Genomic DNA, 139,289 nt, shown 5'->3' with positions numbered 1-139,289 from the left:
GCTCTGCATGTCCGTTTGGAGGCTGTTGGGTGCCAGCAGGCAGAAGCTGAGCCTCCTGCCAGGCGCCCTGCAGGCTTCAGTGCCACCACGTCCCCACCAGCTGCACCCAGTGCCGCAGAGCAGAGGAGACGGCTGGATGCTGGCAGCCCGCAGACTCCTCGGAAGGGAGAGGACCGCTGCAGCCCCCTACCTGTATCCTGTCCTCCGGCAGCTCCGTCTTCACAGCCAGCATCTCCCGGGCATAGACGTCGGGGTAGTGCGCTTCATTGAAAGCCTTCTCCAGCTCCTCCAGCTGGTGAGCTGTGAACACAGTCCTGCCGAGAGGAGAGAGCATCCTGTCACACCGTCCGGACCCTCGGGCAAACAGCGAGGCTGGCAGCCCCCACGCTGAGGTTTTCCTCCGGAAAATCCTCCCCCCACCCCAGCTGCAGCCCTCCTCTTTCCTCCTTTTCCTCCCTTTATCCCCCTTGGGGATACCGACCGCCCCAGCCTGGGGAGAGGAGGAGCAGCGAGAGGATGGTGGCAGCAGCGAGGAGGTGAGAGCGGGGCCAGCCTGGCTCCCGGGCGCTACCTGTGCCGGCGTTTCTTCCTCTTGATCTGGGAGGTGGACATCTTCAGGTCGCTGGCGTCCCCAGACAGGCTGTCCTCATCTGGCAGCAGCATGCGGGAGGGGAAGAGTCACGTTCCCGTCGAGAGCGGGGCAACCGAGCGCAGCTCCCCAGGCACGCTTCCAGCGTGGGGGGGCACGGAGGGGTCCCCTCCCAGGGCTGAGCCCGCGGAGCCGCCCCGGCGATGCCGTCCCGGGGCAGGGGGTGGGAGCCCACGCTTGCCGGAGGATCGAGTGCTCGGCATCCCGGCGGCACGGGAGCCGCGCCGGCGGGAGGATGCCGGCCGCAGGTGCGGGGCAGCCCCGGCAGCGGCCCGGGACGGGCGTCCCCGTCCCTGAGCGGCCCCCCCGCGCCTGACGGCCCCCCTCGACCCCGACCCCGCTCACCGGAGACGGTCCTCACCACCCCCTCCCGCTGCCCTGCGGTTTCGCTCAGACCCTCTCCAGGACCCCCTCTCAGCGCCCGTCCCGCCCCGGCCACCCTGTTCCCCGCCATGCCCCATAAATCCCCTCGCATCCCCTTGGGTTCCCTCTGCGGGTTTCCTCCCAGGAACCCCCTGCTGTGTCCCTATGTCCCCATATCCCCTCTTCCATTGACTCCCCAGTACCCCCATTCCAGCCCAAGCCCCTCCAGCCCCACATCCCAGATGGGATATCCCACTGGGCTCAGCATCCTAGGGACAGGGACGGGAGCAGGCAGGGGCTGTTGGAGCCTCCCTGACCTCAGGTGCCTTGTCACCAGGGCCACCTCGAGGTGCCTGGCCTCTGTGCTCCCTTTTGCTCCCAGATTCTTGCACCTGGGCTGCAATTTTTTTCCCTCTTCCCTTCATCTGTTGATGGAAATGATTTACAACCGGCTTACACGGGCCGCCTGATCCAGGCCTTCATTGGACGGTCAGATTAACCGAGGGTCCTTCTGATAAAGATAATTACAAGGGGACTCCGCATTAACTTTGCATTATTAAAGAAAGACCCAAATCTCCCATCGCAAGCTGTTCCCAGGATTAGCAGAACAATAACTTTCATTTAGGATAATTGCCGTGGCCGGCACTGGGGGCTGGCGGGGGGGAACCCTCTGGACCATCGTGCTTCTCACCAAGAAAGGCAAACGGGTGTGAGGGGACTGGGAGGTGTGGAAGTGGGACCTCCAATTCGGGGTACTCGTGTGCTCAGGAGGGAGGGATGCCTGGGGCATCCCCAACCAGAGCTGCCCCCTGCCTGGACACAGAGCACCCCGGGATCCCCTTGGGCATCTTCACTTCTCCAGAGTGGTTTTGCTGCAGTTTTGCTGGAATAGAAGACTTTCACTGCTAGGCAGGGAGGATCTGCCACAGTAATTAGAAGTCATAATCCGGCCACCACCCACAACAAATTTCCTGTTCCAGCAGATATTAGTGGTTAAAACCCTAATTTTTGATGTTGTCCCAGAATCAGCTTGATTTCAGCAGTTTACATTGAGGCTGAGCTGTTGGGAGAGATGATGAAGCCTTAAATATGCATATGGCCTAGGCATTTGGAAAGTTTGGGGATAAAGCACGTATAATTGCTCCTAATCAGTTTATGAAACATAAAAGCTCAAACCCAAGAGAAAGCCGATAGATGCAGAAATGGAAATAGCGATTAAATCTCCCCATGCTGGCAAGGTGGCCTGGATATGGCGCTGCTGCCCAGGGCGAGGGTGAGCGAGGCCGTGCCCTGGGGGATGGGGACACCCCCGCTCCCGGGACAGGACAGTGGGATGGGGTGTGGGGACACTCCTGCTGCACCCCCAGCTCCCCCAGCCACGGTGGAGATGGGCACCTCCACCAGCCCTTTGGACAATAAATCAGTTAAAGGATATCTTGATATATGCTCATCAGATAGGATTAGCTGGGATTAGACTAATCAGTAAATGTTTCTCTGCTCATTATTTTCTAAGGAAGATTTTCAGCTGATTCTCCGACGCCGAAAGATTATTAATCGCTTAAAGAGCAGAACATCAAACATCGCCCCTTGCTCTAATTTCCCTGGGGTTTGCCCCCCCTCTGCATGGGCAGGGTGCCTGTGCCAGCCGGCCCAGCAGCCTCAAGGTGCCCCAGCAGCCAGAATCTCCATGGGGCTCTACCAGAGCAGCCCAAGGCCACAGGACCCCGGCTTTGGTGCAGTCCCGTGTCCCAGGGGGTGGGTGTTGCCTGCAGCTGATGCTGGAGCACTCCCATCCCTGCTGCACTTAGCAGGACTAGGGACACAGCGAGGTGGGACAGTCCCCAGATTGTCCCCTCCTCCCCATGGCTGCTCCACCAGCCATGACCTGCAGGATGGAGGGCACCGTGATGGGATGGATACCTGGAGCTGTCCCACTCAGACCCCAGAAACAAGCCTTGGAAGTCCTTAGGGGATTACAGACGCATGCAGCATTTTGACAGACCGTCCTCAGCTGATGATAACTCCAGAGCCAGCATTTTGTGGGTTTTTGGAGTCCCTGTCCTCACCGTGGGCTCAGGGAAAGCCCTGAAGGGTGTGCACTCAGCCTGCAACCACCTGCTGTAGCAACGAGGAGGGGGCAGCAAGGAGAAGGTATTGAAGGGCCTGGTTTAGGGGATTAGTAATGGGATAAAACAGCTTTCACCTCCCTGGTTTAGATATGAATCAGGTCAATAATAAAGGACCATCTGACAGTTTCAGGCAGCTCAGGGTGGAAGAGGCTCCCGTGCCCCAGGCTGGATGGAGAACCCATCTCCAAAATGCAGCTCTTACCACACACCCATCCATGGTACCTGCACCAGCAGTCACAGCCCAGTCCTCCTCCCCAGCTCCACACCCCACACCTGCATCTGCTCCTGGCACACCAGCACAGGGGCAGGCTCCAGCCTGCTCCCAGGGGTGATGCTGGCACCACAGCCCTTGGGCACCGGCTCAGCCAGCCTGTTGGTGGCCGTGGTGCTCCTTGCACAGGGACAAGGTGACCCAGAGGTGGAGTGCAGCAGGGTGAGCAGCCAGCTGGTGGCAATTTGGCAAGGGTGGGAACCTCAGTAAGTGTGGACTGAAGAAAATGGGCTTTTCTTCTGCCTCCTCCACATCCTGCTGGGAGCATGGGGAAGTGATGGCTGTTGTGAAAGCATTGCCTCTGACACGTGGGTGAAAAGGAACTGAGAAACAGGCCATAGCTAGGGGAGAAGGCAGCAAAGAAAGGGGTGTTGCAGCCAGTCCCATCTGTGTTTTGCAAGGCTAAATCCCCACCTCTGAGTTACAGACATGCCTCCTCCTTGAAATGCAGTCAATGAGATTTTCCTCAGGCTGCAGCAGGGCTCAGGGGTGGATTATGTGTGCACTCCTGGCCAGTTAGGAACAGGAATATGTAGGGGCCAAGTACCGACCATTTTGGGGTGATGGATTTGCAGAGGCAGGCAGCATGAACAGGTTAAATGAACCAGGGAACCTGTGCTCCCTGCACTGTCAGGCTGTGGGAAGTGCTTCTTTGGCAGCTCGACTGGGTGTGGGTGAAGCCAGGGTTTGCAGGGTGAGCTCAGCCACAGCTGGCCACGCACCACCAGCCCAGCTTACTGCAAGTGTTGTCAGCCCTAATTTGGCACGGGGGGTCCCTTTCCTTGTCCCACTCCACACGCCCCAGAGACATCCCTTCTAATTCCTCTGCACAGATTTCTGTCTTAAGGCATTTGCCTTTGATTAAAACCAGAAGAGCAGTCACGGTTTAAGTGGAGTTTAAGAGCAAACCATGTGCCGCTGCACAGGGCGCTCACATCTGGAGTGTCACAGATTTAATCAAACTGCTGGGAAGTGCCGCACGCAGACAGCTGTCATAGCAGACTGGAGCCCATCTCCTAATTAATTCCTAGCCAACACAGGGCAAACAAATGGCCATCAAGGTGCTGCACCTACAACATTGACTGTAAGCATGGCTGGCAGCTGGTGAGCAAGCAGAGCTCACCCTGTGTATCTCCAAGGAGCTATAGGTGATGTAGCCCATGGCAAGTGCTGTTCCTGCTCCTAGGGAGGAGCCTGGGGCTTGTTCCAGAGGTGTATGTGTGGGAACAGGAGGGACAGGGTGTTCAGGAAGAAACCCAGATGGAGCAGGCACAACAGCAGTAGCTCTGATTTCTGGTTGCTCCTTCAGCTGCTGCTTTTTGCTTCCCCTCCTTCTTGCTTCTGCCAAACTTGTTGCTTTCTAGTACCATTTGTCTGCCCATCTCACATCCCCGTGGGTGACCCCCTCTTGTCCCATACAGGATGTGTGAGCTGGAGCACAGCCCTCCCTGGAGATGCTCTGCCTGGTGCTACCCAGGGCCTGGCACCTGATGCAGGTTCTGGGTGAACTCTGCTGCCACAGCCTTAAAAAAAATCTGGGCAATGGCAAAACAGGTCAGGCCCAGACTCGGTTCTCCTTGGTACTCATTCACAGCTCATTAAAGCTAATTGAAATGACTACCAAAGCTGGGTCTATGTGGGTGTTTGGAAGCTCTGGGCACAAGGCACAACTAGGCTGGGAATATCCAACTGTGAGGAGCCCCAAACTAGCCGATGGACTGTCCACTCCAATTAGCCCCACAAAGGAGCTATTATTCCTTTGCACTATGCTTGTCTGATTACTTTATCTTATTATTTTTTGATCATTCCTCCAAAATGTGCTAATTAAACAGAAATCATCAAGTCAATTAGAGAAACTCTCATTAAAGCTGAAAAGAAAAGAAAGTATCGGCAGAAGAAAAACGGCTGTGAGGGTCACAAACACACACAATAGCTGCCACATTCATTAAATCAGCAACTCCCAAAAGAGGGGTAGACACTGTCCCACTCTGGTCTGCGCCCTGGAAATGAAACTTCCCAAGTGACAGAGTCAGACTCCTCTCCTCTCCTCTCCTCTCCTCTCCTCTCCTCTCCTTCCCATGGCTTTCCCAGCTCCCAGCCCAGGAGTAAAGTGACCCCCAGGCAGCACCTTCTCCACGTTCATACCCAGCACCTCACCAAGCAGAAGCTTTCCAGAGCAATGCTTCCCTTTGCACCTCCCTCCCCTGGCCTGGAAGCAAGACACAGGAAAACCCAGGAGAACATGTTAACCAGTGATTTCAGCATGGAAAGAAAGGGAGACCACAGTTTTTTCTGACCCCAGAGTGGCAGTGTCCAGCTCAGCTCTGGTGCTGCCCAGCCTTTGCATTTCCAAACCAGTTCAGCCATGCCTAATCACAGGCACTGTGCTCTGAGACCTAACAGAAGCACTTCTCCTTTAATTAATCTCCAAGTTTGCTATCTGAGTGCTGTGCCATATGGTATTGATTTTTCAGCTTGGTATGACAGCACTTGCCATGAAAGAAACTAACCTAATTAAAGCAGGGGACACCAGCACACAGGCAGCTACTCTCACTCTTATCCATAATACGGCTTCTACATCGGCTCTCCTGAATGCTAACAGGTGCTGAAATGGGGCACCTCTACCTGCAGGTGAATTCAGAGGTTTTGGCTCTGCAAAGAGGTCCAGATCCCTTTCTCAGCCCTGGCCTGGGCTTGCCGTGACAAATGGCACCTGGGCTTTCCCAGCTATCTCCACTCTGCAGCTGAGCAGGGAGGTTTCGAAGCACGGCTTCCCAACACAAGCCATCTCTTTTCAGACAGACCAGGTAAGTCATTAATGAGTTTCACACTGTCCTCCCTCTCCCCTATTAACAACAGGACTCCTGAGAGACCTAAGCTGGGGTCTTTTAGCTGAAGACTGATGTGGCAGTATCACAAATCCCATCAGACATTACACAACCAAATGACCCTTTACCCAAGCTATGTCATCCCAAATAGACCATCTAAAGGACCTATAGAAATAAGAGAAACATAACATAAATATATTCATCTGCACGGATCCTCCTTCTCAGGAGAGTGAAGGCACACGTGCTTGCCTGTCTCTGTGGTTGTGGTCACACATTACTTGGTGTGAGAAACACAGATAGCGTTCCTGTAGCTCACTTCACCCATTCTACTTGACCCTGCAGGAAAACTGTTCCTGCCCAGCTTTTCTCCACGTACCCAGGGATGTGCTTTCTGTGCTCTGACATTGCATTCTGCAATTTTCTTTTTGGATGCAGAAAGGGAATCTTTTAACACGTGGGGTCTTCCCCTTCCTGGTTGTCCTTTTATAACTCAGCCTTGCTCTCACCAATGTCACTGCTACACCATCTTCTCCTCTATTCTCTTACACTGGCAGCACAGTATTCTTACACTGGAAACTTGTAAAATTTTCTTTTTTCTACAGTAAAGGACAGATTTTAGCACAGAGGACTTACCAGCTTTTCTACCAGATCCTGGGTTTTGCTTTGACAGGATTCCTCTAACATAGTCAAGGTGGGCCTTGATGCCAAAAGGGAACATACTGTACAAAATGAATAGATTGAATGTTGCTGACAATGAATAATTATTTATTCATCTCAAACAGGACTTCTGTTATTGGTATTGTCACACTCTGGGAAAAAGAGGAGGAAGAAAAGTAATAAGAGGAAAAAATAAACCTCTCCTTTATGGGATTATTGTCTGCAGTCTTGCCTTTTGGCTTGAGGTTAATGATGGATTTTGAAAGTAAAACAAATGTATTTTCTTCCTATTTGGAAACTGCAGTGAGTTGCAGTGAAATTGCTCTTAGTTCCTGTAGTTAGATACCTAGAAACTTTCCAGTGCCTACCTCCTTTGCAGCTCCTGCAGAGCTCTTCCAGCAAAGCACTCCCCAGGCTCCTGAGAGGTGAACACACAGCAGTGACAGCAGAAACCCTGGGCAACACCCTTCCCTCTGCTCTTGTCTGCCCAGGGCAGGAAATCTGTGCCTCAGTCCCATTTTGGGGGCCATCCCAGCAGGATGCACAGACAAGCAGGCTACCTGCATCTCCCCTCCTGGCTGGCAGCCCATCATCCATCCCTCCCTCTCTTTTTAAGTGACTCCCCCTTTGTTTCTTTAGCTCACAGGAGGAGATGTAAGAAAGAGCCCCATGGTCCTGCACAGTGTCTGAGTGTTCATTTGTTTGGCAAAGCAGCCCCTTCGGCTGGGGGAAGCCCTGAGAGTGCAGCTGAGATGTGTGGCAGGCTGTGGGGCAGCCATCCCCAGGGGCAACCTGAGAAAAGAGGCAATTAGCCAGCCCCTCACCAGCACAGCAGGGGCGGTTCAAGGGGAAAGAAAAGCCGAGCCCTGGTGGTAATGACATTTTTCCACATGGGTAAATGCATTGATCTGTGACAAACAATACCAGGCTGTGCCTCTGGCTGTGGTGCAGAGGAGGAAAGGATGGGAGAGCTTCCCCATGCCAGATGTTCAAGACAGAAGTTTCCTAGATTCCCTGCATGAAACTGAACGTCTGTGGAACCACAGCAGCCCAGGTCTTGCCCAGGGCCACGCTTCCCAGCAGGTGCCTGGGGCTTCTCCTTAAAGGCAAGAGTGATGCAGGTGAGCTTCATCCAGAGTCCTATCCCACATCCTCAGAAAGTCCTGCAGAGCAGACAAGCAGGGTGCAGAGCACTCAAGTAAAGCTTCATAGCAGAGCTACCCTGGGTAAACTACCTATTGATGGAGGCTAAGACAGTGACAAATCCTCTCCTGTCCCTGACACCCTGACTCACCACGCTAGCTGCCTTTTACCCACTCCCTGCAGGGCAGTGACAGCAGGCTCATCCCATGCTTGTAGAGCACCTGAGGTAACACAGCATTTCTGTAATGCCTGGGTTGGGGCATCTCTCCCAGGGTAATTCCTCTAGGAAAAACCAAATCCATAAAGGATGAACCCTGGCCAACGTGGACCTGTGCTTTGCTTGCCTTCTACTTGCCTGCTTCCAAAATAGCCAGGTAACCAGATATAAATACCACTACTCAGACAGAAGTGGTGGGATGTCCCAGGCACATCATACACGCTCTGGACTGGGCATCATGAGTGTCTGAGAAGAAACGTACAGGAGTGTGTGTTATTAGTGTCTTGTCATGGAATGGACAAAGTGGTTTAGGAGAGCACAGGGCAAGGCACACATCCTGTCCAAAGAGCTTAACTTCTAAGCTTTAATCAGAAGAATTAGGGCTTTACTTTGGCTCAGATTTAATCAGAATGAATAGCAGAGATGGTCGTGCCATTTCGTAGGCAGGGTGCTATCTGCTCAGGACATTCCCTGCTGCCTCACATCAGCCAGGCTGCACCCCTGGGTGACAGGCACTGTCCCAATGGCCACAGCTAACCTCGGGGTGCCTCAGGTAGCGTGAAAGCCCTGCTGGCTCTGGGGGTGCTTCCCAGGCTGGCTTTGCCCTCCTGCTGGAGGTTTAATCTAGGTGAGCCTCCATGGGGCTGTCTGAGGTCTCAGCTGCCTGGATACACCTGCACACATCCCATGGCAGCTCCAGCAATTCTCCTCCATCTCTGCTCACTCAGCACTCTCCTCTGGGCCAGAGCCATCAGGGAACAGCCCTGGATGGTGGCTGTACTGCCAGCTGGACTGGAGCCTGGGACCTGCTTTAGCCCGGCTCCCATCGCGCGTGCGGTCGCACGGCCGGGCCGCGGGTGGAGCAGGGTTGGAGCAGATCTCCCGGCAGCGAGAGCAGGCATAAGGGAAGGAGATCTGTTCTGTTCCTGGCAGGCCTCTGCACTCATCACACAGAGCTTGCAGATGCTTTGGCAGGGCAGGACATGTGCACAGGGAAAGGACCTGGGGCTAAATGCAGGGTGGGCATTGCTCTTTCCCCCAGCTCAGCACCTGCCTCACCCACCACATCACCATGGGATCACTCCTCCTTCATTTTTAGCTGCAAAATAGCACTTTTGACTGGCATTTCACCTGGCAAGCTCAAAGTCAAGGCAAAGAACACCAAACTGCAGCTAGTTAAAGCAAACCACACCATCCCCTGCTGAGGGGTGCCATGGTCAGAGGACTTTTGTTGCTTACCTTTTTCTACCCTGCTTTTTTTGACACTCTCTTCTCTTTTGTAAGCACATCCTTCATTGCAAAGCCAAGCCCCAGCTACCCTGGGCACGGTGCCACCCTGCCACTCTCTTCCCTGGCTGAAGCAAATTCCTGACCATGGCAGCAGGCAACTATCAGGCACACATCCTGGATGTAACCCTCATCCTAGATCCTCTCACTCCTTGCTGCATTTCCAGCTCACAGAAGTGGCTTGGATCTTCCTGAGCAAAATCTAATCAGGTTTGTGTAAAAAAAAAAAAATAGAGTGGGAAAGAAAAGCCCTGACCATATTTTTAAATAATACCAAAAAGCTGTAAGTATGTGGTCGTCCTGTTTGTTCTTACTGCATGGGATCAGCCTGATTATTCAGGGATTCATTTTTATTTCTGAGTTTTATTTTTTCTCATTCAACAGCTGCACATTAATAAAAACTCCATTTATTGGAGGATTTGGCTGGGATTGCTATAATAAAATAGAAGGATTTGTGCCGGGCACTAAAAGAACTCTCTGCAAAAAAAGTAGTGTTTTTCCTGTGATTAGGAGCACCAGAACATATTGTTTTGCTGTGCAGCACCATCACTGCCAAGGGTGGTGACAGATGTCTTGTGTTAATGTTGAATGATTAAATGCCATTTCTGAAGCCACTCCCTATCTGTGTAGCACGGTGCTGCTTCACCCGCACAATCTGCCTTCAATCTGTTCCCTTTGCTGGGAGCATCCCGCCCTGCTGACTGCCATGAAACCCCCATCCCCAGCCTGCTGCACACTGTGCATCCCACCCTGTGCCCCACAGCCAGCTGTGTCCAGCCAGGACATCAGCCTCCCAGTGCCCTGTCAGGGCAGCTCAGAAACAGAGGATGCAGCCAGTGGGAACAGAGAGATAAGTACAGCTCTTGGGCTTCTCACCCTGCCATGGTGTTCCTCACCCACATCAACAGTGAGGGCAAGTTGGGTGGGAAATATGAGACCAGCCTAAGAGGTCGCTATTCCAGCTATAACTCTGCTAAAAGAGGTGACACATTCCTGCACACTTCCCTCTCTTCTATACAAAGGCCACTGCTTGTCATCTGTGACCAGTGCCCTTTGAGCAGGCAGAGAGCATCCCACCTGTGGGTGGCTGCAGAGCCATGTCCAGCTGAACCAGGGCCTCCACAAGCCCCCTGGCACTATTTTTCTTGCTTTCCACTGTCCTCAACCCACCTCCTTTTATCTCTTACTCTCATAAACCACATAGCCCACAGACTGCATCCCACTCTGCCCAAAACCAGGTAGCTAACTCAGCTCTGGGAAGAAAGAGCCTCTGCCCAGAAGAAGAAGATGGGCAGATCAGCAGCAAGGCAGAAGCATTGGCTCACTGCTGTCCACCTGAAATTTAGTGATGTTCCTCTTCTAAAAGCCTGCTCTGGCCTCAGTAAACACACACAGAGACACCCTGAGAGAATCATGCACACGTGCACACGCACAGATCCTCGATCAGGACATCTGTATCCTCTGGAAGAATGCTGCCTTCACAAAACCATCATCTGTTTGGCATCTGTTGCAATGACCAGATGCAGGGACAAGTTGTGCACACCACTTCCAACCCACACACACACACACAGAGGCAGCATCTGAATCCCAGCACCGCACACACGACAAATGAGGTTGTTTCCCCAAACGGAGCTGATGTGGTGAGGGGAAGGGAGGAGCTGGCAGAGGAAAATCTGGCTGCTCACATGCATTCCCACATGTTGCTACAAGTCCTGTCAGTCAAGGAGGGAAGCATGGTAGGGGGCACTTTGGCAAGCTGGGAGTTCCATGAAGATGTAAAAGAGGGGGATGCCCCTGTAGGAAGCCCAGCCAAGATGATGGTGCTGGACATGCTCACACCAGCTACAAACAGCACCTTCCCCCTCCTCTGTTCACCTCTCTCCTTGCATCCCGTCGATCTGGGGGTGATGTTCCCCTGCTTTGTCCCAGGACCAAGTGCCACTGAAAATATCATCCCTCTGGCTGCTGCAACCTGGCTGCAGAAGGGAGCTCTTCTGCAAAGCTTGAGGAGGCAGGAGGGAAAGGTGGTGCCAAACAGCAAGATGCCCAAGTTGACTTATTTCTACCACCTCTCCTTTAAAAAAATATGAAGCCCTGCTGTCACTTGTTAATCCATCAGCCTGACAGGTCAAGTAAAAGCAGGTTGCTCACTCGCTTTCACTTCTTCCCCAACATAATCTCTGCGCTAAATTACAAGTTGATAATGGGTTGCCATTAATTATTGATTTTCCAGATAATACTTGTTAAAGTAGAATTAACGCTATTGTTTCTGAACAAATACTGCCCAAATACTGTGTTTAGTGGGCTTGTAATCAGCTTTACCCACTTCTTCTCTAATCTGATTGAAACAGATTTCCTACCAAATCTTTTTTATCATTTCGTTGATATTAAAAGGTCACATATTTATGCCTGCCCAAAAGTTTAATTTAAGTTACTGCAGTTGATTGTCATGACATATTCATGCTCAAACAGCAGAGTGCTGATGGAGGTACTTTAATTTAGAGTGGGAATGAAGAAACAGAGAGAAACTGCAAGGAGGAACACTTTCTGTGGCATTCAGTGAGTGATGTTAGGCATTGTACATTTTAGCTTATTTTCCCAAGCCCTATATTATGATTCTGTTCATCATAATGCCTTTTGACCTGCTGCATTTACTCCATCATAATTATCCTTTAATACTCTTATAAATGAACTTTTAGCTTATCTTCTGTTAATTCTCAGAACAAGCAAAGCACACACGTAACAAACAAAGCCATCTAAATAAAGTGTTTAACCCTTGTGGTGGCTTTCCCTGATTATTCAAAGGTGGGCAGTGTGTTTAAGAGGTAGGTGGCTTCATTGCACTTCCTGTCATAAGGTACAGAATGTGTGATGGCATTTCAGCCCCTCTTCTAGCCAAGCCCCACTGAACAAGTCTCTGAAAAGAAAAAGCAACGAATTTAAAGCAAAACAAAACTAGCTGGCAGGAGTAACACAGATCAGTCTGGGACTTCTCCAGTGTTGGGGAGCTCCCTATGCTGAATGGCACACAGGACCTGAGATGAGCTAGTTAGAGAAGGTGGAGGTGACTGATCTCAAGCACCTGAGAGGCTTCAATTTAATTTCCAGCTTATCTATGAGTTCTCAGTGATCTCTTGGACAACTGGCTCTCTAGGACATGCAGGACATGAACACACACCTGCCAGGTCTGTCCTGTGTTCCTGTGCATTGGAACAGAGAGGGTTTATTCACAATACAGCCACAGTACTAAACACTTTAACATCTCCCACCTTGCTTCTCCTCCATGCTCAAGCCATGGAGGGAAATGGGAATGCACCAGCTTGTTCCATTTCTGCGTTGCAGAGTTTGGCACATGATCACATCTCAGCAATGGTCTCCGCAAAGGTTTCTATACACACAAACATTTCAGCAATACAAAATCTGGGCAGCACACGACCAGCCCTGGTTTGCAGCTATAGCTGGGTGCAGGTGAGACTTGAGTAGAGACATCATCTGCCAGCAAAGTTCTTCTTGCCTTTCATAACCCAGCAGGGACAAGACTCTCCAATGTTCCCAGTGCCTTGGACACCTGCCACTGACCCAGCGTGTCAGACTCCCACAAACTCTTCTGCAGATGGCAAAACTGCAACCCCTCTCTGCTGTGACCTGATTTCCCTGCTCCACCTTGCGAGGAGTGTGAGAGCAGGCACTGGGCAGCTCCTGCCTCCCAAGGCAGAGGGCAGGTGCCTGGACACTGGGCCCTGGTACAGCCCTGCTGCCTGTGCATTCCCAGACATCCCAGATGAAGATCAGTGAAGCATCTGTGGCACAAAGAGGGGTGACAGAGCGATGCAATCACAGCTCCTCTTGCTGCAGTCACTACAGTCTCTGTGCTGTCGTTGTTTATTGTTAACATGACAGCAAAGCAAGAGAAGGTCCCTTTCTTGGAGAGTTTGCTAAACCTGGACTTACAAGGGCAGGGAAATGAAGCATTACTTTCCCCACAGGAGCTGAGATCCAATATAGGCTGTGGCTGCCTGGAGCTCAGACTTTGAGTGTCTACATGCGACCCTGGAAACCTTAAACACCTTTTGAGCAGCTGGTCAGCAGTAAGTCCAAGCATCTGCACGTTTTCCCAGGACACATGGCAACGAGCTCCTGCAGGCAGAGGAAGAAGCAGAAATGGATGGATGCTTCAACCACCAGGCCGTTGTCCTGAAATGACTCCACATTCAGCAGAGACTCATCTGCTTGCAGCGTTTCCTTCCCCACGCACATCCTGCATCTGCCTGTTCCGAAAACAAACTGCTTTGACTTTTCAGCAGTCCATCAGAGAGTGTTTCACCTGACTAATGCAGAGGTAGGTAAAGGACAAATCAGCAGAAAATTCTGAAGATCCTTTTTTATAGACTAAGTAAACTGCAACTTGCCAGAGTAACTCAGATTTTCATGGAAATTGAGTGATATTCAGTGAAAAGCTACTGGCACGCATAATGAGAAAATACCTAATTCTCCCAAAGAAGGGTTTATGCCCATAAGTGCATCAACAATAACCTGGAAGGGTTAGATTACAGCTAGTAATGTCACGCAGACCTCTAGAGGAGATTAACCCAGGAGTTTTGTTATTAAAGGTGTACCATTCATGAGCCTAACTCCACTAGAGTGGTAGACACTAAACAGTACTAAAAGAGGTTAACAGCCCTCAGCAGCTCCACAAGACAACTTGTCCTTATTGGTGCATATTCCAATATAAAAAAAAAAAAATCTTGAGAAATGAGAAATGAAACCATCATCCTGTTTGGTCCCCAGCCCATCTTATTTGCTCTGTAATATTATTTGTCCTCACAAAATCCTGTTACAGTCTTTTCCCTTGTTTTGCCAGCAAGATGAGGATTCTTTCAGTCACGGGGCTGGATCCTCAGCTGCTGTGGACTGACCCAGCTTTCTCAGCAAATGGGACTATGTTGACTTATATCAGCTGGGAATCTGTTTGCTCTCCTGCTTCACATGGAATGGACTCACAAAGATTATCAGTTAGCTTTAAGACTATCATGTTTTTATTGTAAAGAAATCACTCTAAAAGCATTTTTCTCTATCCAGTTTTTAAGAATCCAATCCTCTGCCATAGCTTAAGGACAAACAATTTCATGATTACCACCAGCAGAGCCAAGGCAAAGTTGACAAAATTTTATTTATTTCCTGATAACATAATCCATATCCCACTGAATTGCCATGTGAAATATACTCCTGTGTAATACCAAAGTGTTAATGGCACAGAGTAAAACCTCAAGCTGGTTTGAAATGCAGAGATTTTGAAGGAAAATATACGAAATCACATAATGCAGCTCCATAATCGTTTGACAATAAATGATCCTTTTATCCGATTATTATTTCAGTTGCATGCCTTTAATAAAATGCAGCAGTCACCCATTCCCCAAAGCATTTGGACCACAGTTATGACTGAAGAGCAGTAGCCTGTAGCAGGAAAGCTGCACCCCAATCCTTTTTTACCCCGTGCACTGCCCAAGCTCCTCAAATCTCAGGATCATCAAGGGGTGAGACTTAGGATCACAGGCACAATTGCTTTATAGTGCAGCAGCTCCAGGGAAATCATCACACCACTAGGCACCAACTTGAAGGCAGGAATTGGCAAGGACAGACACTGAAATAAAAAGACAGCACTGTGACTGATAGAATCAAAGAAAGTAAGAAGGAAGTTCCTACTTTTACCAAGAGCAAACTTATCTCCTGTTTGTTACCTGGCCTTTCTACAAGGTGCTGATTGTTGAGCTGCCATTCACAGTTCAGAACTATTTTCTTTAAGCCAATAAACTTCTGTAGTTTCAAACAAGGAAAGAAGCAGTGGTCACATCCTTTGGAGAAAGCTGCAGGTGAGTACCAGCTCCTTTCCTTTACAAGAAGGAAAAGTGGGCAACTCAATGTGTAAAGAATTTGAGACAGCTGACACAGCATCAGGAAGTCCTGCTTTTTATGGTTTCAGAACAGACAAATGACCCTTTTCCATGAGACTGTAAGTTGGCCCAAAGATTGCAAACATGCTGTTAAAATACTACTACAGCTTCTCAAAGGAATTTTATTTCATTCTGTTTTAAATAGAAATGAGTGTAATACAAAATTGGCTGTGCCCATATTGGCAAGTTTTCAATCTATTTGACTGCTAAATCCTCAAATCAACATCAGCCTTTTCTCAGCCCAGAGGAGTTTGGTCAACCACTGAGCTGCAAAGAAACATTAAATGTTACTGATTTTCCATCACATTTGCAAAGGTGATAAATCAACACTAAATAGCACAGGTCAGATGTGCAAGCAAATTGAACCACTTGCAGAAATAGATTTTTGCTTCCTATCACAAACATATCTATCTCTCCATGGAAAAGATGGTGACTGGAGACAGTCCTTTGGGATGGTACCTAAAATAGCTAAGAAAATGTTGAATAAAATGCCTTTGTTGGAAAACATTTTCTCCCAGAAGCAAGATGAATTTGGGTAAAAAAAAAGAAGGGGCGTATTTTTTCACCATGGATTCCCCAATTTTATTTACAGCAGCCAAAAAAAATGTGCTGTTCTTAACTGTGCCAACTATGAACTTGACAGTTCATACACAGTGTCATGTGCACATGGGGTACAGTGACACTATTCATCCTCAGAAAAGACATTGTCAGAACTTACAGCATAAAGATATGAGGCAGAGATGGATTTCCTTTTATTATTTTTATTTTTTGGGTGTGCTGCTGTTAAGTGGCCTTTGGTGACTTGAAGTTAAAAACTTTAATGCCACAGAGTATCTACCACATCAGCTTCTGAGATTTCCCAGAAGAAAAGAAGATGTCCACGCAGGACATTCATATCACCTGACCACAACTTGCTTCTCTGTAACTTTTCTCAGCCTTGGCAGTAGCCACTGGACTACCAAGGCTCTGGATATCTGGCAGGAATGCAGTGGTCCAAAAGGTGATCATATAGCAGCACCTGAATACTTGTATTAGAACCTGCAAGGTGAGCAGCTGAGCTAAAACCCAGCTCAGGACAGTGAGAGGATGGTGGAGAAACATCAGCATGTTCAAAGCTGGACAGCAGAACCCTCAGACACCTGCATAAATGAACAAAGCTGGTGAGAGCACAACCTCCTCAGCAGGCACAGATTAATTGGAGTGTCTGACCAAAATGCCCATGTATGACAGACACAGTCACCCCTCACCTATACTGTCCTTCTGCTGATTAGGTTGCAGTGATCTGCAGTTTGGTTTTTGAACTGCAGAACTAAATATGGTGTGAACCTGAGAAGGACTGTCCATTCAGTTAGAATCCTTTCCTTCCAATGTCACTCTCCACCAGCTCCAGCAAATTCAGACCAGAATAAAAGTAATGCCACTAAATCAGCCCGAATATATTGGTAGCTCTGGTGTTTCTTTGGCTGCTAAAATCCCACTGTGGGACTTCTCCAGAAAAAAAGGAGCAGTTCAGTTACAGGACTGGGGCCACATCTCCAAGCACAGAGAATGTGCACCAGGAATGGCAGTATGAGCTGACAGCTGTCATGTGTTTTATTTCACAAAAAAACCCAAAAAACTTTGCACAACCCGTTACATCAGAATCAACCCAGTGAATTAGAAACATGAAGAGGCAACACCCTGCAGAATCACTTTTCCTGCAGGGACTCCACCCTCTGCCTTTCCTCGCTGAGGAAGAGGCTCCAACTTCGCGCTGGTGGGGAGCAAGGCGTTCATCCAAATTACCTTTTTTTATTCATGGGCCTTCCTTAACAGCAATGATAAGAATAACAAATCCTGTGGGAGCAATGTAACTAATTCATGCGCGGATGTGCAAATGGGCAATTTGCAAACTAATTGCTCCTGCACAATGCGCTGTGCAGACAGGTTGTCCAAACACTGGCTCTGCGCACTATTCGCCTGGTAAGAGGCGGTTGAAATACTTTCTGGGCAGACAATGGGCTTGCTCAAGTGTGCAACTATTTCGGAGGGAAGCTATCCCGCCCACCCTGGGTGGTGAAGGTTTGTTCTGCTTTCGTCCAGCTGCCGCGTTGTGCCAGGAAAATACAGGGGGCCATGTGCAGGACAAAACAGTTTTGCCTTATTGCCTCTGCCAGCTTGGGAGGACGCAGGGAGTATCAGCAGCATATGGACCCCGGGGGATTTCAGCCATTTAACAAACATTATATGCTCCATAACAAAACAACAATATTTTGGTACTTAGATCAACCAAATAACTAAATTAGATTCCCTAGACGGTGAGGACTGGTATGCTAATTGGCTTGCCTTGTGGATTTTCTATGTGGCTCCCCAAGAAACAGATTGGCCCATTTTTCAGGCAACTGATTGTTAATTGGAGTAATGAATAGCAGGCTGGAGGGTCCATCACTTCGCTTGGTAAATTCAAACCCCTGTTATTCATGAGGATAAGCGAATGGTTTTCATGGGTGGTGGGCAAACGGCTGGCCCCAGGTCAACTCCAATGCGTTTCTCTTTCTCTTTACTCCAGGAGCACAAGGGCAAATTTAGCACTTGATTCCACCATCCCTCGGGGATGCTGTGCTCTTCAAAGAGCTGAATTGTCCCCAAGAAGGGCTTGCCCCTCTGACTGCAGAAGGCCAGCCAGTACATTTACTGAGCAGGTTCTGCTGATCTCCTCTGGCAGTGGTCTCTAACACAAGCAAGTTCTGCTGCTTCTGGGAAAGTCCTTGGTTTTGCTGTGCCCTGCTTCCCTGGTAGCTCTGATGTGACTCAGTCCTCAAGCCCACACTGGCAGGGATGAAGGCCTTGTTTCCCATTCCTCTCTCTCCAGTGTCTGCCTTTGATTACAAACTGTGGAAATGATGAGCTCTCTCTGTTCTTTGCTGTAAGCCAACCTCTCCCATCTCCCTGGGGCTGAGCAGTCCTCTCCAGACCAGCAGGACACCTGCCTGCTCTGCTGGGCCTGCTTCCCTGCAACTGCTTTCTGCACCACGACTCAACATGCAGACTGCCTGAAAACCATGGCCCAGCCATGCACCAAAGACAACACTATGGAAATTCCAGAAATGGGTCCCTCTAGGGCATTTCAACTACTCTACCACAACTGATGAGATTTTCAATTTGGTAGCTGAACAAAAAAATAGTTTTACAAATTTACAGAGACATGCAACTAAAATATTTTAACTTGTTTAAAACATCACCTTTTCAGACAACTGTGGTTATACACTCTACTAAATAGCAGAGATTGTTTCAGCTATTCATTTTCAAAAAAAAATGCACAGTTTCTGTTTCTTGTTGAGCATGAAGGTGGCTTAAACCAGTACAGAGGTGACTAACATCAAAGTCTTTTCCTTGTGGAAAGAAGTGGAAATCTTGCAGCATCATTTTTCTGCATCACGGTATCAAAGTAACTGAGCTCATCAGAGAGACTGAGATAATGTTTTGCAAGAAGAGACTTATTTTGATAAGTTATGTTAGAAGACAGATAGGTGACCCTATTTACTGAGAAAATAAATGTAGCACAATAGACTACACTTTATATTCTAAAGCAATTAATGGATTTTGGTGTCTGCATTTCTGCATGGACAGGGTGGGTGCTCCTAAAAGTGCACTTCTTATAGAGCAGAGAGACTGGTGTTGGAAAATCTTAAAACTACTCAGGCTGAAGGTTAGACATTTCCAGTGTTTACTTCTCTGAGCATCATCACTGTTGCTTTAGCAACAGTGAATTTATCACTGGAGCACTAGAAAATACATTCATTTATAGGAACTGAACTACTGAAAATTAGTTTGCTTCTTCAATGAAGCTTAGAAATACTGGAGAACAGTCCTGCAGCTCCTGAAGCATAGATGACTGAAGGTTAACTAGAGCCTACCACTAATATTTGTCAGTAGCTGGTGCAAGACATGGAAAAACTAATGGAGAATAGGTGTACAATAACCATTTCATACACAGAACTTTAGACACGTCCTAACAAATGACAGGTACATATCTTTCTAGAACAAAAAGTAACTTTTAAGATCATTGTCCCTAATGAGACTTGAAGCATCCATTGTTAATATACAGTGCAATTCCACATGGATGACTGAGACCAGTGAACTCATCCTCAAGGGGCAGTGGGACAGGCAAGCACCTCCAAAAATGGCTCTCATGGCAGGAGACTCAACTTCAAATTTGTCTCCTAAGACACAAGAAGCAACATTCAACAAAGAAGAAAATGGATTATATACATAGGAGAGAATTGGCAGCCAGCTATTTCCCTATTTCCATTTCTACATGTATCAAGCAATGGAATATTATGTATGTTAGGGAAAGACAGACACTTTCAGTTTTCTGTTTTTCATAAAAACTTTAAATTGCTTCTGACATGCTTTACATAATAGTCATTGAAAATATTACAAGACTCACACAGAAAATTAATCATGAAATTAAACAGTGTGAAAACAAGTAATCATCTGAAGATGAAAATAGTTTCCAAAATCCCAGGACTACTGTCTCTAGTCATAATCTAACTGGCAGCTGAATAGTAAGGGAGGCTTTTCCCAGAGATCTTTAGTGACAGCATGAGAAATGAAGGTCACAAACTAGAACATGGCAAGTTCCAGTTAGGTATCACACAACATATTTCACCTTATGGACAGTTTAGTTCTGGGACAGGGCCCCAAGAATCTCCATCCTTGGAGGTACTAAGCACTCAGCTGGACAAGGCTTTGAACAATCCAGTCAAACACGAAATTTGGCCCTGTTTGGAGCATGGGAACCTTAAGAGGTCATCTCAAAGCTAAATTATCCTGGATTACAAATATGTTCAAAAAGTTTGGTTTGTTTTTTTGGTTTTTTTCAATCAGACCATTTTTATCAAAAGCTGAACCTTAACCTCATACATAAGCCAGTAATAGCTTTTAAAAGCTCTGTAGAAGAGGTTGGGATCAATCTTCTGCAGAGGAAGCAGAATGATAAGGTGAGAAATTACTTCCTTCTCTCTCAGAATATTCACAATTGACTCAAAGATTATGACAAGATCATAAAAAATTTTCTTAACAAAAAGCTTGTTAAAGGCATGACTATTCCAACAGGCAAACCTGTGCCACTCGACAACCAGCCTACCAAATTAATAATAAGTATATTTGAACAAACACTTTGCCCACCAACCCACCAGTAAAACATATATTTTTGACTGCCTGGAAATTCATCCCCAACATGAAACACAAGGCACAGTTTCTGAAATTACAAACAGTTAAAAATTGCAGCAATTTGTTTTCACTTTTTTCATCCTCCCCACTTAATTTTTTTCTCCAAAACCAGCTACTTGGAGCCAGTGCTATGTGACAGCCCACAGATGGGTGTATTTATAATGAATTTGAACTAGAACATGGCAAGTTCCAGTTAGGTATCACACAACATATTTCACCTTATGGACAGTTTAGTTCCGGGACAGGGTCCCAAGGATCTCCATCCTTGGAGGTACTAAGCACTCAGCTGGACAAGGCTTTGAACAATCCAGTCAAACACGAAATTTGGCCCTGTTTGGAGCACGGGAACCTTAAGAGGTCATCTCAAAGCTAAATTATCCTGGATTACAAATATGTTCAAAAAGTTTGGTTTGTTTTTTTGGTTTTTTTCAATCAGACCATTTTTATCAAAAGCTGAACCTTAACCTCATACATAAGCCAGTAATAGCTTTTAAAAGCTCTGTAGAAGAGGTTGGGATCAATCTTCTGCAGAGGAAGCAGAATGATAAGGTGAGAAATTACTTCCTTCTCCCTCAGAATATTCACAATTGACTCCAAGATTATGACAAGATCTTAAAAATCTTTCTTAACAAAAGCTTGTTAAAAGCATGTCTATTCCAACAGGCAAACCTGAGCCACTCGACAACCAGCCCACCAAATTAATAATAAGTATATTTGAACAAACACTTTGCCCACCAACCCACCAGTAAAACATATATTTTTGACTGCCTGGAAATTCATTCCCAACATGAAACACAAGGCACAGTTTCTGAAATTACAAACAGTTAAAAATTGCAGCAATTTGTTTTCACTTTTTTCATCCTCCCCACTTAATTTTTTTCTCCAAAACCAGCTACTTGGAGCCAGTGCTATGTGACAGCCCACAGATGGGTGTATTTATAATGAATTTGGAGAAGTTAAAACCACAGTGATAGCAGACACAAAATAAAAATATGGGGAATTCTCCTTAATTAGATTACACTCAGCACACCCTGTCTATCTGAATGAGGACAAGGCAGTGGAAACCGCCTGACAGCGTCGCTAATGCAACCGAGGGGGTCTGTGGCAGCAGACATCTGTTTTAAAACCCTGATCCAAATCTGCCCCTAGAGGCAAATCAGCCAGGCTTTGGCTGTCGGTCTGAAACGTTAAAAGCAAAATTCATCCTTGCTGGGAGCAGGTGCAGTTGCACTAAACTCACCACATTTCAACGGCACCCTGGATTTCAAGCAGCTCCAGCAGTCTGCAAGTGCGGCACAAGCGCAAGGAGAAATAGACCCACTCATTGTAAAACACTCAGCTGTCAGCAAGGTGTAGGAATGCTGCTTCCCAACCTAGAAAGGTCTCCAAAAAGTGACCAAAGTGCAAAACACACTCAGCCCCTAGCCACTGCCCTATAAATCAAGGGCTTGAAAATTTTGTTGTGTAGTGTTTTCTCCTTCATGCCTAATTTTCTTGCATACACACCTGTTGGAGGATCTTGCATACATCCCCTTACTTAGAAAAGCAATAAAAACAATTTTCCTTTTTTTTTTCCCCTCGGAAAGCAGAATCTATTAATGTTTTATTACAACAGTCCATGGTGCATGTCAAATATGGAGGGGCCAAGGAGGAAAATCTGGCAATGATCCTCCTGTACATCATTTCAGACAGCAGGCACACACCTCAGAATACATAAATAACCGCTAAGCCATCCCCATTCATGTTTATAATTAGTGCAATCTATTTAACAAACAGACACATAATATAGGTCAATTATGTAGGTCATGATAAATTTATGAAGAACTTCAGCCTGTAGGGCATCAAAAAGACCACGTTGAGGCAGCATTTCCAAAGTTACAGCTCATTTCTGCACATGGTTTGTGAGCAGCAGTGAGGAACAGCAGAGATCTCCTCAGTTTTTCTGGTTTGTGGTACTATAGCCACAGCTCTCAAGGAAAACATCAGCAGCATCCCCTGGGAGATACCCCCTATGACACAAGCACAGAACTGCCCCTCCAAAATATTGGATCAGTTACTACTTTCAGCCAAAATGTCCAGAAGCATAAATGTCTCAAAAGTATTTAATTTCTATGACTTTGTCAAAAACTGATGGGTATTCAGAGGGGAGATAGAGAAATATGTTATTTATGCTTCCTCCACATGGAAGGAAATGTAACTCAGCATTTGTCCGGCATGTTTGATCATGGCCCTCTCAACCAGGAACAGATGTAGCTGCAGAGAAGGTGTAGTACATGCCAAATCCTGCCTTGCTAGGAGTTTTGGGTAGGAATGATGAAGAACCACAGTGGAGGACATCAGAGAGCAGCAGGTGCCGTGTGGGGTTTCAGGTAAGTGACGGGGCCTCAGAACTACCTGTCTTTCTCAGGAGTATGGGAGGATGCAGGGATAGACAGCCACAGAAAAAGCTACACGGGAATGGTTTGCAGCAAGGAGACAAATTTAATGTTCAGGGTTCAATGAGCACCACACTTTTCTGCTACAGGTCAGCACCAGTATAATTTGTCCTTTGAGATGAAGGGAGGAGATGGAGCCTGAATAGAAATTTGAGCTATAGGTTGAGCAGTTGTTCCTTCTCCTTAGTATTTCCAAGTACTACAGCAGACCAGCTCTCTCGCTGGGTACACATCAGCTGGCTGAACACCCCTGTGTCTCTCTGAGGATGTAGGGACGTGGATCATTCAGTGGGATTTGGCACTTGTTGCTACCTGGCTTGTACAACATGCCAATCACATGCAGTTCACGGACACACTGTGCCAAAAATACTGACTTTGTACTTACAGAACAACATAATCTTGTTACTGTTCACAAGAGTTGTGACCAAATTGGTGAAATAACCTTTTAATTATACAGATTCTTCTATCTGTACAATTTGTCTTTGATCCCTGTTTATTAATTCTCATTCAGACATCCAAAGCAATTATTCTTATAACATAAAGTGACAGAGATAATAACCCAAATGGTTCCCAAACTGGTTCCCAATAATCTGCATTCTACCTCAGGTTTGATTTATATAATACACAAAGGTAGGAATCTAAATGTACAAGTATAAGTAATATGCACAAAATGTAGATATCATACTTGAAAATTTGTTCCAAATCTCAGACTGTGGCTTAATTCTAGCAACAACCACAGTACTGTGTGTGACACAGTTTCAGGAATGGATCCAAAACCCTTTAAACCACATACACTCCATCCCAGGTCTGCAGCTGAGGGAAGAGTTTTTCCACAAACATCCTGAGAATTGTTCCCATGCACATAAGTAATGCTTTTCACAGGAGGGAGGGAAAAAAACCAACTCAGTATTACATTCCCATTTCTTTGGAATCTCTAATCCTAACTGCAGCACTCTTTATGAGCATAAATGCAAGATATTTCTATTTCATCTAGAAGAAATAAATACTGTACTATTTTGCCCCCGTCCCTGGGGAAATGGCGTTCCTGACAAAATACTGCTCTCTGCTGGCCTTGACCTGCTTTTCCTCAAGGGCCTCACATCCTGAGATCTGTCTTCCCTCGTGAAAAGGGAAAAAAACCTCTTTTGCTGACCTGGCAATCGGTGACAGGAGCATTTCTTTATTTAGGATGGAAAAAAAAATATTTTGCTAAGGAAAACTATGCTGACATCACTGAAATCTTCTGTCTTGAAGAAAAAAATGCAAGTAGTCCTTCACCCTGAGTAATCCTCCAGAAGTATTCCTGTTTTCTTGCAACCTGGAAAAGAAGAAACAGGTTGTTGATGTAGCAGGCTCTCTGTTGTGATGAGTTCAGGTGACTCTGTGTTTCTAAACAGAAGGGACTCAAGTCCTGTTCTAGGTTTCAGGAAACTTGCTCCTAGGTGGGTTTTCACAGCAGCCCAAAATCCCAGTGACAACCACAGAATTTGAGATGGGGCCCCCTAGTCTTTTACTTTGAAGGACAACTCCAGGCCTGAATAGCTCCCTAGCCCAAAACTTGAAGTATCTTTATTTCCTATCCCCATTTTTTTTTTGCTGTTTTACCAAAAGAGCATCACTCAGAACAAAGCTAACTGAAAACCAGCTTGTTTGCATTGAATTTACCTTCACACTGCAACTAGATATCACTGAGCTACACCTGGCACAAACCATAAAAAACAGAACCATAAAAAATCGGGTTTAGTCTGTCAGTATCTTATATTTTGGGGCAGAACAAGGTGATGCCATGCTGCAGACTCACCAAGAGCAGTGACCGTGCCCAGCTAGGACCATGACCATCCTCCCCTCAGTCTGGGAGACAAAGGGCATTTACCCAGCAGTCAGGCCTCATCTTTCCTGAGGTTCTTCTGTCTATCTTCTCCCTGATGGGTTTGCAGCCCCTGAGATGATGTGACTGACAGGAATGCCACAGCAGCAATTTTGTGATGAACCCCTATGGGAATTAGCAGAGCTTTCTCAAATGTCTTTTTTTTTTTCTCCAACAGCTGGCAGACTCATGTTTCTGTGGTGAAACCACACCAGCAGGGTCTTGCTTACAAACCACCAGAGAAACTTAACATAGATTCTGTTGCAATCAAATCACAGAAGACCCACAAATCTTTAAAAAAATATTAATTTTTTTGTACACAAGGTATGGAGAAAGGTTCAAAGCAACTACTCAAGGGCATCCTTTGCTCACATCTACTCATGCTCCTTGCCTCAGACCCAGCCCAAAATTGCAGGACAAGAGCTCCTGGGAGGGCTGGTTCTCACTGTGGTGCAGAGGGTGCCCAGCAGCCCTGCCAGCCATCTCCTGGTGGCAATATCCCTGGGCCACGGGGCCTCTGCCACCACCCACACCGGCTCCGCTCTGTCCCCCCTCGCCTCGAGCACCGCTCCTGTTATTGTCCACAAAAATCAGATTCATTTCCCAGTGTGCAACAAGCCAACAGTTACACACTCAAGAGAGACATCTGATTATTTGTTTCAGAGCTGCACAAGTGCAGATGATTGGTGGTGTCCTACAAACCAAGGATGCCTCTCAGGACTTTCCAGGCTGTGGAAATCCAGGGCACTGGGAATATTTCTCTGTCTGCTCTGGGGTGTCCTGACCCCCAGGGGAGCACTGACTTTGACCCTCATTCATGGAGAAAGTTTCCTAGACTTCAAGATAGACTAGAATCCACAAAAGTGTGAAATAGATTATAGAGTAGTGTAGGTGTATCACCTGGGTGAGAAATTTAGGTTTTGGGATTTTTAGTATGTTGTGGATGGAAGCAAGATGGAGGGCACAGGGTGTTGTCCTGGGTTTCTTCTTCATGCTTCTTCTTTCTTCTTCTTCATGGGTTTGGGTGGCATTTTGTAATTGGACAGAAAAGTCCACATTGTGGGATTCCAGGGATCAGTTATTGAGTTAAAAGGGAAAATAATCTAGGTGTCCTTTCTTAATTGGATGATTTAGCCTTAAAAGACCTTGTAACAAGAGATAGTTAGCCATTTTGTGCCTTGCTAATGAAAAGCTGCTGAGCTCATGGTTGTGAGACTGTTTTACTGCTAAGAAATAATAAACATCTGAGTCTAAACGTGAACTACTGTCTCCAGTGCCTTCAACCCAGACCCAGAGAAACCAATACCAGGCCATTATTTGTACACAGTATTTAGTACTAGTAAGCTCCCCAAGTACATGTTGAGGGCAACCCAAAAATTCCATATCTTTCTGTGCCAAAATTGTTATTATCTCTAAGAGCCTGCAACCAGAGAAGAGAATTGGAGTGGGAGGTGTCACATGCCCTTTTAAAGTCTTTGGTAATGAGATTTAGCAATTCTGTTTTCAGTAGTTATTTACTGTTTGGGGTTTTGTTTGTTTGTTTGTTTCTTTTTTGGTTGATTGGTTGGGTTGGGTTTTTTATTTGTTTGGGGTTTTTTGGTTTTTTTTTGTTTTTTTTTTTGCATGCTGCTCTTTCACTTGTTGGTAAACTTATTTTTTCACTTACCTCTATTTGTATTTATTCCTTATTGGTGGAAGGGAATTTATCAAAACTAAAGGGAGATAACTCATTTAGAGCATCCACCTCTTAATTTGTCTTAAACCAAGACACTACACCCCCTTTATTAGGACTCATTAGTAATTATCACACAAACTATGTGACCCACATAATTTCCATTCATGTTCGGGGAAAGGGTCTTCACCTGGCTAGCACTTTTTTGGCCTACAGGCGTGATTTTTTAGCACTATAATGAACATATTTCAGCTATAGGATACACGGACCTTGAGTGTTTCGCCAAGCAGGTAATTGATACATTTTGATGATGATGGTATACCTTAGAGCTTGTTAGCTCTACGGTGTCCCTGACTAAGTGACGTTAACTACCACCTGATTCGAGATAATTCTGACACATTCCACATTTTCCGACACCGTTTCTCCGCACCTTTCTGACCTTGCGGCATTTCACCTTTTTATTTTTTTTATTTTTTTTAAGGACATTTCCGCGGAGCCCCGGCCCTGAGGGGCTCGGCCGCTCCTGGGACCGCCCCCCCCCCCCCCCCCCCCACCGACCCGGGCGAGCCCGCCCGCGGACTTTTTTTTTTTTTTAAGGACATTTCCGCGGACCCGCGTCCCTGAGGGGCTCGGCCGCTCCTGGGACCGCCCCCCCACCCCTTCCCCTCACGGAGCCGCGCCTGCGCAGTGGGAGCGGGGCCGGGCGGCGGCGGTGCCATGGCGGGGCCGGCGGGGGCGGCGTGAGTTTGGGAGGGACGGAGGCAAGAGGGAGGGAGGAGGGAGCCGGGAGGAAGGAGGAAGTGCGGGCGGCGGGACAGTGTCAGTGTCTGTGTGTCTGTGTGTGTGCGAGCGAGGGGCAGGCCGCGGGGTGGGCCTGGGCTGTGCCGCGCTCCCGGCTCCCGCCGGCATTCCCGGCTCCGGGGCGCCTGCGGGAAGCTTCTCCCTTTGCAGCAAAGCTCGGCGTCCCCTGACAAAGGCAGGGAAGGGACAGTCGCCATTCTCTCCGGGCAAACGGCGGTGGGGGGTTAGCGCTTCCAGGCTGCTGTGCCGCCTCGTTTCTCCAGCCTCCGCTTCCCTGCGGTGTCTCCTGGAAGGATCCCCGCGGCTTTCCCCCCTTGTGCCGTTTAGCTCGGGTGCAGCTGCAGCTGAGGCCTTCCCGGCACCAGAGCATCGGACCTGCCGCGATTGGCACCTGCCTGCTGGTAGAAGCCGGGAAGATTCTTAATTTACTTGCAATGCCATCTTCCTGATTTCTGTGTCATGACAATGTGCAGTTCCCACTCCCTTAAGCTGATCTATTCTTTATGTGCCTGTGATTGTGTTTTCCTCCATTTTTATGAAATGTTGTCTTACCTGGTTTTGGAAATACTCTGTAATCACTTTGATTTTAAGTTCCTCCCCTTCACACCTTCTGTAGGCTTCCTGAATTCTCATCAAGAGGTTACATATGTGTAAAAAGCCTTGTTTAACTCAACTTCATCAATTGGTTTCCTTTCTCTTCATTAATCTCTGTCAAAAAAGGAAAAAATGTATGTAATTTTTCTCCCTATAAATTACCACTGACTACTTTTTAATCATCTGAATGATGCTGTGTGAGGGCTTGTAGATTTTGTGGGTTGTGCTGTGGTTTCTTTCCTGGTGTTGGAGACAGCAGAGGAGGGCACTCAATTCCCTGGATCTTGCCTCTTGCCATTCAAAGTTAAAATTAAGTTGTCCTTGTCCAGTCTTCTGGGACCTCCCTCCCCATCCAGGAACTAACAAAGATAACTGCCCAGAGAAGCTGTGGGGTATTTATCCTCAGAGTTTTTCAGAATGCTGATGGATATAGCCCTTGGCCACATGGAGGGTGCCAACAGCTGCCCCAGGATGTTGGATGAGGTCCCCTCCCACCTTAGGCACTGTGCATAGCTTCTCTGCACCCTCCTTGTTTTGTGCCTTATTTGGCCTCTGTAGAAATGGGGGAAAAGAAGATTTGTGCTGCTCCATGCCTTAAAGTGAGCTGTGGGACTGGAAGAGGTGCTGAAGGAGGTTGCTTTCCTTCTGTTCACTGGGGAAATAGCGTCCAGTGTTGTGGGCATTGTACTTTTAGATCCTTCTGTCAGGCTGGGAAAATAAAACAGATCCTTTCTCTCCTGTTGGATGTAGGAGTGATGTGGGAGCCACCTGTTCTGCGTGAAGGACAAGGAACAGACCACTTGGTAAAGGGAAGAAACAAAACATCCCATTAAATGGAAGCCATGAAGATATCAAAGCGGTTCTTCGCTTTTGGGATTTTGACATGCATAGCTGTTTATGTTGCATATGTAAAATGGCACTTGGGCTCCAAACCATTTGCGGGAGCCACAGAAGGAGTTGCTGAAAGCAGGGGGGATAAACTGACCCATCAGGCAGTGACCACAGATCTCTCTGTCTTTTATGGAATTATGTTTGACGCGGGAAGCACGGGAACTCGCATCCATATATTTAAATTTGCTCAGCAGCCAAGAGGTATGTCCTGCTCGTTGCATGACAGATTAAGTCTTCCATAAATTGTGGAGGAGATTATTGGTTGAGTTTTCTAGGGTCTACTTGAACGTACATGCTTCAGATCTTTCCAGAGAGCCATCAGGAGGTATGAAATGGTTCAGGTGTGTGTATTTGGATGAAATTATGAAAATGTTCAACAAGGAGAAAAAGCTGTAATGTCAGAATATGAAGCAAATAGCAGCTGTACCTCTAGAGTAGTGTCTTGAAGAAAGGCAGTTTTTCATCACACTGATGGAAGAGACAATTATGAATTCAAACTGCCTTATTTCCCCAAATTTTTTAGGTTGTTTGGTGTCTCCAGTTCCTGGCAGTGAGCTGCTTCTCTCTACAGTGTTTGGTTTAGTGCATCCTTGGCTCCAGTGTTGGGTTTAAACTGCAAAACAAAACAAAAATTGCAAATAGTTTGATTAAAATTGCTGTGTATTGCATCTGGATAGAAACTGCTTCTGAGAATTGAGACAAAGTGTACAAAAAATTCTCCAGCTTTCCTCTGCAGTAGTAAGCTTTATTTGTTTGTATGTTGTCAGCTCCCCTTTGCGAAACTGTTAAAGATCAGAGAGCCTGTGTGGGTGCTGTTAGTAGATGATCTAAAGGCTCTGTTGGATTAGCAGTGTGGTGCATGTGTGATTGGCCTCTGGCAGCCTCTTAGGTTAAACAACAGTCCATGGATTTCCTTCTTTTCCTGTGTCTCCAAGTTTTTTGCTTCTTCCTTGCCTGCTTCATTTGAAACACAATTGCAGAATGTGTCACAGCAAACTTTTTGGAGCGTAAGTGTTGCCTGGACTGCTGGTTTATACAAGGTGCTGCAGCTTTCCAAAGTATTGAAGTCTGCATCCCTCTGCTGCCATTAAAAATAAGGGAAAGCTTCCATTAAGTTTTGCTGGAATCAAGTTTAGCCAGAACAGGGTAGGCTGAAACAGGAGGGGTTTTTTTGCAGGTGCAGTTTGAAAAGCTGCACATGGCAGGTGAAATGCCCCAAAGAGAGCTTGCACCCATCTGGTGGCTGATGTGCTTAGTGGACAGCAGCATCTGACAAACCAGTCATGGCTTTAAAAGTGGTTTTCTCAGGTTCTAATTCCACAGCCAGGGCTGTATTTAAATTAGGTCAGGTGGCTGATAATAGTTCATTAGACAGAGGCTTCAATTGACTTCTATTAGCACATAATAATGGATTTTTAAAATAGTTTTATTTTTATGCATGCAAAATTATTTGTACCATTACTTATTTTTGTAATACTGCTTTTGAACAGAGACTCCCAGATTAACCCATGAGACGTTTAAAGCACTGAAACCAGGTCTGTCTGCATATGCTGATGATGTAGAAAAGGTAATTTAAGTTACTTCTTTCCTGTCTCCCTTACCTTCTGGTTTGCAGGGATTTAGGGACTCCTAGACCCAGCTCATAGTGTTCTACAAAAGCCTTTGCTTTCTGAGAATTTGTCATACTGCCTTTTGAGCCTTTTGTAGCCAAAAAATTTGGTGGCAGAGTTCTGTTTCACTGTTTGAAAAAGTGACTCTGTTTTGGGCCAGTTGCTCAATATATCCACTAGACCTTATGCTGTAGTGAGATAGTGAGTCCTGCACCTCCTCTTGACCCCTTTTGATATCAATTTGTCTCTTTTTCACATTTACAGTGACTTGTAGCTCTTATCACCCTTTTAATATTTCAAAATAGTTTTTAAGATGTATTTTATTGTCCTTTGCTCACAGAGTGGCCATGGAATAAAGGAGCTCCTGGAGGTGGCAAAGAAGGAAGTTCCTATGGAGCTGTGGAAGTTTACTCCTCTGGTCCTGAAAGCCACAGCTGGCCTACGGTTGCTGCCAGGAGAGAAAGCTCAGAAGCTGCTGGAAAAGGTATTATCTCTTGTCTTTCTGTTTGCTTTCCAGAAAACATGCTCCTGTTAAAAATACAGCACCCTGGGACATTCCTGCAAGCTAGAGTGTCCATGCCTTTCCCATATATCTATAATACCTTGAGGGTCACCAATTCCAACAAAGCAAATGGGATTCCCTTCCCTATCCATGTCCACCCCTTGTTAATGGCATTTCTGAGCAGTCTTCATGCTTGAAAACCCATCACATCCATCCTTGTTTCTGCACCAAACTGCAAGGCCAGCACATAAAGGCTGCTGCTTGTTGGACTCTTGAACTTCAAACAAAGTGGTGAGCAGCAGTCAGGATCTGGCCCAAGAAGAGGAGTAGTACTGTAAAACTGGGGTTTTAAAAAGCTTGATTTTCAGCTGAAAAAGTATTTCTCTGAATGTAGCTTTTATTTGAACTACAGGTGAAGGAGATTTTTCAGGCCTCCCCCTTCTTTGTGAGGGACAATTGCGTGTCGATAATGAATGGAACTGATGAAGGTAAGCAACTTTATGGAGGCTCTTTCTGCAATCCTGGAAATTCCTGCTGCACTGTGACAAGTCCCTGCCTGCTGTAGTGGGAACCCATAAGCAGCAGATTTGACAGAAACAGAGTTTTTTATGCAGCCACAGGCAGTGCCTGCCAAAGAAATCTTGTGCAGTGCTTTCCAATTTGAAGTCCTGAGCTCTGTCCTGATCTTGAAAGCTCTTAGTGTTGAGCAGTTCCTGTAGGATCATCAGAAAGCCACTGTGCAGTCAGCACTTTTGGAGAAGTATCTGAATATCTGATTGTTGACATGGTCTTCAACAATTGGGTTAGCCCACTCTGGTCCTGACAATGTTTATCAGAGCTCTCTGGAAGTATTTGATCATGTTAATTATAACTTATGTAACAAGTGGGAATACTAGTTCAATCTGAAAAAAATGTTATCTAGGGAAGAAAATACATGCTGAAGTAAGTTCATGTTAATCCAAAAATGTTGAGGACAGAATGCCAAACTTCTAAGTGTTGAAATGTGTTTTAAATCTGCTCAGAAACCAAGCTTTAAAATAGCTGAAGCTGTTTATGAGTTTCTGTCCTTGCTGCTTAATGAAGGAATGATATTCTTTTTCTTTTGTTTTAAAATCAGTAATAGCAGTGATAGCCTAGGTTCAGCCAAGGATTGAAGTAGGCCATGCTCTCTGGCATGCCTTGAGTTTTAACCACGTGAATAAATATTTGAATTTGTTAACATAAGGCCACTGATTCACCTAATTTATGGGGAATAGTTTATAAAACAAGAAGAGGAACAAAAACAGCATAGCTCACAAAATTGCTTGGAGGAAAACAGGCAAAATTAGAACACTGAAAGATGAAAATTCTTAGTATTCATAAAGAAGAGTGGAGTGCCTGACGTCAAGCAGAAGCCAACAATGAATGTTTTCCTAGAAAATGAGCAATGTGAGTTTCAGTCATCTCTTCGTCTTTTAGCTAAGGACTGAAGCCTTTGTGACTTCCTGCCTGAGTTTTTGACTTGTGAAATACAGAGTTCTCCAGGCATTTTATAAATGGGGCTTCTCTCCCAAATATCACATAAGCTCTGATAGAGAAGGTCATTCTCTTTGTTCAAATAGCCTAATCCTGAGTTTGTCAGCCATTGACAGTTCTGAAAACCTTGTGATATGGCTTGACTTACTTGTTGCTGCTGTTAGATAAAATTAAATGTATGAGCTAAGCATGTGTCTTCTGAATCTTTTCCTTATTAGGTATTTCAGCCTGGATCACAATAAATTTTTTGACAGGTATGTGTACATGAGCATGTATATAAAGATATGACCAATGCTGTGAAATTCCTGCTCTTTTCTGCCCCTGTGTGGAATTTGCTCATTCATTGGGGTGGAATGGGAGAAAGAAGGCTCTGAGAATAAGTTAGCAGTTTGGTTTTGGCCTGGCCTATTTAAGTCATTAGGACTTTGTCCATTTACTTGATGGAGTGAGGAGTTTAATCCTTTTTCCTAGATGTTTAATGTAGCTTTTCTTTCAGTTCCCTGTAGGGTACCAGAGCATTTTTTTTCCTTTTTAGAGCCTGCTGTGACTCGGGCTAAATTTTATGTGTGAGTATTCTAGATGTGCTTGGCAGCTGCAGAGAGTAAAAGAAAGTGCTGTGGTACTTCCTTACAGATTTATAACACAGAAATGCCATGGGTGTTTACTCTGCTGAGTGAGAAAAGGGTAGCTGAAGAGTAGTGAGAAAACTAAGCTGAAGACCTCTCTGACAATACATAAAGCTCTCTGCCATCCAAGTGCTCTGTTCAGCACACAGTGTGTGGGGCAATGTGCTCTGGAGCTTTTTATGCTCCCAGGAAATACCAGAAAGGTCAGCAATCTTCAAACATCAGCTATCGTGAGGTATACTGAGGTACTTGGCACAAACTCTCCTTGTCAGAAGGGTGCATTTGAAGGATCTAACTGAAAAGAACTAGATCTAAATGAGAGCAGAGGTCTTGGCTGGCAGCAGGAAGAATTCCAAGAGAGCTGAGTCTCTTAGGCCAGCTCTTTTCAATCTGTCATCCTTTTGGCCACAGGAATCTGCAAAATATTGCTAAGGGATCAGGGAGAGGTGGCCAAGACAACCACATTCCTCTGTGTTACAAAGTGGTTACCAGAGCAGAGTTTGCAAAAGGTCTTTGCATCCAAAATGTTTAGGAAAGCAATAACCAAAGCTGCTGTGATTAGGGCAGGAACAGCCACTGAAGAAATAAGAGACTCTTGTCACTTTAAGATTTTCAGGTCTGATAAAGCCAAAATCAGTGCCCAGTGGACAACAGTGTAATTCAGTGCTGTGCAAAAGCTGAGAGTGGAGTTGTTCCCTTTCCTTACCACTGTACTTCTGGTTTTGTTCCTAGCCAGTTTTTCACGGTGCCCACCATGGCTTTCTCTGTTCTGTCACACATTTCAGGCAGGCTAGATGACCCACAGAGGAGAAGTGTAGGGATGCTGGATTTGGGTGGTGGATCAACACAGATCACCTTCCTTCCGCGTACCAAGGTAACGTGAGCATGCACACTGTTGGGAAATGCTGCTGCAGGAGTCTCTAACTGCTCAGATTTCTTTCCCTTGGAAAAAGAGCAAGAGTTTTGTCAGTGTGATGTGAAGCCACACTTCTGACTTGGTCATATGTGCCTTTTCATAGTCAGTCCCAGAGGCATTCACAACTCTTTGTCCATCCTCTTCATCCAGCTTCATGGGTCACTGGTGCTTGTGGTGGATCTGCCAGGGCTGCTTTATCTTGTGGAGGACACCACGTTCTGAATGTCTTAATCCTTGACTTTCTGTCAGTTTGTACAGCTTATAACAAAGAGGAGCACAAAAACTAAGGCTAATAATGAATTCAAATCAAGCATATGGCTTACACTGAGGTTTAAGAACACAGTAAGGTGCCTTCTCAATCCTTGTTTCTGATTGTCCTGAGTTCACTCAGTTGCAAATTAATGCCATTTTAGCTTCCTGGCATTTTTACTGCTGTTCTGTGAAGCACTGTGGTTCTGGTATTGTAAGGCTCTGGCCTGAGCAGAGACAGTGCTCATAGTAAAGCTGCACAAAAGCAGAAGGAGTGTCCCAGCCTGGGGTAATCAACACATTGTACTGTTTCAGCAGAATGGCAAGGGATGTGAAGGGTCGAGGATGTGGAAATTCTGGACATAGAGAAGGAGTTAAGATATGAGCAGCACTGTGGCCAGAGTTTTGCTCCCCACAAACACTTTAGCTGAGCTGATGCACTTGGGGAACAGGCTACCCTTTCATTCCTTCAGACCACAGGCTGATCCTCACTGTGTTCCTTGGCAAGCTCAGGGATGTGCTTTTCCTCTGCCTTGTGCAAGTTCACAGATGAATTCACTCAAGTAGGAAGTTAATGCGTGCCTGGCCTTCCTATTAGTTTGCACACAGTTCCTGCAGTAGGGATCATGTGAAGAGGCAGTTGCTGGAGCCTCTGGACAAAAGCAGTTAAGAGCTGGAGCAAGGATTCCTTTTTAATGCAAGTCATTCTTTTATACAGCACATTGGTGTGGACACAAATATAACCAGTTTGAACCCTGTTTTGTGGCCGTCTTGTGCATTGGCAGTCAAATTGAAATCCTTGCAAATTCATCATTTCTTTCTGAATGTAACCAGTTTGAACCCTGTCATGTGAAGACAGCTCCAGGTTTTGTGGCTGTCTTGTGCATCGGCAGTCAAATTGAAATCCTTGCAAATTCATCATTTCTTTCTGAATCATGCTAGGATTGTTTCACATTTTTCCTAATGTGTTGGAAGATTACCTTGTTGATGTTTGCTGCTGGCTGGCAGAAACCTGCCAGTGACATCTTTTTTTCCTTCCAGGCAACTCTCCAGACATCACCATCTGGCCACACAACTTCATTTCAGATGTTTAACCACACCTACAAGCTGTATTCCTACAGGTTAGTTGTGGAAAAGAGAGCACAGTGCTCAGATGGAAGCTTTCTGTGAAGCCAGGGAGACTGAAGTGTTTTTCTGGACTGGGGTCCTTGCAAATGAATACCATGAAGAAGCAGAGAAACTTGAGCCACGTGATTTTGGTGGATTAACCTTGGCTGCCCACCATGTGCCCACCAAGTCCCTCTATCACTTTCATTCTATTAATAAGACAGGGGGAAGAAAATATGAGAAAAACTCGTGGGTCAAGATAAGGACAGGGAGGTCACCAGTTATTGTCATGGGTGAAACAGTGTTGACTTTAATCTATTTTTTTAGTATTTAATTTATTGCCAATTAAATAGTAGGATAATGAGAAATAAGAACAAAATCAAAAATGCTTTCCCTCCATCTCTTCCTCCTTCCCAGGCTAAGTTTCACTTCCAACTTCTATACCTTCTCACCACTGAGCAGCACAGGAAGATAGATAATGGGGGTTGCAGTCAGTTCATAATGCTTTATCTCTGTTATTTCTTCTTCCTCACTGTCTTCTCTGCTCCCAGTGTTTTGGGCCAGCAGCTTCTTCCCACCTGTGTTTGCTGTGGGGTGTGGTTGGGCTCAGAAAGTCAGTTCTGTATGCAAGGTACTAGGAGCAGAGTTAGAGAAATGCCATTGCCAGTTCTCCAAGAGCCAGATTACAACTGACAGCTATTGCCTGAGCAATTTCAAAGATAAATTATCCTTCCGGATAAGGTAATATGAGAGCAGGCTGTCACACTGTTCCACTCGTGTGCATGAGCTGCTGACTTGAGCCACTTTACCATGGCTGTCAAGAGGAGACTGGCATGTCCCAGTTAAGTTGTCAGTGGAGTATCAGAGGAAGGATGTCTGTTGCTCACAGAGGCTTTTCTCCCTTTGCAGTTACCTGGGACTTGGGCTGATGTCAGCAAGGCTTGCCATTTTGGGAGGAGTTGAGGGAAAACCCTGTAAGTTCTGGGCAGTCTTCAGATCCTGGTTCTGAGCTCAGGGTGTGTAGTTCTGTGGTGGGGGGAGGAGCTGTGTGTTCCCTTCCCACTGGGCTCGATGTTCCTGAGTGGCATGTGGGCTCCTGTCACCATGGCTGGGTGCATTTGAGACAAATGCAGGAGGTGACACTGACAGATCCCAGGAGACCTGGATTCTTGCTAGCCTTTGGTTGGGGGTGGCATGGGACATCCAAACCTGGGCTGTGGAGGAGCCTTGCTGAACTGCAGGACAGTATGGAGCAGGGCTGGGGGTGAAGGATCTGAATTTATTCCTTATGAGTTTGTTTTATGTGGCTTTGTTTTACTTCTGCAGTAGGAGAAGGAGAGGAATTGATCAGCCCTTGTTTACCACCTGGCTTCAAATCCGAATGGCAACACGCTGAGATAGTGTACAAAATTAAAGGACAGAAGGCAGGTATAGTGATTTATCACTCTTGCTGTCTAGGTTAGCTGCTATTAGCACAGTAAATGATACACTCCCATCCTCTTTCAAAGATACCAGACTCTGTTTACTGTTCTGTCTGGCCCCTCTTGATGTGCTGTCAAAGAGATCCTGCAGTTCCTTTGTCTTGTGCCATGGTGTGTCTGTCCAGTCTGTAAAGCTGCTAGAAATGATGCAGATGGAGTTGAACAGGCCTTTCAAAACCCTTCTGCCTCAAATAATGTTGTCCATCTCTGATCTATCACATAGTCCCAGCCTGAGGATGGTAGGTGTCTGCCTCCAGAAGAAGATTCAGATTTCAGTTCTCTGTGAAGAGTTTTGCTATTTTGCAAAAAGGTGCCTGTTTCCTGGCAGGTCCTAAATGAATTCTCTGTATATTTAACTCTCAGCCTGTAATATAGTGGGGTTTTTTGTCTTCTTTTAGGTGAGCCTCTGTATGAGTCTTGTTCTAATAAAGTGGCAAAGATGCTCTACAAGAAAGTGCATAGAGCTGGGGAAGTGAAGGACCTGGACTTTTACATTTTCTCCTACTACTATGACTGTGCAGCAGAGGCTGGTCTCATAGGTATGTCTGCTTCTGAGTTGGTTTCATTTTAATGGCAAGTTGTGGAAGCAGTGGGAACACTTGCACACATCATGATGCTTTGCTAAACTGTCATGGAAATTAGTCTACTACACTGATGTGCAGCATTGACTTGATATTAATGTCTATAGAGAATATACTAGGCCTGTGAAATAGGACCTACAGCCTTTGATAATAGTTTTTAAACAGCTGACATTTCAGAAATGCTTGTTGCCTAATTAGCTCTACAGTCCGAAATAGAAAAAACTTCATGATGATAAACAAATTTCTTGGGCCGTAAAGCAGTAAAAATTATTTGGGCTGTGTGTTTGCTCCACTGATCTTTTGATGGGATGAAGATTTTCAGATATTTCCACATGCATTCAGAATGCATCACATCTCTTTTCCAGTAGTGTGCTTGTGTACAAAAGGCTGTCATATTCAGTGGTAAAAAGCAGATAATGAGATCTCAAGTTAGTTTGGACAAACAGACCCCCCTGCTCAGCCACTCTCTTTTTACAAATAATTTCAGATTTACTGTGTTGCAGAGCCCCACTGCCCTGTCAGATCTGGTCACAGGTGTTCCCTGTCCAGGCATCACTGGACAGGGCAGTGCAGGTGGTCTGTAAGCTCTGTTTCTGTAGGAAACAAGGCTGAAGGTTCTTCATAAACCAAGGGCTTTGAATCTATTGAGAATCTTTTGAAGGTTCTTTTACCTTTAAAACCAGTCTGAATTTTGATATTGATTTCATTGGCTCAATGTTGTTTAATTTCCAAACAACTTTTATGATTTGAGTCTACAATTGCCTTTATACAGTGACCATAAAAAAGTGGTTTTTCTTTTAGATAAAGAAAAAGGAGGAAGCTTAACCGTCAGTGACTTTGAAATTGCAGCTAAATATGGTGAGTAAAATACACACACTAGTAATTGTATGTAAATTCATTCCAGGTGGCAAATGTGAGACACACTAACAAGCCTGATGCTTTTAAGTAAATATTGAGTCCCTTTAAATAACATCTAACCAACATTTCTGCTTATTTCTGAAAATATCACCTATTTTTATATTAACTTTTGCTTTTACAATGGGTTTTATTTTGAGTTTGTCTTTTTCTTTTATGTTGTTAGGCTTTTTTAAATTTGGTTTTGTCAACATTTGTTAAGTGCTGGTGCTCAAGAAAGATAACACACCCGAGGTTGCTCAGATATTCAAAGGTTTTAAGTAGATAGAGGAAAGGCTCTTTTCCTGGAGAGATACAAGAAACTGATGTCTTAGGAGAGAGAGAGAATGTCTTGACTTCCTTACAAAGCTTATGTACTTATCCTGATCTGTGTATGTTATTTCAGCCCCATTGTAACAGGTTCCATCACTGACAAGAGCTGTTTTGTGGATTCATTTGAGATTTTTCGCAGTGGGGCTGTTGTTAGACCTGAGCCCACAGTGTGCATTCAGACACTGTTTTCTTTCTTCTCAGTTTGTAAGACCATGGAAATCAGCCCTGGAAACAACCCTTTTCTCTGCATGGACCTCACTTACATCACCTTCCTGCTGCAGGAACTGGGCTTCCCAAAGAGCCAAAGCTTTAAGGTGAAGCTGAAAGTGGATTTCTGGGGAGAGTGGGCAGGAGGGTGCCAAGGCAGGAGTCATCCTGCCAGGAGCTTGGTTCTTGATTTACCTTCTTGCCACAACACATGGTCTGCAGTGGTGGGTGCAGCAACACTCTCCCCACAGTGCTGGTAACTGTTTGTCATAATCTTCAGCACTGTATCCACCTTGCCTGCTTCAGATTCTCCCAAAAAATTGTGGTTTAACTTTTCTGCTTTTTTTTTTTTTGTCCAGCTTGCCCGGAAGATTGACAATGTTGAAACGAGCTGGGCATTGGGAGCCACTTTCCATTACATCGACTCACTGAATAGACTGCAGTACTAACACTCCTAGAAGGTGACTTTTTGGAATTTCCTTTTTTTGGAATCTCCTTTCCTCATGGGAGACCCTATTGAAGGGTGTGCTTTTGGATTCCAGAGTCCTTTGGAAGATCACCATGAAGTGCACTACTTTCCTCCCACCCCCTGCCAGGGCCCCACCCTCGCTAGCTCTTTTTTACAGTGCAGAGTGTAAAGGAAAAGCCTTGATTTGACAGCATGTGCCATCAGTTTAATGTAAAACTTGATCCTTTTGGAAGGAAAACCAGGACTCTGCAGGACATCTATGATCTCTATGAGAAAAACACACCTTTTTTGGAATATGCCTGTACTATGTGCTCGCAGTGTGCTGAAGTTGCTGAACGGTCACTCCAGAAGGAACTCTTTACTGTCCTGATTTCAGGGTGTTTTTTTCCTCTTTGTCAGCAGTTTTCAGTGATGATTTTTATTTCACTACTCCTGTGTTCGAAGGTAAACTTGTGTGTGTGCAAAAATGGTGCATTTACACATTATGCTGCTGACGGGCAGCAGCTTTGAGATGCAGCATGGAAGTCACAGCTCTGTGTTCCAGCTGCTGAAGGAGAAAAGCTCAGGAAGGCTCTAGAACTGCATATAGGCTTGGAGGCATTAGTTGGAGCCTGTGTGCACTGTAGGGTTAAAGCCTAATGTTGATTCCCTGGCTGTTGGGAGGTGGATGATGGAAGGCAACATCAGATTTGCTGAATGAGCAAGGCCTGGGAGCTGGGTGCAAGGATAATGATGGATTTGACAGTTCTAGAGCTGGTCAGAGGAAGATAGACGAACAAGATGCAGCCACAAAAATCAACCCTGAGCATGGCTTACCGGACATTGCAGACTTTTGTGCCCTGGCAGGCTGATGCAGGGCTGGGAATTAATGCATTTGCATGGTATTTTGAGTGTCTTTTCCTGCAGACACATCTGTGCTAAATGAATGTATTGTGGTTGCAGTGAGCCATGGCAAGATAGCTGATGTGCTCCACTCCAGCAGTGCCTGGTATGCAGGCAGGGAGCGATCACAGGTCTGGAGGAGATATGCTGTGCTATTTGTAATCTAACTGTGGATTTGTGATGTATTTAATGAATGTATAGAGAAGACCCAAGTGGTCTTTTTGGGGGTGCAGAAGAGCCCAGCTTCCTCGAGAGCCCTGACTGATGGGCTCAGGGCAGCAGTACATGGGTGTGGGGACACTTGAACCTCGCTGTGCCGACAATAAACCCTCAATTTGAAATCAGAACGTGGTGGTGAGGAGGCTTTTAGCGCCAGAGAGGGGTGGGATGAGACCTCACTGCCCTGACGCCATCCCTGCCCCTCGAGCCGTCTGTCACTCCGCCACACAAGCCCTCCGCTGCCATAGCCGGCGGGGCGGCGGCGGCGGGATGGCGGCGCCGCTGAGCGACGGGGACCGTCGGAAGCAGATCAGCGTGCGGGGCATCGCGGGGCTGGGCGACGTGGCCGAGGTGCGCAAGAGCTTCAATCGCCACCTGCACTTCACCCTCGTCAAGGACCGCAACGTCGCCACCCCCCGCGACTACTACTTCGCGCTGGCGCACACGGTGCGCGACCACCTGGTGGGTCGCTGGATCCGCACCCAGCAGCACTACTACGAGCGGGACCCCAAGGTGAGCCCCGGCGGGACCAGGGACGGGCTGGGCGGCTGTGCCTTCACCAAGCGTGTCTCCGTGTCTACCTGGCAGGTGTCACTGCGGGTGTGACCGCTGGGCCTTGTCCCTTGCAGGTAGCTGGCTGTGGGGCGCCTTGCCATGGCCGTGCCGCTCATGCATCCCACCGTGATTTCTTCCCTGCGGGCATCATGACACCTGTATCCCTCACACGCACCCCGCTGTTTGTTTGTGCACGCCTCAGCATGGCTGTGTCCCCATGAGCCTTGCCCCATCTGTGTCCCTCACACACACCTTGCCATGCCTGTGTCCCCACGGACATCGCCACAGCCGTGTCCCTTGTGCAGTTTGCCATGACTGTGTCTCCACAAACTCTTCTGCAGTCTGGTTCCACCGAACCTTACTGCAGCATTGTCCCCCCCTCAGACACCCTCATAACTGTATCCCCCTGCACCTTGTCACAGCCATGTCCCCTGTGGTCCCACTCTGAGCAGGTCCTTGCATGGGCCTTGCTGCTGCCAGCTCCTCTGCGTGCTCCACCACGGTCACGTCCTGCACTCACGCTGCTGCGGTGGTGTCCCCTGTGGGCATCATCACCTCCATGGCTCAGCACAGCTGTGTCCTGACTTCACTCCTGCAGTGCATGCAGGCAGCTCAGCTTTCAGGCTGGAGAGGAGTTTCTTGCCTTGTGAAAAACGAGATAAACTCTCCCAGGTCACCAAACCCCGGGGTTCCTCCCCACTTGCCAAGGCAGGACAGTGATGCTGGAGGTGTTGGGGGCTGCAGGACATAACTCAGACTTAATCCTTTTGTATTAAGACCCAATCCAGCACTTGACTGGAGAGCCACAGAGAGCAGGTGTGTACAGAGAAAGGCAAGTACCTTCCCAGGGTGCAGGCAGGCAGCCACCTCCCTGAGTCAGCTCTTTTCCCAAGATGGTGAATATTGCCTTGACACAGGAAGCAAAGTGCACTTTCACCACAGAATGGCTGCATGTGCCCTGAGAGTTACACTGGTGCATGGGACTCTCCCTTTTGTCCCAACTCACACAAATGTGCCCTGATCTGTGTTGCAGCACCAACAGAAGGGGCTGCACAGATCCCATAAAGGCTCAGAGGAGCCTGGAGTGAGTTTGCTTACTGTCCTCTACACTTAGATTTTCACTAGAAATGCGCCCCTGTGGGAGACTGAAAGGAGCAGAGCATTTGTGTGCGATGATCCTGGTCTGTCTGATGAGCCCCAGGGAACAGACTGACCCTTTCAGACTCCCAGCAGAGTGGGGAATGCTGCTGCTCAGCAGGGAAAGATCCACACTACAGTGGAAAGAGATTCAAAGGAAAGCACAATTTGAAGTCAGGTAATTGCTCCATTAAGAATTCAGGTTTATTTATAAAAATATCCATAGTGATGAATCTGAGTGGAGGGCAATGAATGAATCTGAGTGGAGGGCTGGATGAATCCAGCCTGTGGAGGACAAATGTTTGCACAGCCTGCTTCTCATCCCACAAACAGGCTTTCATTAGCATTTGCAGCACAGACATGGCTCCTCTCAAACTTGGAAGGTCACTGCACAGTTGTGCCAAGAACCTTGCCACCTATGGGACAATTTACTTGTTCAACAGGGTGAAACGGGAGTGAAACTCAGTGTGGGGTGAGCAGGAGGATCCATGAGATGGGAGTGCTGGAAAATTACTCACAGGAAGGTGCTGGCCCTCAGCCCAGCCGGCCTGCATGGGGAAGGGGACTTGCTCTGGCTTTTGGGAGGCTGGATCAGCTCAGCCTAGGAAAACTTTAAAAGCTCAGCGTAAACATCACCTCAGCTGAGCCTGACAGTGTATAAATATATCATTCAGCATCCTAGATAATAGTTGCCCTGAGTTAATTAGGGAAACACTTAACAGGCAGCGAGATTTTTCTATAGAAGGCTGTTGGCAGGGAGATGCGTGGTGGAGGCTTGGCCGGCGTCCCGCATGAAATTCTTCTGACAAACAACTCTGGTGCGTGGTGTTCAGGAGCAGGCGCCAAAAACCAGTCTGGGAAGACATCCCTGCTCTGGAAAATGCTTGGGTCTGCTCTTGATTTGAAGCAGCTTCAGTGAAAGCAAAGTGCTGTGCTGTGTGTAAGCGTCTCGCTTTGCCTCCCCAGCGCATTTACTACCTGTCCCTGGAGTTCTACATGGGTCGCACTCTGCAGAACACCATGGTGAACCTGGGCCTGCAGAATGCTTGCGATGAAGCCATTTACCAGGTAAAGTCTTGGGGATATCAGGGTCTCCCTGAGGCTAAACTTTTCCACACAGATGGCTGAGTATCTTTATTTCTCAGGACTTCGCCTTAGAAGGTTGTTATTTGGATTACACAAAATGAAGCTTGGCTCTTTCTTAGTGTTTTTCATTCCCTAGAGAAGACAATGCGGGGGGCTTGGGGTTCCAAACCTTTTTCCGAACCACCATTTCCCTGTAGTGAATGGGAGAAACCAGAAGTGTGTACTGAAAACTACACCCAGTATCCTAAATGACATGAGAGTCACAGCCTGCAAAGGACTTTCCATTAGTGGGAGAGATGATGGTTTATCACAGGAGATGTAGTGTAATGGGAGAGACAGGGACTAGGGTAGCAAAACACCAAATTACAGTTCATACATTGAGGTACACAAGGCACAGCAGCAGTGCTGGCAGGTAAAAGTTAATTGGTGGGAAAGGAGAAAGGAGGGAAATAAATTGCTGGAAATAAAATGTCCTCAGATGATTTCCATCTTGAAAGAAACACAGCTGGGTATCACCAAGGCAATCACTAATGTGAGGCCATTGCTTATATGGTTATTTGCAGACACCTGTGCAACAGCACAGTGACCTTTTTTGACAGAATGAGGTTTTTGGCTTTCTCACCCAAACCCTTTATTTCTCCCCGCTTCTCTTCTCCCCTCCCTCTGCCCTACCAGATTGATCCATGTTACACTTTGTAGCAGAAGTTGGGCACTTGACTGTCTCTCTAAATGAGGTGCTACAGTTGCTGCTGAAACATCCTGGCAAGCCCTTTCCCTGCCAAGAGATCCAAAGGGATTTCCAGGGAGGCACCTGTTTCCTCTCTGAGGTATTGTGCCTCAGAGAGCAGCTGGCTTTTTTCAGGAGCATCCTCCAAGTTCCTTTGCAAGACAGTTTCCAAGTGCAGATTTGGCCTGACGTGCCAAGGCTTCCCTTGCTGTAGCCTCCAGCCTGTGGAGCTCATCATGGCCCGTGGCCAGGTTGCTTCAAAGGTCTCGTATCCAGCATGGCTCTGTCACTGAGGGAATTAATCTCAGTTTTTGTGTTCCCATCACTCTGTGCATGAGGCTTTCCCATCTTGTGGTTGCAGACCATTGAAGTGCTGGGAAAACACTTTGGGGAGCAGCTGCAGTATTGCTTTGACACTGTGCTGTCCCCCCTGGCACCAGGGTGAGCTGCTGCTGCCCCCTGAGAGTCTGCACCCCTGGACTCCTGGGGAGTCCTTGCTGCTGGCAGCCTTAGCCTTCCTCTGGCAGGGGCCCCCAGGCCATAGAACAAATGGCTCAGGAGGTGCAGGCAACCACTTCCAGCCACAGACTGCAGCCAAGGAGCTCGGTGGCAGGATGTGGGAAGCACAGAGAGTGATGGTGAATGCTGCAGTCACTGCTGCCAGCCTGGCCATGCCCTTCCTCAAGGACTCAATACATGAGCAGAGGGATGACCTCCCCTGCCCAGGCAGGACTCGGGGTCCCTTGCACAGTGGCTTGACCATTCCCCCCATTCTGTCTCCAATGTCAAGTTTGGTCAAAGGGCATCCTCACCTGAGGAGCTGCTAGGGTATGAGAGTTTTGTCTGAACTCCCTAAAGAAACATTCTTCATGGTAAAGCAACTTCTGGTGATGAGCTAAATTGTTTTCCAATCAATTAGGCTGTCCAAGTACTAGGTCCTGGTGAGATGCTTTGTGGAGAGACCTTGTGGGTTTAATCTCCCTCAGTGTGGGTTGTTTTGGGATGTGTTTGTCCTCCTTGGAGAGTAGCTCAGGACATGGGGTTTGTTTGGTGACATGTGCTGCTGTGGTTCTTCCCCAATAGCTGGGTTTGGACTTGGAGGAGCTGGAAGAAATTGAAGAAGATGCTGGACTGGGAAATGGAGGCCTGGGCCGCCTGGCAGGTAATACAGGGGGAGGGGAGTTCCCTTCTCATGCAGGGTGGGGAAGGCTGTCACACCCTCACCACTGGCATCTGCCCCACAGGCCTTCAGCAGTGTGGGACCCTCCTGCCTGCTCCTGGCTGGCCAGAAACATCCCCTCCCCAGTGAGGTGCAGCACCCCAGAGCTGTAGGTGTGCGTTCTGCAGTGCAGCAGGCAGGGCTGTGGCTGGAAGAGGCTGTCTGGAGCCTTTCTCCTCACCTCCCCATGAAATCTCTCACTTCTCAGAGGCACTCAACAGCTCTCACACAGGCAGATTGTTGGCTGCTATTTTAGTCTGCCTGTCCCGTGGGACAGCTGGAGATGAGAGCTCCCCGGCATGGAGTAAATGCTGGGGCTGATCTTCACCAGAGCTGCCTGATTGAGGGCTGGAAGGGTTTCCTTTGGAAGCAATAATGGTTAAGTAGCTGGTGGTGCAGCAGGTCAGGATCAGAAGCTCTGCTTTACTGGGCAGACAGGCTTAGAGCAAGGCAATTTTAGAAGACTTCTCACTGCAACAAAGCTGGATTTGGGATTTTGGTGATCTGTCCTTGTCACCAGCAATTTTGGGGGGTTGTGGTTGCTCAGCAGGACATGCATAGAGTCCTGCTGCAGACTGTCTCCTTGTCTCCCTTCTGCACATGGGTTTCCTCTGAGTAATAAACATTTCCAGCAGCACTGTTGTGGCAGCTCCTCATCTCCATGCACAGCAGGCTGTAGCATGTGCAGCAAGCAAGGAGTGAGGTTCCTTGTGTGTGCCCATGCTCTGCTCCTACAGCCTGTTTCCAGGACCCTTACAGCCTGTTTCCAGGACCCTTACAGCCTGTTTCCTTCACCTTTACAGCCTGTTTCCTGGACTCCATGGCCACACTGGGTCTGGCAGCGTATGGTTACGGCATCCGCTACGAGTTTGGGATCTTCAACCAGAAGATTGTTGATGGCTGGCAGGTACTTGGAAAACTCAGGTCCCTCTTTTTCCCTCTCTTTCATGCTGTGGACAAGGCTGGATGTAAAAGGCACTGCAGTGCCTTGAGCTGCTCTTAAACTGGGCATTTGAGTCCATCACTGGGCAAGGTGATGTGGGAATTGAGCCACGGGGCATGGCTGAGACCAGAGGTCTGCCTGCCTGGGTCTCCACTTTGCAGCTGCAACAATCCCAGAGTCCCATCCAGCTTGGCAGTGAGTCAGCAAAGCAGTCAGACTAAGGATGGAGGTGTGCCTAAATACCTCAGGAAGGTGTCTGGCAAAGGATGTGTTTGATCATTACGGAACATAAGTGTCTGGGGTGATTGCTGCTCCTGTGAGTTCCCTGGTCAGTGGCAGACAGGGATTAAACAGGAATTTTCCTGTAGCATTACTTATCGTACTATTTTCCAGTGAAAATAGGCTAAAAAACTGCCTCAGCTGGCAGTTTTCCTTACTGTGTGTCTAGAAATGGTTTTCATTAGGAGACTCACCTTGCTTCGGAGTACAAAGTATGTTTTTCCCCTTAAAATACCACTCCGTAAGTCAGGGACCATGAGAGGTTTGAAGGTTGTTTTTTCCTGCTCCTCCACAAAGAAGCTGCAATGCTAGGCCCCATAAATGGTGAAAACAGGGAGGGGAAAGCTTGCCCTGTGTTTGACTTCATGTTTCTTAAAAAAGAACAGGGGTGGTGGCATGCTGGGCTGTAGCCCTCCCCCCTGCCTTTCCCCTCCTTGTCCCACTATCTCCCCCTTCCTTTAAGTCCCTCCCCTCACAGCAGAGAAATTCGTGGAGGCACAAAGCATCTCTGGATAGCACCAGCCTAGGTGGCTCTGATGAATTCACTTTGCTCCCATTGCCACAGTTGTGAGCAGAGAGGAGAAACCCCCTCTGGCAGGGGGCAGAGCAGTTAACAAGACCTGGCTGACAGGGTGTGGCTTGTGGCCAGGAACATCGCCACTGGGTGCCTCATCCCATATATTCCACAGTATCCACAGTCACACTGGATGTCAAGGCCTGGAGACAGACCGAGTGCAGTGGTCTGTGCAGTTTGCACGGCTTAAACCTTAACAAACATCCATAGAGGCTGATTTATTTATACCAGCTGGGATGCAGTCATCCAAGTTTTGGAAAGCCTGGCTATCCTCTAGAGGCCTCTGCATATCCATTTTTAAAGCCAGCTTGCTGAAGCTTTGCTTTTAAACGGGTCTCCCTATGGAGAGCTGTGTTCAGCCTTCTGGTGGAGCCCCAGGGCACTGCTTGAGCCCCGTGTGCCTCTTGCTCCTCCTCCTGCAGGTGGAGGAGGCGGACGACTGGCTGCGCTACGGCAATCCCTGGGAGAAGGCCCGCCCCGAGTACATGCTCCCGGTGCACTTCTACGGCCGTGTGGAGCACACTCCCGAGGGGGTGAAGTGGATCGACACCCAGGTACCACCATCAGTCTCCCTGCTGGGCTGGGGAAGGCCAGACAGGGTAACCCTGGGCTGCCTGAGGTCTTCAGGCTTTGCTTCTCTCCCAGACTGGCCAAACTCCCTCTGCTACCCTTGCAGTTACGAAGGTGACTTTGTAACCTAAGGGGTTTGAGGAGATAAAAGCTTTTGTTGAATTGTTGCAGCAGGATTTGAGAAAACAAAGAGAGATCTATTGATCTCCAGGGCAAAGCTGCACAGTCTTACATGGATTTATGTTGGAGCATTGTAGGCTCTTTCCACGCTGCTCCTGGCCACTGTTCACTCACACTCTGTCAATTTTCAGCTGGTTCTGATGCTGCTGCTGTGCAGAGGCATGGAGCAATCCTGTGGGTGTTTAGCTCTTGTCATGAGAGCAAGTTCCTCATCCCCAGAGCATCCCAATGAACAGAGTGCTGTCAGGGGAGGCTGAAGGTATGGATTCCAGTCTCCAGTATGCCTGGAGGCCTTGTTTTGTGGCATCATGGAGCACAAACACTCCTCCAGCCTCTCCCACAGCTGCAGAGATAATGCTGTATTTCAGGAACTCCTGCTTGTTCAGGCTACTGCATCATAGGTGCATTCCCATTTCACTGCTAACAAAGGCACAGGTTTATTAAAAGGATGGGAGATGCTTCAGCCTCTCGTCTGTAAGCACTGCTCAGGGTGGAGGAAGGAAGGACAATTAATTTGGATTCAGGGAGATGACCTAGCCTTGTTCCCATAATGTTCAGCAGTCTCTCTGTCTGATGAACCAGCTCAGTTAATTCAAGGAGCTCACAGCCACAGAGCCCAGCCATTCTCTTCAGCACCAAGAAGCTCAGTTACAGTCACCTGGGCCTGCTCAGAGGAGAAATAAACCATTTTATTTCTGGTTGTAGGAGGCCATGAGGTGACCTAGGTCATTGCCATGTTAACAGTGCAGGGTTTCAACACCACAGCCCCAGCACAGTGAACATCTTGGGAGCACTGTGCCAGAGCTCTCTGGCCCCTAAGTGCAGCAGGCACCCATCTGGGGACCGAGTGCCATTGTATTTCAACACGTGTCTCTTCTGATCCTGCTGGTAGTCTGGGGTTTCAGGGATCCCAAACACTGCTTCCTACAAGGAGGTGGGTTTTCAGATAGTGCTGCTAAGGAAACAAGTTGGAAAAGTTCAAAAAAGCCAAAAATGCAGTCTCCAAATATAGCATGGCTGAGTTCATGTGATGTGTGCCCCAGTTCCTGGGCAGGCTCCCTGCCTGCTTCCATGTTCGGAGCTGGTAACAGCAGCTTGGAGAGCCTGAGCTCTTGCTGATTCTCCCCAGAGGGGAGCTGTTGCTGATGCCAGCACAAAGAGGCTGTTCATGACCAACATGCTGATCTGCCCAGGTTACCCTGCTGTGTGAACTAGGAGGTCCAGGGTTTCTCCCTGTAGCCATGTGTGCAGCCTCCTAAGGCTTAAGCATCATCTGCACAAGGAGTTTCACACTCATGTTCAGTTCAGGTGCTGGAGATCTCAGTGGAGTTATCCAGGCAGGTTCAACAAACCCTGAATATTGGGGGGATGGCTCTGGAAATGGTGCTGCAGTTGTGGGGTTTGGTCCTGGCAGGTTGCAGAAGGCTAATGGGCACAATTCAGGATGTGGAGTTAATCACAGATGGAAACACAAAAGTCCAAGCTGCCCTGGCTTTACCCTAGCAGAGACAGAATCCCAGTGGGCAGCTGGGGGTGCTTTCAGTGCTCTGATAGGTACCCCAGTTGGTACAGGAAGGTCAGCAGGTTTCTTGCAACTCTCTTTTGCATGTCATTGGTGGGGTTGAAAGTCAAGTTGGTTAGTAAAGCTCCAGACAGCTCTGGTTCTCCTATGAATGCTTTCCCAGTAGGTGATGGAAGTGCCCATGATAGCAGGGAAGTCTGTGAAGCTCAGCAGGTGTATTTTAGTGAGGTGAGATTCCTTCCACAGCCAGGACTTCTGGATTCTTGCAGAGGTTTCAGCTGCTGTCCCACGCTCTCTAGGTCACTGTGCTGTAACCAGGGGGGAATGCTGTCCTTTTCAGGTTGTCCTTGCCATGCCTTACGACACCCCAGTGCCTGGATACAAGAACAACACTGTGAACACCATGAGACTCTGGTCTGCCAAGGCCCCAAATGACTTCAACCTTCAGGAGTGTAAGTGCTGTCCCTCCACTGCCTCTCCTCTGGCCAGGCTGGGACACAGTTGTCCCTTTGTGCACAGCACCTGGAGCAGCACTTCACATCTGGCCTGCTTTGTGTTTATTTCATAGCTATCTCCAAACCACAGCACTGTGTGCACATCCATGGATCACACTACTCCCCAGCTGCTTCCAGAGCCCTCCTACACCAGGACACCCACCCGTCTCCTCCTGTCACTCTAGTGCCTTTCACACTTGTACATTCGCATCCTGTTCCATTAATACCAGCCTGAATATTCCTGTTACAAAACCTCTCTACAAGAAAAGAGGGAAAAGTGTGGTGTCAGGGATCTGCCTGAATCTCTACAGCTGCTGCAGTGCTGTGTGTATTTCTCTCCCTGCAGTCAATATGGGTGACTACATCGAGGCAGTGTTGGACAGAAACCTGGCAGAAAACATATCCAGAGTCCTGTACCCAAATGATAACGTGAGTGACTTGCTTGCCTCTCTTCCCTGTTGCTCAGAATCATCCTTTCTGCAGTTCTATCTCCTTGTTTGCAAACACTGGAAGGTCATGGCCATCTGATGCTTGTTGCTCTGCTTTAATACAGTGCAGGTTGTCCCTGTAATTCCCAGTGAACAAATATGGCTCTGCTGGCTCCAGAGGGTCTTTGCTGGCTGATTGGCAGCTAAGAGTCTGGCCCATGTAGTGTAGCTGCTCCGTTCCATGCTGCAGGGAGGGGAACATCCTTCAACTTCAAGGCAGTTGCCAGTTTATACAGCGGGGGCTCATTTCCATACCCAGTTCAAGGGATTTTTCACTGCAAGTGCTGTCCCAGGCCAAGCACTCTGGGCTCTGGGTCCAAAAGGGAAGAGCCCTCAAAATCTAGTCATGGATTGGCTTCTGTTCTGGAAAAGAAAATCCCCTGCACTTTGCCCCACACCCTATCAAACCTGCTGGTGTTTTAAAATAGACCAGCAGAAAGCATGGTGTGTGTGAGGCAGCTGGTGTGTCCAGAGACATTCCTGGCTATTGCAGAAAGCCCAAAATCCTTTGTCAAAAAGCCCTGCAAAGGATTTTGCCACTAGGGAGGGTACTGTGCTGGCTCTGTAGGAGAAGCATTGATGGGGCAGGCTCTCCCTCTCTCAGTTGCTCTCTCTGGAAGCAGCTGTTTGGGATGCCAAGCCCTTTGTGAGTCCCTACAGACATATGAGAAACATCCACATTTGCCCTGGTGAGGAGCCAAACGTGTGAAGCCTGTTGGGAAGCCCCTCGGGGTGGAGAGGAGCATCTCCAGGGCTTTGGCTGCCAGGTGGGGATGGCAGCTGCAGCTCTGATGGATGTGGTACCCCCACCTGCAGTTCTTTGAAGGCAAGGAGCTGCGGCTGAAGCAGGAGTACTTTGTGGTGGCTGCCACCCTCCAGGACATCATCCGCCGCTTCAAATCCTCCAAATTCGGCTGCCGGGACCCTGTGAGAACATGCTTTGAAACCTTCCCAGACAAGGTGAGTCCGTGGGCAGAGGCACTGGGGAAACTTCAGCCACACCTGCCTCTCTCGAGGGAGAGCAGGACTAAACGGGGGCATTTATACAAACACCCTGGCAATTTGGGTTGTAAAACAGATGATCTCCAGGCCTGTTTTCCCAGGGAAAAAATTGTAATTTAGAGCAAAACTTGAAATAGCTCCATTAATGAGCGTTTTCTCTGTTTCTGGGTTGTGAGTTATGAGAAGAGCCTTGGGGCTTACTCTTACCCCAACCCCATGCATGCAGGGCACTGTCACAGTCCTGTCACTGCCAGAACTGAGACCAGCAAGTCTGTGTTGCAGGTGGCTATTCAGCTTAATGACACCCACCCTGCCCTGTCCATACCAGAGCTCATGCGAATCCTGGTGGATGTGGAGAAAGTGGACTGGGACAAGGTGAGCAGAGCTGGGAGCACCCTGCTGAACCTTGCAGGGGAAGGATCTGTGGGATTTCCTTTTCCCACCTGGCCTGGGTGCACTGGGTGCATTAACCTGCTGTCTGTAATGCAGGCCTGGGAGATCACAAAAAGGACCTGTGCCTACACCAACCACACAGTGCTGCCTGAAGCCCTGGAGCGCTGGCCGGTCTCCATGTTTGAGAAGCTGCTGCCACGGCACCTGGAGATCATTTACGCCCTCAACCAAATGCACCTCGATGTAAGGGACCTGTCCCAGGCTGTGGGAACTCTGGGCATCCTGGTGTGACCAAGATGCTCCTAGGTCCTGTGGCCGTGTCACCCATGTCCCCCTCCCTGCCCGCAGCGTGTGGCAGCTCTGTACCCGGGGGACATCGACCGTCTGCGCAGGATGTCGGTGATCGAGGAGGGAGACTGCAAGCGGATCAACATGGCTCATCTCTGCGTCATCGGCTCCCACGCTGTCAACGGCGTGGCCCGCATCCACTCCGACATCGTGAAGAACTCGGTGTGAGTTGGGACACAGCCAGGCATGCACCCTCTCTGCTCACTGGGCTTTGCCTGCCAGCTGGGAAGGGTTGGCTGGGGCAGCTGTGTGTCCAGGTCTGCTTTGGTTGCCTTGCTGGGGAGACCCTTTGGAGCTGGGGAAACTCTTGGCAGTACAGCTGAGGAAGGGGGTGAGAGGCAGCAAAGAGTTCACAGCTGTTACAGGGAGACTGATAGAGCCTGCCCTGAGTCAGGAGCACACACTGCGGGGCCCAGCTGTAGCTCGGGTGGTGGTGGGTGGCTCAGAGCTCCCTGGTGTTCCAGGTTCAAGGATTTCTATGAGCTGGAGCCAGAAAAGTTTCAGAACAAGACCAACGGGATCACACCGAGGCGCTGGCTCCTGCTGTGCAACCCAGGATTGGCTGACATTATTGCTGAGGTGAGTGGTGATCACGTGAAGTGAGGAGATGAGTGTGATCCCTTTGGTCACCCTCTTCTGGTGGTCTGGTCAGCCCTGACAGCTGTGTGGGGACAGTCTGAGAGGACCGTGCTGTGGTACATGTAGGAGTGAGATTGTCTGGGCTCTAAAGTTGATGAAGAGTTGGCCCAAAAAAGCTGTGGAAATCTGGATCTGGTCCTTGCCCTCATGGGGGCTGCACACAGGCACAACCATAGGGTGTCTGGACAAGTGTTCAGCTTCATAGGCACAAAGGAGCTCCTCCCATGGAGGGCCAGCCCCAATCCTGTCCCTTGTATTTCCCAGGCCCTTTAGGACAGGTTTTTACATCACACTGCAACATGCCATGACTGAATATCATCCTGTAGTTAAGTGAATCTTCATGTCCTGCTCATTGGTTTCTGCAGCTGCCAGGAGGCCATGGCACATGTGCACACATTCTCCCTCTTCCTGCTAAAACTCCCTGAGAAAGGGGGGCTTGTCTGAATTTTTGCAGTGCCCTGTTTCCATTGGGCTTCTTTGTGATGCAGAGAAATAATCTCACAATAAGAAACTGCCTTTTCCTGGCCACACTGCCTCTTCCAGTTCCCAAGGGGACTGTGGCACCTCTGCTGGGAAAGGGCAGTCGTGGACTGGGCGAAGTGTCTCATGACATTCCTGATTTGTTGTTTTAGAAAATTGGGGAAGGCTTTATCACAGATCTGAGCCAGCTGAAGAAGCTACTGGAGTTCATCGATAATGAGACTTTTATCAGGGATGTGGCAAAAGTCAAGCAGGTAACGTGCACTGGAGGTGGCCTGGGGGAAGAAGGCTAAAAGCACCATGCTGCCAGGAACATCCCAGCAGCAAATGCTCACTTCTGATGCAAGCCCTGGCAACTCATGCCTGTTCCTCAAATTTTTCTGCCAGGAGAACAAGCTGAAGTTTGCAGCCTACCTGGAGGAGCAGTACAAGGTGAAGATCAACCCTATGTCCATGTTTGATGTCCAGGTGAAGCGAATCCATGAGTACAAGCGGCAGCTGCTGAACTGCCTGCATGCCATCACCCTCTACAACCGTAAGTTCCCCGGCCTCTCACTGCCAGGGCTTCTCTCCAGGAGGGAAGACAGAGTGTCTGAAGGCTCATACAGAGCTCTGGGGAAAAGCTCACAGCCCAAATCTCCAGCCCAGGTAACCTCCACACCTGTTCTACAGCTGTCGAGACTGACCTGGTGCAAGTTAAGATCCCATTTCCCATTGTATTCCTGGGGCCCCTGCGCATTCCCAAAGGGAGGCAAGTCATTGGAGCTCTGCATTGTTCTGGCTTCAGTAGTTCTCCAAGGATCTGAATCCCCAAGGATTCTGTGGCCGTTTTTTGCTCACCACAGCTCCAGCAGCTGTCTGGTTGGGTGTCAGGGTCCTCCAAGGTTGATGGGTCCTTGTGACATGGGCTGAGATCCCTGCCTGCCTCTGATCAGGCAGATCTGATCTGCCCCGTTTATCTTCAGTTCTGAAGATTTTTAATTTTTTTTTTTAAGATCAAATTTGAGCTTTCAAATTTGAAAAAATTTTGAAGAAAGATCCCTGCTCTTTCAGGCATCAGATGTAATCCATCCAAATCCTTTGTGCCCAGGACCATTATGATTGGAGGAAAGGTAACCTGCATTCCAGACTCGATGCATGCGTGGCTCGGGGGGTGGATGGGGAAGGTCCTGTCTCCTTTCTGTGGCTTTGCTGGGCCTGCTGTAGATTAGCCAGCAGCAGGGAACACCTCCATGAACTAACTGGACTGAGCAAGGCTCCCGCACTATTACCCCATGGCTCAGGACTTCTTCTCCCAATAGGGTGTTTTTCCCAATTCATGGCTGGGACAATTAGAATTGTTCAGGCTCTGGGCAGGCTTTATGGTAGCCTTTAAGTGCTTGAAGTGGGCCTTTTAAGAAAGATGGGGACAAATGTTTTAGCAGGACCTGTTGTGATAGAACAAGAGATAGTGGTTTTAAATTGAAGAAGGGTTAATTTAGATTAGATCTAAGGTGGAAATTTTCTCAATCTGTGTGGTGACCAACTGGAACAAGTTGCCCTGAGGTGCTACATGCTCCATCTCTGAAAACATTCAAGATAGGTTGGATGGGGCTCTCAGCAACCTGGTCTAGTTGAAGATGTTCCTGCTTATTGCAGGGGGGTTGGGCTAGATGCCTTTCAAAGGTCCTTTCCAACCCAAACCATGCTGTGATTCCATGTGAACAGCAGAGGTGAGGCTCAGACTCACTGCAGTGAGAACCCCACACTGTCATCTGTTATGCTCTCCCTTCCTTAAAAGCCTTCCCCATTTCTGGACTGCTCTTCTTCAGGCGGCCCCTGGCTACCACATGGCCAAGATGATCATCAAACTCATCACATCCATTGGTGAGGTCATCAACAACGACCCCTACGTGGGGGACAAGCTCAAGGTCATCTTCCTGGAGAACTACCGGGTATCCTTGGCTGAGAAGGGTATGTCTGGTCTTCTGCAAGCACGTGTCAGAAGTTGGGCATGTCCCAGCTGAGGCCAGGAACGGGCTGGCCTGAGAGGCAGTTGTGGCAGGACACCTGGCTGTCCCTAGGATAAGCCTGAAGGCTCCACACAGGGCAGGAAGCCAGCTTCATGCAGGAGTGGCAGCAGCTGCTTGGGGTCATGGCAAAGCTGAGCCTGGCCTCACAGTTGTGCTGTTTGGGCTGAGGGCAAGCTCAGAAGGGCCACTGGCAAATGCCCAGTCCTGGTTGTGGGGAGCTGCAATGTGCCAAGGATTAACTCCTACTTCTCTTGCACCTGGCAGTGATCCCAGCAGCGGATCTCTCCCAGCAGATCTCCACAGCTGGCACGGAGGCCTCAGGTACTGGCAACATGAAGTTCATGGTGAACGGGGCCCTCACCATTGGTACCATGGACGGGGCCAACGTGGAGATGGCTGAGGAGGCAGGAGAAGAAAACCTCTTCATATTTGGCATGCGGGTGGAGGACGTGGAGGCCCTGGACCGGAAAGGGTTGGTGAACGCCAGGGCTTGGCAGATGGGGATGCAGGGCTCAGCTCTGGTGGGGAGAGCCGTGTTCTCTGGGAGGGACACCTTCCCTTCTGGGCAGTTCTGGACAGGAAAAAGCAGGGGGCTAGAGGCAGTCTTTGCCTTGGGCTGCAAGGATTCAGCTTGCCCAAGCACACTGGCTGTGAGTGGGACATGGCACGAAGCGTGTCAGACACCGCTGCTGGTCTGAGCCACGAGCAGGGTGCTCTGATGGGCACAGCCCTGGGAGCAAGCCCCACACTCCGGAGCTGTAGCACATCCTTGCCCCAGACACAAGGGCCCCAGGAAGAGCAGCAGTGCCCAGAGGCTGTCTCTGCTGGCACAGGTACAACGCCCGCGAGTACTACGAGCGCCTGCCCGAGCTGCGCCAGGCCATCGACCAGATCACCAGCGGCTTCTTCTCCCCGCGGGACCCCGGCTGCTTCAAGGATGTTGTCAACATGCTCATGTACCACGACAGGTGAGTCCTGGGAAGCATCCCTGTGCAGGGAGAGCCCTGGCTGCTCATGGGAAGATGTCTGTCCTGCCCAGAAGGCAAGCCCCAGCCAGACTCTGCTTTGGGTTTCAGGTTTAAGGTGTTTGCAGACTATGAGGCCTACATTAAGTGCCAAGGGCAAGTGGACCAGCTGTTCATGGTAAGACTCGCCCACTGCTGAGTGGGAAGACTGGGGGTTAACTGGGATGAGTGTGCTACAGTGGAGCCTTTCTTAGGAACACTGCAGCATGTGGTGCCCTGGGGCAGGGTGAGGCAGGTTTGGCTGATTCAGCAGCCCCCCACCATGGTGTTTTAAACCAGCCAGTGCCCTGCAAGGCTGCAAGCCAGGACGGAGCTAGGTGAGCAACTGAGTACTGACACTGCCTCTCTTCTTCCCAGGATCCCCGGGAATGGACGAGGAAAGTCATCAGGAACATTGCGTGCTCGGGCAAGTTCTCCAGTGACAGAACCATCACAGAGTATGCCCGTGAGATCTGGGGGGTGGAGCCTTCTGCCACAGCAATTCCCCCGCCCAACCTGCCCCGAAATTGATGCAAGCACCAAGGGAAGGAAGGAGGGATATGCTCCCATCGCAGGAGGCCTCACCTGCATTTCACCACCAGTCAGATGGGCTCAGCTCTGCAGAACCAAGGCCTTTCCCTCAGAGGGATAGAAGGATGCTCTGAGGAGGAGCCCTGACTAAGGAACAAGAGCTGGAGGGCAGGAGAAAGGACCTTGTGTTTGCACCTACCTAGCCTGCACGTGCTGCATAGTGCTTTTAGTGAGAGATGACCATGGATAAGTCTTCCACAGCTGTGCTCCATGCTTAACAAGGGCTTTCCAAGTAAACCCTCCCCTCCACCTGTGTGCAAGGGCCTGGTCTCCTTCACCCTGCTCCCTAAAGTAGGATTAGCCAACACAAAGTGTGTCTTTCTCCTGCAGGGGTCTGCTGGGCCCAAAGCTGGGAGAGAGAGGCCAATCCCTGCCCATCCCCTTCCCCAGTGTCACCTAAGGAAGGGTGGGCTGGCTGTGAAAGCAGCTGGCCCCAGGGCAGGCAGCAATGTCAAACACTGTGCCACAAGCAGGAGAGCCTGGGATCAGCCACTTCCTTGCCACAGAGCTTACTGTAGCTTCCTATCACACCTCTTACCTAACTAAAGGCCCAGTAACCAAGCCACTCCAGGGGTTTTTAGCCTCCATCTCTGCATAGGGAGGGCTGTACCTGCTACTGCCAGCTGGGTAGCTGAGCCTGCTGGCTCTTGGCTCTGCAGATACAGCTGTGAGTGCGTGCTACTCAGGGGATGAACATGGATCACATCCCTGGCACTCTTCCATAGCAGGATCATGCTGCTCCACATGTCCCTCCCAGTGCTGGGGTCACAGTTTAACACCCATAGTGCTGTGTAGTGCACCAGTACTGCCCTGTTTGACACCAACTCATTAAAACAACCCAAACACCTGCTGGTTTGACTTCAGACTGACTTGCGACTATTCCATGCCTCTGTGTTCAGGTTGCAACAAGCTCAGGCCACAATGCCTGAATCACTGCTGTCCTTGCCCAGCTGTGGCTTTGTGGTTTGTGGTCCCTTGCAGCTGGCAGGGTGCTGGCACCACCATGGCAGGGCAACATGCCCATGGCAGGGTGACTCTGTGCGCTGGGATGGGGGTTAGTGTTGGGTTTGCCCTGCAAATGGCACACAGGGCTCCTGAACTAGAAGTCACACATGCAATTCCCATCTCCCCCATTCCCAGGGGAGAAGCATAGCCTCAGCTGCAGCCAAACTACAGGCACAGACTCTCTAGGCTCCAGGAGAGTCATTCTCCTAGAGCTGGCAGCAGCCACAAAGATTTGCCCACTCCCAGCTTCAAGATCACCTCCCACACACAACCCTACAACAGCTCAACCCCACACCCAGGAAACCAAAATGTCCCAAAAACTGCCAGGTGGGGGAAAAATGTCCCAAAAACTGCCAGGTAAGACTGGTAAAGCTGAAGTGATCAGCAGTCAATGCCTTTATTAAAACTACACCACTTTTAGATAAACATTTCAGTTTAAATTTCCAAGCGTATCACTGGGCTGCTAACAGGAATGGTGGTGGTGGGACCACCAAGAGCAGCAGTTCTCGTGCTGGACCCCCAGCTCTGTCCCAGCAGGAGGAAGGCAGCCAGCCAGGCCCCATCTCAGGCTGCACTTTGCCCCAAGCCAGCTGCCAGCAGCAGCATTGACTGGAATGTGTGTGTTACTCTCCAGAGCCAGGTAAGTACTTCTCGTCTGTCAGTGCGATAAATTAAGGTGGACGCACTTGTATTGCAGTGGCACAGCTACTTCATGAGTATCAGGGTCAGAAACCCCAGGGACAACTGCACTAATGGCAGAAGAATCTTGGTACAAAAACAAGCTACTGTCTCTTTTGCAACTAGTATGAGCCTGCAGCTATAACTCTGAGGCATGCTGAGCAGTTTATTACTACGCTGTACACCCCTGACCAGATCCTTGGGGCAGCACAATTCCCTTTGAGCACTGGTGACTAAACCTACAGCACCTGGGACTGTCTGTATGGACTGACAAGGGGCAGGACCCCAGCGAGGCAGTCTGTGACTGACTCCTCTTTCAGTGCAGAGCTCCTCAGTGGCATAAACCAGCCCCACTTCTAGCCCCAAGCAGGGCAAGGACATCCCCAGAACCTCTTCCTGTGGGAAAGGCTCATTTCCACTTCTGCCTCCTGAACAATGGCTGTAAGAGGGGCTAAGATGTGCTACTGGAAATGCACAGAAGGCAGGGGGGAGAGATGGGGAATGATACCCCAGACTTATTCTTGCATCGAAAACTGTATCACGGCCTGCTTTTAACTAAAGTGGAACAGCACTGCCACCAGGAACAGGAAAACCTGACCCAAGGAGTTAAAAAGTAGTCAAGGAAAAAAAACCCTTGCCCTCCTCACCTAAAAGCAGCACATGGCTGTCTGGGTTTGTACAGGGGTAATGGAAGACATCCATTCCAGCAGCCTGGGCACACATTGTCCATGGAAAAGGAGATCAAGCAAAAAAGTAATCTCAGTTTCTGGCTTAAACACCCACATCTTCAGTTTATATACGTGCCATTCCAATCCTAATAGGAAGTACTTGTGAAGAAGGGGAAGAGGTCCACAGAGGATAGCAGGTATGAGAGCAAAAAATAAGATTCAGAAGGAAAAAGGTACAGGAAAGATAAAAGGGCACTAGCCTTTCCCATTAAATAGATGTTTCAAAAGGAAGAACAAAAAAAAAAAAAATCTTTCATTTTATTTCCAAATGTGTGCAATTACCCCAACACTTGCAGCACATTGTGACTGAAGAGCTAAATAAAAATACCTCTCACTACCTGGATCCTCCATGTATTTGTAATTACAGCCACTGATCAAAAAGGAAAGGCAAAACATGTATTTTCTAGAAAGAGAACACCTCAAACTCAAGCAAGACACCTGCGGTAAGGAGACGTGGCAAAACCCACTTGCCTACAAATGTATCTCTACATGATCCAAAAACAGCAGCAGTGTTTAAAAGTGAAAGAAACATCCTTGGTCATGACACAGTGTCCTGGGAACGTCTGTCCTCAGCAGTACCACGAGGGATGGGCGAGGCTTTGCTGCACTTACATTTTTCACCGTTTGGTACTGGCTCCTGGGCTGTTACCACCCCTCTGTCCAAGTCCAAAAAGAAGCCAACAGCTTCTTCCTTCTGCCGTCACAGATGCTGATGCCAGAAGCTGGAGTTGCCAAGGGTACACATCAGGACTGGAATGGGAATCCCTGACCTCCTCTAGTGCCAGGGATGGAAGAATGGCAGACTGACCCACAGGGAGCGGGGAGGAAAAAGAGAGAGGAAGGAAATGAAAATCTCTGTGCTGACAAGCAGACAGTCTTCAGTGATGATGCTCATGTTCAGATTTTCCCAGGAATTCCCTAGGAAAGGAAATGACAAAGCAGTGATGCTTGGCTCTCCTATACTCTGGTGCACGCTACAGCCTGCAGGTCTTCCCATGCCCCTGGCAAGTACTATGGCTTGAGCAATTGCAGCTCCAGGGAACAGCACTGAGCTCTGCTCTCACACCCATCACAGGCTCCCACTGAAAGAGCCAAACTGAAGCAGCTATTCTGCAAACAGCTCCTCCAGAGCATCCGGCTCACAACAGAGATGAGCCAGATAGTGCTCCCAGATTTCTGTGGCTCCCCTTCCCAAAACCTGCTTTGCAAGCAGGTGGAGAGCTCTGACTCCTGTGCTAAGCCAGCCCTGCTGTAGCAGGCACAGGGTCTGCAGCAAGGCCTCCCTGGTGGTCAGTTGCCTAAGATAAGGAATGCCTAGTCAAGATGACTGGACCTTCCACCTTCGGACCCTTGTTATCTCTCTGTAAGATGATAAGGTACTTTCACCTCGATCCTTACTATTAGACTGTTTCCCAAAACTCCTGTACCCTATAAAAACCCCTACTTCTGCCTAGTCTGGCAGAAAAGCTGCCACTAAGACCCTCTGCAGAAGCTGCCAATAAAGACAACGGTGTAGAACCTCATACAGCACTTCTCCTCTCTCTCCCTATGTCTGCTGCTGAGGCACTTAGCAAGCAAAGAGCTGAAAATCACTAATAAGCTGAGAGTCACTAAAGAGCTGATCTCACTTAAGAGCTGAGCTTGCTAAGATTGCCTGCAGCTCTAGAGCTGCCTAAGGAGCCCAGACAGGTTGTGCTTAACTAAACTTTGCTGTCTGGGACACCCACAGCAGCCATTTTCAGGGAGCCCCAAAAACCCCAGAGCTGTATTACCCCCAAATTTCCCCCGCTGTGGAGAGCAAAGGGTGCCCAGGTGCCCAGCCCAGCCCAGCCCGGGGCGCGGTTACCGCAGTATCCGAGGTAGCTCTGGACTCCTGTAGATGTACTTGTGCCGGTAGCCCAGCTCTGTGTGGAAGGGCACAAACTGCACCTTGTAGTCCCGGAAGCTCCGCGACGTCGCTGCGATGTTGTAAAGCTGAACCCAAGGGGAGGCAGGTGAGGGATTTGTGTTAATGCAACCCAGCTCCCCCTGCCAAACCCACAGCCCCCTCAGGCACGGGTGAGGGGCGCTGGCTTGAGCAGCTTTGGTAGCTTCAGCCTCATTTCACTACTGATTTGCCACCTCCAGCACTACAGAGTCTGCAGTCCCTCTGGGCTATGTGTTTTACACGTTTCCATTACTGACTTCTTGCCTGGCTGAGATGTTGTTCTATCCACACCACTTCCTCCCACCAGATCAGTTTGCAGAGCCACGTGCGTACCTTTTTTCCCAGATGAAATGGTACCACTGGATCATCCTCAGCATGAAGGATGAGCAGGGAGCAAGAAATGTATTTCACACTGTAAAACAGAAAACAATGTCACAAAGGCTCAGAGCAATCCCATCATTCTCTAACACCAGCACATGTACATTTTAAAGAAAACTGTAATGACAAGCATGTCTTGTGGGTTATTAACTACAATTTAAAACCTTATCTGGGCACCATTCATTTGATCTGTAGAAAATTTACCAGTGAAAGACATGCTTATAAAATTTTCTTGCTGCTCAGACCAGAGAAATGTGGCTCACTCCACTGTAAATCATCACCCCCCTCCCCTCAGGCCTGGTTTGGTTTCAATACTGGAAACTCACAAATGCTCAGGCTCTTCAATGAAAGACTCAGTGAAAGGCTTAGGCAAATACACAGCAAAGAAATCTTCCCAAACCTTCCTCCCATGTTCCAATACTACTGTTTAATGTGCAAGGTACACTTTGAAAGCATGAAATGGCCATGAAATGGCATGAACCAAGTCAGCATGCCCTGAGTAATCTCTGTTCTCCCTGTTGCATCTGTCCTTACTATGAACAATTGAAAAAGACAGAGCTCCACTGTGCTGCTCTCAGGGCTGTGAGAGTAATTGAAATCACTCCAGTAAGAGCAATGCAGCAACAAAAAAAAGCCAGAGTGCAGCCTCATGTCTATCCTCATTGATGCTTGCCATGGCTTACTGTAACCACAGAAACCCCAGCAAAGAGGGAACTCACTTCTCATCGTTTGCAAATTTAATTCCACTTGTTGTGATGGGGTCAAGGAAGAACCAGTCAAATCCAGGGAAGTATCTGTATATCTGAGAGGAAAAATGTGCATTAGTGGCAGGCACCAGCAGGCCATTGATACAAGGAGCACTAACAGGGCAGGCCACTGCCATCCCATAACCTCCCTTGGCTGCTGACCATGCTCTTTGCAGTAAGACTGCCCCTGTTTGCACCAGCATTATTTTTCCTGCCCTGTTTCAGGCCTATCTTACCAGCCTGCTCAGGAGCAGGCCCTGCGGGTCCTTGCACGGTCAAAGTCTCCAGGTGTCATGCAGGACTGTTGGCAGTTCTTCCTGGAAGAGCTTTTTTCCAGGACACCTCACCAGCTTGGCTGTATCCTAGGCCTGGACTGGGTGTCTGCCCAGTTCAGAGCCAGTCCATTCCCACGCTGGACACAAGGCTCTGGCACTGCTCATTGTGTTCCCAGCAGCTGTCTCAAGTGTAGCTCTTTACCCCAATGTTTAGAGATTCCACCACTGCCCCACAAGTCACGCAGCTAGCTCAGCTGCAGCACTTCTGAAGGTTCATTTCCATGCACACAATTCCATGTCACCAGTGTGAGTGTCACTGTGTACTTGCCACAGAAAAGGGATGACTCCGCGCCTCCTCCCGAATGTTGGTGAATGGAGATTCCAGGATCAGGGCATCCGGGGGAGTTTCTGAAAAGCCAAAGGCAACGTGCTGAAACGCAGGGGTGCAGGCAGCCAGCAAGGTCAGGCTCTGCCTCCTGAGAGCAGCTGCCACCATGGAGCACCAAGGACAGCTCTGTCAGTGCCCCAAACTGCAGGAATGTGGGACAGCGGCCGGCTGCTGGGAGGCCACCCCCGTGTCACACTCACCTCTCTCGCAGAGGCGCCGCACCAGGTTTGTTGCGACTCTGGAAAGAAGAAGGAGCATCGAGTTGACACAGGCCCTCTGCAGAGCAGCAGCTCCAGAGGTGGCACAGGTACAACTCAACAGCCACAAGGTCCATCCCAAACGCTGCTCCATGTCTGGCAGCTGGCCCACAGTGACCTGTGTCCCCACAGCCTCACAAACCCGACTGCCCCAAGTGACATCAGGGGCTTGTATTCAAGTGAACAAGTCCAAGGAAGAAACACACCAGGCAGCCCCTCAGATGGACTCCTTTCAGTGGCCCTCAGGCTCCCAGCACATCCACAGCAGTGTGACACAGCCTCCTACACCCAGACCACAAGGGCTGAGCAAGCAAGAGGGAATGCAGGGTGTAGGCAGAGGGTGCTGTGTTCCAGGCAGCTGGAGTGCAGCATCCCAGGGCTATACTGCAAGGAGCTTCCCTAACTGGGACAGAAAGCAGCAAGGTCTCCCCTGTGCATCACCCTAATGGGACAGGGATATTTCCAAAGTTGCCAAGTCCTCCAAGCACAGCGCGTTTCACAAACCTTGAACTCCAAACTGGCTGTGGTCACTAGAGAACTCAGCTGGGGACCAGTCTCAGGACACTCTGACTGCAGTGCTGGGAAACATCACAAGCATGCTCTGACCCAGAAAGGGATTCTGAACAGGGCAAAAAATATAGAGGACGAGCCAAGAAAAAGTCTTTGTCTTCTCTCAAACTAAGCAGGGTGTCAGTGTCACAGCAGTGAAGAGCCACTTCCCTGAAATGCCTCCCTGTCCCAGCATGTGTTTCACAGCCTTTGTGGTCTTACAGTTTATCTGTACACAGCTCAAGTCAAAGGTAACTCCTGTGTTTGCCCTCTGCTCCTCCACCAATCACAAGGGTAAGAGCATGTGGTGCTGAACATGACTTGTCTCCAGACAACCATGGAAAGGGAGGAAGCAGGAAATAAAAACATGAAGGCAAAGGTACTTGACACCTTGAACTTCCCTGTGCCAGGAATGATCATGCAAATGTCAGAGGTGGCCAGCAGCATAGTCATGAAAGCATCTGCCCAAGCACTGATTACACAGCATGTTCATCAGGAGAGGAGGAAAACCTTTTGAAAGCACAAGGCACACACAAGCGTGGCTGGTCTGAGAGACTTTTAGAATACCAGAGAAGTCTGATGCTCTGCTCTGAAAGACAATCTGCAACCTATTATCCTAAGTGTCTTTCTAGTGTGAACCCTGTGGACAATGAAGGTTCAAGACCCATTGCTGCAGTCATTCACTGTAGCCCTTCTCACTCTGCACAGTGCAAAGGGGCAAGCCACCCCCCAGAAATTATGCCACAGATGCCAAGCCAAGCCAGCCCAGGGATTACTGCAAAACAGCACCTTCATCCAAGGTCAGTGCTTAATGTTCTTTAGAAGCTGCTTCTTTAGAAGTGCCACTAAGATTAGATGCTTACCCTGTGCCCAGGGAGTGTCCCCATATATAGACAGGGTTGTCTCCGCTCCGGGCTTTTATCCAGTCGAAGACGTGAAGGGCGTCGTAGGTCATTCCCCTCTCTGAAGGGCTGCCTATTGAGTCACCCCAGCCTGGAACACAAAGAGTCCTGCTGAGAATCGCCCAAACTGCTCAGCAGAACCAGCCAGCTCCTCCCATGCAGCCCATCTGCAGCTGCAAAGGGGCCTGGGCCATGGGTGCTTGCTGTTCACTTCACTGTGCACCTCCACGATTTGGGGCTGAAAGCCCTGCTTGACTCACAGTCATTTAATCCAGGTGACTGCTGTCTGCCCAGGAGTTTTTGTGGATTTAGTCAACAACAAAACCAAAGATTGGATCTCAAACACTGCTACAACAGCATTCTTGCACGTACCCACCTGCAACAGCTCAGGTCCCAAACCTCCCCTGCTTCTGCATGCATGTAACCAATTTGTAAGTGGAGCCTCTGACAGCTCAGGATTGGATGCTTAGGGCCAAAACCCAACGTGTCTCACAGAGCTGTTGTGACATCAGTTTGTCTGTGCTGTTCAATCAGTGCCCTCCAGCAATTTTCCACCCTCCTGACTGTTCTGGCTCCATCACCATTGCAGCACATCCACATATTTTATGCTCTTAGCAGCCAGCACCCCACATCCCTTCTGATGCTCAATAAGCAGCCAGAGAAGCAGCTGCCAGCAGGACTGAAAAACAGGACAAGCTCCTACAAATTAACTTCTCCCAGGTGTCTTCTTGATAAAAATGCAATGGATTAATTTCTTTCCTGTATCTGCAGTGGCATGACACTGCAGCCATGGCTTAAGTACTAAGAAGGTAAAAAAGGAGCAGCAGATGCCTGACTGCTGGTGCAGAGGTGCAAAGCAGTCATGGCTTCTGCCAAGCATTGTTAGCAAATCATTTACTCTGTCTTATCTCACTTATGAGCTTTTAGAAGGAAGTAAGTGCAAGTTCAGCTCCCTGTGTGACCTTAGGAAAGTCAACCAGATCTTATCCAAAAGGACTACAGCTGGGCAAGCCCACCAGCTTCCTTATGTGCACCTGGGGAGAGCCTTCAGAGGATGCTGGGACAGCCTGTGTGCCTGGCTCACTCTCTGCTCCTCAGCTCCCACATCAACAAGCCCTGTGCGTGAGGACAGACAGGAGCCCACCCAGCTGGACATCAGGAAGCACTGCTACACAGGAAGGCACTGGAAAGAAATTTCTGGAAATTCTCTAGATACCCATGAGGGGGGGAAAGAGAAGCAACAGCCACACCTAATTAGCTGGCAGCCAGGGTTTGTAGAAGAAGCCCACGTACCTCGATAGTCAAACGTCACCACGTGGTACCCGAGGGAGCTGAGGACCTGGAAGGCAGAGAAACACCAGAGCCCATTACAGAGTCCTGCACACCAACCAGGCCAAGGTGCAGGGATTCATTTTATAAAATTATTGACATGTTAATTGGCCAATTTACAGCTTTTCAATGTAGCAGGCACAGAGCTTTCCAAACACTAATCTCAGCCCACTGGTTTTACTCTGTTTGTTTCCTGGAACTCATATCAGGCCACCTAAGATGTTGATTATCCCTTTAACAGCTTTGACCTTAAGATCTGCAAATATCCTACTGTTTCCCCTACAAAGACTTTCTTGTTTTCCAGTGAAAGAGTACAACTGCTTCAATTACATTACTGAAATTGGCATAAATGTAAGAATAACATATATGAGTCCGTGGCAGAAAGCTTAATGTATAGCTCAAAAATGTGCAGTTGTTCTATTATAAATATTCATGTTATAGCCAATGGTAATCCTAACAAAATCTGTTAAAAGTCAGTAAAACCACTCAACATCAGACCACCTTGCTTGGAAAAAGTGCCTTGGTAAAACCAATACAAGCATTCCAAGCTACCATTGCTTAATATGAACCTAACAGCTCTGTAGCAGACAAAAATCAACAAACAAGTTACAAAATTATTAAAATGTTTCTCTTGTGGTCTATGTATGATACATTATTTTTAAAAAAGCAATATTAGTATTATGCTGTACTCTAAAGAGGAAATATAAAGCCAACACCCTTTCTGGTGGTACTGCGACTGTTGTAGTCTACAAATGAAATTGCACCTGTCAACTGAGCATTACTTATAGCACAATTTTAAGAGATTATGTGTATTGGGTAGATTTATAAACAATTAAACATTTCACAACCACTTTGAGGCACACAGTATCAAGTGGAGCTCACACAGACAACTGACTGGTAAGGGAGGGAGCACTTAAATTGTCCCAGCAGACAAATTAGATGCTGCAGGACAGCTGTTTCCAATGGAATCACTATATAACATTCTTATATGTTCACTCACACATTGAATTCCCTGACTGGACATGCAGAAGATGAAGTTTCTTCTTGAAAAGTTTGTTTTTTAGCTTTACAATGTGATTTTACTACTAAGGTGTCATATACAATCTCACTTTTTCCAGGCCTTTAAAAATTATTTAATCTGTTGAGAGTTCACCTGTCTTCTATACATGTTTTTTCTGTTGAAGGCCTATTAAAAGCACCAGCAAAAAGGACAGCATCCCAAACTGATTCACTCTGCTGGAATAAACACAAACCTGGAGTTTCTTAAAGGAAATGAAGTATCACCTGCCTTCTTGGGGTTGCTAAACACTATTTTCTAAGCCACCTGAATTTAAAAGATTTTGCAGCAGGAGATCTTGCATTGAATTGCAATAAAGTTTTATGAGTGCCAACATTGACACAAACAAAGAGAAGAACAGACTGAGACCTCTCCGAATGAACCAACAAAACCAATTATGTCTCTTTTAGAAGTATGTGATAGGAGACCAAGAAATTGTGGGAATTTCAGCCAAAAGAGAGTTTAATAAAGTAAATTACCCCAAAAATCATTAGACAAAACACTCAAAGCAGCTGTGTTGTCATACAACTCACACCATAGTGCTACACCTGGGGAATTCATTGGGTTTTCTACAAAACTTCTGCACTTGAGGTGGCACCACTTATACAAATGCACTGTGCCTTGAGTAAAGAGGAAATCCAGGCTGACTGCTCTTAAATGGTACCTTAAATTAGTACACTAATCAATCAAATTTGGGCTGTAATTAAATAAAACTTGATTTTTCCCAGAAATTGTGTTGGTTAGCTCAGCTGGAGCTGGCAGTTGACAACAGCAAATAAAAGACCTTTCAAGTATCTTTGCAGATGGGAGAAGTGTGCTTGCTCACAGCTTACAGAGCCTTTTCCATTACAGGCTCCCTGCTGGAAGGACACTGAGAGCCCCAGGGGCTGTGCCTGTTGGCAGTGGGCTGTTTGAGCAGACTTCTGTGCACACCTGAGGTGTTAAAGCAGCTGTTTGGACAACACAGGCAGCCACTCACCTTGTAAAGCTCCACCCGGTGATCCCCTCCTCTGGCAAGAGCCATCAATGCAGAAAAAAGGAGAGGAAAAAAAAGAAAAACATAAAACAACCAAACAAAAAGAAACAAACACAACAAAAAAAAACCCACCAAACCAACCACATTTGAGCATTTAATTTTCCAGAAACATATTTCCCAACTGCCTCAGGCAATCTAACAAAAACATGCCAAACATAAGAAACACCATAAATGCTTTGTCACAGGCTCCAAGGAGACAGCCAGGCTTTGCTGAGCTGTGCAGGACATAACTTTGAAGTCAACTTCTCCATGTAAATCCTGCCTCACAGCAGGTAAAAATGAACTTTTCAACTCACCCTGCTATCTGCCTTTTCCAAAGCCTGTAATACATCCAGAACAGCTTGTCCCTTTTTGCTCTGCCTACCCTGATCTGGTGCCACAAGTGCTGCCCCAGCCAGCAGCTCTGACTCTCAAAAGTTTGATGCTCCCAGCAGAAATCATGACATTAAGCCAAGCAGGCGGCCCTTAGATTTTCTCACCTGGCTCCAAGCACAGGCAAAGAAAGGACTTGTGCAAAAACATGAGCAGAGAAAAGCAGAACTGAAAACTGTAAAGTCCAGGGGAAGAATTTCTTTTGTCTATAAATATAACCTGAAACCTAGACAATGGAAAGGAATAGGAGTGTGCCATTACATACCTTAAAATATATGCACAACATGACATGGCTAATCCATACTCAAACTTCAGTCCAGTATTGCTATTTTAGTAAATGTACTCTTGCACTTATGAGAACTCTAGAACTTTCATATTATGAGTGGCTTGGTCAGCTTTTAATCCAAAATGCCAGATCTCCCTCTAAGAACACATGCATTTGCCAACCAAAAGCTGTCAGCTCCAACCATGCTAGAAAACACCTAATCCAGTCAAAAACACTCAGGACAAAAAGCAAGGGGGTGCTTGCAAGTAATTTTGAATCATACAAGCTTGAGGATGATGATCCACTTGCTTGAAAAGTCACCTTTCACATGCACACGTTTGTGCTTTTTCATGCTTTCCTTGAAGTGCAACAGAGGAATTTTTTCTAAGGGGATTGAGTACACAATATTTTTACCTCAGCCCCAGAGTTTGACCACTCAAGTCAAACCAGGAAGACAAGGCAGTGTTTTTTACTCATGGTTAATCCAGCCTGCAGCAGTAAAGCAGCCCTGGGACAAGTGACTGAATGTGCAGCACAGAAACAAACATACAGAGACACACATTAAATCTGAAATGGCAAAGCCAAGACACCTCCAGCTCCTCCAGAGCACAGAGTGAAATGGGAAATATGTAACTGATCCCTAGTTCAGTCCTTTATCTCAGCAGCACATGAGGGAGTTGAGAAGGAAATCTAATCAATACACAAAAAGCAGAGATACTGGCCCCAAACAGCCACTATCAAGCTGCAGAACAGCTTCCCTTAGTATCATCTGCTACACCAAATCAAGGCAAGAAATAAAAAAAATTGAAGGAATATTTGAAAAACAATGCAACAATTTGATTAAACCTTGCAATGCATCAGCACAAGAAGGCAAGGGCAGTTTGCAAAAAATCCATCTGTTCATGCATTTCCTGGGTTGCAGCACACACCTTCCACACCGTGCCCTTGCACCAAGAAAAGCCCACTGCTGAGACAAGAATTGGGGTGAAAAATGTTCTTGTGATCTAGAGGCTAGCAAACCTTCACTACCAGCACAGCTAAAACTGTTTCTTTACTTCACAACATGGAACTTGTTTTCCTGCAGTGCTGCTGCTCTTGCAGATTATCTATGGGCAGACATCAGCTTCAAAAGAACATGCAATCAAGAGAAAAACATCCCATGAACTGGCACTCAAAATTCAGCACGGGATTGATACTCTTTTGTAAATGCATATTTTTAAGAGAGGACAGTGTTCTAATAAACAAACAAAAGAACTGTAACATGTGGAGAGGTGGCAGGAAGAACATGATCCTGAGAAATATCTTCACACTGCATTAATGTATTTAGCAACAAAATACAGAGAACTGATCTATTACTACAGCCAATAAACCATCAACTACAAAATTACAAGTTTTAGAAGTGCTCCAAAAAAATCCCAAGAACTGTCACTCAAAATTCAGCACGGGATTGATACTCTTTTGTAAATGCATATTTTTAAGAGAGGACAGTGTTCTAATAAACAAACAAAAGAACTGTAACATGTGGAGAGGTGGCAGGAAGAACATGATCCTGAGAAATATCTTCACACTGCATTAATGGTATTTAGCAACAAATAACAGAAAACTGATCTATTACTACAGCCAATAAACCATCAACTACAAAATTACAAGTTTTAGAAGTGCTCCTGGTCCAGACAAATGTCCTGGACAGATGCAATTATGAGGAAGATCAGCACATAACCTTCCTCTTTCCTTCTGATTTTCCTTCCTCAGAATGTGTTAATTACCAAAATAAACTCACAAAAGGAAGTGGAAGGTTTATTTAATGCCTGTGAGTCACATAAAGAGAAGCACTAATACCATCCCCTGTCTCAATTCAGAGACCACTGTACTGCAAATAAATACTTTCCATCACCTGGTTCAGGAAGGGTCACAGAAGATACAAGGTAAAACTATAATATCAGATATCTCTGATAACTGCAATAAATCTATTCCCACATTCAATGATGGAGAGGGATCATCCCATAAAATGTATGTACCTTCTTTTAAAAGAAGAAGCACCAAACTAATTTTAGATCTTATTTTGGTTTTAATCATAGAATAGTTTGGGCTGGAAGAGACCTTCAAAGGCCATCTAATCCAAATCCACTGCAACAAGCAGGGACATCTTCAACTAGATCAGTTTGCTCAGACCCCATCCAGCCTGACCCTGAATGTTTCCAGGGGTGGTGCCTCTGCCACCTCTCTGGGCATCCTGTGCCAGTGTTTGGCCACCACCCTCATTGTCAACAACTTCTTCTCTGTATCTAAATCAACTCTCTTTTAGTTTAAAACCATTTTCCCCTGTCCTATCACTACAGCCCCTAAGGAGTTTTTCTTGTCTTTCTGAAGGTGCTGAAGCTGTGACAAGCCAGGAAAACACATCCTGAAACAAAGCCACCAGTGTTTTGTGCCTCACCTTGTTCCTGCATTGCCGTGCAGGTAAAGGATTACAGGGTGGCTGGAGCCCAAAGCCTCTTCAAACCACAGCTGGTCCTTCCCTCGGGCGTTCTTCCACAAGGCTGCAGGGACTGTGTGCCTGTGAACAGAAGGAAAATCAGGAAAATCCACACTCTCCTGCTGCTCCTCAACACTCAAGTGTCTGCCACTTGAACTCTGAGATTTTCTGTTCAACTCCTTCACTCAGGATTACACACCTCACACACACTGTTCATAAAACTGTCCCAATTAGGTGACAAATGGTCAAATTGTAAAGGCAGTGCCTACACTGATTTCTACATTTTACCTGCATCACCACTGCCTTCAAAATGTAGGGCTGTCTGTGCAAGGCACTGAACTTCAAAGGCACAATTACTGAACTTCCTGCTGCTCTGGCAAAATAATCACAGTTCCTCAGCTTTTATGGCACTTAATTACTTCAATTAACATACTTATATACCATAAACAAGATTCACTGCTAGGTCAGCAGATGTACAGAATAATCAAAGGCAGCTGGGCTTGGAAAGAATGTTCAGTGATTAAGAGGCATATCTGACTCTACAGCCGATCTGAGGAAAAGGAGGAGCCCAGGCTCTGAGGAGAAGATAAAATGTTTTGTTTTCAGGCACAAGGTTCTTGAAGGTGTAACATTTTAGCTGAAAAAGTTACAATCTACAAGAGGCAGGAATTTTTAACTCCCAGCAGTTCTTCAGACAAGGTACCTAGGTGGCCTGCGAGAAAGAATTCAACAGTGGTGGAACAGAAAGAGGAACGACAGACTGAACAGAAGGCAGGCAATTAAACTGGATAATTAGAGTACAAACACAAAGTACAGGCCCACAACCATCTGAGTTGTTGAGAAGGGGGCTGGCTTACAGCCATCAGGAGTAACTTAAGCACTCATACACCTTTTCACCTGAAGGACAGAGCAGCTTGCACCCACCACACCAATCCTCCCCAGGTGCAGAGCACAAACCAACAGGGGGAAAGCAATGTCAAAAGTGGACTTGCTTGCATGCAGCCAGCAGACATCAAGGTCTTGAAGAGGTAAAAAGCCTCAGTAAACTGACTCAAAAATTCAACTGTTCTGCCCCAAGACTTTTGCAAACTTACAAACAAAGCAGGCTGAGGACTTTGTTTCACAAATGTACCAAACACAAGACCTTGCACTGGCTTCTAAAAGAAAGGTTCCAAACTTTTGTGAAATTTTTCCATAAATATCAAGATAAATGACAGCCTCTGAATTGCCCCCACAAGCTGGAAGTTCTGTTTTAGCAAAGATACACAGTACACTTGCAAGGTAAACAAAATACAAATCTCAAGACTGCAATAAAACCTTATTTAACAGCTTTACAGGAAGAATTTTAATTGTGCAAGTGAAGAATCAAACCACTATTTATCAGGCTGTCCTGGAAAGAATGAAGTTTTCAGGTCTCTAAATATATTTTTCACTAAAATTTACTTAAAGGAAAGAAAATGTCCTAATGATAATTACAAGAACATCTCTATCCAATTTAAAGGTTATGTACCAGTGAAGAGAAAAATCTCTACTGCATTAAAGGACACATCTAAGTTACACAGACAACTGAAAACTCCAAATCCTGCACTTCACAGACTGAACATCACTGTCTGTATTAAGGAAACACCCCTTTCCCTCCATACCTGACACGATCCAGGGTAACAAGGACCTAAAATGAATTGTCCTTACCTGGGACCAGAAAATCATCTCTGAGAGAAAGAAATGACAAATGAGCTCTGACACTGTCACTTGTTTTGTGAAGAGTGTAAACTGTGTGTTCCGTTCTCACCCACTCTCCAAATCTTCCATATGTTTTATGAACAGAATTTTCTCCCTCCTACTCTGAACACTTTGATCTGTTTTCCTATCTTCCCCCACATGTATTTCACAAAACAAAATACGAATCAGAGTTGAATGACAAAACATCTAACTCCATGGGTCTGGTCTGATCTGGAGGCAGGATCTTTGTAGTGATGCAGACCTGTAACCTTTATAATTCCAAATTTGGATGTTTCTCTGAACACACAGGTTGTCTGGCAGTGTTTTGTGCATTACTGATCCTAGCTCAGATGAGCCCCAGAGATTTGCATACTTTTCAACATGAACTCGGTCACTTGGCAGAGGAAAATACAAACATCCACAAATGAGAGCATGCACAGCAAAAAGACTGAATAGGCATCATCTAGAACAAAGAGAAGGATAAAGATGCATGGCACATACTGCACAGAACTGGATTCCTTACCAGACTCCAATGGTTACATCCTCCTCTGGCTGCAAATAATAATTACAGGTGTGGTTTAAACCTTGATCCTGTGGTCTTTTCAAGTCAATGAAATATGGGACCCTCACTGAAATGAAAAGAGAGAAAGGAAAAAAAAAGAAACATTTTAATTTTAATTTACTTTCTTACAAAACTGCTTAACCAAAGCACTGGAGAGTTGTACTAACTGGTCTGCTGTGCTGGGAAGACCTTTTTGTGTAAAAGGATGAATTTGCTACAGCTGTGATTTAAAACATGAACAGAAAAGAGAGCAAGGTAAGAAGACACAGGCAACCATCAAAAATACAGGGAACAGGCTAAAATTAAGAGAAGGTGGGGAAGACAAAGCCTCCTTTGACTAACATTCAACCATCTCTGTCCAGTCTGCTTTATAAATCTCGGCTGCATCAGTGGCATGGGTTAGCAGATTTGGACTCAGTCTTTTCCCACAAAATGGAGCTCCACTACAGCAGAACCAGGAAGTCTGTCTCCTTAAGATTCAGTGGTACAGCAATTAACACACCAAAGCTTTTGTGCTATTCATACAAAAAGAAATACTGAAAATGGTGACAGCCAAATCTCACTTCACTTACTCTCTCAAAAACTGTTAAACTTCACACAGACATAAAAACCAATGCAGACAACAGCCAATGTTAACCTGACAAATGTGGGCCCTCAGGCTGCAAATCTTTATCTGTGCAAGTGATAAAAGCATTTCTGAGAATCCCAGACAAGCCATGCATGGCAGCACCACCTGCTGCATCTCATGAGGGTTGTGGATCCTCTTGGATCCACACAAGTCACTTCTACCAGTGCTCTGGGAAAATCACACAACTTCTCTGTGCCTTTGTGGTGGTCTAACATCAGCCAGAAATTCAGAGTCTTTGTATCTCCAACTCCAGAACTCCAGAGGTTGTCCTTGAGTCTCTCCAGGTACCTTTTGCTGGAGACTCCAGGAAGGACCATCCTCCCAGCAGCAGAGCACAGTATTTACATCCTGTCCTGTCCTGCCTGGCCCAAGAGCTCCTGCATGGGCAGTCTCCTGTTTGATCTGTTCAAAGGCTTGTTGTTTTTCAGGGCCCCACCTGGAACCATTCTTCTTTCATGTCACAAGCCAGAGAGAGCTTAGAGTCTGGCTGTCCTCTGGGATATGCATCTCCCAAAAACCCAAAGCTCCTAGGAAAGCTGTGTTTCTTTCTTGCTGGTTGGTGGGGACATGGCTGCTGTTCTGTTGACCATGTCCACTGGAACCTGATGATGTCCATCTTGCCTCCTGGGCAGGTCCCCTGACCTTACTTTGTTTTGTGGCAAAGCTGGCCTTGAGGAGGATCTGGATTTTCTGCTCCCTTTTCTCTAAAACTTCCTCTGCTGTATTGTCCCAAATGATCTTGTCATCATTGCACTGCAAGTGTTCTGGAGCCTCATCCTTTCACAGTGCAGTCTGGATCAGCCCATGGCAGACAGCGAGACTGTGTTTCCACCCCCAGGACAGTCAATTCCAGGTGTACACCTCTCCAGGTGAAGGCAAACTGTGGCCTGTATTCTGCTACTGAAGGAATGAAGAAAATTGCATTATGGTGGCATCATTGACATTTTACCTCCATGGCAGGTCAAACCACAGCGTGCCTCGTGGTGTGAACCCCCTCTCCCAAGCAGGATGCTCCCAGCAGCAGAGACTCTGGTCTGTATTGGCAGGACATGGGACATTTCCTCCTTGAATTGCTGATGGTTCTCCTTAATTTCGTCCTCTTAAATTTCTCCTTTAATTTAAACTTTTAATTTCTTGGACAGTCTTTTTACAGATGAGACTCAGGCCCATACCAGGGAGGAGATGCTTCCTTCATACAGCAGCAGTTTGGGAACCAAATTGTCCACCTTTTGGTCTCCTCTTTTCCACAACATCAGTGCCAGTGTCAGATGTCATCTGGGTTTACAAGGAACTCCTTTGAATCCTTACAGATCACCTCCAGCACAGCTGATTCTCTCAGGTACTGGATACCTTGCTCCATGGTGTCCCACTTGTCTCAGAGCACTAAAAGGTCGTCCTTGCAAAGATATCTTTCCCTCATGCTTCACAGGAGCCACTTCCAGAGGCTGGGAGTTTCTGGTCTTTTCCCAATCCCCAGCCAATGCCTGCATCCTGGGACAGGAGCCCTAATTGCCTGCCTTCCTTGGAGCAGCCAGGTAACCAGGGCCTCACCTCACAGCTCACCTGGGGTAGGGATCGGGTGATTATCTCTGGCCCTGCCTCTTCCTCTGCTTGTGAGGGCCCTGCTTCCTCTTCATCACTCACTACACAAACTGGTTTGGTCTTGGATTTCTTGCTCTGTGCAGGGCCGACTGCTCCTGGCACAGGTTCAGCTCTGGTTCAGCTGCAGTGGATGTGATGAGCAGTCCAATAATTACCAGCCAGGGCCCAACACATTGCAGCAAATTCCCCATCTCTGGAACTGCCATGGTGATTTTCTTCCAAATATTCTGCCACTTTACCAAGGTCTTGTATTTGTCCAGGGGTGAACTTCCAAAACCACTGAAGCAGAATATTCCTTCAAAAGCAGACCCATTCTCCATGCTAGTCATGACTGTCCACCTCCAGGGCAGGTTTCTGGACAATTTCCCTAGAAATCTCTGTCCTGACTCTAAACACGTTGTAGACCACACTGAGGAAACCTGGCAAACACAGCAACAAGAACAGGCTACAGGACAATTATTTGGGTCACTTGTCAATGAGCAGAGGCAGGAACTTCAGTGAATCCCAACAAAGCTCTGCCAAAGCAAAATCACTGAAATCTGCACTATTCAGGTTAGGTGGCTGTCAGTTGTGACAATCAAAGCACAAGAGCTGCCCTGCACATGTGCACACTTCACAGCAGCCACGATCCAAGGTGTGAGAAGATGCCAAGCATGCAGTCAAAAATTAAACAAGTTATGTAAAAAACAATGTATCCATAGTTGGTCCTTCTAGATTTGACAGAGAGGAAGATATTTTTCACAATCTCATTATAAAATACAAGTAAGGTTTAAATGCAAATTTAGACTGCTGGGTTTAATTTCACCTGCTTGCTGTCTACTCACACAACTGCGTGGAACCCCTCAGAAAAACATATCTGACATATTGCACAGTTTTCCTGAAGGAAAACTCTTTTGGCTGAGAATTGGCTTCAGTTTGGTCACTATTTGTACAAAGACATGATACAGCAACCACCATGGCCACACAGAATGCTTTCCAAACCACAGTCTGGGGAAGTTTACAACCTGTGAAAGTTTGTGTCCTTCACAAGCTGCTCACATGCAGGGTGAAAGTGAAGGCAAACAAACCCAAGACACCCCTCCCCTTGGCCTCTCACCCACACACTGACCCACCCATCACTTACCAAAGTTTAGGAAGACCAGCTTTGCCTGAATAGCAGGGCAAAGTTTTACTAGAAATGGGATGGCTATGTACACTCCCAGCAGCCAGAGTAATAATTTCCTCAATCGAAACCATAATCCGTATCGCCTGTAAAAAAGAAAAAAAATAGAAAGACAGAGCTGAATACAGCGAATTTTTATGGAGTAATTTTCACAATGATCTGTGTGCTTGGTGGTTTTGAAAATCTGGTCATTTACACCTTAAACAAAACCTAACTTCAAACAGTTTGTGTAGCCTCAGTTGTTTGAGAGAAGCAGAAGTAACCAAAATACCAGCTGATGACAGACAGCTTAGAAAAAGGGAATAGAAACTCCCTACTGATTACATTTTAAAAGACTCTGTAACAAGAGCTTTTCTTCCTGCTAACTTAACAGATTTCAGAATCTCTAGAATGCATATCACATGTGCATCTCCAAAAAGTAACCAAACCATACTTCCATTTAGATCACTATCAGATTTTGTCCAGTTAGATTTTCACATATTTTGAGGAACTGTGTGTAATGAGACTGATAAAGTTACACATGATCTCATGTACAGACTGGAGCAGAAATTCTGCCTTGTCCAGCTAAAAGGATAAATACATAATAAAGAATAATGCTGCAGTTTATGAAATTTAAGAATTGCCCCAACACCGTATCTCTATTTTCTCTTGAGTATTCTTATTAAGAATAAGCTACAAAAAAAAAAAAAGAAAAAAAATCCTCACCAACAACAAAAAAACTAACAAAAAAAAATCAAGTAACACATAGCAGCTAGTCAAGCGATATATCTCAAAATTCCCTTTATTGTATCAGAATAACTACCAAATACATGCTCAGATGTATTCTATATATGCACATATGTTTACATAAAGGCATATGTGTAATGATTTAGTTGACCAACATTTCATGTGCACTGAGGTTTCTCAACCAGCCCTGCAATCAAGAACTAAAATCCATGGGAAGCCTTCAGGCAACACAATTTCTGTTCCTTTTCAGCAGACAGTCTTGAGCAAGACTCATGTTCCATGCCAGTGAGCAAACAGTTCTCAGTGTTGAGAACTGCAGGCAGCTGAAATCAGAGAACAATCTTTCCAAAAGGCATGAAATTATTAATCTCCCATTTGGCAATTCTTGGAGCTGACACACTAATCTTGCTCTTGACTAAAGCTAAGAGGGTTTAGCCACTGTCAGCTAGTTGAAATTATCAAATAGAGAGCCTAACGACATGGTTTTTACACATTTGTACAAGAAAAATGAGTATACACACAGAACTGGGATGGAAATAGTTTGATCATGTACCAAAATTTCCAAAATCTCAATAGCTTTTGTGGTCCATAAGCCAAGACTCTCAGGAACACTTTTCCAGCACAGCAAAAATGGAGACATTCCAATCTCCCCCTAAGTTTTTGGTATGATTGCTGAGATGCTCACAGGGAAGAGGATATCCTCTTATTCATCCAAAACCTGCCTTCACCACACTACTACATGCCTAGAACTGCCTGTCTACCTCCTCTCATCCTGGAACCACATTCTGGACTTCAGAAACAAGTACTACCAAAATTAAAGCCCTTTTCTTCACCAGCTAAAGCAACTGTCATTTTTCAAAAGGGGGAAAAATATATTACTAAGACACTGTCACCCAGCTGTGGCTGCAACAAGCCCACGTTGAAAGGTTCAGCAGATTTTTATACTTCCCACTGCAAATTTGACAATGAAGAGGTAAAGAACTCCATCAAGGCTTCCAGTGACATTTCCACACCTCAAGCCCAGTTTCCCAAAGTAAGAAAAGCAGAAACAGCAAAGGACTAGCAGAGGAAATTATATAAAACAGGGGATTTACAAGAACAGTAGTGAGTACCAAAGCCTCAGACTGACCCACCTATGCCCACAACTTTGGGTAAAAAACCCACAAAACATTTGGTTTGGGCTAATCACTGAGCTGATCATTGCTCCCTACTCTCAGATTAAACCACAGCCACCCCTACATCAGCACCTACCATCTTTTTCATAGCTGGAATGGATTTGTGGAAGACAAAGGGAGATCACTAAAGGATAGCTGATATTTAACTGCTGAGCAACTGGAATGTAACTTAGCTCTCTTCAACGAGAAAAGTGTGTGGTTTTCTTAAAACACTTTGTCTAGTTATTTTTTTCACTTAGATCTACTCCCATTCATCTCTCCTTATTGGCAAAAAGGGAGTGGTTAAAGTTAAAAGGGGAGGTAACTCATTTTGGAGTGTCCATGCCTCCCACTGCCTCAAACCATGACACTCTGTCCTCACCCCCTTCCCAGCAAGAACCAGAGAACAGGGGAGCAGCCAGGCAGGATGGGGCTTTCCAGCAGGTTTTCCTGCCTAGATCCTGCAGCAGGCAAATCCAGCCAAAATTCCCAGGGGAATTTTGCATACACCAGGATTTTACTCCTGCAGAATAAAAACCCCATTCCCTTAGGAAGACAACAGGGGCAGGTCGTAACTCCTCCAGGCACAACCAGAGCACATCAAAATGGGCTCCTCAGAGACCTGGGTGGCAAAGCACTTCCCACAGCCCAGCCTTGTACGAGCTGGAACCAGGAACACAAAGCACTGAGGAGGACATGGCCCAGGTAAAGGCTGTCAGAGCTCAGGAATTATTCCAGTTCTCCTTTTTGGAGACTGAACTGAGGCATCCTTTTCTCTGCTCCCATGCCCCATGTCAGATGCTAATGAGCACCATGACATTTACACCTCATCTCCAGGGAGATGTCTACTTACAATGTAACCAGGGCAAAGCTCCTATCCACCAGACAGCTTTTCTCCTGATAAATCCAAGAATATACGCTGAAGTACAGACATTATGAAATTATCAGGTGAGCAATTTAGCTAAATTAAACTCCTATCGCTTGGTAGAAAAGCTATTTCAGGAAATATATGCCCTGCAAAAGGAAATTTTGGTGTGCTCAGGCAAAAGCAACATACTTGTCACCACCTCTTCACCAGAAAATTCAGCAGGTCTTAGTTGAAAAATACAAGTGATGTAGTAAATAAGAAGCTGCAAACTGAAGATATTTAAGAATATCAGAAACTGATTTCCTGGAACAATATAAGCAATGTGTAAAAAACCTCAAAACAACAAAACATCTCACACAACCCCAAGTCAGCCCAAAATAAAACAAAATTTCCAGCATCACATTTTCCCCCCTGTATCACATTTTCCCCTTTTACCAAAGGCTTTTTCCCAACATCTGGGTTCTGTCCCAATCACAGGCAAAACATGAAGTAGTTTTTACTTCATGCACATTCCTGAAGTGAACGTGGAAAAGCACATTCCCTCTCCAGACATAAGTCTGAGAGAAGGAAGTCTTTCCTGGAAGTGTGGCATCAGAAACAGAAGGTTTTCCTCGTGGCTTACACCTGGATGAAGGTGCCACATTCACCCAGAACAAGCACATTTTGCATTTGGGCACAGTGTGAGTATCTGGCTGGCAAGGAGAAGCTGGGGGTCCCCTCGTGACAGCGTCTCCTGAGTGCAGCTCCCTCCTCTCCAGCAAACTTGGGAGGTTTTTCATGAGCAATGTCCAACCACCACACTCCTGTGCCATGCTCTGGTGGCATCCAGATTCAGATTAAAATAATTTCTCCTGCAGATCATCTGAATCATTTCTGCACCAGGAGTGTTTCCATTAGCATCTCCTGATCAGATGTGCTACCAGGGTGAAAGGGCAGGCCAAGGGTGAAACAAGAGAATAAAACTGATCCTGTCAGAGCTGCAGCAGAGCAAGAACAACATTTATCAGCAACACACACAGGCTGTGCTTGCTGTCCCTAAAGGATCTAGAGACAAATGCACCCACAGCCCACCTGCCCTTTGTGACCTGCATGGGGCAAGAGTGAACCAAAACCAGAGCATGAGGCTCTGTTTGATCAGTGAATGCTGTCACTCTGGCTGGCTCTGGAGCCCCTCGTGTCCCCAGCTCTCCAAACTGCAAACCAGCAGAGCTCTCCCAGCAGGAACTCAGAGCACAGGTGTGGAAAGCCAAGAGCTTGATCACACAAGGTACCTCCTGTGACAGAAGTGACTTTATGGGTGGTAGAGGAAAAAAACAAAATGCATGGCATAACAAGAACATATCCCCCCACTTTCATAGCAGAAAACACATTTTAAAAAAATAAATATATTTGTTCCCTCAGAGCATAATATCAGGAGGCAGATAAAGACATGAGCAAAAGAGTAAAAAAATGAGGGCCAAAGGAAATTTAAAGGACTGGGATGATTTTTTGAGGGTAAACAGAGTTGTAACCAAAACAACCTATTCTACAACTTGGAAACTGCAACAGAGTCCCAAGGCATACAGGGGCACAAAGAAACACAAAGAACAATACAGTAGTCATGCAAAAGCCCACACATCAGGTCCCTGGCTGGCCTTCCAGCTTTCCTTGCTAGCCTTGTTTTGAATAAGAGATGGTTTCTAGCCCAGGCAGGATCATTAAGAGGACTCATCTTCCTTTTCTGCAGAAAGCCTGGACAGTGGTGCTGCACAGGGCCCCTTGCAGGTCCTGAAGGATCCTCCAATCTCTTTTTCCTCCACCACCTGAGCCACCCAATCCAATTAAGCTTTCATTTAATTTCACTTGTTCCTTCTCAAAAAGTCAAAAAAGAAAAAGGAAGAAATCTATCAGCCTTTCAGCTGCACACAGAGACAGCCTCTCAGCTCCTGAATTTGAGTTCACAGGCAGTGTCTCCCCTCTCCATCTGAACTTGGTACCAGCAGCTTTTGGACAGCTTGAGCAGCAGCACTCAACAATGTAATTTTCCACTACAAGATTAATATGAGTTCTTTACCCTATGGGTTTGCTGCAAAAGCTGCTTTATGTGCAGCTCAATGCAAACTGAAAAGATGCTCAAGTCCAGGGGTTTTCCCTCTCCTGGTTTCTGTGCACAGTGAATAAACCTGCATGGGCAAATAGGCAATCACACAACTCATTTTGGGCACTGCTATAGAGAATTCTCAATGAAAGCTGCAGCCAACTCTTAATTCTGCTTCACTGTAGGTATTGTATAGAGAAAAGGGAGATGGAATTATAGAAAACTCATCCAATCTTCCCTGAATCCATGAAAGCCAGTGGAAACAGTAGTATTTGCCAGAACTCTAAGCATCTGAGTGACTGATCCCTCCCTTCGGCACTAAGATTCCTTTAGCACGATGAGTTCGCTGCAAAACAACACAAAGAGAAAAATCAAATCCTCCAAACACATCTTCCTATTCTAGGGATTAAGCAAACATCTAAAAAAAGGTCAAACCCCAATCCTGGAAACAAGACACAAATGTAAAGGCATTGCTCTTCACCACACCCCGCCCCCCCCAACTTGTTTCATAAAAAAACTGAAATATCATGTACAAAAACTGCATGGTAAACTGCATTCTCAGAGAATTTTAGTTTCAACCAGTTCCTGAAAACTTTTGCTCTTGGAAAGATCTGGAATATAAAAAGAAAATTACCTCTACTAGATTCCTTTGCCATCTCTTACAAGAAGTTCCTTAAAATCTTGAACCTTTGCTCTTTCTGAAGATATATTCTAGTCTCCCTTTCAAAAACTAAACTTCAAAAACTACCCCACCAGAAAGGAGGCTGGGGGTGTATAGGAGGATGGGAGGGGACACAGCTGGAACAACTGACCCCAGCTGACCAAAGGGATGTTCCAGACCATATGGCATCATGGATCAGCATACACAGCTGGGCAAAGAAGTAGGAAAGGAGGGATGTTCAAAGTGATGGTGCTTGTTTTCCTAAATAATCACTGGATTACTGAGGAAGACAACTACTAGTCTTAAAATGTGATTATTCCAAGCAGCTGCATGGTGCTGAGTTGACAGCTGGGGCTAAAACACAAGTATCACTTATTTAAAATAATGAAGGTACTCTATTGCACAGAGCCATGCAGAACATATTTTTATAAGGATAAAGCACTCAGCAATTTTTCAGGCATCCAGCAGTGCAGTGGAGCACTACCCCACCAGAAAGGAGGCTGGGGGTGTATAGGAGGATGGGAGGGGACACAGCTGGAACAACTGACCCCAGCTGACCAAAGGGATGTTCCAGACCATATGGCATCATGGATCAGCATACACAGCTGGGCAAAGAAGTAGGAAAGGAGGGATGTTCAAAGTGATGGTGCTTGTTTTCCTAAATAATCACTGGATTACTGAGGAAGACAACTACTAGTCTTAAAATGTGATTATTCCAAGCAGCTGCATGGTGCTGAGTTGACAGCTGGGGCTAAAACACAAGTATCACTTATTTAAAATAATGAAGGTACTCTATTGCACAGAGCCATGCAGAACATATTTTTATAAGGATAAAGCACTCAGCAATTTTTCAGGCATCCAGCAGTGGAATTAATTGTTACTGACACATGCCATATCTGTGAAAGACATTATTTGCTTTTTGATGTTACAAAAGACAGTCTGATCTTTCAGCTATTGGGATGAGATAGGAAAGTCCAGGTACCTTATTTCTTCTTTGACAACTTCTATAATTCAAGTACAAATCCACTTGCATGTAAACCCAAGCATTAAGAGTAGTTGGATCTCTTGTGTGGAAGTATCAGTCAATTAATAAAAGGTATACTATTATTCTATGCCATCAAAGGTACAGAAGATGCAACAGGCAAGTTTATACCTGACCCTACTGCTCTCATCACTGTAGCATTCAAAATGTTCATCACTTGACTTAAAATAAGCATTCTAAATCAGAGACTGTTTTGGTCATGTCACAGATGCATGAACAGCAAAGAGGCTACAAAAGATCCCAAAAATTCACCTGGTCCCTTCTCCTCATCCTAGAAAAGACAGACTACCTTACACAGCTGTCCACTTAATTCCTCCCACAAACACTTGGCAAACTGTGACAGCCCACGCTTCACAAACTCCCTCTGGTGACCCAGAGCAGAGCTGAATGGGCTCAAGTTTGCCAGGTTCATGCAACAGATCAGACTGGCTGCATTCTCACTGAACAGTGATTTTTCACAGAAAATAAGAAGGCTGCAAGAATTCAAAGAAATCTGAATAATTTGCCCCCTGGACAGAAACAGAAAAAGCTACCCAAACATCAAAATCTGGCTAAAGCTGCTAAATGCTTCTATCTGCATCAATGGAAAAGTGGGAGAGAGAGGTGAATAAAAACAATAAGCAAATCTTCTTAAATATTTGCCTTAAAAACTAGCATGAAGCAAGGTATTCAAGCCTCCATCAGCAGAGACCCGGCCCCAGAAAAGCTACAGCACTCCATAGTCTGACTGTACCCAGAAGCAAAGATTTAGGATGTTCTGCTATCTCTCTTTGAATTAAAAGACAAATTAACAGGAATAACTGGCTTAATAAGGTGGGGGAAAAGGCAACAAATTTAAAGCCTATGGGTTGTCATTAAAAAATAACCAAAAAGACAAAAGAAAAGCAAGCTGAGCTTTTTGATAATCTCTTTAAACATGCAAGCTGTACCTTCAAGTTTCTCACAACATTGTGACAGATTATTTTTTCAACAGACACACCACCATCAGTGATGGAAAGTAAAGGTGTCCCAACAGAGGAAAAAATTCAAAACCGAGAAATTACAAGATGTCAGTACACCCATAAAGCTTTGAATTTCCTGTCAAATGCTAACAAACAATTCTAACAGTAAAAAACACTGGTGGCTACTGAAAGTTATTCTTCTTTGCTACTACTGCAGAATTTTTTTTTTGCTGATTAGGATGTTGTACATCTAAAACACAGCAGAAAGTTATCATAAGCACTAACTTATTGCTCTGTTTATAGCAGTATCACAGACTATGAAAGCTCCAGAGGAGTGCTGCATGTCAGCAAACAGAACCACAACACTTTGTCTGTATGCTAACCAGCACTTTTTGCACCTCACCCCTTATCTTCCATTAAAAATGCCCCATCTAACATCAATCAAATGACTACTGATGCTGCTTTCAGTTAGGCCCTCTGGAACTTCTATCATCTTTAAAAATCCCCCCACATCACCTGCAGTTATCAGAGAAGTTAGCTCAGTTCATTTGCCAAGCTCTCCATGAGCCAACCATGCAGTTTATCCCACCTCCCGTTCACTCCCACACCTACACAGCCTGAAGCTGGTTAGTGGGGCCACAAAAAGAAGTTCATCATAGAAAAGACCCAACCCTGCACCTGCACTGTAACAGATAAATGCAAACACACATAAAATTAGGTTGTCAAATAGGTAAGTTTGTGGAGATCCAGGACATTTTTCTCTTGGCCATGGCACCAGCTTACAGAGACTGTACAACTGCTGCCTTAGACACATTCCTTTCCCTCCTTTATTGCAAACTATCTATTCCCACAAGCCTACAAACCATCTCCTTTTGGTTGGGCTAAGAGCTTCAGTGTTGTTCCACCTACCTGAATGCAGGTGAGATTTGAAACTTTAAGCTGCCAAATTCCCCTACTTCACTACCTTGTTCCCCTCTCACAGACTGCTTCTGTGCCTCCTTCTGATTAATATCAAGTGGTTAAGTATTAACTTAAAACAGTAAGCAGAAAGAAGGAAGCATTTAGCCAGTCAAGGATTTAGCTCTGTCCCTCCAAGAGATATAACTGCAAAGTAAAGGAGAGCATCTCAATTTTTTCAGGAGGGGCCATGAAGCTCCAGCTGTTGAGACCCTCATAACCACATTTCAACTTGGAGAAGAAGGAAAGATCAGGGTAGGACCTGAAAGAATCAAGATCCTGCTGCATCAAGAGGGGGAAATGTGGCATCAGCACTCAGGGTAAGAGGAAAGCACTGCTGGTCAGGTCGATAGCCCTGAAATGCCAGCAAAGGTTATGCCAGGACTCAGAGCGCTGCAGGAAAAACAAAAACAAGCCCATGAAGGGAGTTTGGAAAGGCAAGTCAGTGTACAGCATTAATGAGCAGAAATAACAGAGCAGCTTGCAGGTAATGTATGGGTCTTTGTCCATGGAACACACTTGCAAAATGCAGAACAAATGAAGCGAGGCTCTCACAAGCATTTAACAGGACAGGGACATGGAACACCTAACTTTTCCCCCACAGCACCCCATCCCTTCCCAATGCCATGGCTTGGGCTCTCCTCTTCACAACCACTGTCTAAGCTGACTGCCCTAAATGCAGTAATAACACAGCTTGTCTGATTAAATCACTATGCATTGGCACATCCTTTGAAGAACAGGAGCTTGGAACATCAGTCTTGATAACAACATTCCAATTGCATGAAAGCTACATGTTTCACAGAGCAGGAGACAAGAATGGGCTGAACATTTGGCAACACAGCACCAATTTAGTTAAAATGTATGCTGACAGCATGGCCTAAGCAGCAACTATGTTATTTCTCAATGTTTGGGTACACCGGTATTAGCATTAGTGTGAACTGCATGTGACAAGATTAACCTGAAAGCTACATTTTAAAAAAGAAGAGGCAGATGCTACTGTCATTTTAAGTAGGTAGCAAACAACAAATAATTAAACCCTCAGCAACTGAACAACTGACTTTTGGGACAGAAGAGCAGGCTTGGGGATTAGGGCTTTAAGGTTGTTGACTTTTCCTGAATGCATCTCCTGCAGCAGCCACTTCATTTGTGCCCAAACCTTTCTGGTAGGAGCCCTTGTTTAAATTCTAAGGACATACTTTCCCCAGAGCTCACCAGCAATGCTGCTGACACTAATCAAATCTGAAGTCACCCGCATCAGAGTTTAGTCGAGCTTGGCATTGAGATACAACGGCGGTGGCAAGTACACTCCCTCCACAGTGTTTACTGAATTCTTAAGTTTTTTACTCATTTCACAGCTGACAGCTGGTTTATATTAAAGGCACAGCCCTCTCACTACTCCGTGAGCTGGGGAACACATTAGCTGACTGCTAATGAAAGAGGTAAAAACAGAACATAAACACCAAAAGACTGAAACACAACTGGAAGCGCAAAACAGAAGCTTGAGACCAGCCGAGTCTGGTTTTTATTGGAGCAGGGAATTCTCATTTCTCCCAACCACACTCACCTTCATGGGGAGGAGCATCAAGGGGCACAAGCAGAGGTTCAAGAGCAGAACTAGCTCACATATAATGCTCCACCACAGCTCCTAACCTGCATTTAAAGCCATTTGCCTGCTGAATGCATATCATAATTGAGGCAGCACACAGTACAGCCAATTCCCCCACCACCAATTACCACTTGTTAATGTGCTGTAAACCCGACAGACCATAGCGTGTGCTAACCTTGCAGCAAGAACAAGAATCCAGGTTCACTCTTTGTTCTTGTGGATACATGTGAGGGAACAGATCTGTATTTCCAAGCAGCACAACTTTGTAAGCACGAAATCATCTTTTCACATAGCAGCTCTTGTGAGGCAGCCACACAGCCTGAGAATTACCACTAGCAGCAGGCTCTGTGGCCCTGGCTTTCATCTACATCACCTGAGCAAAAGATTAATTTGTGTATTGTAGACATTTTTTCCTTCCAAATACATTAAAATGGTCAGCCTATACTTTCTAGCTGAAAAAGCTCTACTTTTGCTGGCAGAGATCAGAAGCCATTCCTTCTCAGAAGCCTGAAGAAAAAGAATGTGTTTGTGTTAGCAGTGATACTGCCACCTTTTAGATTCAGAACACATAGTTAGCAATACATTTTGATTACAATAGACCAACTGTTCCCCACTGGAAGCATACAAGCAAACAAGAACATTAAACAATGCCAAAACATTACATATGCTGACTGTCAGCCCGGCACAGCTACATTCAGCTGGCAGTCACAGTGTCCTCTGTAATTGTGACCCGTTTAAAAAGGGAGGCTTAACAAACAGTGCATGGCCATAAAACAACAGCCATAGCTAAAGAACAGATGTATGAGCAGATACAGAACTGCTGTTGGCCCTGACATACTTTGAACAGCGGGTCATTTTGCATATAGCCAGGCAGATTAATCTGTTTCTGTGTTCATCTGTGCTTTATTCGGGGATTCCAGCTCTAGCTGTCGTCTCGTGGAGGAAAGAACTCCAAAATGACAAAGGCTTAAAAAAATTAAAGACAATTAAAACCAAAGCCATTGCTAACACTATAAAACTTTCAAGAGCCAACCCAGAAAACACAAACTCCAAGGTGAAAACCAGGTGTTGGAGTTTTTACTTTACTTTAACTGCAGCAAAACAAAACAGACCCACAGAATATTCCTAGTTGGAAGGGACCCACAAGGATCATCAAGTCCAACTCCTGAGCAAATGGCCCATAGAGGGACTGAACCCACAACCGTGGTGTCATTAGCACCGTGCTCTGACCAACTGTGCTAAGCAGCACTTGAACATCAGCCTGCCAAAGGTTAAAATGGAATGTGCTCCCTACTCTGGTAGTGAAAGGGGAAAAGAATGCTTTATAAGAGACAGCACAAGGCTATCGGAAACTGAAAGCAAAGGTCAGTCACTGCATTTCTGCTGAATCTGCAAGAACAAGAGAATGGGCTATTTCCAATGACTGTGTGCAATTCACAGTTTTCACATTCAGCAGTATAAAACTTGTATTGTCAGCTTTATTCCTGCTTCCTGAAGCTGCTCTGAAACTAATCAAAACTTTACAGAAAGTGAAATCAGACTGCTTTAAGGGAGAAAAGAGTGCCAGGCTTCCCTTCCTGAGCATTGTAAGAAGTCTTAACATCTATTCAGTTCTTAAACACCTTGAGCACACTTTGCTCCACAAGCAAGGATGCTGCAGCCTGGAAGCTGACTCCAAGTTTCCAGTTTACATCATCCTCATTAGTGTAGGCTCCTCTGTCTCAGAATAGTCACCCCAGGGGAAGCTTTACTGCCAGGGGAAGAAAAACCAGGCTCTGGATAGGGTAAATGCATTTTCTGTTCTCTGCTCTGAGCTTGCACAATGCCACTGAAGAGTACCCTTCCTAAAGGGTTTCTTCAGTTATTCACATATTCTTCAGTTTATTCATTTCTTCACTTATGCCACATGAAATCCTTTATTCTGCACACTTTTAGCAAAAAGGGAGATGAGACTTCACACGACCTTATGGCCCTTATTACTCAACACTAATCTCTTTTTCAAGAGGAATTAACAACCATTTTAAGTGGGTACAAATTGGACAGATAGTTTTGAACAAGGGCAGCCGTGGGACTTATCTCAAATGTTTTCAAGTGTTTGCATTTTAGAAGTTAATCTTCTAGTCTAACAATCTTTTCTATTGCTCTATTTCTCAGTAAGAGTTACAATCTTGAAATAAATCTGGGTTAAATAAACACTTTGATTTGGAAAGCAAATAGTCATGGTTCCTGTTAGCTCAGTGAATGATGAAGACACGTGATAGAGTCTAAAATTAGGAAATTCAGTTTGAAAGTTTGCATTGCCTTCAATGAGAAAGAGGCAGGTTTCTGAAGCCAAGTGTTGCACTAGTTTCACCAGCTGCTTAGAGAGGAAGAGAAGGAAGGGGATGCGTGCCAGCAAGGCAAAAGTCCCCAGCCTAGACGGCAGCCTCACTGTCTGGGTAAGGGATATTCAGGGACACATGACAGCTTACAGAGGTGACTTACCTAGAACAGCTCCACACTCTGTCACTATTCCTGCCCCTGTTACAAACCCTACCCTCTCTCCCCACCATCTTGCCAGCTTTACTTGTGTCCTGGTGACCTTTTCACTATTTGGCCATCTGCTCTGAACTGCTGACTGCCCTATCCATCAACCCTTATCAATCCTCTCCTCCTCCCACATTTATCAATAGTAACTGATAACCAACTCATCCTTTGGATGATTGATATACAAAATTACACACCTTTGAACTCAAGCATCAATCCCACTCTAATTTCCCAGTTGTTTCTCTCTCCATTGAGCCAATTTTCAATAGAGATATCACGCTTTCCATTAGCAGCGCAAGCAATGTCAATAAAACTCCAGTACAAAGTCAAGTGCTTTGGAGAAACAATTTTACTGCTGATACTTTGATCAACCAGGCTGTAATCTTGACAAACCTGTACATTTGACAATGTCGTTCCACAGGACAGATCTACTTTATTTAGTATATATATATATATTTAGCTGTTAAATCTTCTTCCACTGAATTTCAAATTAACTCTTGCAATTTAAATTGCACTGACTCCACCTCAGGCTAATGGCTTTAAAGTCTCCTCGGTCTCCTGTTACCCTTTTAATACAGCTGAAGCACTTTCTTTTAATCTTCTTGTGGTACTGATTCAGTCACGGCTACATTAACATAGTGCTCTCACGTTACATCCTTAGTAAACTTCCCTTGCTTGCAGTCACTCACTCCCCATGCCAGAAACCAGCTGCTGCTGGAGCTCCAACAACAGGACACAGCACAGCTACCCACTGACCTTACAAAACCCCAGGTTTTATAGGGGAATTGCTGTAGAATTCACTAATTTCACATCCTGACATGATTACCAAAATAATCTGACCTGCCCTTCAGGCCTAGGAGGATAAAGTAACTTGGCTGCAGCCTCCTAAGTAGGCACTGCTCCTTTCAAAGGAGCCCAGACTCAGCTGGCTGCACTCTTCAAATACAGCAGAAGTCCTGCTGGGGTACACCAGGCCTCTTGAACATACAGCAGAAAGGGGATTCTGGAGAGGAAATGATGTCACCATCATTAGTTTTAATAAAAACACCACAATGTTGTTTTCACCACAAAGAAACGCGTCTACGTTGCATCCTGGAGAAAACCTACAGATTCACTGCAGTGACTGCATCTGCAGAGAACTTGATTTCTGGCTCAGCAACCACACGCCAGAAAGGTCAGAAGAGAATGTGACAATGCTGAGAAGACCCTGATCTCCACAGGCACCTTCACTCCAGAGATGACTGGGAAGCCCTGCTGGTCCCAGGAGTTACCAAACCCAAGGGAAGTTCAGGTATATCAAACAAGCAGAGGCAATTCATACAGCTCCCAAGTAGGAAGTACTGTAAAGTAGCAGCAATTAGCAATACCATGGTAATTATTAATTCAGACATAAGCTATCAGAGCAGAGCACCCAGGGCAAGTATGATGTCAGAAATATGGCACTGCGAGGAAATCGGGAGTTTAAGGAGACCAACACAAAACCAGAGGGCAAACTCTCTTCAGCCTGAACACGCCTGCTCGAGCAGAGGGACCTGTGAGAAACAGGGGGACTTGAGGAAACTGCTCAGAGACTAAAAGATGCCTGCTCAAGGGCAGAGGGCTCTGTGAGAAACAGGGGGACTTGAGGAAACTGCTCAGAGACTAAAAGACACAACAGAGCAGATGCAGCAGAAAAAATGCTGGGCTCTATTACAGAAAATCCAGAGAGGCTCATGGGTACACTGGATGCAAAGAAAGAAATTTTAGGTCATACAGAGAGACCTGCAGGAGGATGCTCTGAGTCTAAAGGGATGCTTAAGAGAGTAAACCACACCTGTAACATCAAAAAAAAACCCCCAAAGTCAGTGATTAAAATGGTGAATAAAAGATAGGCTGTAACAATAACACACTGAGGCACAGAACTGCTACATGTCAATACTATGGCTTCACAAATCTTTAAATCCTAAAAAAAAAAAATTTGTTAAATTAAAGCAACCCACAATAATAAAACAAATAATTCCTCACATTGCAGGGAATATTGCTATTTTTGCCAAATGACTAATGTGTCATTGAGAAAGAGTGGGGAGAAGATGAACACAAGGAAAGAGAATTATAATGGCTGGAAAAGATGAGCAAACTGGAAAGATGCTGCAGAGAATGAATACCAAATGCCCCAAATTGGCAACCTGGGAGCAATTCAGAGGCATTCCCCAGCCATAGCTGCCAAAATGGCTGACAATGCACAGGACAAAACAGGAGGCAGAGCTACTGTAATACCATTCAAATAAATAATTTTTTTTTAAAAAAAGGCAGACATACACATGGAAAAAATTACACAACTCCATTTTTGACATATCTGAGCAAAATATTGCTGTGCATGCTCTTCAAGAGAACTGCAACAACAACAACAAAAAAACACCAACACAACCAACAACAAAAAAAGAGCCCCACACACTAAAAAAAGTCCTCACACAAAGGAAAGTGTTTTTTCATATTTTACCCATTGGAAGGACTGTGATTCAACCTGTATTTACTATGAAAGAAAGAACAGGCAAGCAACTGGAAACCATTTCACAGCTCCTTTGTGAACTGTGCTCAAGAAAAACTGAAATAGAGGCAGCTACCCAGTAGGAAGGTGGAATTGGTGAGAAAGCAGCATGATTGATGAAATATCTCTATGCAGGCAGCCTCCTTCCTCTTTTGAAAGCCTGACAAGTAACTGATTTAACCTGAAGACAGCAATTAAGAGAGACAATAGCATAATATTCACTTGAGGGAAAAAAAAAAACCCTTAAATATATTGATGAAAACTTGCAGGAGAACAATTCAAGTATTTGTCATCTCTGCTACAATGGAACAGACTGGAATAACCATAAAAGACTCTGCAAACGCTTCTAAAAAACGTCACATCAGAAGAAAGGAGGCTAGGTCTAGAGCTATAAGGATGGAGCACTGAGAGGACAGAGGGGCAGATAACAGAGATGGCCAAGTTTTCTGTCAGAGGGAAGATACCACTGGTTAAATCCAAAGAGACACGGGGAGGCATGAAGCACTTCAGCTGCTGGGGCAGGATGGCACCAAGGGTCACCACGCATCGCGTTTGACACGCTTGAGCACACTCACTGTGCCAGGAAAATTCAGCTGCATCACAGGGGAAGACACGAGCAGGCTGCTGCACCCTCTTCCCTTCAGCACCTCTCTGCATTTTCATGAAACACCCAGGAAATGCTGTAAAAGCAACCTTCTGCCTCCCAAGAGCAAGCTGCACCGCAACAAGCAAGAACAAGGCTGACTACAGTGGAACTGCAACTACACCAAATTGTAGTGTCAGCCCAAAAACACCCAGCTTGTGGGGTGCACAGGCTGGACACCCAGCAGAAGGGTCCCAAAACTGACCCTTGCAGGGATTTGTGCCAGCAGCAGGGGTGTCTCCAGCAGCAAAGGGACCAGGGACAGACAAAAGGACAGCAGCTTCTCCAGCAAGGCAGAGTGCAGAAGTATCAAGGAACAAAGCTCACACACATGGGATTTGAAGCACTTCACTGCTCTGCAGCATGGAGAGAGACAGGAACAAGTTCTAACGTTTGTAGGAGAATGGCAAAATTCACACTTCAGGTCTATAGTCTGACTATTGATTGGGATTAAGTGAGGATCAGATAACCATGAGGTCACAGAAGTGAAGGGTAACATGCATGTGACCTTTTATCACCAAGATCAGGGCTCAGCAGAAATGAGATAGGAGAATTTGCTCTGGTATCTAATGTCAGTATTAAGCTCATTTGATTTTCTCTATTCTCTGTACTCCCACATAAAGGTTTTCTACATCTATGGCTGCTCAAACACGTTTCCTCAGAACCTCACAGCCACCGACCACAAAAATGAGTCACAGCAAGTACCCAAAACACAATGCTACCCTATATCCATCTAGTACTTCCAACACTGTTACCTGGAAAATGCCTCACAACAGAAATATTAGAGGAATGGCCATCCACACAAAACACATATACCAGGAAAAGCAAGCATTGCTTATTATTTTTTTTTATTTACTGCATTATTGCATTTAATAATTTCAGACAAAACAGCTCCTCTAAAAAAAAAATCATGTACTTTTAAAGGAGCAACTTGTAAAGTGCTTAAGTAAACATCATAGTAGATATTACTGCTATCTATGGAAGAAAATGGAAATACCTATATTTGTTCAATTCTGGTTGTAAACCACTTAAAAGCCACACTGACTGCACTACGCACTGGCCAAAGCCACATAAATGTTATTTATCAGATATCCATCTCCATTACAGTTTGAAGCACATGCACACACTTTCTGTAACAGAGTGGTCGCCACTCAAAATGCACAGCCACCTCTTTAGAATGAGCTTCAGCTCCTGGATGAATGAGCACATTGTGATGGTATGACTGAACAAAAACTGAGGGGCAAGCTCAGCGCTGGTAAAATTCAAAAACACTGCCGTAAGAACAAACTGCTGCCGGTACTAATCCAGCACTGTATTCCATAAACATCACCCAGGGTGCTATTTAGCCTTTGCTGAGGAGCTGGATGTGAGCAGGAAAAGCTGTGCTGGAGAAGGGCACGGAGCAGCCCTGCTGCCCGCAGGTCAGTGCTGCAGTTCCAGACACAGCTGCCTCTGCAGCCGCCCCGGCCGCGCTCCTGACCCATGGAATATGGCACATGATCAGCCCTTGGCTGCAGAACTACGCAGCCACGCCACGCTGCTGGGGATTGGTTTGCCTTCCTAGCCAGTGGCTTGTGTCGTTTGCAAATAAGAGATGGAAACCCACAGGATGAAGCCAAACCTCTGTGCTGCTTCTGCTTCCCCAAGGCTGCAGAGGCTGAAGAACAGCAGCACGAAATGCAGACAGCCCAACTTCCCCTCCAACACAGCACTCATGTGTTGATTTTAACTATTTCATCAAGGAGAAAGCTAAGAATAGAGTCTACAAATCTCCAATTTCAGATATTATGCCACCTCCACCATCCCAGAAACCTTGCAGCCGAATTTTCACCTTACAGCTTTGGCAAGCTGGGGAGTAAAACTGATGTAGCCCATTGGGAATAGCAATCAAGCACTACTCTTATTTCCAGCAGTATAAGGAATGCTGCAATAACAGCATGACCTTGCCTATTAAAATATGATGATCTAGATGGTGTAACAGCAACTTGTTGGCCACAAAACTGACCACAGCCAGGGTAACTGCCCTGGGGAGGTCACTGCATGCAAACCCCCATGTTCTTCCTTAAACACTCCCTGCTGTCCACCAGTGGTGGGATATGGAGCTAAAAGACTGTCTGACCTGACTCAGGGTGACTGGTCTGGACAAGAACCTTATCTCTGGGCATCATACCTTCTTCTGCCTGGACCTCCCCTTCCTGCACACTCAGATTCAACAATGCATTTGTTATCCCATAAAAAACACTGCTGGAAGGTACTGCCAGACAGAGACACTTTGCCTGAAAACCACTGTCTGAAAGCTCACAAGGTGAGGAAGTCAGAGAAGATCCACTGAAAGTCAATAAGAAAGGTAGACAACACAGGACAGCATGAAAAAAAAAATCCATCACAGAAATACAGATATTTCAAAATGAGGAAAAGGAAAAGCCAGTTCCAAAGAAGATTCTCCTACAATGTCACGAGTTTGAGAAACATTGCTGTGTGGAATATAGTACCTGACCCAAAAAGGACGGGGGGAGGTGGGGGGCAGAAAGCAGGGAGGAAGGGCCAGAATCCATGTAGGACTTCAGGAATTTCTGAAACAGGCTTCAAAAGCGGAACATGGAGCAAACTGAGGAAAGCTTGACTGCTGACCATTTTCAAATGTGTAAATGGAGAAATAAATGCGAGAACACTTTTTGCAGACAGGATGTGCTTTCCCTATTTTTAGCCTGGCCCTCGCAATACAGCTGTGCTGTGTCTGGGATCCACAAAGCACCTGCCTGCCAGAGCAAGCCAACAGCCTGCACTCAGTGCTCTTAGGGTTTGCTCAATGCTCACCATCGACAGAGCATTTCCATTTGAGTGAAAGGTGCTTGAGTGCCATTCATAATGCTGAAGAAGCCAGCAAGCCATCATTCGAGTGCCACTGGTCTAGGAGACATCCACTTGGACAAAGAGATGTGCCAAATTTCAAAATGTTATAAAAGGAGAGCACTGTCGCAGTTTGATTCACTGCACAGTCATAGAAACTGAGAGATCAACTCAGCGCCATTTTCAATTACCAAAAGCTTGTCATAACACGTACAGAGCAGTGACAGCATCCCAAAGGTTTACCTCCAGGGCACAAAATTAAATTGCTATTACCCAATATGAGAAATCACATTTTAAAGGCTCTGTCTTCGAACATGACAAGTATCCACAGGCTCTTTTCAAATGCTGATTTTGTCTATGAGAACAGGAAAAAAAAAATCTCAGAAAATTTAGCAGAGAAACATCCACAATAGCTCATTTACTAGAAATGCACTGATAAGCACTTTTTTTTTTTTTTTTTAATTTGCCTGATGTACTGCTGAAGCACAGAAATTTGGTTTCAGCTACCCAAACCACACAGCTATTTTACACATTCTTCACACTTCCAAAACACAAAGAACACCACCATACTGGTTTAGGGGAAACTAAAAGCTTGTATCTTGACTCGCAGCTGCAAAGAGCCAGGGAGGAAAGTCTCCACCGTGTATTGCATCCCTCCAAAATCCGGCACGATCAAGGGTCCAGGTGATAAGCACCTTCTATTACAGTCTTTTTAGAAAGGTACACAAACATTTCCCCGCTATAAACATGCACAAAACGTTAAAAACGTTGGCACACCTGGCAAAAACCCACGGCTGAACTCCCTCCAACAGCCACGCGTGTCCGCTTCTCCTACCGCCCCCTAAATCTGGTTCATTTAGGGCAAAGAGATCGCTTTGACAGCCGCCAGCTCCTTCCCAAAACCGCAGACACCCTACCTGCAGGGCCCTGCTGCTCCACACACGCTCTGTGACGGAAGGATTCCGTGCTAGCCATTTTTTTTTTCGGGATAACTGCCTGCTCCGTGAGGGGCTGCAGCGCCCAGGCACGGACACCAAGCCGCTCCCGTCCCCGGCCGGCTCCGCCGGTGCCGCTCCCGCCCCGCTCTCCGACCGCTCCTTTGCCTCGACAACGGAAGGCACGGCGGGGCCGGCACTGCCCTCCCGGCACACAGGGAAACCGGGAAAACCGGGGAAAGCCGGGCTGAGCCGGGCAACATCCCGGGCCCGCGCACCTGTCCGTCCCGCGGGCTCCTCGGCCCTTCCCCTCAGCTCGCAAAACCCACCGTCCCGCCGCCCGGCAGGCTCCCGGCGCCGCCGAGACGGTGACACCGGGACAACAAAGCCCGGCGGCGCTCACCTGCCCAGCGGTCGCTTCATGCCCTCGGCGGCGGCGGAGGCAGGCAGGCGCAGGCTTCGCCTCAGGCTGCAGCCCTTGTCGAGGGGCCCGGGCACGGCGGCGGCGGCGGCGCGCTCATGCTCCATGGTGACCGACTCGTTGCGTTTCCTCATGCCGGGGCGGGGGCGGCAGCGGCGGCGGCGGAGACGGCGGCGGCAGCGGAGCGGGGCCGCGCTCGCTCCCCGCGCCACCGCCCCCGCCAATCCCCGCCTCGGAGCGGCCGCGGCGCCATCTCTACTGCGGGCACGAGCCCGGCCGCCATTTCGCTGTGGGCCGGGGCTGAGGGCCGGAGCCCTGCGGGGCCGTGAATGAGCCCGGGGCTGAGGGCCGGAGCCGTGCGGGGCCGTGAATGAGCCCGGGGCTGAGGGCCGGAGCCGTGTAGGGCCGTGAAAGAGCCCCCGCTTGGTCCGGAAGGGCCGTGACACCGGGGTCTGGCGGCATTACGCACCTGGACACGGAGATACGGCCCGGCTGGTTCAGGGATGTGGGGAGAGTCAGAGCCACGCTGCTGATTGACTCGGCAGTGGAACGGGGACAGGGAGGAGGCTCTGGGATGGCACAGAAGGGTTATGATACCACTGAAAGCACATCCTCATTTGGCTTCTGCCTAAAGAGGCTCCACACAGGCAAGGCAAGGAAGCTACAGAGCTTCCCTGGCTCTGTGCGGGTGCTGCAAGGTGTGGAATATATCAAATTTTCCTTAAAGCAACTTCTTAGATGTTTGATCTTCCTATACTTTTAAGCCTAGTCAGCAAGAAAGCTGATTTTTCCATGTGTTAGAAAAACAAGTTAACTGCCTTGTTAAGGTTTAGGTCTCTGAGGTGCTTCAGTGATCTCAGATCTAGGGAGACGTTAACAAGAATTTGGGAAAAGGACACCCGCTGATAGTGGATACAATTTATGGGCCACAATTTATGGACATTAACAAAAGTTTGGGAGAAGGACACCCGCTGATAGTGGACACAATTTATGGACATTAACGAAAGTTTGGGAGAAGGACACCTGCTGATAGTGGACACAATTTATGGGCCACAAAGACACCTGGCAGAACTCCCAAAGGAAGCAAGGAAGAAATGAATAAAGCCAACTTCGCAATTGTCCTGTAATCAACAGCAACTGGGTGAAATGTAATTCTGTCAGGGAATTACATCTGCGGCCACCACGAGCCCAAGAAAGACACAGATCCCTAAGAAGAGAAAGAGTGGGTGTGCAAACTAATTAGCATGAGAAGCATTTCTTCTGAATTGTTGCCGAGTGATCCTGTACCCCAGATTCCAGAGAAATACATAAATTAAATAATCCCAGGAGGTACTGAACCAAGAAGGAGGAAGCAATTATTAAAATACCAGCCTGTACTACCCAGCAGTTACAGATAACTAGCAGAAAGCAATGTGTAATGAACTGATATGTGTTTTATCTTGTTTCTACAAGCTTCTCCTAACATTTGAGATTTTCAGAAATTTTGTCTTGATAAGATCATAATTGTGAAAATTTTCAGCCAAGCTTTCAGAAAAACTGGTTGTACTTTTGCATGCTTTGAGCAGCAAAGGGCTGTGTTCTTGTCCATTTGATTTTGTTCCATTTTCTAGGTCTCATTGGGAAGACTGAGTTCTGCAATTGAGCATTGTCAGGAGCTTTGTCTGGTACATCATGAGTGGTGGTCTCTCCAAAAGCAAAGGCTGTATGGGGCTTGGGAGTGGCAGTGTAGGGCTCTGAGGAGGGAATTGCAAGCTGCTCCAAGGGCTTTGGAACAAGGGGAATAGACTCAGCTGTAATAAATCCTCTGAAAGTGAAGTTTACTGCTGAGGACAATTAAGGAAAATTACTTGCAAGTCAGTCTTTGTGGGGTGAGTCTTAATACCAGTTGGCTTTTTCTCCGTGCTAGAAAGAAACAAGTATTTTCTTGTGGAGCCCTTAAACTAATCTCAGCATATCTAAATGCTTCCCTTCCTTAACTACATAGGTGTATAAACAGGTGCTTGCTTGGTCTCTCCCATCATAAAAGATATTTAAGATTAAGGATATTTAAGATTAAAGAATCACTAGGTTAGGGGGTTTTTTTGTTTGTTTGTTTTTGGAGGGTTTTTTGGGTTTTTCTTTGTTTCAGTGTGATGTCCTCTGTGCTGCTGGTACACAGAAAATCGAATTGTAGAACCATACAATCATTAGGGCTGGAAAAGACCCTCAGGATCATTGAGTCCAAACATTAGCTCAGCATCTCTGTTCACCACTAAACCATGTCCCCACATGCCACGTTTAGACATTCTTTGAACACTTCCAGGATAGGGACTCCACCCTGGGCAGCCCGTTCCAGAGCCTGACCCTTTCAGTGATGAATTTTTCCTGCTCTAAACCCCCCCTGGGAAAATGGCACCCCAGAAATCAATGCACAAGATCCATTCTGAAGTCCAAATTTGAAGTCCAAATTAACTCCCATGGTGGAATTCTGGTCGACTTGAGAGATTGTCGAGGCAATAGTCCACTACAAACCTTACTTCTGCTGCTGTTATAAGCAACCCAGGGTGAAATTCTGCCATCTGTGGTCAAGAAATACTGTATCTGAACAATGCAAAACAGCTGAGGAAATGTGCTGACACAGGATTTCTTACCAGCCAGTAGTTCTACAAAACAGGTACAGGAAGAACAGGAAGATCGAGTCAGAGTAAAGGTTGGGAAAGAATTTGGGATTTCTTAGCTCAAGGCATGAACAAAGATTACAATAGAGCATTAGTAGAAACTATTGCTATGGGCAAGGACACATTCCAAAGGGTTTCTGTATGTGTGGAGTGATCCCAAAGAGGTCTGGACACAGACCATGGGGAAGGATACAGCCTGCTGGACTACACCAGAGTCAAGCTCCTTCCCATCCTGTGTCCTTCAGAGGCAGCTGCACCTGGATTTCCCAGCCTGATCTGGAGGTGAGGGAGACTGATGGAAAGCAAAGGACAGCAAATGAGCACTGATCCTAAGTAACACTTTCAAGAGAAGGAATCAGAGCTGTGTTTGGCTGTGGATGAGCTCAAACAAACCTCCTCAAAAGACAGAAACCAGAGCAGGAGATACCAAAGGGACCTGGAAAGACCAGGAGAAAGTTCTGGTTAGGAAACCACCGTGAGAAAAGTCTCTGGAGAGCATGAGGATATTCAAAGCAGCAGAGAAATCAGAAAAGGGGCAGAGCCATCATCTTTGAAATGGTACTTGAATGAAAGCCAAGGAGAGGTGAATTGAGGCAGAGCAGACACTGCAATGTGCTGAAGGCAGGCTCTGGAAATGCAGAGAGGCCTGCTAGGACAGCTTTCATCTGCTTGCCCAACTGTCTCCTAGCTGAACCATTTATTATGAAGAGTTCAGATGGAAGATGGAGCCATCCTTTCACACTGAATGCATCCTTCCTGAAGGCAGGAGAATCCACATGCCTCCCTGCCCCAAGCTGCTCCCAGCTCCCCACCTTGCAGTCCTAGGTCAGGGGCTGACTTTGTGGCAAGACAGGACTGCTGGGTCTGGCACAGCAGGTGCTGCAGGCTGGTGGCATAACAAGGCTTGTAGCCCCAGAGCAGGGTGCAGAAGATGACCTCAGGACTCCGTGTGTTTGCCAGAAGAGGTCACAGGGCTTCTCCTGCCAGATATCACTACATGCAGAAGTACAGGATTGGCAGAAGCTCAGTGCTGCCTTGGTGGGCAGTCCCTGATGTTCGAGACCTTGAGGGACTCCCCACTGACATCCTGCAGTACCATCCTTCTGGAAAATCTGGAGATGGGGACCCTCATGTTTTCCAGGAAGTCCTTCACTAGCTGGGCTGGGGAACATGATTCCCCAGCTGGGAGCATCCCTGCTCTAGGATGCTCCCCGATGGCACTGACTCCACGAGGAGATAAAAGCTCTCTCCATGCCTTGGCTCAGCGGGATGAGCCCTTAGGGATCCGGGGACACACGGGCTTGGCATGGGACGGCCCTGCCCCCCGCTGGCTCCCCTTTGCCTTGCACCCCCATCCCCTTTGCCCGCCGCTGCTCCCCTGACCCGTGTCAAAGTGCCCACCCCGCCTCCATCCTCCCGAAGCTCCCAAGAACTCCCTGCCCCTTGGAATCCCTGCCCTTTGCCTCACAGTGCCCCCCATGCCCAGGACTCCCCCAAACCACTCCCTGCTCCTCTGAACCTCAGAAACCCTGCCCCATTGAGCCACCCAGTAGCACTGCTGCCCATGGAGCTCCCCAAAGGGTGCTCCCATTTCACCCTTACCCCTGATGCCCTGGCGACCCTCAGATGTGCCCCCTGCCCTGCAGAACTTCATGATGCTCAGGGGCTTCTCCTGCTGCCTCCTCGTAATGCCACCTTCTCACCCTGACAGGAGTTTACTGAGATTTTCTTGCAGTGCCTTCTTTTTCGAGATGACCTTGATGGCCACAGTGTTAGACAGAAGTTGGGCACAAACATCTGTCACTTGACACCAGGACAAAGTCAGGGGCCAAACACCAGTTCAGTGAAGCTGAGTTTCACCAACCCCCAGGACCAAGGAAAGCCAATCCAGAATTCCATGTGACAGCTTTTGACAGGGAATGATGATAGCTACAAACTCTTCAAGCAAGTGGCTTTTCCCTGCTCACACTGGCACGCTTTCCTGCTCACAAGCACCCAGATGGTCATGCTGGGGCTGTGGCCAGGCTCACTTGTGCATGACACAGAGGAAGAACAACAGAAACCAGGACCTTGCTCTGCTCCTGGGGATCCTGTGCAGTGCCAGTGACTGTCGGGTCAATGAAGATGATAAGCATGCTAACAGTAAGCTGATGCACTGATCTTTCAAAACATTCTGAGGGAACTTCTTCCCCACACGCCACGCCAGGTTAGTTCACCCAAGGACTGAAAAGACCCTGCTCCTGCTGAAGCACCTCTGATACTGCCAGTGCTTTTTGCACCCTGGGCCTCCAGCTTGAAGGTGACATGTGAGGTTGGACACCATCCTCCCACTGTGAGGATGCAGCACCACCTGCCAGTGAGCCAGTCGGGCAGCCCATGTGAGCAGGGCCCCGACCCCTGTCCCAGGAACAGCCTGCTCCCTGTCAGCAGCCACAAAGCTCTGGCTGTGCTGGGCCTCGCAGTGCTTACAGGCACATTCTCACCCTTGGATCCACCGGCAGCCTGCCCAGAACTGTGTATGGGAGCAGGGACAAGCACCGCAAAGGTGGGGTGCAGACCCTGGGGCCGCCTCAGGCTGCTGGGGCTCCTCCTTCTCGAGCGATGCCCAGCTCCTCCCGCTCTGCAGGAGCCACCTGCACGCAGCGGGGACCCGCGAGCCCCGGGCAGGCGCTTGCCGTGTCCCGGGGAGCCCCGCACGCCCCGGGTCCCTCCCGCGGGAAGGCGCCGAGCCCGAACCCGCGCCCCGGAAGAGCCGCTCCCGCCGCTCCGCCCCCGAGGGCGTGCCCGGCGCCCGCGCGCCCTGCGGCCAATCAGAAAAATCGGCCGCCCTGCGTCAGCGGCACGCGGCGGCGGCGGAGACTGTTGCTAGGCAGGCCGGCGCGCCTGGCCCAATGGGAGCGGGGCGCTGCGGCCGGGCCCGGGCAGGTACGGCCGCACCCACGCCCCGGCCCCGCTGCTCCCGCCGCCGGCGGGGTGAGGGCCCGGATCCGCCTCTGCCGCCGCCTCGGGCGGCTGGGCCGGGGCTGTGGGCGCCCTGGCACCGCGTATCTGCGACGAGGCCGCGCCCCGGGGAAGGGCTGGGTGGGCACAGGGCGCTGTCCCCCGCGGGTGCCCCGCCGGGGTCAGCCCGCGGTGAGCGGGCGGGAGATGCCGGCATCGCTCCGGGGCTCGGGGGCCCGGCCTCGCCCCGCGCGTCCGCCGCCGCGGGAGCGTGCAGGATGCCGTTCCCAGCGAGAAAGGGCTGGGAGTGGCTGTCCGGAGCAGGGCCGTGCTCTGTGGCAGCACACACCTGAGCTCTGCAGAGAGGTGCTGAAATTCTGAACAAGGTGGAGTTTTCTCTGAATGTGTTCTCGTCCTTTCAGGAGTCTCCAAAGTCTACCAAAAGCACCACAAAGCCTGGCAGCGGCAGCAGCGGCAGCAGCAGCAGCAGTAGCGGGAAGGATGGTGGGGCAGAGAATTCAGAAGAGGTAAGGCTTTCACCTTGGGTACAGCAGTGTGCCTGTGCAAACTCTTATTTGGGGAGGAATTAAATCTTTCGTTTTAGCTGCTTCAAGCTGTTCCACCAGATAACACGTGTCACCAGGATCTTAAGAAGTCGGAGAAGGAAAATTGGCCCAAAGGGAACAATGACTATGGATGAGACCGGATGAGTCTCATACCCTACAGACCTGCAGAAAGACATTTGGTACAAAGCTGAGGGCGAGTGGTGCTCACAGAGGTGGGCAGGGCATGGCAAAGTTGGCTGCAGAAAGGGACACACCATGATTATCAAGGAGGTGGAAGGCTGGCAGATGGGAGCAGCCTCCTTGCTCCTGTCAGAGCAAAGTGCCATCAACTCCGTTGTCACTTTGTGTCAGAGTGGGAGAGTAGTGAGAAGCAATAGGAAAAGATCTGTTCTTCTGAGGCATTTTCTGGAGGAGTGAGATTAGGAAGTAATGGATAGGAACACTTAAAAGAATGAACTGCTAGAGATTAAATGGCTCTCCTTTGATATAACAGCCTTTTTGCTGAATGCAGCATTCCTCACAAGAAGGCATAGTCTGTATTCCCAGATGTGCAGTCTCACTCTCAGTTTGGATGTTGCCAGGGTAGATACATTAGAATGGCCTCAGCAGAATATGATAGTATGGTAAGCTGTCCTTAGAATTAGCACAAAGTTGTGGAAGTTTTCTGGTAGCCCTGATTTTGTCTGGCATTCAGGCAGTGGTTGTGGAATTTGAGAATTGTCTCAGAAGGATGTTATACACATCTGAGGAAGCATGCATGTGTGTGTGGCTTATTTATTTTAATGCTGCAATTTGGCAAACAAGCTGTGCCACTTCTACATCCATAGAAGCTTGTGTGCTCTAGTTTTGTCTGGAACACATTGTGCATGGGAGAGATGTAGGGCTAATCAAGACTAGAAAGAAATGTGTAGTACAGTGGCATGGCTGTGGTCAGCGTTATTTTAGGGTCTACTCCAAAGCATAGATCTGCATTGCAGAGCCTCAGAAAATAAACCTACTATGAGCCACTCAGTTTTGTGCACCTGCCATGTGGGCAGCAAGGAATCAGCCTTACTTGGTGTGCCTTGGATCAGGCAGCAGTTTTGTAGATCCTCCATCCTGGCCTTTTCCTCTCTCTGTTTTGTTCTGTGTATGCAGCTGAAAGCAGCTTGGTGGGAGAGCTGCCTGCAGATTCCAAGGAAGTGAGAGAGCTCCTGTGTTGGCATTATGGGGTCAGACTTACCTTTTATTTATGTGGAACTCTTTGCTGAGTTCACAGCTCTGGAGAGGTGTAGGAAAGTCTGGGTCTTGCAATGGATGGCCAGCAAAGGAGGTCACTCTGATGTGTCCATCCAAATCAGCAGTGGCTGTGGCACTGCTCTGCTGGCTGCAAGTGGTGCAGTAAGAAGGGAAGAATGTCACAGGTGACAAGCTTCCTTTTGTGACCTGAAATGGCATGTAATATTTGCCTGGGTGCAGGGGAAACTTAGAAGTGATGTGTCTAAAATTCCCTCCCACAAAACACACCTAGCCACTTCCTCATATTCCAGACGAAATCCAGCCCTCCTTTAAGATGGAAAGCTGCGTCTCCTTTGATCATAGGAACAGAGAGCAGAGCAGAAAGGAGACACTTCTGCAGTGTGTACTGCCACAGGTCTCTTCCTTTCTCTGTTGAGTCTGCAGTGAAGTTTGTTCCCTCTTGGTGCTTTCCTATCTCTGGAGTACTCTGATGCAGAATGGAGGACAGCTCTTTGGTTGATAAGAAGAAATGTATACCAGTTTGAATGCGATTTTCTTGCTCTTCAGGAAACACAGAAAGGTATTTTGACTTTCACAATGTGTGAAGAATTAGGTAATGTGTGCTGGGAGCAAAACTCCTTCCTTATGTCAGAAGCAAGAGGTGGTTTGACTTGTGAAACGCTGGGAGTGGTGTTGTCTGGTGGGGTTGATGGGCTGAGCCCAACCTGGGTACTTCTGCTGCCATTGTGAGAGTTTCATGCCCTGTGAATTCCCTTGTGGAGTTATGGTTGGTTGGTTGCCTGCTCTAGGGTGAAAATTGGGTGCACTAAAGAGATCTTTCCTTTTTCTTCATATCTCAGTAGATGCTTAATGGGCTTGCAGCAGGGGAGCAGCATGTGGGCAGCCCTCTTCCAGCTTGTGCTTTTCTCTCTCACACCATGCTCCATGGAGCAGGGGAAAGAACCAACTTTAATTTACCCTGGTACCAGAAAGTTATGATTTGTTTTGTCTTGTCTAGCTGGTGGGATGAGTAAAGCTTGTTGCAGAGCAGCTCTGTTTTGATGGATCTGGGCAAATGCAGTGGACAAAGAGCTCCTATGGGGATCTCTGTGGAGGGAGATGAAGAGAGTAGGAGCCAGTACAGAACCCCCTAAGCAAAGTGCTTTGTTCTCTGCAGCAAAGGAGCTTTTAGTGGAGCTGATCTGGAAGGGCAGATATGTGGAAAAGCAGGCACATCCACAAGGGAAGACAAGTGTTGGATTCTCTATTAAGTACAGGGGTACTGCAGTGCTCTTAGTTTTACTCCAAGATGAGCATCTCTCTGATGTGAATAGCCAGCAGAGCTTGGCCAGCCCCTGGCTTTGGGGGGGCAGTTTGCTGTGGAAGAGACAAGGAGCAGTGGAGTAAAACATGAGAGCAGGGAGTGGGAAATTAAAGGTATGTTTAATTCAGTCCCTCTGCATGTGAATGCAGAGAATTTTTGTGTAGCTATTTAAGGAGAAAAAAAATAATGTCGGAGACCAAGGCAGCGTTGAATGAGAGGATGAGAAAGAGTTACTCCTCCTGGCCAGAAAGACTGGGAGAGGCAGCTGGGTGGGGAAAAGAGTTAATGACCTGGAAGTGGGAGCAGGCATTAGCAGCAGTAAAGATGGGAGTTGCTCTGCAGCCTCAAGGGCAGCTTGGAGCCTTGCTGATGAGATTTGCAGCTCTGGGAGAGGGTGTATCTTTTCAGTGAGCTGCTGTATTTTCATGTTTTGCACATATCTCCATGGGGCTTGTTACTGCAGTACCTGGAGTTCATTATTCAGAGACAGGCATTACTGTGTTTGTGTTACTTCTGAGGCAGAGAGGCTCATTTTAATGGGGAAGCTGTGTAACAGCAGACAAAGAGAGCAGGTACTGACTTGAGGGATGGGAAGGGAAGAGTCATCTGAGGAGGAGGAGCTGAGAGCAGATCTGGGCTGGGAAGCTTAGCAAGCAGGGGATGCTCGAGGGACCAGTGAGGCAGAAAGGACTTCCCGAGTGTCGATGCACCCAGCTGCAGTAGGAGTGCCTGCAGAGGTGAGGTCATGCACGGCTAGGGGAGAGCAGGAGGAGCTAGCACAGCTCAGGGTGGCTGGGGGAAGAGCATCTCTGTTCTCTGGGGTGAAGAGGAAAGGCACAGAGCAAGCTCAGGGCCTGGGCCTCATTGACTTGTGCAGGCAAGTTCCTAACTAGGAGGGGAGGTAGTGGGAACCAGTGGGGAGGAAGTGCTCTGGAGGCAGGGAGCCTGTGTGCAGGAGTTCTAATTCAGTTTCATTTAGGGGTGGCCTATCCTGTTGGCACAAGGAGCTGCTCCACTGCAGTGGGGGAAGTGGGGCTACCCCTCTGTGCTTGGTGCTATTCTCTGGTCACTTCAGCATGTTCAGTGTAACAGCCACAGCAAAAGCCAACAAGCTGTTGGCTTTGTCATGGTGTGTGAGCCCTGCTTGTCAGGAGGGGGCTGAGCCTGCTCAGGTAGAGAGGTGCCTGCAGCCATAGAGCAGTTGGCTGGTGTTGGTGTCAGAGAAAGAGTCTGAACATGAAGAGAAAAGCTTTCAGGTTCAGTAGTCTGCTGTGTTTTCAGGGATGGAAACTTCAGAGAAGTGTTAGGAAACTTAAAATAAGCCTCTACTGATTCATGTGCCAAGGTAGGAGGTGTTGAAGGCAGCAGGACAGCAGGCCTGCCACAGGAAGCACCTTCTGAAAGCAGGGATTCAACTTGATCCCAGAAAGTGCCTGTACAAGCAGCCCCTCATAAACCCTCTGAGCACTGCAGCATATTTCTGACCTCTCCAACCATCAGGTTTTCCCTAGCAATCTCAGCTGTGGGACTTCTGCATGTACATGACTGTTTTTCAAGTAGCTGGCAGCTGAACCTGAAACTATGTTTTGTCTCTCTTCATGCAAGATGTTGAAGACTGTGGACTGTTGAAGGCTGGTGGACTTTTCCAGCCCCCTGATGCAGCCTGTTCACATGCAGTAAACACACCATGCTCTGAACATTTGCCTGTGGTGTTTTTGGGTGGGTGAGGAGTACACAGCCATGTCCTATCAGCTAGGAGGGCCCATGTGTCCTGCTTCCTTCAGTGTTACCTGGGAGGCCACCAGTGCATCTCCTGCTTCTCTCTCTACCATCTTTGCTCTGTGGTGGCTCAGCATTCAGATTTTTCCCTTCTTCCCTGTGGAAGGAGAGTGATGCAGAGTTGAGGATTCCCAAAGGCATCTGGACAATATTTTGAGTGGCTCACACTGCCCTGATACCCAAATATTCAGGGTGAGGAATGAACTTTTCAGTCTTGGAGGCTGGCCAGCAAGGCTTTGTCTTGGCTTCACTGAGCAGAGACTGCTCTTTAGGATAAGTTGCCTCCAGTTTGTAGTCTGGGCCTGCTTTGTTTGGCAGGCACTGCAGTTTTTATCACAAGCTCATCTGGCTGTGTCCTCTCATCATGGGACAATGCTACTCCGTGAAGGGAATTGAAACAAATGTAAACTATAGAGAGTTCAGATCTTGTTGTCTTCCCCCCACCTTGGCTTGGAGCTGAGCTTGAAATAGAACCACTCAAGATTTCCTTCAAACAGAGCCAGACCAGAAACAAATTTTTTCAGATTTCTCATTCAAAGTAATGGCTTGGCAAAAAAATTGATGTTTTGCCTTGGGCCCTGTTGTCTACAGAGAGTCTTTACACTTGCTGTACAGATCTCAGTCTGTAGAGCAACATCTCCCTGTAGACAGCTTTCCCTGTTCCTACTTTGCTGCCTTCCACAAGCTGCAGATACAGTAACTCTTGCTCTTGCTCTGCAGTGCTGTGCTGCACCTCTTTGGAAACCAGTTCAGGGAAAGGACTGTGCAGGGTAGTTGCAGCTCAGCCTGGAACAGAGTGGCCCTCTGGAGAGTGGTGAGCTCTGCTGAGCTCCTGCACTCCTTTGAAACACTGCTGGTCACTGTTCTGGTGAGGTCTGCATTCATACCACTGTGCTCTATGTGGCAGCTGAGAATTATGGGGAAAGAAGGAGGTGATGTCCAAGAATTTCACTCCCTCTGCTCCCCATCCGTTGTGCTATTCTTGCTGTATCCTAAACAGGTTCATCCTGCAGCTCCTTGGCTTCGTGTACCAGCAGGAAGGAGGTGGCTCATGCAGCACAGCCAGGGTAGGCTGGGTGCTGGTTCCAGCTAATCCCTCTGCTTCCTGGCAGGATGTTGCCCTCTTTTGTCTGAGTTTTACACAGGTTGGGTCAGTGTGAAATTCAAGGGTTAGTTATTGAGTCATTATGGTCCAAGTGGGACTTGAACCAGGAGAGCTTCAGCAAGGTCAGAAGAGAGCTGAGCTGAGCAAACACTGGCTTGAGTTTCTGGTCACATGCTAAACAGGAGAAAGTGCCTCTGTGAGTGCAGTGAAACAAGAGTGCAGTGGGAGAGGAGAATGCAGGCAGACAGTTTGTGTGGCTGAAAGGAGTGATGTGGGAAAAGCCCATCTACAGAATTCCAGACAGCAGTGAGGCAGAGATGGGAGATGGCAGCCAGGATGGGTTGGGAGAGCCCACAGCCTGGGATCTAAGGCTGTTTGTATGTATGATCCATGTGGTTTATAGGTACTCCTGGACCATGAATGCAGCAATGATTGTAGTGGGCCTCACTATTGCCTTTCCAAGGCCTTTAAATGTCTGCTGTGTAATGCATGCTTTGCTTTTTCACAAGTGATTCCCTGCACAAGGATAAGAAAACAAATTGCTGGTTTTCTAAACTTGCTTTTTGTGTGTTGTACAGAGTGCTGCAGGGACTCTCAGCAGCATGCTGAGATTTCTGTTTGGACCACAGGAAATTCTTATTTCTGCTTCATGTAATTTTGTCACAAGATGTGACTTTGCTTTCCATGTCCATAGCACTGGCTGTGCTGAGAGGCTCTGGTGTCTTTGTGGTACCTTGCAGACATGAGTAAAACTGATGTTTACTTTGCAGGTGTCCTGCAAAGGCAACCAGCAGCTCTAGAGCTGGTGAGATGCACTCAACTGCAAGGCAACAGTGAAAAACCTGCCTGGTTCTTCATTCCAAGGAGAAGCTGATGGTGTCTGCTTATGAGGCTTGTAGGTAAAAGCTTCTGAGTTGTTTTACTCTTTTCTCCCTCAGCAGGCCCAGCAGCCTCAGCAGCAGCCTCAGCAGCCACAGCAGCAGCCACAACAGCAGCCAACTTCAAACAAGCGGCCCAGTAACAGCGCTCCCCCCCCAACCCAGCTGAACAAAATCAAGTACTCAGGGGGACCCCAGATCGTGAAGAAGGAGCGCCGGCACAGCTCTTCCCGTTTCAATCTGAGCAAAAACAGGGAGCTGCAAAAACTCCCAGCCCTCAAAGGTAAAGAGGCAGTGGGGTGGAAGTGACCTGCATGACAAGCTGCAGTTTCTCCAGGCAGAGTGCAGTAGTGTAAGGGCTCTTCCCAAAGCAGCCCTTCCAGTGTCCAGCTAGTTACAGGGGCAGTGCAGCAAGGATGGTTCTAGGAAAGGTGCTTGTCTTGTTAGCACGTCCAGAATTGATGGATGGTCTAAAATAATCAGAGTATTCTCAATGCAAACTTCATAGTTACCTTCCCAGTTGAGGTATTTAAACCTGCTTCCGTGTCCTGAGGATTGCCTCAGATTCTTCAGCAGGTTGTGCAGGAAGATGGTAAAGTACAGACTTTGGTGCAGACTGTCCTTGGTTCCTACATCCACCCATTCTGGGGAAGGAGCAGGCTTCCTCCTCATTGTGTTTCCATTGCAAATTACGATAGTGCAATTGAACCTGTCCACATTAGGGCAGCTTGGTATCAGCACTTAGTGTACATTATGTTGCAATTAAACATGAATATGGACAAGGAGAAAGCATTTTCAGCAGTCATTGAGGCAGAGCCATTTCTTGGTGTTGCTCACAGACACAGACAAGCCTTTGGGGAAGGCCAAGGCACTGTGTAGTTTCCAGTTGTATCAAAAAGAGAATCTGTTAATGTACAGCTCCTGCCACCCTGGCCCCTCTCTTCCACCCTATTCTCTGGCAGGAGGGTTGGGCTACAGTGTGTGCTGCCCAGCTCCCTTTGTGTCTCTGGGGTGCAGGACATGGCTGTCACTGGTCTGTGATGGGAGCTGGTTGAGTTCCTTTTCATGTACTCTGTACACGGAAGAGATCAATGCTTATCAGGTTAGAAACTGCTACCACATTTGAAGTCCCCTTATGAGATAGTTGCTTCAGAGGCTTGGCAGCCTCTCTGCCTGCCTTGTCCCATGTCCATAGCAGAGATAGCACTATGGGATAACACTGCCTCCCCCTTTTCCCCTCCAACAGTTCAAGGGCAGTGTGACAGGGGAGGGGGAAACCACAGGGAGCAAACCACAGTGCTACCTGGGTAAGCCAGGAAGATGCCTGCCTGTCCCCATGGACAGATGTCCCTGCTTTCTCTGACAGATGCTCCTCCACACGAACGAGAAGAGCTTTTCATCCAGAAGCTGCGGCAGTGCTGCGTTCTTTTTGACTTCATCTCTGACCCCCTCAGTGACCTGAAGTTCAAGGAGGTGAAGCGAGCAGGTCTCAATGAGATGGTGGAATACATCACACACAACCGTGATGTTGTCACCGAGGCCATCTACCCTGAAGCTGTTATCATGGTAGGGCACGGAGCCAGCGTTTGTGTGGCTTGTGTGCCAAAGAAATAGGGAAGTGTGGGAGGAGGAGGGGATGGGGATTTGTCAGAGAGGAGTGTGACCCCAGTCCTAACCATTCCTTATCTACCCACCTCCAGAAAGAGAAGTGTGTGTGGGGGTGGTGGTAGTGTCAGTGCCTGCTGTAGGGAGAGGTGGGAACTCTTGTCTCTGGCACTCTGGGGAGGTCCTGTGCAGACTGTAGCCCTGCAGCCTGCAGGAAGGGATCAGCGTGTGGGCACAGCTGTGACAAATCACAGTGTGTCACTGCAGTGAAGGATTTGCTGTATGGAGGACCATCATGAGGTGTCAGAATGTCATTCATGCAGCTTTTTCACTCACCTCAGTTTTCAGTGAACCTCTTCCGGACACTCCCACCGTCGTCCAATCCCACAGGAGCAGAATTTGACCCTGAAGAAGATGAGCCTACCTTAGAGGCTGCCTGGCCACACCTTCAGGTGAGGAGAGGTGGGGAGTATAGATCTGGTGAATTTATCTCCAGGAAGTTAAGAATCCATGTAGAGGCTGCCAGCCCTGCCAGTGCTGCTTCACCAGCCTGCAAGGGTTGCTGTGGAAAGGCCAGGCCTGCCACCCAGGGGTCAGAGGTGCCTCTTAGCTAGTGCAGGAAGCAAGGGTGTCCTGGGAACTGGCTGATGCCTGTATGCAACCTTCACCTGCAGATGGCTTTAGACAGACTAGGTAAAAAGGGTTAGGAGAGTGCCAAGTGAGCATGGTTTAGCAGAGCTCAGCAGTGGAAGTCAGGAGGAAAGCTCAAGGCACTTGCACGGGGATGTGTTGTCAAGCAGACAAAGGCAGAAGAAGAGGCAGGTACTGCAGAATGAAGCAGAAAATACAGAGAAGAAATAAGGTGTCATTCTGCAGCAGTGGTTAATCACTTCTCACTGCTGCAGTTGACATAGGGATGTGAGCATTGATAGAAATAGCGTGTCTTCAGCACCAGAGTGCTGTGAATGCAAGGCAGCTTTTGTTTCTCAGAATTGAGTCAGAAGCAGCCAGCATGGATTTGTGGCAACTGATTGCTGAGCTTTTTGGTCAGCATCTCAGTTGTTTCTTTACTGCTGTCCTTGGCAGGTACACCCTAGCTGTAGATGCATGATTCTATCATTCGTTCAATTCCAAAGTCAGACCTTTCAAATGCATTGATCTTGTTTGGCCTGGTGGCCCCTCAGAACCCTGGGAGGGATGAGAGTGGACTCAGTCCTCTCAGAGAACAGCAGGACCAGAAGCTGATGTTTCAGCACTGACAGCCCTCTTAAAGCAAGCAGCCCTTTGTTTTCCAAGTGGGACACAGCGTGCAGCTCTCCTGGCTTAGTGAGGCCAAGCCAACCTTGAGTCAGTACCCAGGAGGCAGAGGACACTGCATGTTTTTTTGGGGTCTGTTTCAGTTTTCTGCTCTTCTGTTATTCCTTGGCATGTCTCAAGGGCATCCAGTGAGTCTGAGCCTTTGCCGTCTCTGGAGATTTCTGATCTCTGTAGGGATGTGTGCTGAAGACAGGGGAAGAGTTTCCCAGGCCTAATGTCTTAATCTGAGTAGGTGGATGTTATCTTTGGGAGGTGGTGAGATCTCACTCAGATTTGAGCAGTTATGTGCCACCAGAGACCCCTGCCCATTAAAGCAAGGGCAGCTGAGCTGATCCCAGTGGGTAAGGAAACACTGGGTTTTATGCTCCTCTTTGGGCTTCCTGGCTTTTCCCTGAATCCTTAAGGAGAAGGAGAACATAAAATCTGAAGTAAACACTGGTGAGAGGACAGGGAGGTTTCTAAGTAATCTCTCCTTTTCCCCCAACAGCTGGTGTACGAGTTCTTCCTCAGGTTCCTGGAGTCACCTGACTTTCAACCAAATGTAGCCAAGAAATACATTGACCAGAAGTTTGTGCTATCTGTAAGTAATTGCTGCCCCTGCCACTGAGCACCACCTTTATGAAGAATGTGCAGCAGATTTTGGTGCTTGATGATGTGACTTTTCATTATTTGTCCTGAATGAGCAGAGAATTTTCTATGCAGGGCAAGACTGTGTGTGAGCTGTAGTCACTGGAACTCATAACTCATTGTACAGATGGAGAGAGGCATGGGGCCTTGCAGGGGAAAGCTGGGGATGTGCAGCTTTGTAGAATGTGCAGGCCATCCCTGTGCTTCTGAAGGTGAAAGAAATGATGGCTCCAGCTTGTGACTAGGAGGTCACATGTTTCAGGGAAATGACCACTGTGCTCAGGGTGCTGAAGGCAGCACTCAGCTGAAAGAGCTGTTTTTGCCAAACAGGAGCAGTGCCCAGTGTTGCTGGTAGCTTTGCCCAGACAGGCAGGATGCAGGCACTGACTGAATTTCTCTCCCCACAGCTGCTGGATCTCTTTGACAGTGAAGACCCCAGAGAACGAGACTTCCTAAAAACTATTCTGCACAGGATCTATGGGAAGTTCCTGGGTCTGAGAGCATATGTGAGGAGGCAGATCAATAATATATTTTACAGGTAAGATCTTTCTTACTACCATTCAGATTCCCTGTCTCCAGCATTTTTCCTTCCTCTTGCTTATCAAACTGTATCCAGCATTTGGCAATGACTTCTCATCCTTCTCTTTAGGTTCATCTATGAAACAGAACACCACAATGGGATTGCAGAGCTACTGGAGATCCTGGGAAGGTAAGGCCACTTTTGGGAGTCCCAGAGGGCCCATAGTGAGAGTGGCCTCCCAGCCCAGAGTGCTGTCTGAAAAGGCAGTGCCTTCCTTCAGCAGTCCTTGCAGGAGGCACCTCTTTCAGAGAATCTCTCTGACAGGGCATAAAGTACTCCCCAGCGTGCTGATAAATACAGTGGTAGCCTTCCCCTCCCCAGATCTGTCTCCTGTTCTTTAGAGTTTGAGTCCAGTCACACTTGCTATCTTGCCTCAGCAGGCAGTGGCGGAGCAGAGCTCCTCACAGCTCTCAGAAGCCTTAGCAATGGGCAGCCTTCTCCTGGGTTTCAGCTTCCCTTCTGTTTGTGGCCCCGTTGTGCTACCATCCTCCTCTTCTGTAATGCACAAGACTCAAGCACTGAGCTGCTTCAGTGCTGGCCTTCCCCAGAGGTTCTGCCTAAGTGTGTGTGGGCTCAGTCTGGCAGGGACAGAGCAGAGTCCAGGCTCCATCAGAGGCATTTCCCTGTGGTGCCTGCCAAGAACACTCTTGCTGAGCTCAACGTGCAGGCTGGGCTGCAGTGAGCATGCTTTTGGTGGGTGCTTCCTCAAGGGGCTGCTGAGAGGCACTGTATTTCTGCTGGGTCAAAATTTTAACAAGACTCTTGTTTCTTCTCAGCATAATCAATGGGTTTGCTTTGCCTCTGAAGGAAGAGCACAAGATGTTCCTCATCAGGGTCTTGTTACCACTGCACAAAGTGAAGTCTCTCAGTGTGTACCATCCACAGGTGAGAAGTGTTACAAGTTCAAGGGCAGATTGGGATTTTGCAAAAGCTTACAGCTGTTAAAAGCACTGTGTATTTATATTAGTTTATAAGCTAATTGTTTATAGCTATCCACCAAGCCACATAGTACAAAGTTCCTGCTGTGAGATGTTCTGGGCTCTGCACTAGTCCCATACTATACTGATTGTTCCATTCTTGTGCTGTCTGGGCCTGTGCCACTTGATTATAGGAGAGAATCCTGACATTTCCCAGTGTCTTAATGCTGTGGCTTGCTTTGTCTTTCTGTACTAGAAGCTTGTGAAATACTGGGGGCCTGTTGAAACCAGAGAGGTAAATTTCCTAGCTGCAGTCATCAGCCTGTGCATGTGGTGTATCAGCTATTAGTCACCACTGAGATATGTGGAGAAGTTGGCTTGCTAGTCTGCTAGATCAGTTTAGAGATTAATTTCTTCCAATTTTGAGTACATAACAGAAGAATAGAGAAGATGAGAACTTGGGAGAGGAAGTTAAAAAATACAGGTAGAGATGTCTTTTCTCTGCCCTGTTTATGTGGGGCAGGGCTTTGTGTCTGTCAGGTTTGTTCTTCCCCATTGTGTGCAGCTGTGCTTTCATCTGAATGTATTGGCTGTGGACTGCTCTGGGTGACTGAAGTTTTGTCCTTTAAATTACACAAATGTCCTGACCTCAGGCCCTGCCTGCTTGGTCTTAAAGTCTTCACTTTCCATCAGTAAACTGGATTTGTTTAGAGCTGCAACATAATGGGCATGGTGTTACTTCCAGCCTAGGAGGTGGAAGCACTTAGTCTTGGGTACACTTGAGGAAGCTCTAATCTTGCCTTTTTTTTTTTCCTACAGCTGGCATACTGTGTTGTACAGTTCTTGGAGAAAGACAGCAGCTTGACAGAGCCAGTGAGTAATCTTGCTTCTCTTCTGTGTGACAGTCAAATCCCAAAAAGCTTCACAGCTTCCTTAGAGCAGCCTTTTTTCACCCTTGCTATAAAGAGGCTGGGAGTCATAGGTATTGTTTACTGGGTTTGCCTGGCTCCCTGGGTGGAGAAGGGGCTGTACTGCTCATGTGCAAGCCTGTAGCATTCTCTCCTGAAAGCTTCAGGAAGGTGGGCTGTAATCTTCCTTTATGCTTCAGATCTTGGTGTAGCAGAAGGAACAGGATACCAAGCTGTTCTTCTAGACCAGAGCTTCTGGCTAATGAGAGATACTGCAGAGACAAAATATATGACCATCTGATGGAACCAGAGCTTGTGGGAGCCCTGAAATAGTAAGAGCTCCTCCAGACTGCTGGAGTTGGCTTCAGAATTGTGGGGATGAGGTTAGCAGCCTGGGACACAACATCTACTTAGGCATGCCACTGTTCCTTCCTGAAAGTATTCTCCTTCCAGCTTTAGCATCAGTTTGCTACTTTTGTAGAGGTAAGCCACATTGTAGACACATTTACCTTCAGGATTTAGTGCTGGGAAACAGCAGGTTCTAAAATGTGAGCAGTGTAAATGGTGACCTCACATATTCTAGTTACTGTCTGCATGAACCTGCAGTGTTAACCAGGCTAAATGCCAGCTTGGCAGAGGGTGCAAGAAGGAGACAAGTGTTTCTCCACCCACTGCAGGCCAGGAAATGTCTTCTACAGAGCTGAGCTTCACAGGCTCAAAACAGCAGATGGGCAGAGAACACACACTTCTGTCACTGTAGCAGGGAGCACCAAAAGTGTGAGTGTTTTAATGAGTAATGCTGGCTGAGGTCGTTCTGTTCTTGGCCTCAAACGTGTGTGCCCATGGTGAGCCTGCCTGTGCTGGGTGGAAGCTGGTCAGCTGTTGTCAGCTCTCTGACACCAGCAGTGCTGAAGCAGACCTCTTAGCTTTTCCTTTAAACCTGGGTCCTCCATTTCCTTTGTTCCCAGAAGCCTGCTCTGAAACAAACTGCTTAAAGTAGCTTCCTGATCATGCTGAGTACTTCCTGTGGCTGACATCCAGTCCTACAGCTCCTGCCAAAGCACCTCAAAGGTTGAGGGAGAAGAGAGAAATGGAAATCTGTCAATATTCCCAGGCTTCACTTTGCAGCTTATTCAGGCAGTAAAGCTCTGTAGCTCATCACTTTTTTTCTGGATAACTGTTTAGTGGCCCCTGGATTACAGACCCAGGTCTGGCTTAGTGCTTGTGGAAAGTGGAATGTGGAATGATCCAATTTCACTACCTTCAGAGGATGTTGTGTTTCAACCAGGCATACCAAGACCATACTGCCACAACTTGGGTTCTGTTGAAGCACCTTCCTTATGAAGGTTTTGAATAGACCCCCAAGATGCCTGGTGTAACTGAAGTCTGGAAGAATGACAGGGCTTGTGCATCAGCAAGTCTGAATGCACAGGGAGATGTTACCAGCAGTGCTGGAAAGAGGCCAGATTACTCCCTGGGTCCACACTTGCCTCAAATGGCCTCCCAGAAGCTTGCTCAGCAAGGCTTGACATGGTAGCTCTTGCCTCAACAGCAGTCTGAAAGACTGTCAGGTGAGCAAGGCCTCAGACGTGCTCAGCAATAGCAAACACAGGCTCCAGACACCTCACGCCACCTTAGTTGTAGGTGAAATGACTTCTGAGTCATTGGAGCTAACTCTGGCCTGAATGGCAGACATGAATAATGACAAACATTGGGGATAATGGACTGCTGGTTTCTCAAGCCTTGAGTTGGCAGAAACATAATGCTCAGATATCTCTAATCCTGCTGTTGCACTGCCCACTACTGTCCCTCTGCTGCTCTGAACCTCCTCTCAAGTGCCTGACTTCAGGATCAGGTAGCTGAAGTACAGAGGTTTGAAATGGAGCTCCTATGGCCAGCTGTGTGTGACTCTGTGTCCACAGAGTAAGCATCTCTTCTTCCAAAGAGTGAAGGTCTGCAGCACCTTGGATCCTGCCTTTATAGGCTAGAAGTAGTCTAGAAGCAGATGGGTAGGACAGGAAGCAGTATTAAAAAATAAATAAATAAAATCTAGTGATATATAGTCCTTCACTGTTCTTGTAAGCAATAGTTTTACTCAGCCAGCAGCTGCATCTGCATTGTCATTTTTAATTATAAACATTAGGTGTGAACTCCATAAACTTGTCTGTTCCATTCTGGAGTCTGTTTCAACTTTGAGTCTCTACAAAGTCTTGCAAGAATAAGTTCCATAATCCAGTTACTTTTGTGTGAAGTAGTATTTCCTTTCCTTGTCCCAAACCCATCCATTACTTTATTTATTCAGTGCTCCCCAGTATTCAAGCTCTGTAGTGTTTTGAATAATGACTCTTCAGAGACCTTCTCTATAGCATTTCCAGTTTAATTAGTTGAATTTCTATGGTTACTTTGCACTGTCTGCCAGCTGCTGCCCACTCCAGTTTCACCCTTCTGTGTTAAGCTGTGATGGGGGATAAGAAATGATTGTAAGCTTTGTGCTTGTAATAAGAAATCGTAGCAGCCGAGGCAGAGCTGCTGCCATGAGTGTAACTTTGCAGAGTTTGGGCTTTTTTCTTCTTTCTTCACTGGTCACCCGTCCTGACTTACTGAGAAAGTCTATTCTGTTACTTCCTCCCCTCTTGCTGTTGTGACCAGACACTTAAAAATTTATTTTACAGCTGGTGTTGACTTTGAGCCTCTAAGTGTCTCTGTACTCTTCCCACTCAGGTGATTGTGGGGTTGCTGAAGTTCTGGCCGAAAACTCACAGTCCCAAAGAGGTGATGTTTTTAAATGAGCTGGAGGAGATCCTGGACGTGATTGAGCCATCTGAGTTTGTGAAAGTTATGGAGCCATTGTTCAGGCAGCTGGCCAAATGTGTCTCCAGCCCACACTTCCAGGTAGGTTGCAGCTTAGGGAGGAGACTGAGCATTGACTTGTAATCCACTTGGCATGTGAGGGTGACACCACAGTTTTGGGCTTGTATCTGGCATGTGGAGGTGTGACCAGGGCAAGTATTGGGGTGACACGTGGTGGGAAGCAGCAAGAATCCTCAGCACAACCACAGCATGAGCTCATCCAAAGAGAAAACAGAGCAGATCTGTGGAGCCTCTCCTGCTGCTCTGTGCTGTTCAGCACTGTACTGCAGCAGGCTGGGGCTGGAGCACAGGTGCTCTGCCACCTCCTGTTCTGGCTAGCAGGGACAGAAGAGATCCATCCAGGGTCACCCTGCTGAAGTAAAACCGAGCACTCTGCAGTATTGGAGAGAGGCCAACCAAAGACACTGTGCTGGGAAAGTCGTTTGTTTTATTCTGGCACAGGTAGTAAAGAGTGAGGTATACTGGAGAAGTGCTGGAGTCTGTTTCTTCCTTGTTTCCACTGAAGGGAAACTGGTTGTGGTAGCTGGGTAATGTCATCTCTGTGGATGGTTGTCCTAAGGGTGGTGGGACCTGCTAGTAGCTCCCAGCAGGTATTCTTCACTCACTGTTTTAGACTGCCATGAAGAGTGCCCAGGAAGAAGAGAGCTTGCTGGTCAAACACATGGTTGGCCCAGGTATAGGTGGAGTGTTAAAGAAAAAATGACTCAGTCATCTCCCAGTGAGAGTGACTGCATGGTGAGGCAGGCTGGCTTCAGTTTATCTTTTGGTATAGAGAGGTACAAAGTCATGTGTTTACAAGGCAAAAAAAGGTCAGTCTAGGTCACACATGTCTGTAAAATAATCAGTTTTGTGTAAAGGTCTAGGGGAGCATGATGGAAACCAGCTGGACATGGATTACTGGTGTGGTGGTGGGACTAATGTGACCTTTGGGTGTGGAGGCAGCTACCAGAAGGAACTAAGGAGCTTAAATAAAGTAGGGTAAAGGCTGGAGGAGAGACATCCTGTACTTGATAGCAGCCCTCATCTGCTGCCAAACTCTGAAGAACAATACTGAGAAACCTGGAGAAGGTGCAAACACTTTAGAACCTAAGAGAATTAACCCCAAAGGCATCTCATACAGTCAGGCTGAGCAGTCGACAGCTTGTCTGAAGAGCAAAATTAGGAACTGACTTCTTGGTGAGTCTGAGCACCTTGGTGGGAATGAGTTTTCTCTGAATGGATTGTGTGTTAATCTAGCAGAAAAAAGCTTAACCAGATCTTGAAAACCAAAAGCTGGGTAAGTGAACACAAAGTGAGTTTCCTTTCATTTACTTGTGTGGAATATTAAGGGGATATAGCAAGTTCTGCATTATCTGAAATGCAAAACTGAGTCTGGATGTCTCTTTTTCTAGGTTTTTAGGCCATTCTCAAGCTAGCACTAAATGCAGAAATTAGCCTGCATTGCTGTCACTGTGCGGAAACTTGTTTGACTTGTTTGTCTTGTTAGAGCAGGAAGGCTGCCCCAAGATTTTCCATATTTTCACCTTTACTAAATCAGGGAGTTGAATTGTGGGACTGGTGACTGAAGCATGCTTCAAAGCCCTGAGAGACTCTGTTGTGGAAAAGCCAGGGAGGAATGGAACTTTACAGAGGACAGTCTGTAAATGAAGAAGGCTTGGAGCTAATCTGAATTGGGACCTGTAGTAGATGACATTACTGTCCTTAAGTATGTAAAGGGTGTTGGAATCATCAGTATATTGACAGTAGGGTTGTCTGTTCAAGAACATGAGGTTTGTCCCAGAAAAGTGAGAAGTGTCTAAGGCAAAGGAAGGATGCATGGCCTCATAGAAGTTCATGAAGGTCAGCCCTGAGCTGTGGGGAAGCACGTAGGCTCCTTGGCTGGGTGGTGGCTTCCCTTGCACCACAGGTGTTACTGCAAGGAGCCTCTTCAAGGATGCCTTTCTCTCCTGCTGCAGGTGGCAGAGCGAGCGCTGTACTATTGGAACAATGAATATATCATGAGCCTGATCAGCGATAATGCAGCCAAAATCCTCCCAATCATGTTTCCAGCACTCTACAAGAACTCCAAGAGTCACTGGAACAAGTAGGTCTTTCTCCCATGCTCTGACCCTTGCTGGATTGTTTGACCCACTGGCAGTCTTGGGGCATGCTGCTGCAGTGCAGCAATGCATGGTGCTTGGTGGCAGCAGCTGCTGAGACAGGGGGTTGGTGGTGGTATCAGCATGTATCATGGAAAAAGATGTCCTGAACCCTCTGAGTTTTCTGTCAGCACCTCAGGAAAACCAAAGCCCTTGTGCCCAACAAGTCTGCCAGTGTCCTATTAGAGGAACCCTTCACTGAACAGTCCTGCTGGGTCAGTTCAACTGACTTATTCAGGGAACTATGCCAACAGCATAAGAGAAACCACTCAGCAGGTCTTCCATTTTATTTGATTATGTTCCCTGTTGCTGGTGACTGCCATTGATTGGGAAGGACTTGGACTGACAGTTCATGGAATAACATTCCTTATAAACATAAAATTGTGACAGGTTAAGGTTCAGGGACTGCCAGTGAAAGTATGTGACTGCAAAAACATATTCAAAGCAATTCAGAGAAGCTCTAATTCCCAGTAAAAGTATCCAGTGTGCAGAGTGTGTTTCTTACCCACAGAGGAAGAAGATGGGTTCAGCCTGGTGACTGATCCCAGTAGTTACAATGGAGTCTTCCCTAACTTCTATTCTCAGCTTACTTTCATACTATTTCTTTATGTTTAGTTGGAGCTCGAGTGACTCTTAGTCATAACTGCCTTTGTTACTGATTGGTGTAAAATCCTCTCACCTTGCTCAGAGGTGTGGTCAATAAAGCACAGAGCACGTGAGGGGTGGTCACACTCTGGGGTGGGGGGATTTTGGGAAGGGGATGTATGTTAATACAATTGTATTGTAGTGAACTGAGCTCATCCAAGGAGGGTGATTTGGGGAAGGGGATGTGTGTAAATACAATTGTGTTATAGTGAACTGAGCTCATCCAAGGAGGGTGAATTTGGGAAGGGGATTTATATTAATAGAATTGTGTTGTAGGGAGCTGAGCTCATCCAAGGAGGGTGATTTCACCCTGGTTCCTGGCTCAGCCACAAGACACCTCCTATCTCCATGGCTGACAGGCCCTGTGCAGTTTATCAGCTGCAGAGCACCATGGAGATCCCTCCCTGCCAGGACTCCCAGGGAACTTGGCTGCAGTGTTTCCACTCCGCTCCAGCCTCTGTTCCATCCCCTCAGCAGGGCTGTGGCTGCAGGTTGTGTCTGTGGGGAACCATCCTGGAGCAGGCTTGGAGCATGCCAGCAGCATTCCATCCAGGGAGCAGCAGCTGCATTTTACCCTGTAAATCCTGAACTGTTACAGCTTCTGTTAGGATGTGAATATAACTTCTCAGTGTCCTCTAATTTTGCCCCCAGCCATCTCTCCACAGCATGGCAAAGGGCCACAGCACACAGAGTGGCTTGATTCTGCAGGGGTTGAGGCTCCTGCATTTACCAGCCTTGGGACCATTGAGTCTGCATAGAGCTTGATACCTGCCTGTCACTAATGTTGCCAGTCTCTCAGAAGTGTGCAGTAGATTTTCCATCTGACTTCTGGCTGCTTGTTAACTAATGTCCCACCCTTTTGTTCTCTGTGACCAGAGAACTTGGCTAATACAGTGCCTGACTCCCTGAGTACAGGAAAAACAGAGAAAGCAGAACTAACTGGGCAGCTGTCCATGTCAAATATTGTCCCCTGTGTCTGATTCCTAGATGCTGCTCTGTTTTATGGTTCTCTTATCAACTTCCTTTCTTCTGACTTCTTCATTTAATGCCTTACCTAATTAATTCAAGTTTAATTAATTTGATTTAACACACTTCCTTTAGTGAATTAGCTAAAAAGTAATTCTAGGGAGGCTGGACAAGTCCAGAGCTCAGAAAAGAACTTTATGTTCTTGTCTGAAACCCTTCACCCGTTCCATGTCCCTGCAGCAGCCAAGATTCATGATTTTGCTGTTCCTGTCTTTTGTGGTCTGCTTCCCAGTGGTATTGCAGAAGAAGTTCTGAAAGTCTTTTCCTCTTATTTCTCCTTGTCTTTGAGCAACAGCCACATCTTCTCAGGGCAGGTTGAGTACCTCAGATTCTCCTCTTCCTTCACATAGTTCAGCTATTTGTTCAGACAGCCTGCTTAAGTCCAGCAGGGCTGCATCTCTCTTTGGCACTCCATTTGCAGTGCTGGTAGAGACACAGAGCTTAGTCTGCTGAATCTCATCTTTTGCCTCTGGGTCAGGTATTTCAGAGACAGCTTCAACACTTGTTTTCATTCCCTGGGAGAGTCTTTGTCCCATAGGGAGTTCACACACAGTGCAAGCTATCCATAAATCACTGACACAGAGCTGACTTTTCTTCTGTGATAGTCTGTGTGCTGGTTCCCATCTCTTCAGGGCTGCTGCCTGGCTGTGTTTTGGGCAGCTCAGTGGAAAAGCTCATGACCAAATACTGGCAGCCCAAAAAAGTCATTGTGTATATGTGGTGTGAACAGTGGGAGGCACTAAAACCCCCTTGAAACAGCCTTGAACAGGTTCCCCTTCATTTCCCACTTCTGAATGCAAGAAATGAACACATGAATGTGTATTTTTGCACCCATTAATCTGACCACAGCAGGCCTGTCCCAGGGTCTTCTCTTTCTTCTCCATCTCTTTCCCCCTGTTGTACAGTTCCTGCTGTGTTTATGGAAGGGATTTTGCCTTGGTAAGAGCTGGGATTGTGTGAGAGTCTTTTGCCACATCACTGTAGAATGAGTTGCTGCTGCTGTGACCTCCTGTCTGTGCTGCAGGTGCCAGCTGAGGTGTAAGAACCTGCCCACCATGACTTGTTCTCCTTTCCTCGTTCCTTTGCAGGACAATTCATGGGCTGATCTACAATGCACTGAAGCTCTTCATGGAGATGAACCAAAAGCTTTTTGATGACTGCACACAGCAATACAAGGCAGAGAAGCAGAAGTGAGTAAGAGGTTTTTGCCAAGAAACTTGAGCTCATCCTAAAGTCTCCTTGGGGTACAGTAACAGATGGTAGATGCCAGTAGGCAGAAGGGAAATGGAAAGGTGGTAAGTAATTCTGTCAAAAAGTAGGATTCCTTAGCCATAACTATCAGTAGGGATGAGATGTGCCCTGATAAAAACCCTTTCAGTCCTGCTGAAGCAGGTAGCCTAGAAAAGGTTGATAGAGTTTGCTGAGTCATGAGCAAATAGATTGCCACGTAGAGAGTACTCAGCTTTGTTCTGCCTTGGAAATACCAGTTCATAAATGTTGCAGTGATGTCAGTAGAATCTATTGCTTTAGAAAGGCTTTTCTGAAGAGTTTTGCTGCAGCGGGCATAATGCATCTTTCATGCCACAGGATGCTTTCAATTTTCCAGTGATAAAGATGGAATAATTCCTGCAGTTTCAAAGAGTGAATGGTGGGGATAAATCTGAGCTCAGCAAGTACCTGTGCCATGATGCTGTAAAGAGGAAAGAACTCCACTTTTTCTGCTGCCTTGTGCTGATTTTGGTGCTTCTATGGCTTGCCTTGGTGAGCTGAGTCAGTCCAGTAAGCGAGAAGGAAACTTTTTTTTTTTTTGCATTAGTGCAAGAAGGGAGAAAAATTTTTTTTTTTTTTTTAATCTATTTTCTGCTGACTTAGTGAAATAAAATAGTAAAACAATGCTCCTCATTCCTGGATGAGCCAGGGCTGCTGGTGGGGAGAGCAGAGCTAGTCCTTGCTGGGAGTGTGGAACTCTGGGGTACATTCTCTTGTTTTCTGAAATAGGAGTAAATAACTCAATAATAAATAATTGATTTATGAATTAGACCTTCAGATGAGTAACCTGCTTATGGAGAAATTCAGTTTTTCTAGGATCTAAAATGGGAGCAAGCAAGTTTTCTTTTTTTCCCATTCTAGGGCGTTTATGAAGCCCACCAGTATCTTTACATACATTTTAAGGCACAGTGACAGTACATTTCCTACAATATCTGCCTAGTGTTTCCATCAGGAGTTTTCTCTCTCTGTTTAGCTGCTGGCCTGCTGAAGGTGACTGTTCCCAGCACTGGTGTGTGACTAATGGAGAATTGTTCTGAGAAAGCTCAACTGAACAGATCAGTGCTGTCCAATAAAAGGATGGGTAGTGCTGCAGTTTTCTGCTCATGTTAAGATGATTTTTTTTTTGTTTAGTGCCTCTGTGCTTAATTAGGTTTCAGAAAACCTTATGCTGTGGGCTAGAAAACAGCATGTGTGGGAAGGATTGCATGTGCAAACAAACTCAGTAAATAGGAAATGAGGAAAAGGAGAGAGTTCTGTGTTCACTGTTAGGCTGCAACCAGATGTTGAGAGGTCTGATTATGGCTTAGCCTCATTTTTAATTAGGTAACATGCCTACAAGTGACATGCCAGCTCAGGCCTGTCCCTGCTGCATCCCTAGATGTGGAGCTATAGCCAGGGTAGTCATGAGGGACAGACTCTGCAGTAACATGTGGTGAGGCTCTCTCTCTGCTGTTCAGTGCAAATGGGCTGAGTGCACCTTTCTAGTCTCCCCAGACACCTTTAAACTTTTGGATTATCAGAATCCTTTAGAAAACCAGTGAGGAAGTTGGGGCAGATGGTGTCTTGTCCTGAATGGGTTATTCATTTGGGATGTTTTGGGGTTGGTTTGTTGGAGGTGTTTATGTGACCTTGTGTTTTCTGGTGGTTTAATCTGCTGCTTGGCAGCTTCATTCTCATTCTAAGCCTACATGACTCTAAAGAGTGTCATTACAGGATATAAGAACTCCTTAACATGGGTACATAGGGCACTAGAGAGATTAGTAGCTGGGATGAAAGTCATGTAGTTAATAGCAATAAAGCAGAGATTTTAGTGCAGATGTTTAAAATGTAGAAGAGAATAACAAGGGGTGGTGGATGCTCACCTCTGTTTGCAGCAAACGTTCACTGTCCTATGATTTAAAAGTGACCCTGCTGAACAGTCACTTCACATGTGTGCCAAAATCTGTGCCAAGTTCAAGAGCTATGCCTGGGCTGTTTGGGCAGCTCTCTGGTGTGTTATGGCTAGAGAGAGATGGAACACAGGGCAGAGGAACCCCAGTTCTGTTGGAAAATAGTTTGTCCCTCCTCTGCATCTGGGGAGCACCAGGAAAATGTGTGTTTGAAATCCAGACTGGTGTCATGGCATTACCCCAGACACTCTGGCATTAAACCAGACACTCTGCTCTACTCCTGGCAGCACAAAGCCAGGCCAGAAGTACCTGTGCAGCCCAGTGTGGCCACCCTGTGCTCTGAGGTGAGCGAGGAGCATGCCTGCTTACCCTCTGCTAGCTGTAGTGTGTCCCCTCTTCTTGCCCCATCTCACCTGTAGATTTAGAACTAGGTAGAATTAAGGGTCTCTGAATGACAGAGCAGCTCTTCCCCTTGCCTGCACTTTTCTGCTGTCTCTTGCTTTTGTCATCCTGTGAATGAAAGCTGTGCTTTCCCCAGGAGTTCACACTTGCTCTTGCTCTCTCTGTGCAGGGGAAGGTTCAGGATGAAGGAACGAGAAGAAATGTGGCAGAAAATAGAGGAGTTGGCTCGACTGAACCCCCAGGTGAGTGACAACAGGACCTAGGATGAATGAGGCAAGAATGTGCTGGGGGTCTTGACCTGCTTTCTCAGCCCACGAGAGCAGGTTTTAGGATCTGATCTCAGTCCTGTGGACAATGCTGCAGCAGTGGTGTGTCGCTCCCAAAAACCAGTGTCTTGGGAATGTTGGCAGTGTTTTATCAGGCTGTCCCTCTGTAGCACTGACCTCTAAGTACTGCCCTATAGAGAGCATATACATGTTTATGGACCACACTGTGAACTGCAGCTGCACATGCAGCGTGCTGGGAGTCAGAGGGCACAGGGGAGGAGAGGATACTCCTCCCTGCCTGTGTCCCTACTGCTGCGTTTCTGGGGGCCAGCAGAGAAGGCAGCTGGAAGAAATGAGCCATGCCGTGTTAGCATGCTGGGGGACAAGGTGTAGTGTTGGAGGGAGTGCTGACTCTCCAGCTGTCTGTGTTGTCTGCAGTACCCCATGTATTATGCACCTCTACCCTTGCCTTCTGTGTGCTGTATGGAAACGGAGACCCCGACTGCAGAGGACATACAGCTGCTGAAGAAAACCGTCGAGACGGAGGCTGTGCAGGTGCGTACGTGACTCGAGTCCTTTCACAGTTGCTCCCAGTCCAGCCAGGACATCAGCATGGCCAGAACTGGCTCTTTCCAAATGTTCTGAAGGTAAATGCCGCTACTCTCACTCCTCATCCTTAAGAGATCAACCTGTAGTTTAAAGAGTGGAGTTTATCTAACCTTCTCACACTGGAAAAAGTGCCAGTGGGACTTCCTTGTGTCCTTTTGGTCTGTGTTTGGCTCTCAGCCTGTTCTGAAGCATAACCTAGAGCAGTTGGAGTCAGAGGCTGAAGGCATGAAGGGGTTTGCTACTGATTCCTGACTCCTTTGATTTGTTTGTAGATGCTGAAAGACATTAAGAAGGACAAAGTTTTGCTGCGCCGGAAGTCTGAGCTTCCGCAGGACGTCTACACTATAAAAGCCTTGGAGGCCCACAAGAGAGCAGAAGAGTTTCTCACCTCAAGCCAGGAGGCTCTCTGACGGGCTCAGGAGCTGGCCCAGGAAGCTCTGCCCCATCCCTTTCCTCCAGGGGTCATGGAAATGCACTTGGTTCTCATGTATAAGTAAGGAATGAACATGGTGAGCTGTGCCTGTCCTCCACTCCATCTGCATACCTCCAGGGTAGATCTGGTTTTATGTTATAACTTGTATCTCACCACTGTCCTGTCCTCCTGCTTTTTCTCCGTCCTCCTGCTTTCCCACCTTGGCTCTGCAGGCATTAGGGGAGCCTGCCTGGCCTCTGCTCTTATCAGTCCAGGCAGAACTCACTTCACTGTGAGCTGCCACCTGATTCTTACTCTGCCAGGAAGCCAGAGCCTTGCTCAGGCTCTGTATTGTGCAGAGCCTGCCGTGCGTGGCTCGGTGTGCTGCTCCAAACTCCAAGTGCCCATCTCCGCCACACCTGCCCTGTGCTGCCTGTGCAGCTGAGCCCTGCCATGGTCAGAGGCCAGGCTGAGCTTGGGGCAGAAGCAGAGTTTGTGAAGGCTCTGCTGCCTCTCCAGCCTGCCTTGGGGTGCAGCTCCACAGCTGAAGGGTCTTAATGTACAGCGGAGGAAATGTTTACTTCCACCTTTCTTTTGCTACAAGCCCCTTGTTTTGTTCCCCTGTCAGTGGAGTGGGGGTTCAGTGCTTTGCCACCCCCAGTTAAGCTGGGTGCAAGCACTACATACTATTGCAGTCCTCCCTTTAGAGCATCCTTAGAAGCTCTCTTGTGAGAAAGTGAATTCCTTCTGCTGTTTGTGTTGGTCCGTGCTGACTCATTTCCTTCCCGATGTCTCGGGTTAATTGTGGGCCCAGAATTAACTTCCCGCTTTGTAGCAGGTGTCAGCCACTGACTTCTACTTTCTTCCTCTACCTGCTCAATTAAAATACTCCTGCAGCTCTCCCTTTGTCTCTGTATCCCATCCTTAGCTCTTCAGGGCCAGGGTTTCTAGGAAGCTTGTGCTGCTAGTCGTTTCCGCAAGCTCGTGGAAGCAATGGCTGCACCTCACGGGGTGTGGCTGAGTTTGAGTGTTCAGTTGTCTCCTCATTATTATCAATGGCTAAGCACTACTGCTGAATCGCTTCTGTGGGTGCTCTGAGCAAAGTTCACCTGTCCTGTTACGTGTGCACCTGCTGTGGCCCTTGTCAGTTATCACTTGGTGCATCAGGGGCTCGTGCTACCTTAGCATTTAGAATCACTTGCTGACAGCCCAGGGGCTTGCGCAGCACTTGGGCGCTACTGTGGTCCAGCTTTCACCCCTGTTGTTTGTGGTGCAGATTTAGTGCCAGGCCAAGGTGCCACCTCAGAGGCTGGTTTGTCATAGAGAGGGAGTCCTTGCTTCTTAGCTGCTGTGCCTGCTTTCTTGACACATAAGCTTAAGTGGGTTTGCAGTAGTGCAGGGAGCCCGCGGGGTTGGTGCTAGCCTGGCACTGCTTTGCAGCAGCACGGGATGTTGTAGAAGGTTCTGGTGTATCTGCTTGTCCTCACCAGTAAACCATTTCCAGGTCAGAGGATCACCCCCTCTAGTCTTTCTGCTGGTGTGCAGCACATCTTTCCTCCAACCCCAGCGAGGCTGTTTTGACCTGTGCATCCTGCATCCGTGCCCCGTGTAGCTCTCTCCCGACTCAGCCCTTATCAGGAATGCCACCATCTCTTGGGAGGAGCTGGCGGGTGCAAGTGCGAGATCCCCCAGTCACGCAGGGCCCCGCCTCCCCTCCGCCTCACACCACGGGCCAGTTCGTCAGGAGACTTCAGAAACACCTCAGGGAGGTTATTGCTTATTTTGAACATTAGTCTGAGCTCATGATCAGCTGCCAATCAATTACCTCACGCCTGGCACAGCATGTGGGCACGCAGCGGGCGGTGCCAGAGCAGCACGGCGGAAATGAGGGCTGCCAGGCTCAGGCTGGGCAGGAGGCTCCTTCCTCTTTCAGCCCCGCCTCTCCAACTGGCTGCTTAGCGTTGTGCTGTAAGCCAGGACCTCAGTTTTAGATTGCTACAGCATGGTATGCCCTCACTTGAGCCTGCTTGCTGCTGGGCAGTGGCTGCCTTTCCCCGCTGTGGGCTGCTCTGCCTGCAGAGGGAACAGAATCTTGTGGTGTGCAGGGCTGGCACTGTCCTGCAGATGATCTGTCTCTGCTGGCAGCCCCTGACCCTGGCCAGAGGAATGCTGCTGGGGTTGTGCCATGTGCAGGGGCAGGATTGTAACACATCATGATTATGTGCTGTACAGCTTTGATGTTCCCATAGCTTTTTGTGTCTTGTTTTGGGTCAGGGAACTTAGGCTTAGTACCTTCACACCATCCTTTGTTTGCTGCCTATTCATTCCAGTGTCCTGGACACCTCAGAAGGGGACCATGTGAGACAGGGGGGAGTGTGCTCACCCTCTCACCACATGTGCTGCTCATGGGCAGACCTGCATCTGCCACGCTACAGCTGCCCCTTGCTCAATACTTGGTTTCTAGCATTAGTGCTGCTCATTTCTGCCTATGCCTTTCCCCACATCAGCCAAATGGACAGAACTGGAGCTGCCTCTTCCACTCCACCTGGCTTGCTCCTCCCAAGGGAAAAAGCAAAACTACTGCATTCACACCCTGGACACAAGTATTAAGCTGCTTACAGTTCATATGTACATATGGTGTACTTTATTTTCAGTAGAGCATTACATAGTATGAAAGTGTTGGATTTTGTACAGATGTCCCTGTATGTACAGAACTAAATAAAACCAATCTCTTGGAATGACACATCTTGCTCCACCTGTGATATTCCAACGCACAGACCCTATCCTGAGAGGAGGGGCCCTAGCCTGGAGAGTGACTTCTCTGGTACTGTCAGCATGGGGCCACGTCCAGTGTTTGTCCTGAGGGAATCTGGGCAAAGCCAGCCAAGCCCCATCGCCCCATACACATCCAGGCACGGAAACCAATCTGCTTCCTCAGAGGCAGAGGAAGCTAACACAAGGTCATCACACTGACTTACACACCAGCCAGAACCCAGAAAAAGGAGTGGGAAGGAAAATCAGACAATGTCAGTGGGACAGACTGGGAGGTTGATACTGGCAAGTCCTGTCAGCACCTGGCTCGGAGGCACTGGGTGCTTCCAGGCTAGAGGGAGGGAGGGCTGGGGTTTGCAGCCCCTGTGCCGCACTCAGCCCTCAATTCCACTGAGGCCGGGGGCCGCCGAGGCTCTGCCGGGCCTGCAGCGTGCGCTGCACCACGTCCTTCCACTGCTCCTCCGAGATCTGGTTGGCCCAGGCAGGGATGCCCAGGGTGGGCAGCTTCACGCTGGCCATCGTCCTCTTCACCAGCTCCACATGCTCTGCGAACAGACAGGCCGTGAGAGCGCGGCGGAGCGCCGGGAGGATCCCGCCGGAGACGCGGTTACCTGCATCCATGGGGATGGAGCTGCGGCTGCTCTGAGCCGTGGCGCCCTCCGCTGCCTCCTCCTCGTTCTCCTCCTCGCTGTCCACCGGCGGGTCGGGCAGGTGCAGCCTCAGCATCTGCGGAGAAAGGCGGGCAGCGGGGGTCGGCACGGCGGGTGCCCCGGGCCGCGGCCCGGCGGGCGGCGCTGGGCGGTACCTGCAGCCGCTCCTGCAGGCCGGGGCCCGCGTCGCCGTGGCCCTGCTCCGGTTCCTGGCTCAGCGGCTGATACAAGTACCCGCCGCCCTCCTCCTCTTCCTCCTCCTCCTCCTCATCGCCGCTCCACTCCGCCGCGCCGTCAGGGCCCTCCGGCGGCCCGGGCTCCCGGGGACAGACGCGCTCGGGGCCCATGCTCGGCACCACCGCCATACACCGGGCGCGGCGCCGAGGAGGTGCCGCCGCCGCCGCCCGGAACCGCCGCGGCCGCCGCGGGGCACTCTGGGTGTTGTAGTCCCGAAGCGGGCCCCGGGCGCGGCGGGCGGTGCNCGGCAGGCGGGTGGGGGCGCGGGGCGGCACGGAGGGGCTCGGGCGGGGAGGGGCGGCAACGGCGCTGGAGCGTGTCCAGAGTGGGGCAAGGGAGCTGCTGAAGGGCCCAGAGAGTAAGTCCTGTGAGGAGCGGCTGAGGGTGTTCAGCCTGGAGAGAAGGAGGCTCAGGGGAGACCCTGTCACTCTCCACAACTGCCTGAAAGGAGGTTGTGGCCAGGTGGGGGCCGGCCTCTTCTCCCAGGTAACAACTGGCAGGCAGGTCAAGAGGAAACAGCTTCAAGCTGCACCAGGGAAGGCTTAGATTGGATATTAGGGAAAAATCCTTCACGAAAAGGGTAGTCTGGTGTTGGAACAGGCTGCCCAGGGGAATGGTCGAATCACCATTAAAAAAATTAGTAAATGTGGCACTTTCAGGGCATGGGTTAGTGGTGGGCCTGGCAGTGTCGGGTTAATGGCTGGGCTCTGTCATCTTGGTGGTCTTCTCCATCACTGAAGGATTCTGTGACCCCACACATCCCTATCCTCCCTGACAGGTCTGTGTTAGGGAGGCTGCCCTTGTGCCCTGGCATGACCTCTGCTGTGCCTTCTCTCTCCATCCCGTGGGCTCATGTGGTTTCAGACCATTTATTCTCTCACCCAGCCAGGCTGGTGTGGGGCTGCATGCCTGGTCTTCCCCAGTGCCATGTGCCAGGCAGAGGGAAGGCTGGCACCTGTGAGCACCACTCTGCCTGGGGATCAGTGTCAGTGCAGCACAGGGGCAGAGGAACAAACTGTGGTAGCCCTGTGTAAAGCCACGGGCTGTCAGCTCAGCTTTCCTGAGCCTGCTTCCCAACCCAAGGGCTGCCCTTGGCCTGGCAGAAGCAGCTTGACAGGGTGAGACAAATTCCTGATGGGGAAGTAGAGGTCAAGAAGTATCTCCAATGTAGAGAAGCTGGGGTTTGGGAAGCAGGGTAAAGAATAGAAGCCAGCTGAGTAGGGGCAGAATCTCAGCTAGGCTTTAGGCAAAAGTAAGTCAGCAGTGGGCAAAATATTTGGTGAAAAATAAGAAGATGGTGAGGCTGGCTGTAGGGGGGCCACTGGGATGAATTTGTGCCTGAGCAGTGTGGTCTGTGATTCCCGTGGCTAACATGAGCTTCCAGGGCAGGCTCTGGAAGGCTGTTCTAGCACCATCTAATTTACTGGGGCTGGAATTGCATTGTGAGTGTCCGAGCTGCTGAATGTGCAAGCTTGCAGTTTCACACTGCCTTAGCACAAATGCTCCAAGCATTAGATAAATGTCAAGCACAAGTGAAGAAGCGGGTTGTTCTCATGTTATCTCTAACAGTATGTTGGATGTGCTTGAAATAGAACAGTCTATATGGACTGCTGTGAACTGGCTGGGCTATTTTAAGGGTTACTAAACCTTGTGCCTGGTGTCTTTTGGGAGACAGGACTGAGGCAGCCACACGGTAGGATTTGCTCTCTGGAGCAGCTTTGCAGGGTGGGCTGCTCTTTTTGGGGTGCTGCTGTAATTCTGGGGGTGACAGAACCAATCCTTGAAAATCCAGGCCACTTGCTGCTGGGTTTCTTCCCTTTGCTTTGGGAATTGGATGCAGCAAGGCTAATCTGAGCAGCTTTTAGAAATGGCTCTAGGTTTCCTTTTGTGTGTATAGAGGAATGAGAGAGCCCAGTGAGCTCCCTTTAAGCAAAGAAGTGGATCTAAGGGTATCTGCTTATCTGGGTTTACTTTATCATCACCTGGCTACTGTACTTGGAGATGCTCAGTAGCTTTCTATCTTGGATAAAGTATTTTCATAACTAATTGTAGGGTTTGAAAATACAAAGCTTAAAGCCAATAGAACAAACAAGTGAAAAATCTGACTAAAACCCGTTTTGTTTTTTTGTTGTTGTTTTGGGGATTTTTTTTTTCTATCTGTGCCACAGTGCTCAAGTCACCACAACAGTGGTGTTTTGGAAGATATGCTAGTGAGAGATTATGGAGTGATGTTTTTGTTGATCTCAGGTGTCCATATGCTGTGTTGTTAGGCTCTTGTTGGGTGTAAGCTGGAGCGGATGGGATGAAAGTTGTTGCAGGCATTAAGTGCATCTTGAGGCAACAGCACAACCAGAGACATGGGAGTGCTGTCTATAGGTGCTGTATTGGAAAAATGCAGAGCTGAATTAAATCTGATTGTTCCCTGGCTTAGCAGTGAAATGCTCCAGGTGCTTTGTGGCAGAGGAACAACACACTGCCGCTCTCACTTAATTTCCAGCATCACCAACATCAGGTACTTCACCAGTGAGTGAAGCATGTCCTGATTTTTAGAAATGTATTTGTTCCTGGTTAATGACAGGACCTACCAGGGTTTCAAAATTTCTCTGCATACTCTGTGCTTTACTGTATTTTTGGATAGGTCATGGCAGACCAGGGGAATGGGGAGTTGTGAAAATTGCATGTTGGAAGTAAGAGATCTGTTAGTTTTTGGAGAGTGGAAGTGAGGATCTAACGTGAGTCAGTGGAAGCTTGAACAGAAGCTGTGATTCTGTGTGCCTCATCCTGCAGTGCCCTGCCAGTTCTCTAATACAGTTTGCCTCTGTCTTATCAGTATTTTTCTGTTTTATAGCCCACATCACTGTTGCTGGTGTCCTAAATGAGAAACCACAGAATGTATTTTGCATAATCTAATATTGTACAGTTGGGGGAGATTGCTAGTAAATTGTTTCTTATCAATTTTGCTGCTTCCCTCTCTCCTTGGCTGTGTCCTCTGTGATCTGTAAAGAAATCTAAGCTGTAGCTTAATATCAAATGCACTTCTCCTACTAAGAAATCCTCATAGGAATGTGACTGAAAAATGGTGTATTTATGTCCTCATTTATATCATAAAAATTATCATTGGAAATCAACTTGAAATGGAATTCAACAGTGTCCATAGTTGTAGGACAGAAAATATAGTTTTTTCTCAAAATGTGTCTAACTCCTATTTGCAGAGAGTGCTAAGAGGAGAAAAATGCTTTAGGACAGAAGATTGATGTGGAGAAATGATTGTAAATAAGGCAGGTGAGGTGAATCTGAAGCTGGGCACGGAAAGCATGGGGTGGAGTAGGGGAGACATCCTCAGGGCTGTGCAGGGAGGAGGGGAGGCCAGGCCTGTGTGTGGCTGAAAAGGGACAAACAAATGCCTGGTGGTGGCAGGAAGATGTGGTAGTTACAGGGTAGGGTTGTGGCCAGTGGCAGAAGAGGAAGATGGGAGTTTGCAGGGATGCTTTTATTACAGCGTAGAGAAGAGCTCTCGGGTTTGGAAAATCCCTGACAGCTTGTTAAACCCTGTGTTTTCCCCTGACCCTGGAAAGATTACTTGACGCTTCTGGTCATTCTCTCTTCGTGAAGTGTTCAGATGAGTGTTTGCTTTTCTTGGCTCTGAGGAGGGGCAGCAGGAGGCTGTGCTGGCAGAGCTCTGTGTTTGCTCTGAAGGGGTATCCCTGGACAGAGCCAAGGCGAAGCACAGCCAACTTCCATCCCATTGCCCTCACCACCACTCCAGACCTGCCAGTCACTTTAAAGCACTCATTTGGGGGAAAACTTTCCCAGTAATTGTAGGAAACAGCATTTCAACGTTGTTGCTGCAACCTCAGCATCTTTCTTGCAGTGCCAGGGATTGGGCCTGGAGCTGCTGTTTCTCAGTGGACCAGATTTAACCTCTTGGGATGAGCTGCCTTCTGATGGGAATAGCAGAACTGCTGGGGCAGGGTAGCCAGCTCCTGTGGCAGTGACAGGACCAGCATCCTTGCACCTGGCTCAAGGGAAGTCCCAAGGGTGAGGAAGAGTTTTCCCAGCCTTTCTGACAAAAAAAAGGAAGGGGCCTTGGTACAATGCTTGCCTGCCATGTCAAGCAACTGTGCTCCTCTACCTCAGTAGGAATCAAGCAGAGAACTTGGAAATAAGATTCATCTTCTTGGTCCTCCTGGATTGGGCTGAAGGATGTTGAAAATATTGATGCTGGTGATAAAGACCAGTTAAAGCTCCTTGAGGAGTCTTTTACAGAATCACTTAAACAAGAAGAGATTGTGAGGAAAACATTGGTTAGATTTCTCAAGAATAACTTGTGACTGAGGCAGGAAACAGATTTAGATATGTGAAGCCTTCAAAATAGCTTGGAAGGTGACTTTGGTGGGTTCCATGGAAACTACTTCTGCTCTGTAGCTTTGCAGAAGACTTACACAAGAGTGCTGCCTGGCTCAAAAAAAAAAAAATAGATGCTTAAGGAAAAAAACCTGCTAGATCTGAAACTGAAGCACGGCCTGTAGAAGACGGGGGCTGTTCCTGGGCCCTGCTAGAGCAAAGCTTGCTACAACTTTCTGGATTACTGACTGCAGTTTAGGTGAGGGTGGTTGCTGCAGGAACAGGCAGGTTTGCAGGAGAGACTCCTGTTGCAGTGAGGCTGCAGGATGGTCTCTGTTTGGGCTTTGCATGTGTCCTGTTGCTGTAACATTCACATACAGAGCATGAAAACAACTCAAAAAATAAATAACTTTAAAAAGAAGCTACTCAAATTGTAATGACATTTGGGAGCTCTGGAATGAGGTGACTGGCTACTGAATGGTTTTGAGCTGTCTATAGACAGTGGATGAAGCTGGAAGCCTAAGCTCTGCTTCATGCCAGGAGCTCCCTATTGGTGGCATCTCTTATTCTTCCTGCAGGAGGGAATAAAATGTGAGTGTGTGGGTGGGCTGGGCCCTGGGGTGGTCAGCCTGCTGATGGGTCTCAGTGATTCCCCTTGACTGAAGGGCTGGGGGTGGCCAACTGGAGCAGAGCAGCGTGGCACTGCCCCTCTTGCTGCCCTCCAGCTACTTCAGAAACCTGAAACAGGAGGGAAGTCCTCCTTGCCAAAACTCACTACTTTCCAAAATGAAATGGGGCAGAGCGTAGGAATTCTGTGTGTAGGAATTTAGTCCTTGTTCAAAGGCATCCCCAAATGTCTTTGGATTCTGCAAAGGCTAAAACAGATTGTGAGATGGGAGCATACTGACTGAATCTTTCAATAACCTAGAACCAAGAAATAAAATAAGACAGTTTTATTTGTGCTGTCTGACATCTCTTCTAATGGCTGTTTTTCAGCTAGGAGAAAACTGTTAAAAATCAAACTGCCCCGCTGTTTCAGAAGCACCTGGGCAGGACTCTGCTCTAGATTCTTAGATCCAAAGGAGAATCTCTGCAAGAATCAGCTGTGGTGGCTTCTCTAAGATATGATCTAAGCCATCTGTTTGAGGAGTGAAGGAAATCAGTTGCTTAACAAGATGTGATGCTACAGAATTTTCATAGTTATGCCTGGGTTTGCTGTGGGAGGAAAAGACCTTTTCTCAGCATTAGCAAAGAGCTTTCTAGATTAGGGGGTTTCTGCTCTTGTGTCTAATTAGATTGAACCCTAGTGCTCAAATCAATGAGCCCAAATGCTAATGTTGTCACCCACCCCCATAACGGGAAGTTGGTTGCTTTATGTAGCTGTGGTTCTTTGGAGGTTTTTTGTTGGTTGTTTTGTTTTAATCTTTTCCTCTGCTGTTTCTCAGAGCTGGTCCAAAGAGCACGCTCTTCCCTCTGGGTTTGTTCTTTTCACCTTCACCGCTGGCTCTCGCTGTGTGTTTTCATTCATGCAGACAAATGGCTCTGACACGTACGTGACACGCGCGTGGCCAGGCCCAAGGTGCTTGGCTGGGGCTGCCTGTGCAGCCACCCCGAGGGCTTTTGTGTGCAAGGGCACCTCTGCCTGCTCCTCTGAGCCCTGCTCTGCGGCCCCTTCCCAAGGGGAATGTTTCCAGCGGGGAGGCAGGTGGATGAGGGTACATTAAGGTAACCTTTGCAGCAGGCATTCAGGGAGGACGTGCAGGATGGATCTTGTTCTTTTGGCATTGTGTCTGTGTTGCAGACCTTGCAGTGGCCTCGGAAGCATGTGGCTGTGGCACTGGGGGCCCTGAAGACCGCCTGGCTTGCAGGGAGGAATGCTACGGTGGGCAGTGCACTTGGAAGGCGGGCCACGGAGGGTGAACCACGCGGCCGTGGCTGTGGGGCACAAGGTCTATTCCTTTGGTGGGTACTGCTCTGGAGAGGACTATGAGACCCTGCGGCAGATCGACGTCCACGTTTTCAATGCAGGTAAATGTGTCCTTGTGGGGCACAAACAAACGTGGTTTGTTTGGCTCAGTTATTGCTTTTCTTGCCTGCTGGTGCCTGACATGTTATACCCTGTAACATGCTGTCCGACTCTTAATTTCCAGAAAATGTTAGCAGGGTAGGTAGGAACTTCTTTCTTTGTGCAGCTTTGCATTTTCAGCTTCAGGGGCAGGACACAGAGGGGCTGTAGTTGATCTGACTGCTAGGATAAGGACTCACTGAAGTAGTCACATAGCCAATGGTTTGGTTTGTCCTTGTTCTCTGCAAACACAAACTCAGCCAGGTGCAAAGAGGTGATATCGAGCTGGCTCAGGTCCCCCCTCTAGCATGTCCATGTTCAGCTGCCCATAGTGTGGAAAGAGCAGGGTGTGAGCCAGTGCACACAGTTAAGATTCCAGGTGTAGACATCTGAGCTGTTTCCCTGTGGGGCCAGCTGACAACTGGTGCCAGCACGATGGAGTCAGTAGGGGCATGTAGCTAGGAGGGAGGCCTTCCCATTTTGGTAACAGCTATCATGCAGATTCACAACATAGCTTAGAAAAGCATCTGCAACTGGAGCCATTTGTGTAGGGTAACCAGTACCTGTCATGAGGTTGAGTTGGAGCCATGCTTGTGCTGACACAGGCTGTATTTCTTGATTGAGTGTTCCTTGAACTGAAGAGGTTACTGAGCTGGTCCATTAAGTGTTTCCCTGTAATTAGGCAGGTAATTAAAAAACTGCACAGATGCTTGGGTGGCTCCAACTAAAGAGAGCCAAGAACAGAGAACCAATGACCAGTTCAGCGTGCTGAATGCTCTGTGAGCACCCACCTGTAGACAAACCTAGTTTGTCTGTGAGATGCAATGAATTCACTCCTTTAAGACTGTTGTGCAGCAGGGATAAAAGCATTGGTTACAGAGGGCTGCCAAGGTGACCTGCTCTCAGTGTAGAGGGGGGGTAGCTCAGAATCCTGGGAACAATGACATTCACCTCTGTCCAGAGGAACTGGGCTTTCACACTCAACACAGCTGAATGCTGTAGAACGTGCCAAGTAGAGCAGCACTCTCCTGGGGAAGCATAATGACTGTGCCCAAAGGAATGCTCTTGTGTTGTCTTTCCCTCTTACCACTCCCAAACATTAAAGTGTCAGAATGCTGCAGCCACCACATGGGAAGTGACAGTGGCTTCCCAAGCCCTTGCTCAGCTAGCATTGTAAGGTGGCAGTGCTAAAGCCAAGATACCAGACTTTGAATTATCTCTTGTCAGTCTTCCAAAGATGAAAACTATGTTTTAGGTAGGAAGCATTCAGTCTAGCTTGACTTTAGCATTGGATGTGCTTCCTCAGTGCCCTTTCTGCCTGTGGGGTAGATGCTCACCTTTTGAGATGCCTGATTTTTCACCTTTCCCTATATTAGTATTTCAGAGGAACTGACACTGTTTTCTGCTGTATTTTGCATCAGCTCCATGTAGAAAACAAACCTGGAGGCTGTGTGTGGTAGAAGGAGGTGACTGGCCCTGTTATGTAATGGCTGTGTAACACTTGTTGTGGCTCTTGCACTGTCATTAACCCTGTAATACCTGTTGACTGTTCTGGCTGCTGCTGGACATGACACACAGGAAGGAGAACCTGTAATCCCAAGGAACTCCTATTAGTAATGCAAGGTTACCAGGGAGAACTTGAAACAGATGGGGTAAAGGAGGCAGACAGCCACCTCATCTATAGCTTGAAAACCAAAACAAAACCAAACAAACACTGTTCCTACAAAGCTGCTGGGTTTTTTTTACTTAAACTGTGCTTCTGCAAGTCCAGGTGATGCCTTCAGGAGTTCCCTTGCATATTACTCCAGTGAGTTATTCCTGTGCTGCCCATTCTTCCAGCTTTGAGTATCTTCAGCAATCTCTCTAGCTTGAAGTAGTGTCTGCATTCATGGTCACCTCTGTACTTTTCCATTTTTCTTTCCTTTTTTGTTTGTGTGTGTGCTATATCTTTCACTCACAGTCTAGGATGAGCCAGAGTGGAAACCTTTCCAATGAATTGTTGTAGAACAGAGCCTATTTTGTCTTCTGGGCCTCCAGAGGACTTCCTTCTGTATTTCTTAACTAGCTACTACTCGGGGTCAGACACAGCTTTCTCTTGTTTACTCAACTGCTTCTGCACCTTGTCACGGGGTGAAAAGCACCGCGCAGGATGGGTTATGAACTGTGAGCAATTCAGCAGGCTTAGCATTTGACATGGGCTCAACCTTGTGTTTCCAGTGTCTCTGCGCTGGATCAAGTTGCCTCCAGTGTGGACAAACAGCCGAGACCACGTGAGGGAGGTGCCCTACATGAGGTACGGGCACTCGGCCGTGCTCATCGACGACACCGTCTACATTTGGGGTGGCCGCAACGACACGGAGGGAGCCTGCAATGTGCTCTATGCTTTCGACGTCAGTAAGTTCCAGCCTCTCACTGTTCCTTGCCACAACTGCTCTTGATCAGACCTCCTCTCTGCCCCCCACTCTGCTCCCCAGCTTGTGTCCTTGTCCCTCGGT

At 47.6% G+C, this 139,289-nt stretch overlaps 7 protein-coding genes across 11 annotated transcripts in view; 4 read left to right on the top strand and 3 right to left on the bottom strand.

Moving 5' to 3' along the window:
* The window catches only part of VSX1 (visual system homeobox 1), a 3,777-nt gene extending 2,806 nt beyond the window's left edge, over positions 1-971 (bottom strand). For both annotated transcript variants that reach the window (XM_039706434.1, XM_039706435.1), the window contains exons 1-2: positions 572-971; positions 191-314 (exon numbers count right to left, since the gene is read on the bottom strand). In XM_039706434.1, coding sequence (XP_039562368.1) covers positions 191-314; positions 572-663 — 216 coding nt within the window. In that variant the 5' untranslated portion in view covers positions 664-971. The remainder of the gene's footprint in view (positions 1-190; positions 315-571) is intronic.
* A 26,343-nt stretch (positions 972-27,314) lies between these two features.
* Positions 27,315-40,688, top strand: ENTPD6 (ectonucleoside triphosphate diphosphohydrolase 6). 4 transcript variants are annotated; one of them, XM_039706413.1, is made up of 15 exons: positions 27,315-27,423; positions 28,829-29,170; positions 30,460-30,536; positions 30,920-31,063; positions 31,494-31,569; positions 32,815-32,850; positions 34,008-34,096; positions 35,429-35,508; positions 36,404-36,468; positions 36,821-36,922; positions 37,374-37,514; positions 38,358-38,414; positions 38,985-39,097; positions 39,350-39,451; positions 39,533-40,688. In XM_039706413.1, exons 2-14 carry the CDS (start codon positions 28,912-28,914, stop codon positions 39,437-39,439), a joined length of 1,329 nt encoding a protein of 442 aa, XP_039562347.1. In that variant the 5' UTR covers positions 27,315-27,423; positions 28,829-28,911; the 3' UTR covers positions 39,440-39,451; positions 39,533-40,688. The 4 variants fall into 4 exon arrangements, with proteins under 4 accessions (XP_039562347.1, XP_039562343.1, XP_039562346.1 ...); XM_039706409.1 differs by having other exon boundaries at positions 39,350-40,688; XM_039706412.1 differs by having other exon boundaries at positions 27,397-27,414; positions 39,350-40,688.
* A 127-nt stretch (positions 40,689-40,815) lies between these two features.
* Positions 40,816-57,666, top strand: PYGB (glycogen phosphorylase B). Its single transcript, XM_039706408.1, has 20 exons — positions 40,816-41,073; positions 43,219-43,320; positions 45,149-45,227; positions 46,088-46,191; positions 47,503-47,634; positions 49,693-49,804; positions 50,193-50,275; positions 51,151-51,294; positions 51,619-51,711; positions 51,826-51,972; positions 52,078-52,241; positions 52,542-52,656; positions 53,349-53,450; positions 53,584-53,731; positions 54,250-54,308; positions 55,008-55,149; positions 55,473-55,680; positions 56,042-56,176; positions 56,285-56,351; positions 56,591-57,666. Exons 1-20 carry the CDS (start codon positions 40,831-40,833, stop codon positions 56,741-56,743), a joined length of 2,532 nt encoding a protein of 843 aa, XP_039562342.1. The 5' UTR covers positions 40,816-40,830; the 3' UTR covers positions 56,744-57,666.
* Positions 57,667-58,166: 500 nt separating this feature from the next.
* ABHD12 (abhydrolase domain containing 12, lysophospholipase) lies at positions 58,167-96,993 on the bottom strand. The gene is made up of 13 exons (XM_039706414.1): positions 96,761-96,993; positions 76,806-76,930; positions 73,414-73,519; positions 71,133-71,252; positions 68,002-68,032; positions 65,930-65,975; positions 64,598-64,727; positions 63,129-63,166; positions 62,869-62,948; positions 62,239-62,321; positions 61,475-61,553; positions 61,061-61,188; positions 58,167-60,132 (listed from the first exon to the last, which is right to left on the bottom strand). The coding sequence occupies exons 1-13, from the start codon at positions 96,910-96,912 to the stop codon at positions 60,093-60,095; spliced, it is 1,158 nt and encodes a 385-aa protein (XP_039562348.1). The 5' UTR covers positions 96,913-96,993; the 3' UTR covers positions 58,167-60,092.
* A 5,753-nt stretch (positions 96,994-102,746) lies between these two features.
* On the top strand, positions 102,747-129,469 carry PPP2R5D (protein phosphatase 2 regulatory subunit B'delta). Its single transcript, XM_039706425.1, has 15 exons — positions 102,747-102,902; positions 109,306-109,528; positions 110,612-110,811; positions 111,192-111,302; positions 112,655-112,747; positions 113,202-113,332; positions 113,444-113,503; positions 114,151-114,259; positions 115,111-115,164; positions 117,921-118,091; positions 120,026-120,153; positions 122,968-123,069; positions 125,609-125,681; positions 126,144-126,260; positions 126,587-129,469. Exons 3-15 carry the CDS (start codon positions 110,743-110,745, stop codon positions 126,722-126,724), a joined length of 1,356 nt encoding a protein of 451 aa, XP_039562359.1. The 5' UTR covers positions 102,747-102,902; positions 109,306-109,528; positions 110,612-110,742; the 3' UTR covers positions 126,725-129,469.
* On the bottom strand, positions 129,352-130,558 carry MEA1 (male-enhanced antigen 1). Its single transcript, XM_039706426.1, has 3 exons — positions 130,304-130,558; positions 130,110-130,224; positions 129,352-130,043 (listed from the first exon to the last, which is right to left on the bottom strand). The coding sequence occupies exons 1-3, from the start codon at positions 130,511-130,513 to the stop codon at positions 129,880-129,882; spliced, it is 489 nt and encodes a 162-aa protein (XP_039562360.1). The 5' UTR covers positions 130,514-130,558; the 3' UTR covers positions 129,352-129,879.
* Positions 130,559-130,646: 88 nt separating this feature from the next.
* KLHDC3 (kelch domain containing 3) overlaps positions 130,647-139,289 on the top strand; it is an 18,951-nt gene continuing 10,308 nt past the window's right edge. The window contains exons 1-3 of the mRNA XM_039706417.1: positions 130,647-130,743; positions 136,531-136,757; positions 139,012-139,188. Coding sequence (XP_039562351.1) covers positions 136,604-136,757; positions 139,012-139,188 — 331 coding nt within the window. The 5' untranslated portion in view covers positions 130,647-130,743; positions 136,531-136,603. The remainder of the gene's footprint in view (positions 130,744-136,530; positions 136,758-139,011; positions 139,189-139,289) is intronic.

Source organism: Passer montanus, unplaced genomic scaffold (assembly GCF_014805655.1).
Source record: "Passer montanus isolate IOZ18808 unplaced genomic scaffold, ASM1480565v1 scaffold192, whole genome shotgun sequence".
NCBI lineage: Eukaryota > Metazoa > Chordata > Aves > Passeriformes > Passeridae > Passer > Passer montanus.
The sequence above is the reverse complement of the archived record's forward strand: the minus strand, read 5'-3'. Positions and strand labels throughout refer to the sequence as shown.

Bases quoted from the DNA above. Each gene is read 5' to 3' on its own strand.
- ENTPD6 (XM_039706413.1), top strand. From the start codon at position 28,912: ATGGAAGCCATGAAGATATCAAAGCGGTTCTTCGCTTTTGGGATTTTG. The intron at 36,469-36,820 runs GTAAGTTCTGGG...TTACTTCTGCAG, and splicing joins AGGAGTTGAGGGAAAACCCT to TAGGAGAAGGAGAGGAATTG. The intron at 36,923-37,373 runs GTATAGTGATTT...GTCTTCTTTTAG, and splicing joins AATTAAAGGACAGAAGGCAG to GTGAGCCTCTGTATGAGTCT.
- PYGB (XM_039706408.1), top strand. From the start codon at position 40,831: ATGGCGGCGCCGCTGAGCGACGGGGACCGTCGGAAGCAGATCAGCGTG. The intron at 43,321-45,148 runs GTAAAGTCTTGG...CTTCCCCAATAG, and splicing joins GCGATGAAGCCATTTACCAG to CTGGGTTTGGACTTGGAGGA. The intron at 52,657-53,348 runs GTGAGTGGTGAT...TTGTTGTTTTAG, and splicing joins TGGCTGACATTATTGCTGAG to AAAATTGGGGAAGGCTTTAT.
- ABHD12 (XM_039706414.1), bottom strand. From the start codon at position 96,912: ATGAGGAAACGCAACGAGTCGGTCACCATGGAGCATGAGCGCGCCGCC. The intron at 64,728-65,929 runs GTACGTGGGCTT...TTTGTGTTCCAG, and splicing joins GGTGACGTTTGACTATCGAG to GCTGGGGTGACTCAATAGGC. The intron at 62,949-63,128 runs GTGAGTGTGACA...TTGGCTTTTCAG, and splicing joins GCGGCGCCTCTGCGAGAGAG to AAACTCCCCCGGATGCCCTG.
- PPP2R5D (XM_039706425.1), top strand. From the start codon at position 110,743: ATGGTGGAATACATCACACACAACCGTGATGTTGTCACCGAGGCCATC. The intron at 113,333-113,443 runs GTAAGATCTTTC...CCTTCTCTTTAG, and splicing joins ATCAATAATATATTTTACAG to GTTCATCTATGAAACAGAAC. The intron at 113,504-114,150 runs GTAAGGCCACTT...GTTTCTTCTCAG, and splicing joins CTACTGGAGATCCTGGGAAG to CATAATCAATGGGTTTGCTT.
- MEA1 (XM_039706426.1), bottom strand. From the start codon at position 130,513: ATGGCGGTGGTGCCGAGCATGGGCCCCGAGCGCGTCTGTCCCCGGGAG. The intron at 130,225-130,303 runs GTACCGCCCAGC...CTTTCTCCGCAG, and splicing joins GCCTGCAGGAGCGGCTGCAG to ATGCTGAGGCTGCACCTGCC. The intron at 130,044-130,109 runs GTAACCGCGTCT...GTCTGTTCGCAG, and splicing joins CTCCATCCCCATGGATGCAG to AGCATGTGGAGCTGGTGAAG.